At 35.7% G+C, this 144,179-nt stretch overlaps 1 pseudogene; it reads right to left on the bottom strand.

The window, feature by feature from the left end:
* Positions 1 to 35,204: 35,204 nt before the first annotated feature.
* Positions 35,205 to 101,363, bottom strand: LOC131861120 (DNA (cytosine-5)-methyltransferase DRM2-like; annotated as a pseudogene).
* Positions 101,364 to 144,179: the final 42,816 nt, after the last annotated feature.

Raw genomic sequence — 144,179 nt, 5'->3', positions numbered from 1 at the left:
CTTCATTTGGATAAAAGATGTAAAAGTTGTTCAGTTGTTGTCAAAGTTGCTCACTTGTTGTCAAAGTTGTTAAAGTTGCAAGATATATTAGAATTGATTCCATTTGTCATGTGCACAAAACAAAGTCATGAGCACATTTGGATGGGCAGTTTTACGCTAGGCATGCTCCTCTCGTGCATCTCAAAGCGTCGAAACGTCGAGATTCATACCCTACCGGTATGATCTCTTAAGTGCCCCGAGTCCAAAAAATTGTCAAACTTTGACAGACTATTTCTTCCAATCTAGGACACATATGATCGATCAGTTTAAACTTGTGGGGTCGCGTGAGGCTCCTCTACAATGGCCTATCTCAGTTTCTGACGACTCGAAGCCATTTTTAGTTGGTAGCATTTTTTTGCTTGCTGCAAAAACTGTCAGTTGCGTGCAATGCAAAGTTGCAAGATAGGCTAGAATTGATTCAGTTCACCCTATGCACAAACCGATGTCACATGCGCATCTGGGTGGGCAATTTTATGCTAGGTATGCTCCTATCGTGCATCCCAAAGAACCATAATGTCAAGAGTCATACCCTACCGATGCGATCTCTCAAGTGCCCTGAGTCCAAAAACTTGTCAAACTTTGACAGACTATTTCTTTCAATCCAAGAAATATATGATCAGTCTATTTGGATTGAACTTGTGGGGTCGTGTGAGGATCCTCTACAATGGCCTATCTCGGTTCCTAACGACTCAAAGCTATTTTCAGTTGGTAGCATTTTTTTGCTTGCTGCAAAATTGTCAGTTGCATGCAATGCAAAGTTGCAAGATAGGATAGAATTGATTTGATTAGTCCTATGCACAAAACAACATCATGAGCATGTCCAATTGGGTAGGTTTTTTCTATTCATGCTCCTCTTGTGCATCCCAAAGTGTTGGAACGTTGAGAGTCACACCCTACCAGCGAGATCTCTCAAGTGCCCTGAGTCCAAAAACTTATCAAACTTTGATGGGTTATTTCTTTCAATCCAAGACACATATGATCAATCTTTTTAAACCTATGGGGTCATGTGAGGCTCCTCTACAATGGCCTATCTCAGTTTCTGATGACTCAGAGCCATTTTCAATTGGTAGCATTTTTTTGCCTTCTGCAAAAATCATCAGTTGCATGCAATGCAAAGTTGCAAGAATTGATTCGGTTCATCCTATGTACAAACCGACATCACGAGAGCATCTAGGTGGGAATTTTTATGCTAGTAATTCTCCTCTCGTGCATCCCAAAGCGTAGGATTTTTTAGAGTCATACCCTACCGGAGCGATCTCTCAAGTGCCCTAAGTCCAAAAAATTGTCAAACTTTGACGAACTGTTTCTTCCAATCCAGGACACATATGATCGATCTGTTTGAACCTCTATGGTCGCATGAGGCTCCTCTAAAATGGCCTATCTCGGTTTCTAATGACTCGGAGCCATTTTTAATTGGTAGCATTTGTTTAATTGCTGCCAAAATCGTTAGTTGCTTGACAACGTTTTTGACAATAATGACAATTTTTGCTCAAATTGTATCTAGACTCAATCTATGACTCCTATGACCCGATAATGACTCAAATAATTATCCATGATTATACAAGAATCAATAATTCTCATGATTGACCTTATCAATAATTGTCATGATTGACCTTATCACATCACATAAACTCAAAACATAGTCACAAAACATAGTCACAAAACATAGACACAAAAAATAGTCACAAAACATTGTCATATATTATTCAAAACTTTGTCTCTAAATATGGTCAAATCAACTCTTGGCTATTTGAATATACAAAAAAATATCTTACAAATCATCTCATGGGCTTTTATACAAAATTTGGCATTACAATATGTGCGATTTAGCTCATCGCCATTTTAATATTCAAAATTTGGCATCTAAATATGTACAAATCAGCTCATTGCCATTTAAATATACAAAATTATGTCCCTAAACATGTACAAATCAGCTAATGGGCATTTACATATACAAAAAATGAATATAGAACAATTTGTCAACGATCTATATAAAATTTTCAAAATCATTCTACTCTGAACCATAGAATCAATCAAGTGAGCCTTCAGGATCGGCTCTAACCCGTATTGTGTCAAGTATTGCCTCGTGGTCAAATTCATGAACTTTCCATAAAATCTTTTTATGAGGTATACCGCGATACGTCATCAAATGAATATTTGTTGCAAAAACAAGGTTAGAGAAATGAAGAATATGTCTGTGTGTTTCAAATTCCTCGAACAACCAAACATCAAAATTCTTGATAGGGTATCTCCTAAGCCATGTTCCTATCACGACAACAGACCCTATTGGGTACACAATACCCTTTATGTCAATGATTGTGGTTGTCAATTTTCTTTTAGGCTCAACACAACGACACAAATAATAATTCATTCCTTCTTCATTGTTCTTTTCTACAACAACTGCATACACATGACCTGCATTTTATAAAGTGATAACTAATACCAAAAATAAAGGGTGATGTACAACGAAATGAACCAAAAAGAATACTTGCAAAAAAATTAACTCAAAAAATCAACTGAATCCACTAGGTCAAATACATAGTCAAAATCCACTGATGTGTCCATCTGGCTTAATTGTAGTGCTTTGGGAATTTGATATGTATCAATGGGAACCAACGGTCTACAAGACCATTTGTCAACCCACTCTTGTGATTCATATTCAGATGAATAAATAATGAACAGTTAGTACCAAACCGATATTGAGAGGGGGGGGTGAATCCATACATGCAAAAACACTTTTCCTGAACCGGTTTGACTGTAAACACTGCACTTTGACTGGCAAGCACTATCACCGGTCTAAACCAGATTACTACTGGTAAAACACAGTGAGAATGTGAAAGACATAAACCGGTCACTCTTAGCTTTCCATACAATCTAATACCTCATTTCCACTTCACCCTTATGCATAAACAAGTAATCTATCATCAAAAAATATAATGACTGCTAGTTCAACATATTTTACCAGTTTGACATAAAACACTAAACTATCACATGAAAGGCATCACACATGACACACTAATTTTTCACGTGGAAACCCAACTGGGAAAAACCATGGTGGGGATGAATACCCACAAGTTGTTCTTGAACTCTTTTGAAGTCCGCTCTATTAAAAGCCTAGTCCGGTTAAAGACTATTACAATAGCTTCTGCTAGGAACCGATCCTGCTAGTGATCACCTGGTTAAGGGATGGCTAAATACTCAGTTAAAGGTTAGAACCCTGTTAAAGGTTACCTCGCAAGAGGATTTGAAGAACTTATTGAATTGAGTCACCCTATTAAAGGATTTACACAAAATCCTATTAAAGCTACCCGGTTAAGGGATTTTCCAACTGCTGAAATGGTTAGAAGTCAATAGGTAATACACTTATCTAATAACAGCACTCAATGCCAAGGCAGATCCACTTTAGCTCCTTTTCTTCTACAATCACACTCTGCAGGTATCAACACAATTCTCCAGTCTGGCAAGAATCAACTATTACTCACTGGGATACACACATAACATTTGCCAACAACTTCAAAATGAAAAACATCATCGACCTTATAGGAAACAGATAGGTCGGTAGTATAAACCCTAAACCCTAAACATTTAGGTTTTACAATCCAGTCAGTTCAATCCTGACTGTTAATCACACTGCATTGAATACAACAGTCTTGAACAGATCTCAAGACGTTCTCCAACGTTCATTCTTTGCCGCTTTAGGAAGCTGATAACTCATCATGTTCTCTCCACCGTTTACAAAGACTTTGCACATTCTTGAGGTAGATAGGATCAATCTCCATGCAAGATCCTCAAGGAAATCCTTCACGCGCACAAGGCTGATGTGGCAACACTTATCTGGTCTTCATTACAATGCTAACACATCACAAGATGTCATTGGTTGAATCACACAATCTTGGAATGCATCAACCGGAAACCCTGAAGCTGAGACTACCAACCGGTAGTCATGCCAAATGAAACCCCGCTACAAAACTTCCATTTACCAATTCTCATTCCAACATATCGGTTCACCTAGAACAAACATACCACTTCACTTTTTCACAAACACTGGTTTACATCATCATACCGGTTCTCTTGCCAGACAACATACTGGTTCATACTTCAGCATATTGACATTAATGACAACATACAATATCATCATGTCATCATGCTCTGGTCTATAAGACCATTTGTCAACCCACTCTTATGATTCACATTCTTACCACAAACAATACATGCATGAAGAGCGAAAACATATTATCTGTCTCATATAAATTACTAGTGAACTTGCATTTGAACTCATAAATGAGTGCATCTCACTCGATCCTACAACTGTATAACAATCTAGATAGTTTTCAATGTTAGATTTAGTGATCAACTAAAAATATATACGAACCATTGATGTACCTGGATTACCTACACCCATCGTAGAGTTACACCATCGCACAATTATTTTTGCATCTATCAGCTCAGCACCACCTTTGTACTTCAATTCTTCTCTAGTTGGAGCTCTTTTTACACATGCTCCTTCACCATCGTTCTCTCCCTTACCATGTCCAGCCTCAGTGAAATTTCAAAAATGTTGTACACTGCTTGTCATATGCATCCTTGTCAACCAATAAAACATCCTTTCATTCTTGAATTGTGCGGTGCAATTATCTGACCATATTAAGTGTCGGTTGTATTGTATGTTTCTTTCCTTTAAATTATCATAGAAAACTTTAAAGCATCCTTGTACAAACTCTGATGAATGAGTACGATCATCACTTATGTAGAAGTGATACTCTCTTACAACCTTTCTATCCTCCTCTATGCTATCATCTGCATGCATGAATGTTATGTGTACAAAAATAGAAACTTGTGTAGAATGATAATACATAGATTGCACTTAATTTTGAGGTTGTAGTGTATAATTTTTAGCAAAATTAACAATAGAGACAATGGTGCCAAGACAAAATGTGTCCCTACATAACTTGAATTGCTCATCTAACCATCAAGATCTATGTATGCATTATGTACTCATAAACTAGTTTCTCTTGAAACATTTTCATAAATTCAGCTACACTTATATCATTTTTCACTAACTCACATCTCTTCAAATCTTTTCCATCTTTAACTCCATATGTTACTATCTTGTATTTTCCAAAAGAAACTAGTTTCCTACCAATTTCATGTGTTCTCTCCAAATGTACACATCTTGGTAAACATTGCAAACCACCACATATAGCACAAGAACCTTCCAAACAAGGCATCTTATAATAAATGCAACCATCATGTCTATTGCATAGCACACTTGAAATAAATTCTCTTACTGGCTTAGGAGGTGCTTGTATATTGCATTCTTGCAAAACATCGTTAGTGTGCAAAGTAGAACAAATATGACAAAAAATATCATAGTGCATGGAAAATTAAGTATGCATCCTACAACAACACGTGGTGCATACATGATTAATCTTAATATAAAAAGGTTTTTTCATTTCAAAAAATCTTTGAGAAATTCTTATTTGAGAAAACTTTTCAAGGAATCTTTCATTAAATTTTATTTGAGTCATATTCGAATAGTGTTTGACATGTGGCTCACGATTTGTAGACCCAATTCGCCTTCTAACAACATCTCTTTGGTTGGGCAAAACTCTTGTGTTGTCATGCCAAAAAAATTTAATTAATGTTTTTAGTTCATCAACAACAACCTTGTCTTTGCATGGTAGTCTACCCAAAAATGCCCAAAGAGAATTATTGTTAGGTTCCTCTATTTTTTCCCGCCTCTGTAATGCTTTACTTAATGTTGTTCTACTACATTTAATGACATTTTTTTTGCTTATCAAACGATCATTTTTTATTTTCTTGCTCATTATGGTTGATGTAATGACATGTCGAGTAACATTAGAATCTTTAGTATGTGATTTTGAACCAATAGCTTGATATGCATCAAATAGATTTCTAGATTTCTCACAATAGTTCTTTCGCTGTTGCTTTCGCATGAGCTTAGGCCTAGAATTTTCATTCTCTTTAAAATTCAAATTTTTAATCATTTGAACAATTAATTGACATCTTGTGGTTTGATTTAAGTTTTCAAAATAGTTTTGCCATATTATTTTTACCATTCTCTTACAAGTTTGTTCATTCTTTTTATCGGATATTGGCTTCAATATATTCTCATCAATGTCAATTAGATACTTTGGTTCCCTACGAATGATTCTAGGAGGTGTTAACATCGGTGCATTGCATGCATTGTGTACGTTCAATTCATCAAATAGAGAAGGTGTATGTTCATCATTTAATTGATTGTTCAATGTGGTCTCTTCTTTAATTGCATTAGGCTCATACGGTAAATTAAATGTCTCTTCTTCAATTGCATTAGGTGCATGATGTTCATTTGGTAAATCAAATTCAGATGTTGAGGATGACATACCTTATTGTCCCATTGTTTTTATGTCACGTAATTTATTCATACGTTGCCTTTGTCTTTCCTTTTCAGCCTCTTGTTGTTCCATCATTCCTCACTTGTTATTTCCCATGGTTGATATCAATTGTCCTAAATAGAATCATATTACATGTATATGTAAACAGAAGTTCATAAGCAATCAAATAACCATAAATATGCATCTTATCATTATTTTTTTGAATCAAAACTATTAAAACAATCACAATAATATTGACAAAACTAATAAGAACAATTCAATCATTTTAAATCATGCAAAAATAAAAAAATTCACTTACTTCTATGTATAAAATAATGACAGAAGTGCAGACACAGTTTTCAGTGGGGTGATCAATGACCTCAAAAACTTATTTTGAGGTCATTGAGGCTCTTGGGAAACTAAAACTATGTCTACATACCGTGTATGCGTTGTTAGTCCCTAAAATGTTTTCAATCACAACGGTATTTTTTTTGCACCCTGTACACACTTAAAACTCATAAATATCACGTACATACTCCTAGGCCTTAAAAATGTTATGGCAAGGGCGGTGAACTAACAGGCTCAATACCTCATACGTGCTATTTGTAGTAAATAAAATGTGAAGGAAGAGGGAGGAAGGGAGAGGGAGAGGGGCGGGGAGAGGGAGAGGGGGAGGGAGCAGGAGGGAGAGAGAGAGAGAGGGAGAGAGGGAGAGGGAGAGGGGGGAGAGGGAGAGAGAAAGAGTGGGGAGGGAGATAAGAAGAGAGAGATGGATGGGGTATGGAGGAAGGGAGAAGGGGAGAGAGGGAGAGAGAGAGTTAGAGGGAGGGAGAGAGAGAGAGAGGAGAGGAGAGAGAGAGAGAGAGAGAGAGAGAGATCAATTAAATTGTATCCTATCAAATCAATCTTACTGCATAAGCTAATATGATAATTAAATGTAATGGAATTGATTTCCTTGGTATGGCTATAAATTGCTACCCAGACCATGAGTTTGTAAACCACTTCATATTTTAAGAATTGCAGAGGAGAAAATTAGGAAGAAAAAATGTGCATTACCAAATATTGCCCAACGCCCATCACAGGAGGAGTGTGGTGGAGGGATGATGCACAATGGGTTTTGTCCACTAAGTCAAATACTAGTCTATCAAAAAAAGCATAGCCTCTCGAGCTCAAACTATGGACCTTGGGATTATTAGGTCTATTGTTCATCCAAATGGTGACCACTACATGGCACACCTAATTGCAATACAATAATATAAAGTAAGGGAGATAAAAGGGGGTAGGGAGAGAGAAAGAGTGGGGAGGGAGAGAAGAAGAGAGAGAGAGGGATGGGGTATGGAGGAAGGGAGAAAGGGAGAGAGGGAGAGAGAGGTAGAGGGAGGGGGGGAGAGAGAGGGAGAGGAAGAGAGAGGGGGAGAGAGAGGGGGGAGAGAGGGAGAGAGTGTGAGAGAGAGGCACCTTGTATGTGCTTAAGAGGGGGAGAGGGAGACAATACACATATGTGCAAGTATATATATACTTAATATATTTTTTATTTTTTATTTTTTGATCGGTAATTGGCCGAAGCCTGAATAGCTTTTGACTAGAGCTATGAACCAGTGGGGACACAGTAGGGGGGCCCATCCCCATTACATATCTTTGAATTATTATTATTATTATTATGTTTGATTAGATTGACCCCAAGACCTTCCCCATCCTATGGAAGGCCAAGAGTCACAACTTAGAATTCCACTTCAGATGTCCCTATTGGGAATTGAACTTGGGTCTCCACAGTGAGAACCCAATGTTTTAACCAGTTAATCTCAACCCCTTGGACATATATACTTAATATATTATATATTATATAAAATATATTATAAATTATATATTATATATTGTATATTGTATATTATATAGTATATATTATATATTATATTATATATTATATATTATATGTATATACACATATTATATATACAATATCATATTATACACACTCCCAAATTAGAAATAAAAGTAGCATGTATGTGTTGTTTTAGCTTCATTACCGCATATGTGTTGTTTATAGTAAAGACAGCACGTACGCGCTTCTTATACCATAGGTACCCCGTATGCATTTTTGTCTGTTTAGTCTTAGAAATAGGCCTGGATGACAAAGCTATGGGTTGGAAGTTTGATTTCCCTCCATTTCCCTCATTTTTGGCATATTTTATTTTATCAACTTGGTTTCTTGACTTTGTCATCATCAAGTTTACACTTCATCAAATGGTATTTCTAAAGTTGCCACCATATTTTCACCCATCTTATGAGCTTTCTAACCATATAACTTTTTAAAAATTTGAACAACAATAACATATTATTATTGAATTTCTTTTACTAGTGTCTCCATAGTTCTCACAGACATACGTGTGCCATTTTTTTAATAACTTTTGATCTACTCATCCAAATTTTAAAAACTTTATATAAAATTGTAGTGCACTTGATTCTTTACAATTTTTTTAAAAAAATGTATTTTTGAGTTTTTTAGTGCAAGTTATGTTTTGCACACGAACAGGTACCTAATTTTCAAGATGTGCTCGATTAGAAAAATCATTAAAAAAAATATACTCAACAAAAAAATACACAACTTCTAGTGCTCACTCTTTACTATCTTTCTGCCAAAGGATTTGTCAAAATACTAAATCTAACTATGACTTTTTTGATGCGCACGTTAGACACTATGTTATGTTTTTTAGAAAAAATTAGGGTATATTTTTCGTGCGTGAAGGATTTGACCCCCTTAATCTTATCCAATTTTGAAAAAGTTTAGTAGTTTGGAAACTATATTCAAAGTACTACAATATTTGTTATTTGATTATCTTCATATCTTGAGTGGATGACTTTCACATTTTGCCTCCAAGTTCAGGTTCACCTGATTTCAAAAAAAAAAAAAGTGTCCACTTATACCCCCCTTTTTTACCACCGTCTTTGTGCACTTACCCTTGTGGAGCACCAAATTACGAACCATCTGAACGTAAGATACACATGAATCCAAAACATTCACCCAAATCTGCAGCCAAAGATATGATCATATCGGACCTCACCGAAGCAAATACCAAACTCAACCAACCACTGCACAGAAAGACTGAACTACAAATCGAACAAAATAATATGATCAAGAAATCTTTCGGATCACTGAAACAAATAAAGAATGAAGTATTCCAGCATCCCAAATAGATAAATCATCCATATCAGCACAATACAATCACCGATACACCAAACAACTCTCAGCAACACTGGAATATGTTGACATCAATGACAACAACATATCCTAGCGACAACAATATCCAATAGCCACAATTTGTAGCAAATGAATAAGAGAAATTAAGAGTTTGAAAGAACAAAAGAGTCTACTAGGGCAAGCAACACAACATCAATGGTATGGAACAATTGGTAAATGCAATATAAGGAAAAGGCTTCATGGAAGCAAGATAATGAGCAGCGATAAAAAATAGAAGTTGATTTATTATGAAACGGTTTGATTAAAATGACAATTTCCAAAAATTACAAGCAAAGGGGAAATAAGGTGCGAGTATGCAAAACTAGTTTAACTAAAAATCATGAGTAGAGAGGTTGATATTCAAGAGTGAATGTAAGGAGGATACAAACTCACATCGATTAACTTATATTGAAGCAGTCACCAGTGAGGAGGGACCTCAAGGAGATCAGTCCAAATTGGTCAGCAAGAGTAAACACAACGAAAACACACAGATATGATGGAGGCAATGCAAAACAGATAGTTTTATTGCATGAAATTTGATTACATCCAACCGGTAACAACCGGGTTACAACATACCATTACATAGGCCTGGTAGAATAGCTCACACTGGGACCTTGAATCGACAGATCTATCTTCTAGGCATAGTCTATATCTGATTGATTCTAATTGATCTTCCATTTTATTGCATTCTAAAGCATGATTACAAATATATATATATATATATATATATATATATATATATATATATATATATATATATATATATATATATATATATATATATATATATATATATATATCGATCCAAACGATTCAGTCGGCCCAAAAGGATCAAAACTCGAAGAACTGTTGGCCATTTCAAGGAATTGATTATGTATTGCATTGATGTTTTGTCATTGATGTCAACACTAGTTGTTTTGGATGCTTTACCGACACCCTTCTGGTCCTGGTAGGTTTAGTGATTTTTGGTTGGTTTGGATCCAGCATGCTCTGGCATGATTTGATTATGGAATTGGCTTATTCATGCTACTATGTTCATACTCGGTCAGTTGGTTTGGTCTAATGATTGGATGCTATCATCTTTGCTTGAAAGCTTGGTTTGTGGTTTTGACGAGGGTTTCATCGGTAGAGCTTTGATGAAGATCTTTGATGATATGCATAAGTGGTGTTGGTGCAGCTTCTAGTGGAGATTCAGGATGTTGTTGGTGATTATGTTTGAGACTTGGCAGATTGAGATCATTTCTTTAGCATGTGGACCTATATTGGGTCACGGTTGATCTAGGTTATGGACCGGCTTAATGTAATGTGTGGATTGGACCTCTCGATGTGTTTTTGGGATGTCTTATGAGTTGGATATTATTTGTTTGGTCTAAGGCTGACATGTTTTGTAATTATGTAATTAGTTTATTGTCTAGTGGCCGACCTGATTGTTTATGGTTGAGGGTTTGTATATATATGATGTAAGATCTCATTGTAGATCATCATGGTATATGGTCAGGAAATGGGATACGAATATGTAATATGCGAATAATGTAATATCGTTCAGGGAGAGGATTTAGTCGATCATTGGAGATTGAATTGGGTTTATGTAAAAGGATTTAGTCCTCCAGTATTGAGCTTAACCAGAACTGTACTCAAGCATAGGAGATGCTATATTTTCAGTTCATTCATTCTTCCAGATTGTAGTCTAGATTTATATGTAGTCAGTGAGACTCCTTTTGTGATGAGTAGTGCGCTCTAGGTTGTTGGCCTTCCTACAAGTGCAGGCCCCTCAATTGTAATTCACATACTTACTGCAGAAGTATTATCAGACTGTGGGTAGGCTTCTCACCGTGGTTTTTCCCTTTACCGGGTTTTTCACGTATAAATTTTGGTGTCATGTGGATGGTATTTATTCTTTGATTATTGTTTATGCTTAATTGGTTTAACTATTCTTCTGGTATTTGGTTTAAGCATTCTGGTATTAATGTTTTGGGTTTTGGTATGAAAGTTTTAATTGCTAAATGTTCTGGTGGTAATCTTTGATAACTGATTCACCCCCCCGGCCTCTCAGTTGTCTTCCGGTTATTTGAACTGTCTAACAAGAACAAGACCTAACGTGCAAAATGAACAAGGTCAGACTCCGCCAAGAGATTCCTCTGAAAAATCCAAAGGATGAAATGTAGAAGATCGACCACATGCCAAGAAACATCGAGATCAATGCTCAAGGCTCTGCAAGCTTCGGAATGGGTTTCAGTAGATCACCAGAATAGGTCTTAGGCAACCAGTAACAAAGGAACAACCGATAACAAGAAACTGTCATGGAAACCAGTAACGATATCTTGCCGAAAAGTGATCCAAATAAGATGCGGTTTGAAAGCAAGAAAGATGATGAAGTCTTCAAGTAGAATCCAACTCCACAAGATCCGGTGAGCCAAAACCGTGACACACAAAGAAAACTGAAACTGCAAACAGAAAACAAAACAAAAAAGAATTTTTTTTTGGTTGATGCAAGATTGTTGTGAACTGGGGATGCTCCTACATCATATATGAACTATGGAAAATAATAATTTTCAAGCACAACAAAATTAGAAGCTATGAGAACCAAGGAAATTTTGGTTGGAGAAATGTGTAGAAGCTAGGTTAGGGCATCAATGTTAAATAGTATAGTGAATTTGAATAATGAATTTGTGTTTCATTAGCAGAAGAGAGGCTATGAAAGGTAAAATTAGGGCATCGATAGCACTCACTTGTTACATGTAAGAAAACAAAGGTGATGAGGTTTAATGCATAGGTGCGAAGATAATGGAAAGAAATAGTTTTATTGACACAATGAAGATGGAGAAAGAAATTCCTAACTAAACACAAATGATTTTCAATGAATGTAAGGACACATCATCCACTACAAAATGGGGAGCCCAATCTGAAAGAACATAATTTCAATGATTTTCACAAGCTAAAATCACTAAGCAAAAGCACAGTGAAGTTAAGAGTATAATCGCAATAAATGAACAAATCTGTTAGGGCACACCAAAAGGTAATGAAGGTGTAAAATATTTCATAAAAGCAACGGTGAAGTTCAAAAGGAGGGAATGTAGATTTGAGATGCAATACCCAGCAAAAAGGAGAAAGATTCACACTATTTCTAAACTGGAAATTTAAAATATCAAAACTTCTAAGTTGTTGCAATATGGCTGCACTCCAAATATAAAAAGAGATGCACCTATAAGAGGATTGAATTACAAAGATAAGTAAAAAGTTGCTCGAAGTGTAGTGATGCAAAGGTGGCAATGAAATCTCTAAGTGCATATAAAAAAAGAGATAGGGCAACTCCACTTGATGTCTGAATAAAGTAATCGATGTAGGAGAATCAATCCACAGTGAAATTGGATTTTAAAAAAAAGATTTGCAACCGAATTTTCTTTGAAGATTTGGATTGCAATAGGAAGATATACATTTATGAGATATTCTCTATTTTAGCGATGAAGACAAAACTTACAAGGGAATCAAAACCTAGGGATGACTTAAATATCACACGCTAAGCCATTTTGAGTGCTTGTGTGGAAGATGCGTGGACCCATTCCTATCGTCGATGTATGTTTTAAATTTGAACCGTTCCCACCAGGAAGTACGGTGCAAGCATAAAACAAGATGGTTACACAAATAGTTGCTACGAGAAATCTGGTCTCTGAAATGCGCACAAAATACATTTGTTGAAAACTTTTAATCAAATGCATAGCTGTAAGGCTAGACTTCGCAGCCCTTGTCAGCATCCTCCCAGCCTATGCCAAAATGGGAGCTTTGGAACATCTTTCGCAGGGTAATTGTTAAGAGTATTTGTCAGCTGCAACTGCCCTGCTAGACGTATATGAAAAGAGGTGTAAGCATGGACAAGGCACTACAACTGTTTGACAAATGCGTGCAAAATCTGGAAGCATAGACAAGGCACTACAACTGTTTGACAAATGCGTGCAAAATCTGGAAGCATAGACAAGGCACTACAACTGTTTGACAAATGCGTGCAAAATCTGGAAGCATAGACAAGGCACTACAACTGTTTGACAAAATGCCTCAATGAAATGTGTTCCCATGAAATTCCCTCATTGCAGGATACTAACAAAATGAATTTTCTACAAAGGCTTTAGAAACTTGCAACTAAATGCGTTTGGCAGGCATAGGCATCCATCAAAGGATGAGAACAAGAAACGGGAATTTTCTTATAGCTACTTGCAACTGCTCTGGTAGACATTTATGCAAAATGCAGCTACTTGATACGATAGGTATGTAGCTACAATCTACTATACAAACTAGTGAACAATATCTAAGTTTAATGAAGTTGAGGAAATATTTAGGTAAGGTGTATATTTAGGTTGAAATTAGTAAATAATTATTTTGTGTATGTGTATTATCTGTGTGATTTTTGATGTTATTAAATTGTGATGATCTATGTCAAAATTAGAATTATTAGTTCAAAGATGGTGTTTATTCATATCCATATAAATTCTAAAACTATTTCTTGTATTATTCTTCCTTACCTTTCAATGACAAGTCTACATTTAGAGTGATTTTCTCTTTTTCTACCATATAATCCTCTACGTTTCACATATTTTGCATTTGAGGTTGTTACACACCCATTGTCCAATGGCTATTGTTTCTATATTTGAATTATATTATGGAAAAGGAGGTCAAAATGTTCACCTATGAGATTTCAATGATAGATATATAGATATTGCATCTAAAGATGAACCCTTACCTAAATCATTTCTATGAACTCTAAGGACTATGACCTTGAATACTTCTAATCCCTATCTCCTATATTTCTATTCATCTTTTTGACAAGCCAATTATCACTTTCTAACATCTATGTGTCAATATGTGCTTAGAAACAACTAACTAATTTAACTAAATATTCTTAGAGACATAATGAGTCGGTTAATGACTATGGAATTAGTTTCCCAATATCTATGTGGTAGAATTTGGGTGTGCATGTAAAAATTTTAAAATCTAACTATTTGAATCAAATGGTTGGAATTGTGGGGCCTCCTTTACTTTCTTCAACCCTTCCAAATGTCAAAAAAACTATGTAGTTCAAAAAGAAAATGACAAGAAAGAATATATGGCTACTTTCTATCCAATGTCTATGACATCTTATTTTGTATCATTCAAACATCAAGGTCTAGGATTTACATATCTTAGTAAATCATTGAATAATATTCTTCAAACCTTCCTAATAATTTGGTCAACCTTAATTCCATCAATCTATTGGGTTCCTCTAGAAGATTATCTTTAAGTGTTATAATTAATAATCATTTTATAATTTTCATAGAGTTATGGACAACATACATATACTTGTATGGTATTGGACAATAAAATTATAGATCTCATTAATAATAATGTGATTTATGTTGGTGGTGTGAATGATAGGGAAAAAAAATTAGTTCCTCCACTAAAACAAAATTAAAAAATTTGTTAGTATTTTTCCATTTCATACACAATATAATAATATTAACACTAATATGTATTCAAACATCCTCCTTATTCTATGATGTATACACATATGAATAAACATGCTATGGATAAAATCATTCATGTTCCTCTTCCCACGATTCTAGAAAAATAGTTATGACTATTACTCATAAAACTTCACCTCCTTACGTACCTCTAATTATTTCATTCTAGAGGAGATCCCAAACCACAATTATTATGGCCCACATTATGGTCAACAATGTGAAGGTATTCACATCAATCTAAGGATTTAATATAACATATGCATAGAAGAATTTGATACAATTAAAAAATTATTGCTCTAAATATAACTAATGGCATTCTTGTGGACACTCACGGAGTATTGTCTCTCCTTTTTACATGGGACTTAAGGAGGTGGATGAGTTTTACAATATCATTCCTTCACTCCCTAGACTTTATATTTTAATTGGGAGACCTTAGTTACAATAAATAAATGTGATACCCTTCATGATACATCAATGTCTAAAATATGTTTGTTGAAAGAAAATTATGAAAGTGATGAGATATACTAATGCAATTTTTTTTAATTCAAAAACTTCAAACTCAAAAATTATGCTTTCACTCATTACATTTTTTATGACTACAAAGATAAGGAGCATCAAATAGAAGCTCCTTATGAAACTAAATATAGAATTCATTATTTTTAACAAGTGTATGTGCAATAAAATAATTAAGAAAAACATGTAGAAGCAATAATCTAATAACACATATTTACAATAAACAGAGTTTGTTCTGTTGTAAATGCGAAAGGCAAACAAATTTTCTTTTGCTCCCGGAAGGGGGTTTTGTAAAATTGTACCTCCCCCCTTTCCTACAACAAGGGCAGGTCATATCCCAATCACAAGTCAAAACCTCGAATTAACGGGCATCAATGGTGTTCATCATCCACAATGGGTGTTTCAGAGTGGCAGATGGGTAGAGAAGGCGCCCATCCAGAAATCGACCCAAACCTCAAATCTGGATGGCTGGCAGCGGGTTTTTTTTTAAAAGTATAAGCGAAGATTGAACAAGTTTCAGGAGCCATGGCAAAATGCTCGCAATGTTAAACCTCGATTCAACCCTAGATATGTCACAAAAAGGAAGGGAGGAGAAAACTCTCACTTCCATCAGCCCATACGCCAGGTGCCTCCACCAAGGAATAAACAACTTATTAATAATCATAGGGCAGCATTGGAATTGAAGGTCCAGCAAAATTTAAAAACAGATAGCATGGGAAATGATAACAAACAGATCTCAGCGGATAGTCGGGCTAGAAGAAACCCTAATGCTACGACTTTTGTCATTAACAAGAAATAGAAGGAGGACCAAATCAACAAATGCCAAAGGTTTGGACTTTTTGCAAAAAGGTTAGGGCATGGCCAAGTAATATCAGACGTTGTATCCTAGTTTAAAGATACTTATTTGAGACAGGTAAGTATCTCACTTCTTCCTAATAGCATCCTATATATTTGTTATAGTGATGAGCATTTGAAAAAAGAATTGATGTGTGGACATGCGATTACATTTAAAGGGTATAACTTTGAATTTTTAAACTGCAAATTGAATTTTGATCCTTATTCTTTCAAACAAAAAGGAAACCCTAGATGGATTAATATTCCCTATTTGCCAGTAGAGCTCCTAAACATTGAAATTATTTCAGAAATTGGCAATGCTCTAGGTGATTTTATTGGTGTAAAGGAAAACTTTCTACATTCAACCAATGTTAAGATGTTAATAGATATGGACCCTAGCTTGACAAAACTAGAGCCATTAGAATTAATCACAGCTCTACAAGCCTACAATATTGAAGCCAAATTTTTGGAGGGACATGTGTTTGAGAAAGTATTGACACATATAGGCGAAGAATCAAATCTGGTCTTCCCTCCACAGGAGGAGAGGAATCTGAATTTTTCATTCAATCAAACTCAAGGGGTTTTTTATTTAGAATACAACAATCTACCTAAGAGCACCTTGAATAAAGATAATCATCGGGAACAAAGTGGTTCCCCTATTTTTTCTTCCTCTAAAGTACCCAGAGTCATAGAGATGGAGGAAGGTGAGGTAATGGGAAATATGGGGATTCAGTTCCCTTATGAAAAGGACGAGGAAAAGTTCCTAATCGATTTCGATAAGGAAAATGACTCTGAGGAATAGCAAAAAGAGGAGGTTAGGGAGGAGAAAAAGAAGCTTATCGAGATCATTTTGCAAATGGAAGGTCAGGAGGCACCAGTGAGGCAGGAGGATGCAGAGTCTCCCTCCATGATTATAGAGGAAACTAAGGATTGGTTGGGGTTGGAACATGATTGCCTCAATATAGAATCCCTAGAGTGTGGGAAAGCGGGCAGGGGCAAAGGTAGGAAGTCCTTGAAGGATTTAAGAGCTCAAGATGTGGATGTAGTAAATAAAACAAAGATCACTGATATGATAAATGGTGGGAAGGAGAAGTGCCTTCCCATGGAGAAATAAAGATCTCATCATGGAAATTCAGGCGTTTGAATGCCCCTGACAAGCAAAGATTGCTTAAATGCAATCTTGTAAGTGCAGAGTCTGAAATTATTATGCTACATGAAACTAAATTGAAGGAAGAGGACTGGGAAAGTCTTAAAAAGAGATTGGGTGTTTGGAAGGTTGCTCTTGTATATGTCTTGGGAGCTGTTGGGGGTTTAGCAATTTTATGGGATCCTAGGAAGATTAGGTATGAGGAAATCTTACAAAAGGATAGAGGGCAGGTGAGGCATGTCAAGGGGCTACATAGCTCAATTAGTTTCATTTTTATTAATATCTATGGCCTGGTCTACACTACAGGTAAAAGAGAATCTTGGAAGGAAGTTGAGGAATTTATTACAGGGTATGAGGGGGATTCTATTTTCCTTGGATGAGACTTCAATGTAATTAGGGTTGCCTCAGAAAAGAGGGGAGGTGTTAAAATAGAGTCTGTAGCTCAAAGAGAATTCAATTCATGGATATTTAACTACAGATTGATTGAGGTTAACATGTTGAATGGAAACTACACTTGGAGTAATATGAGGTTGGGAAGTAACAACATAGCAGAGATTGGACAGATTCCTCTATAAAGGAGATTTGGCAAGTTTTAACTTTACTTTTAACTCAACTGTAATATACACAACTGGATCAGACCACTATCCATTACATTAAATATTCAAGAAGAGGAGAAACCTAAACAATGTTCATTCAAGTTTGAAAGAATGTGGTTGCAGGATCCCAATTTTCTGGGTCTTTTGGAAGAGTGGTGGAAGGAGGAACAAGTTAGTGGGTCCAAAGCTTACTGTTTAATAACAAAGTTAAAAAGGATCAAACAGAGGATATTAAATTGGAATAAAGAACATTTAAAAAAAATCTTTCAAGAAAAATTATTATTAGAAGAAGAATTAGAGAAATTTCAAGAGGGAATTATTAATAGAGGAATGGAAAATTTGACATATCTCAAGGAAAAAGAGTTGAGAAATAAATATGTAGACATCTTGACAAAAGAGAGAGATATTTTGGAAGCAAAAATCTAGAGAACAATGGTTAAGTGATGGAGATAGTAATACAAAAAAAAATCATAATAGCACTAAAATAAGAAGGAACATTAACAAAATCTATAAAATCAAATCACGTAATGGGAACTTTATTGAGGATCCATGAGATATAAAAGAGGGAATTGTGGATTATTTTAGTAATATTCTAAATAATTGGGGGTATTCAGATTTAGAAGCTCAGCTAAGAATGTTGAGAATTATTCCACATTTGGTAATAGAGGCGGATAATAAGATAGATGCTTAAAAGCAGGTTTATCATTAAAGAAATAAAAAAAGCAAGTTTTTAGCTACATCCAGAAAAGGCTCCATGTCCTGAAGGATTTCGTGCTGATTTTTTTCAATTATGTTGGCCCTTCATGGGCGAGGAAATTTGGGAGGCAATAGAAAGTATGCGGAATTCTAGTAAAATGTTGAATGAGATTAATAATACCTTTATAGCTTTGATTCCTAAAAAAGAAAATGCAGAAGAGTTGGATGAGTTTAGACCTATCTCTCTGTGTAATACCATATATATAATTATGTCCAAACCTTTGGCAAATAGAATTAAAACAATCTTGCCTAATATCATTGCTAAGGAACAAACAAGGTTTGTTCCTGGAAGATCTATACTAGATGGTGTCATCATAGCACATGAGGTAGTCCACTCAGCCCAAAAAAACAAAGTACCTAGTATGTTGGTTAAGTTTATTAGACAGTTCAGATAACCGAAAGACAACTGAGAGGGGGGGTGAATCACTTGTCACAGATTACCGGAAGAATTAGCAATTTAAACTTTAATACCGGAACCCAAAACAATAATACCGGAATAGAAGATAAACAAATTAACCATAAATAAAAAACACAGAATAAATACCATCCACACAACACCAAGATTTGTACGTGGAAAACCCGGTAAAGGGAAAAACCACGATGGAAAGCTTACCCACAGTCAAATAATACTTCTGTAGTAAGTATGTGAATTACAATGAAGGGGCCTGCACTTGAAGGATGGCCAACATCCTAGAGAACACCACTCATCACAAAAGGAGCCTCACAGACTACATATAAATCTAGACTACAATCTGGATAAGTGTTGAACTGCAAAAGATAGCATCTCCTATGCCAGAGTACAATTTCGGTTTATCTCAATACCAAAGGAATAAATCCTCTTACACAAACCCAATTCGATCTCCAACAATCGACCAACTCCTCTGCCTAAATGATATTACATTATTCGCACATTACATTCCTTGACCATGACCTCTTACATTCACCATGATGATCTACAATGAGATCTTACATCTTATTTATACAAACCCTCAACCATAAACAATCAGGTCGGCCACCAGACAATTAACATATTATATAATTACAAACCATGTCATCCTTAGACCAAAACAAATAATAACCAACACATAAGACATCCCGAAAATACAACAATAGGTCATATCCACATGTTACATTAATCTTGGTTCATAACCTAGATCAACTGGGACCAAGTATAGGTCCAGACGCTTCAGCAATGATCTCCAAACACCAAGTCTCAAATATTATTACCAATAGCATCCTGAAACTCCAACATAAGCTGCACCAACACCAATTATGCAATTCATCAAAGATCTCCACCAAAAGCTCTGTCGGTGAAACACTCGTCAGAACCAGAAACCAATCTTCTAAGTAAGAAGAATAGCATCCAATCACCAGACCAAAATCAACTGATAAAATATGAGTATAAGCATTATGAACAAGCGAATTCCATCACCAAATTATACTGGATCATGTCGGATCCAAGATAACCAGAAACCACTCATCCCACCAGGACCAAAAGGGTGTCAGTAAAGCATCCAAATAGCTAGTGTTGACATCAATGACAAAACATCAATGCAGCATATAATTAATTCCACCAAATGGCCAACAATCTCCCCCTTTGGCATTGATGGTAACACTAGATGCGAAAAACATCTAAGTACCAAGAAATGCCAAACAAGTCTCCCCCTATGGAAGATAGCCAACAATCTCCTACATATAGCTCCGAATATCAATATCTCTCTCCCTGTGAATAATATGTCTCCCCCTTTGATATTTACTTTTTCACATCACTATCTCTCCCCCTTTGACATCAATGCCAGAAATATCAAAGCAAAAACATAAGCCTTTGAATCTCAAAGCTGACTACTCCCCATGAGCAGTAGCATCCCACATCAATGTCGGAATGAATAGTATCTCTAAAAATGCATGTCGGGCTGATGCAAAACCACATCAGTCAAGTCTCTGTTGGAGGGGCGGAAACCCCCAATCTATCTCTTAGGTACTCAAATGATTCGTTGGATAAAGGTTTAGTGAAAATATCTGCAATATGTTCTTTAGTGTTCATATAAACCAGTCTAACTTCATTTGCTTCCACCTTCTCCTTCAAAAAGTTATGCTTGATAGATATGGGCTTTGTCTTAGAATGAAATACCGGATTCTTTGATATATCAATAGCAGCAGAGTTATCACAGTGAATAACTATCGGTTCATCACAGTCCACCTTTATATCCTTCAACATTTGCTTCATCCATAAAACTTGTGTACAATTAGTAGCATCAACAACATACTCAGCTTCAGCAGTATATAAAGAAGTACATGACAGTTTCTTGCTGATCCATGAAACTAACTTCTTTCCAAGAAAAAAAGCTCCACCAGAAGTACTTTTCCAGTCATCAACATCTCCAACCCAATCAACATCTGTATATGCACATAAAGTGAAGTTATCATCCTTAGGGTACCATAAGCCATATTCTAATGTACCATGCAAGTATCTAAAAATCCTTTTCACCGCCATCTCATGATTTTCTCTAGGATCACTCTGAAATATTGAAACAATACAAATAACATTCATAATGTCAGGCCTAGTCTGAGTTAAATAAAGTAGACCTCCAATCATAGATTTGTATCTTGTAGGATTTATCACTGCAGAGACATCTTTTCTTGTCAATTTCTTACTTGTAACCATAGGTGTACTTACCGTTTTAGAATCTCACATACCAAATTTCTTCAAAAATTCCTTATCATATTTAGTTTGAAAGATAAAAATACCTTTGTCAGTTTGAGTAATCTACAAACCTAAGAAAAATTTCATCTCACCAACATAGACATCTCAAATTCTTTCTCCATATTCTTAGAAAATTCTATGCATAATTTATCTTCACCTCCAAAAATAATGTCATCAACAAATACTTCAACAATTAGTATATCATCATCAGTGATTTTATAATATAAGTTACTGTCAGAACTGCCCTTAGTAAAACCAAGCTTCAAAAGATATTTATCCAACCTTGCATACCAAGCTCTAGGTACTTGTTTCAATCCATATAAAGTTTTCCTTAACCTGCAAACCATATCAGTATCATATGATAGTGAAAACCCATCAAGTTTCTTAATGTAAACTTCCTCATCAAGATCCCCATTCAAGAATGCACATTTAACATCCATCTGATAAACCTTGTAGTTTTTTATAAGCAGCAGAGGCAAGAAATAATCTTACAGCTTCAATCCTAGCTACCAGTGAAAAAGTTTCTCCATAATCAATTCCTTCCTTCTGAGAATATCCTTTACAAACCAATCTAGCCTTATTTATTATAACTTGACCATCCTCATTTAGTTTATTCCTAAAAACCCATTTAGTTCCAATAACATTTTTATTTTTAGGCTAGGGAACCAAAGTCCATGTGTTCTGATTAATAAAAAAACAGGTTTTAAGGACCCGAAACCTTTAACAAAGGAGATTAAGCAGGATCATCAAAGAGAATCTAGACCCAGAAAGAACAACTAACACAATGACTGGCAATAAAGCCAATAAACAGAAAGGACAACAGTGGACAGAAACAACAAAATGAAGAAACTAGAGAAAACACTACACAATTATAAAGCCTTCAGGAGGTCCTCCGCCTTAATAATTAGCTGGTCGTAATTGGCCAGAGCTGCTTTAAGTTCATCCAAGTCCTTATTTGGCTTATTCTCATTCTTTTTTCCACTAGTTCTTGTTCTGGGTCCTCGAAAATCTCATGTTCCTTCAGTGTCAGGGTCAATTTCCAGGGTATCCTTGTCCTCCTCCAAATTGCTGATGAGGGTTTTGGTTTTGCCAGCAGAGGCCTTCAGAATCTCTGCGAAAATTTTAAGCCATTCCTCAATTTTGCTAACTTTATTGACAATTTCTACCAATTGTCCTACACTCAAAAGATTATGCTTCAAACCTTCAACATAGTAAACATTGTTAGTATTGTTCTTACCATCCAATGATATAGTTCCTTTTCCCTTAATCATACATGCCTTGTCATCTCCAAATCTAACACTAATACATTTGGCCTAAAATTCTGATGAAGGTTTCCGACAGAGAAGGTATATTGTGACCAAATTTGAATTTTTTTTGAAACATTTTCCTCATTCGTCGAAATTCCAATGATAATTCCACATCTGGCTTCGATGGAGAAGGAATTGACAATGAAATTTGTGTTTTTTTACAAAAAGTGCCCACGTTCATCGAAATTCCAATGATCGTGGGCATTACTTTAAAAAAAAAAGACCAAGACATTTGATAAACATTATTCCCACCCAAAAGTCTTACCGTATGGAACAAATAGGTTTCCATCCATATCGGTGTTTATTTCCAGCGTACTCCCTACCTGTGCCAATATGGGCACTTTTGGATAGGTAGACATCCATCAAACCATAACAAAAGGGCTTATTACCGTCGAACATGCTCTGGGAAATTTTATGTTGTAGTTGGAAATTCCCTGATAAACATAATGTGCCCGCGCGCCTACAATTCTATGGGATCCAGCAACAAAGCCCTACAATTCTATGGGGCCACAGTTGTAGGAGCAACAATAGGAACCATCGATGAGGCACGTGAACCGTTTGGCCAAATGCCTCCAAGAAATGTCGGCTCATGGAATGCTATGATTGCAGGATATGCACAAAATGAGTTTACTGAAAAGTGTCCAGATGCTTTCAACCAAATGCAATTAGTAGGTGTAAAGATCTGTCAACATCCCCCAGCCTGTGCGAAAATGGGAGCTTTGGAATAGGGTCTGGACGTCCATCACAAGATAAACAGTAGAGGAATTGTATTAGTTGGTGTATCTGCAATTGCCCTGGCAGTCATGTATGCAAAATGTGTGAGATGAGATAAGGCATGTCGACAGTTTGACAGAATGCCTCAGAGAAATTGCTCCCACAGAACACCTGATTCTAGGATATTAGCAAAATGGGTTTGTGGGAAAGGCTTTAGAGAATTTCAATTAAATGTGATTGTCAGGTATAAAGCTTTTCTAGTATCCTCCCAGCCTGTGCTAAATTGGAAGTTTTGAAACAAGGTATGAACATCTATCATAGGATAAATAATAGAGGAATTTTGTCACATGTTGTAGCTGCAATTGCCAGGGTACATATTTTAAAGATGTTTAATATCATAGATAATTGTAGTTAAATTCAATGTGCCAACTATTGAAGAATATCTGAGATTAAGAAGGTTTATCATAAATGATGAAATGCTTAGGTTGAAATTGATGAAATTTTTATTTTGTCAATGTTTATTATGTGTGAGATTTGTCATGTTATTAAATTGTAATCATCTATGTTCAAGCTAAAGTTATCATTCTAAAGTTAGATAATTTTTATTCATTTAAGTATGTTTATAATGATTTCTTATATCATCTCTTGTCATCATATGACAACTTCATTTTTAGTGTGATTTTTCCTTCCACTACCATTTCATTCTATTCCCTCTTACTTAACACCCTCTTTAGACATCCTCTATTCTCCCCATGTTTCTCATACCACGTCCAAACCTTCAATACACTAATGAAGTAGTTTGATCAGCTTAAGAAAATAATGGATACTATGCTTGTAGCTCTAATTCTATTATATTAAATATGTGTTTCTTATGGACATAGAGATTGAATTCAATAATTAAATCAAAATAATATATGGCAAAGAACCAATAAAAAATTAATAAACAAATAAAATAAGGAGCAAATGAAACCCTCTTCATTGCCTCCTGATGCTCTTAAGCACAAAATTCCAACTTCTAACTCTTGTTATCTACCAATAATGTAAGAGAAATATGATTTTCCCTCCATATATATGAAATCAAGGAAGCTTTCATCTTTATGCTCCAAAAATGAATAAGAGAGCAACTTTCAAGAATCCTAGTGCCATCGTATTTGAAGATGGTACTTTCACATGGGTTGCAAAGAAAACTCAAAATATTTTTTAGTTGAGGTATTAGAAATAGTTAATTAATCTTGGTCTAGTAAAATAGTATTGTAATAATCTATTACATATTAAAGCATCTTTCTAGATTTATGTAGTATGTATGCATGGAACATTGGTGAATTCACATAATGTGGTGGTTTTTAACTATTCTATCTTATTATTGGTAATAATTAGTAATGTGGTATTTTGGTGCAATTTATATTTTCATTCTTTGGGTTGTATATAGTGTAATAATCACCATGAAAATCAAACATCATTATTAGAAGGGATCTCTTAAGAACAAATCAACTCACGGATACAAGATTGATTTAAACCTTCACTTCTAATGAAATAGTTGCCTCAAGGTTCCTTTAGTTAGTTTTGGGTAATAGTAATTTTGTTAATCACGTCCCCTACATTAGAAGGCTTGTATATGGGAGGCTTTCATATTGATTGGCAGTATTTATCCCCAGTGTAGCTTAGAGTGTAGAGATCATATGTTATCTATATCCTACAAATATTGAAGTTTAAGGAAGAAGTGGTGATAAATATGGAAGAAAATTATTAGTGACATCTGATGTTAAGAGTCATTCAAATCCTTTAGGATTTTTAACTATAAACAATGAATAATTGAAACTAGTGCATTGTAAGTTGCTATTTCATCATAATTTTTATGTAATTGTATGGTAGGTGTTGACTATTTTCATGGTGATTCATAATAAGTGGTAAGTAGATGTCTCTAGCATCTCCACAATTCTATTACTTTTTAGATATAAAATCCATAGAGCTTGGCATAGGAAGGATTTATTTCATAAAATAGGTTCCATTACTTGATCATATAGTTGGTAGTGTCTTGACAAATGTAATGTAGAATCCCAATGCAATAGAGGTTGAATACCTAGTGGATTGTAATGTGGTATAGTGAATTCAAGATTTTGGAATTATTGAGTTTTCATTCATCCCTTGCTATTTATGACTTTTTTGGTTATGGTTGTGGTGTTTGTAGTGAGACATTTACAAATTTATATCTATTTTCACTATTTTATGGTTTATGGGTTTGTAATGGTAATTTAATGTTCTTTCATATTTTTGTATAGATACTTTATAATGGCCTATTATGGTGATTTGTTCTATTATGGATGTAATATTTAAATTATATTCATTTCATGGGAAATGTTCTTAATAGAATCCCTGATTAATTAATCTAGAGAAATATAACACTAAAGAAAGAAATCTAATCATCGCCTTTATTTTTAATTAAAAAAATTGAGATAGAAGACCAATTAGGGAATATTAAGACATAATATTCTATCATGCAATGTAGGATACATTAATGATAGCAAATAAAAACTAAATTAGTTAGAGATATTGAATAAATGTTCTAAGTAGAAGGCCCTTAACTTCAAACCCATCACTATATGAAGAAACTAATAAAGGATTTATGATCAAGTAAAATTCTATTTTCTATCACACTTTATGATAATTTAAAAAATATATATAAAATAATTCATCATTGTAACAGATCAGGGATGAAGCTGTCAGATTCTTCAAGCAGCTCCTTTCTAGTAACAAGGACCTTGATCAGACCCATCAACTCGATTTGGTTAATAATATTCCTAAGATCATAAACCCTATTCAAAATAAGGCCCTTACTGCTATTTCATCTACTGGAGAAATCAAAAAAGTTGTCTTCTCTTTTCAAGGGGATAAAGCTTCGGGCCCTAATGGCTTCCCTATGTTCTTCTTCCAAGAATTCTGGCATATTGTGGGGGAGGATACGATTAATGCAGTTAAAGAATTTTTTGGATCCAGAAGAATCCTTAAGGAATTGAATTCCACTTTTATAGCCTTAATCTCCAAAGTTGCTGGGGCGGATTCTATGGGAAAATTTAGGCCAATTAGCTTATGTAACTCTTTCTACAAAATTATATCCAAAGTTTTGACCACTAGAATTTTGGCAGTGCTTCCCTTCATCATATCTGAAGAGCAAAAAGGCTTTGGTCCTGGTAGGCAGATTCTGGACTCAATCATTCTTGTTCATGAGAATATTCATTCCCTCAGTGCTGCTAAGAAAGAAGGTTTCTTGATAAAGTTGGATCTGGCAAAGGCTTATGATAGAGTTGAGTAGGATGTTCTCTTTCAAATCATGGGGGCTTTTGGTTTTGATGATAAGATTATCAAAATAATCAGAGAACTAATCACTACTCCTATGTTCTCTATTTTGGTTAATGGATCTCCAACAAATTTTTTTAAAACTTCTAGAGGGCTAAGACAAGGAGATCCCATATCTCCTATCCTTTTTACCATTTTGGCTGAAAGTATGAGCAGATTGATTCATAAGTTGAAACAAAGAAAAACTATCAAAGGTCTTCAACCATCCTCTGCCAATGTTTTTTGCACTCATCAATAGTTTGTTGATGACACTATCCTCATGGGATATTCTTCAGTCAAGGAGGCTAATGCCTTCAAAACAGCTCTCAACTCCTATGCTTTGGCAACTGGTCAGCAAGTTAATTGGGACAAATCGGCTATGTACTTCCTCAATACTCCGGTCATAAGACAACAAAAAATTGCTAACATTATTGGGTGCAAAGTGGAAATAATCCCTTCCACCTATCTGGGTCTTTCTTTAGGGTTGGCTCCCCCAAATTCCTTCTGGAATATGATCATTGATAAAATTAATAAGAGACTTGCTGGATGGAAAGGCTCAATGTTATCTCAGGCTGGGAAAATGCAGCTCCTCCAAACTACCCTTCAAAATCTCCTTGTTTATGCCCTCAGTCTATTTTGTATTCTGGCTAAATTTGTTGAAGCTATGGAAAGAATCCAGAAGAGATTTTTATGGTCAGGAGTGGAAGAAAAAAAGAGAATACCTTTGATTTCCCGGGACAAAGTGTGTAGACCAAAGAACAAAGGAGGGTTGGGGATTAAAGTTATAAAAACCTTTAACAAAGCTCTTCTTGCCAAGCAGTTATGGAGAGCCTACGACACTAAGAAAGATTGGAATCAAATTTGGTTTGACAAATACATTCAGAATCAAACTATCCAAGGAATCCTTAACTCTAAAGATATCCCTGTTGGATCCTTCATCTGGAATAGTATTACCAAATCCATAAAAGTTGCAAAAGCTAGGGCTAGATGGGTCCTTGGAAAAGGTGACAGAATAAGGTTTTGGGAAGACCCCTGGATGAAGAATGAAGCCCTTTATGATCAAAACAACAGTCAAATTATTGAAGAGTGTAAAAGGAGGTTTGGGCTTATGGTATGTGACTATTGGAAGGAGAATAAGTGGGTTAGACTTGAGGACATCCATTCTGGATTTTCCTCTCTCCAAAAAGAGTTGTTGTCCTTTTCCCCTAATAAAAGCCATGATGATGTTTTCCTCTGGAAAAGTGATCCTAAAGGTGAATTCACGGTTGCTTCTGCCTATAAAAACACTTTCTCTCAAACCAGCAATCCCATTTGGAGCAAAGTTTGGAACAGCATCCTGATCCCTAAAGTCAACATTTTCTTTTGGCTTGCTTCTCATAATAGCACCCTTACTCTTGATAATTTAATCCAAAGGGGCTTCAAATTCCCTAATAGATGTGAGCTTTGTCAGAAGGAGGGGGAATCAGTTGATCACCTATTTTTTCACTGCTCCTTCACCTGGGATATTTGGTGCAAAATGTGGGAAAAATGGAAAATTAACTGGGTCATGAACAAGAACATCAAGGATATCATCTGGCAATGGAATTTTCCTACCAAATGTCAAATCATCAAGAACCTGTGGTCTTTGATCCTCCCCATGATATGCTGGGGCATTTGGAAAGAAAGGAATAACAGGATATTTAGGGAAGATAAGTGTAATACTCAGGTAGTCTTTGAAAAAATATGCAAGGCTATAAAGGAGAACATCAACATTCCTCACAAGAATAATCAGCAATGGGCTATTATTGATATGAATGATATGGAAAAAGACATCCTTACTGAATGGAACCTAATACATAAGGTCTACAGATCGGACAATAAGAAGAAGAGAGATAACATTGTATGGAGGTTTCCTGATTATGACTAGATAAAGGTTAATTTTGATGGGGCGGCTAAAGGGAACCCTGGAAAGGCTGGTGGAGGGGGAGTTATTAGAAATGCTCAAAGAATTTGCATTGCTGCTTTCGTTTCCCCTTTTGGAACCCAAAATAACCATGTGGCTGAAGCTCTGGTCATGCTAAAGAGCCTCCAGCTAGCTTAGGAATTCAAATTTAAAAAAAATTGGCTCGAAGGGGACTCTTTAAACATCATACAAGCCCTTAAAGGTACTAGTTTTGTTTCCTAGAATATTGCCAATATTATTAAAAATGCTAAAGATATTCTAAATAACTATGTTAGCATTATTATAACTCATACCTTTAGAGAGGGCAATAAGGTAGCGGATATCCTTGCCAATGAAGGGGTCAAATCGAAGAAGGACGTCAAATACATAGGAGAAAATCACATCAAATGAGAGATTAAGGAGCAATTATACTTTGATCATCTCAATGGATCAAGCTAATATCATGATTGATTTCTGGGGAACGAGTACCAATGACAAATTTTGGGGGCAGATTAACTGTCAGATGATGAGTGTTTCTCGGCATCATAACCAAGATCATATGTGTGTGAAAGATAATAGTAATAATAGCTGGGTTTGTGCGGACATGAGTAGCAATCTCAAAACTGTGAAAGAGTCTTTGCATAGGGAAACCAGAAACAACAAGTCTTCAGAGCTTTATCCATGGATTGAGAATTGCAGTAGAGGATATCTTTACCTGAAAAGCAGAATGGGAGGTAACCTAAACAGGAATGAGCCTTCAGGTTGTGAGAATTGGAAGAGCGAAAGAAAGGTTTGGAGAAGGCTCCATAGACACGGTTTCACTGATTATATGGAGAAGCTCCATGGTAGTAGAAACTCTGTGTCTCGCGGTTTTGCTAAAAGCTGGAGCAACAACAGGGCTACCCTATTTGGGGAAATTTGGCAAATCGATGAAAATTTTATTGCGGAGGTAACGAGACTAAAGATGGAGGAGACAAAATTCTACAGGGATAGGAAGTATGCCGCTGAGGCTTTCAAAAATTTCCCAAAGATAGAGGATGAGAAGGGCAACTTGGTGAAGAAGGACAACATATCATACTACACCCCCCAACAGGTAAAACCTTTTTGGCAAAAAGTTCTTAGGGCTCTAATGGAATATTTGACTGTGGATGGCAGATTTACGAAAATTTATAACTATCATTTCGCTATCCTGAACCACTTCTGCCATGGGGCTAAAATATCCTTGCCCTTCTATTTAGCCTCCTCTCTAAACAAGAGCCTGGTCGACCATGCCAAAAAGCCCAGCTCCTATCCTTTAGCGCACCAGGGACTCATTCTGCTTATTTATGAACATATTAAGGATAAGGCTAGGGCTACCAGGGATGATCCTTTGATCATCAATGCTCAGATATCTGAGAAATGCATAGAGTCTGATTCGACTGGAGAGCCCAACACCCCTACCCATAAAAAAAGGAAGGTTGAAACCGAGTAGGATGAAAAGGATGTGCATTGTGATGAAGAAGAGGGAAAGGATAAGGACACTGATTCTGAAATGGAGCCTAACAAGGAGGAGAATTATGGGGAAGGAGAGGAAGGGGGAAATTTTGAGAATTGTCACTCCAACCCTAAGGGCTCAAAAAGTGAGAAAGAGGCTCTGAATCCTAAGGAGGGTGAAAACCCTAATGTTGAGGAGACTGAATAGAGCAAGGACTCTGTGGATACCATACTGGACACCGCCTGCAACTGCACCCTTGAATTCTTCAATTTTTAGAAGTGGGTGGTTGAAAACATCACCAGCATGCAGGGTAAACAAAGGGAGTTGGAAGATAAGATCAACAAGCTGATTAAGATGTCTGACTCTGGGAAACAGAACGAGGAGACGGAAAATAGTGAAGCGGAGGAGGAAATGGAAATGGAGGACTGGTTGGAGAAAGATCTGATAAAAGGCGACCTGAAACATTTGGAGGACGTTATTAAAACCATGAAGGAATAGGTGGAGGAGGACAAGGACAACGTCAACGCTTGGATGGCTCGAAATGAGAAAGCTTTGAAAAGCCTTATGAACCATAGCCTCCAGGTCCTTAAAGTCTCCTCCCAGAATATGAATGCGCTGGTGAATCATCTGGAAAAGAAAAACCAAGAGAAGAACCTGGTAATTATAGAAGATGCTCCTACTTCTAGCCTAACCCACCAGACCCCTAGGCGCAGAACTAGGCAGACTATGGCTGAGAAGGACACGAAAATGAAAGAGAGTCAGATTGCTCAGGAAAACACCGACTTGAGGGAAGCAGCCAAGGCAATGATGCTCTTGGTGCAGAATGCAAAAGAAACCATGAAGAGTTTTTAAATTTCTTGTAATGCTGGGCTTGGGGTCAATTTCTTGCTGGCCTCTTGCTGTCCTTTTCTCTGTTGCTGGTTTTTTTGCTGGTCTTTTGCAGCTATTGTGTTTTGTTTCTTTCCTGAATATCTTTCGAATGTAAATGGGTTTCGGGTCCCTTAAAACCTATTTTTACTTAATCAAAAACATATCTATTATGTGACTTAACTAGTTCCAATTCAAAAAGGTCACACTAGAATGTTTTGAATTAGTCTAAAGACTAGGTAATTGGGAGAGGGTCGAAACCCTTATATAACAACCAACTAAGCAAAAAGAGGATTTCACAAGCAGTGAGAAAACCAAAACTAAAAAAGAGAAAACCCTTTTTTGACATAGATGATTTTGATTGGAGCATCAAACTAGCAGTAAAAAGGGTCCTAACCCTACATTAGATTAAAAAAATTCAGATCAAAGGTGTTTAGGTAAGAACCCCAAACCAGATTCCAAAAAAAGAAACTTAAGCCAAGACAAAAGTAGCTAATGGAATAGACAACAAGCAATGGATTTTGAAAGGCTCTCTAAAACATTTTCCCTATAAGAATACCTTGAACAAATAATCTCTCATATAAGGAGAGGGATCACCAAGATTTAAAAATAAATTAGGTTTAGCAGGAAACTAGAATCCATGAAACAATACAATCACCTAGCCATTCCCAAAAAACATTAAGCACAATTGAAAGTGTAGTCAAGGAATAAACTAGAACATTAATTACCAATGGATTTTGAAAGGCACCCCTAAACCTATTAGTAGCATAAACCCCTACAAACACAACAATTGGGTACATAGGAGCAAGGAAAACCCCACAACCCACCTCAATAGGACTAGGATCACCATAATTGGCACATTCTACCATAATAGTATCTGCAAAACTAGCCTCTAACGGGATAATTGCAGCTACACCAACTGAAAAAATTCCTCTATTATTTATCTTGTGATGGACATCCACAACCTATTCCAATGCTCCCATTTTTGCACAGGGTGGAGGAGCATTTAGTTGAAAGCATCTGAACCTTTCCATTAAAATCATTTTGTGCATACCCTGCAATCATACCATTCCATAAACCGACATTTCTTGGAGGCATTCAGTCAAACAATTCACGTACCTAATTGATGCTTCCACATTTTTCATAAATGTCTATCAGAGCATTTTCAACTGATAAAAACTCCCAGAGCATTTGTGATTCTAAGATGACACTCAATAAGAACCCTCCCTTTACCTTGGAACATATTCTCATTCCTTCTCTTCCAAAGAAACCAAAGAATTTCAATAGACAATTAAATCCAAAAATAGCTATACTTTTTACTCAGATTGTAGACATACCTGACAATAATTTCAAACCATGAGAATTTATCAACAATATTCCCGCCTAAAATGTTATAACAATTGACAATCATGAATTTTCTCCTGATTAATATCTTCCATGGTTCATTCCCTTCTAAAGCCTTGACAATCCATTTGATTTCTAAGGTAATACCTTGTTGCTTGAGGTCATTGATCCCCAATCCACCTAAGTCCTTACTCAAGAAGCACCATTTCCATTTAACAACAAGCATCCTTTTCTTACCTCTTCCATCTAACTACAAAATTGCACCAATGATAATGTTCTGGGTTTGACAATTTGGTCATCAGTACATGAAAGCATTGCACGAGTTCTACTTTTAAAAATTACATAAAACATTTTTAATTTATTTGATTGAGTCTTATTTGAAAAAAAGATTATCAATGATGTTTTCATTCTCCAAGAATTGGATCTAGGATCTTTCCGTCAGATAATATGTAACATCCAATGACTAATTCTTTTCTTTACAGATGCTTATTTTATTTAATCATCTGAGCCTGAATTATAATTTATATCTGTGCGGAAGCAGAAGATGCAAGCTGAAGAGTTGTGTGCAAGTAAATTTTGTAAAAGAAAGAAAGCAAGCATTATCTTGAATGACATGGAAACAAGCTCATCAGCTGCCCATAAGAGAGCAATTGCAGAAAAGCAGAGGAAAGTGTTAAAGGGTGATAAATACATAAAGAGTATGCAATACAAACAAACAATGTCCAGAGTGTGTGATGTGACATCTCTAATTTATGTCCGAAGGGACTAACTGGTTTTAGAGTTCCTGGGAAACCTATTGGGCCATGCTTGGAGGAAATCAATGTGTTCATGCAAGGGCCACCTTTTTTCTATTATGACAATGATGCTTTTGCACTGAAGGATATTTGGAAGACAATATCCAAAAATTTCTAGTGTGGAACTAGAGTTGGTGGACTCGAAGTACTTTTCAGCTTCCAGAAGACCAAGAGGTTATGTACACAATCTCCCAATAGAAGGGCAATTTCAAGCATTACCTCCCACCCCATGACTATTCAAAAGCACTTCCTTAGACAAAGGACTATTGGCCTCCATGGGATCAAAGAAAAAAATTGAATTGCATAGACTCTAGATGATGTGGTGGTGTCCTTCGTGAAGAACTTTGTACTATAATTGAAAATTCATGAGGGAAACTACAAGATAGTGAACAGAAATACATTCTTGAAAAGTGCAAAGAATGGAACTTGGTTTGGGTGGGGCTGGGTCAGGTGGCTCTTCTAGAGGTTGACGAGATAAAAATTATATTAGGATTTGAAGAAGATCACACTCGTGGAACTTCTTGTGTGACTGATCGATTGCACTCTTTGGGTAATGCATTCCAAATAGATATAGTTGCATACCATTTATCTGCCTTGAATGCATTTTATTATCATGGCATTAAAGTTCTTTCTCTATTTTCTACTATTGGTGGAGCAGAGGTTTCTTTGTAGCGACCTGGGATACATTTAAGTTGTGTTGTATCTCCAGAAATATGTGAAATGAATAGGCTTGTCCTTAATAGTTGGTGGACGAAAACCCAATAGACAGGTAGGTTGATTCAGAGGGAAGATGTCCAATATTTGAATACAAAATTATTGGAGTTTTTTCTTAGAGTTTTTGAAGCCATCTTGAACTAGAGTTGTCATTGTTGCATTTGAACTCTTTTAACACTTCAAACTTTGCCTTACGTGATTTACCTACTTACTCTATTGTAGAGGATGCCAATCTCAATCCCTTAATGCTATTATCTTCTCTTTAGTGTTGCTGACTAGAAGACTACCACAAACTGAATGAGGGGAGGACATTTTTTCTTTACTAGATTTGTAATGCATGTCAAAATCCTTCCTAAGGGAAATGGTTTACCAAAGCTCAAGTTGCCAGCAACTCTCCACATTTTCTACAACTTTCCATTGTTGCTTCTCAAGGAGAGGCAAATGACCTAGGAGCATCTAACACTTTGATCGATTTGAATGAAATGGTAGTACTTCATTACATATATTTCTTCACCACTACCTTTAGCACATTGCCTAAAACACGTGTTCACATTGCAACATTGTCATTGTCTTAGGCAATGTACTAAAGGTAGTGGTGAATAAATATATGTAATGAAGTACTACCATTTCATTCAAATCCACCAAAGTGTCAAATCCTCCTAGATCATTTGCCTCTCCTTGAGAAGAAACAATGGCAAGTTGCAGAAAATGTGGAGAGTTGCTGGCAACCTGAGCTTTGGTAAACCATTTTCCTTAGGAAGGAATTTTACATACAGAAAAAATATAGTAAAGAAAAATTGTCCTCCTTCTCTCATTCAGTATGTGGCAGTCTTCTAGTCAACAACACTAAAGAGAAGATAATGGCATTAAGTGATTGAGATTGGCATCCTCTATAGTAGAGTAAGCAGGTAAATCACGTAAGGCAAAGTTTGAAGTGTTAAAAGAGTTCAAATGTAGCAATGGCAACTCTAGTTCAAGACGGCTTCAAAAACTCTAATAAAAAACTCCAATACTTTTGCGTTCAAATCTTGGACATATTCCCTCTAAATTAACCTACCTGTCTGTTGGGTTTTTGTCCACCAACTATTAAGGACAAGCATGTTATTTTTACATATTTCCGTAGATACAACACAACTTAAATGTATCCCAGGTCGATGCGAAGAAACCTCTGCTCCACCAATACCAGAAAATAGAGAAAGAACTTTAATGCCATTAGGATAAAATGCTTTCAAGATAGATAAATGGTATGCAATTGTATCTATTTGGAATGCATTACCCAAATAGTGCAATCGATCAGTCGCACAAGAAGTTCCACGAGTGCGATCTTTTTCAAATCCTAATATAATTTCTATCTCATCAACCTCTAGAGGAGCCACCTCACCTGGCCCCACCCAAACCAAGTTCCATTCTTTGCACTTTTCAAGAATGTATTTATGTTCACTATCTTGCAGTTTCCCTCATGAATTTTCAATTATAGTATAGAGTTATTCACGAAGGATACCACCACATTGTCTAGAGTCTATGCAATTCAATTTTTTTCTTTGATCCCATGGAGGCCAATAGTCCTTTGTCTGAGGAAGTGCTTCCTGAATAGTCATGGGGGGGAGAGGTAATTATTGAAATCTCCCTTCTATTGGGAGATTGTGTACATAACCTCTTGGTCTTCTGGAAGCTAAAAAGTACTTCGAGTCCACCAACTCTGGTTCCACACTATAGAAATTTTTGGATATTGTCTTCCAAATATCCTTCGGTGCAAAAGAATCATTTTTATAATAGAAAAAAGGTGGCCCTTGCATGAACACATTGATTTCCTCCAAGCGTGGCCCAATAGGTTTCCCAGGAACTCAAAAACTAGTTAGTCCCTCTGGACATAAATTAGAGATGTCACATCACACACTCCAGACATTGTTTGTTTGTATAGCATACTCTCTATGTATTTATCAACATTTAACACTTTCCTCTACTTTTCTCCAATTGCTCTCTTCTAGGAAACTGATGAGCTTGTTTCCATGTCATTCGAGATAATGCCCACTTGCCTTGTTTTACGAAATTTACTTGCACATGACTCTTCATCTTGTATCTTCTTCTTCTGCACAAATATAAATTATAATTCAAGCTTAGATGATTAAATAAAATAAGCATTTGTAAAGAAAAGATTTATTCATTGGATGTTACATATTATCTGATGGAAAGATCCTAGATCCAATTCTTGGAGAAAGGAAACATCATTGATAATCTTTTTTTCAAATAAGACTAAATCAAATAAATTAAAAATGTTTTATGTAATTTTTAAAAGTAGAACTCGTTAAATGCTTTCATGCACCAACGGTCAAGCTGTCAGACCCTCAACATCTAATCCCATCGGAATTCCGATGACAACTAAAGAAACATTCAATGAGGATGTTATATGTCTGACGTCACTTCCTTGTTAGACGGTCATCGATGCATGGTAGTGGGGGAGCATCGGAATTCCTATCATAGTCCGATGACATTTTTTGCCGGAAGAGCAAAATAGCAGTCGTTGGAAGAGTTCATGGTGTCATCAGAATTCCGACGCTCAATGGCATCATCGGGAAGCCTGACGATGAGTTTTTGATGGTTACATTTGTCGGCAATCCGACATGTTGTAGTCGGACTTCCGACGAAGGGTCCTCGGAAATTAGCCCCGAATGTACTAGTGTAACTAGTCCACCATCAAATTCTTGCAAAGATAGAAACTTCCCTTTATCCCCAGTCATATGATGTGAACAACCAATGTCAATTACCTACTCATCCTTGTCCTCAATTTTAGCATCAAGTGCCTTCTCCTTAGGTACATTCTCTTCTAGTGTCGAATCATCTTCCTTGATAGCCAGGAACACCCATTCCTTCCCATTGCCAGATCCACTAGCAAAGTCTTATGTCGATTCATCATTTGAATCAGTAATTCCTTCCTCATCCTCTATGTAGCATGATTTGTCTCTGTTTTTCTTGAATCTATACTTGTTCTGATATCTAGGGTTAGGCTTAAATGATCTTTTAACTCTTTCTTCAAATCTTCAATTCCTTTCAGGACATCTACAAGCAAAATGACCAATCTTATTACATGCAAAACATTTAAAAGGTGCTTTTCCTTCATACTTACTTCCTATCGGTCCTTTCGGTACTCTTCTAGCAAATAGTGTTTCAAGTTGCTCAAACTCATCATCTTCTCTCTTCATATCTTCTAATTCTTTTGCATATATATAAAGCTTTCCAATCTTGCTTACCGGTTGCAGATGTAGATGCATGAAAAGTAGGTTCAGTCTTTATAGCTCCAAAAGGTCCAAATTCCTCAAGCTCAAAAGCAGATAGTTTCCCAACCAAAGTATCTTTGTTGACAGATGTATTAGCCATTGTTCTCAACTCATTAATAGTAGTAGACTTCATTTTGTAAGTCGGTGGTAGGGCTCTTAGGACTTTAGAAACAATTTCATCTTCACTCAGAGTTCCACCACAACATTGAATTCCCATAACAATCTCATTTACCCTTTCCATGAATGCAGTAATCCTTTCATCTTCTTCCATCTTCAGGTTTTCATATCTAACCCGGTAACCATCAAGTTTAGCAATCTTCACTATAGGGTCACCTTCATTAAGAGTCTGCAGCTTATCCCATATAGCCTTTTCAGATGATTTGTCTGTTAGTCCCATTATTTGTTGATAAAAAAGTGCACACAAGAGGGATTCTCTTGCTCTACAATGATTCTCAAGCTCCTTGTCTAGTTTTTTCAGAGGATTCCCAAATCCCAGATTAAAGGGTGTGACACCATTCTATGTGATCTCCCAAATCTTCTTGCCAAGACATCTCAGATGAGTCTCCATCCAAATCTTCCATATTGTGTAGTTTGTTCCTTCAAGCCTCGGTATATCCCTTCGAAAGATAGCTCTAGAAGAACTGGATGAACTTGAATTGTTAGTCACCATAGGATCTTCCTCAAGCGGTTAAGCTTTCTACAGTGAGGACCAAAGCTCTGATACCAATTGTTAGACAGTTTAGATAATTGAAAGATGATTGAGAGGGGGGGTGAATCAGTTGTCACAGATTACTGGAAGAATTAGCAATCTAAACTTTAATACCAGAACCCTAAACAATAATACCAGAATAGAAAATAAACCAATTAAGCATAGATAATAAACATAGAATAAATACCATCCACACAGCACCAAGATTTGTATGTGGAAAACCCAGTAAAGGGAAAACCCATGGTGGGAATCCTACCCACAGTCAGATAATACTTCTGCAGTAAGTATGTGAATTACAATGAAGGGGCATGCACTTGCAGGAAGGCCAACAGCCTAGAGCACACTGCTCATCACAAAAGGAGCCTCACTGACTACATATAAATCCAAACTGCAATCCGAAGAAGTGTTGAACTCCAAAAGATAACATCTCCCATGTCAGAGTATAGCTCTGATTAAGCTCAATACCGAAGGACTAAATCCTCTTACACAAACCCAATTCGATCTTCAATAATCGACCAACTCCTTTGCCTGAATGATATTACATTATTTGCACATTACATTCCTTGATCATGACCTCTTACATTAACCATGATGATCTACAATTAGATATTACATCTTATTTATACAAACCCTCGACCATAAACAATCAGGTCGGCCACCAGACAATAAACCTTTTATATAATTACAAACCATGTCAGCCTTAGACTAAAATAAATAATAACCAACACAGAAGACATCTCGGAAATACAATAATAGGACCTATCCACACGTTACATTAATGTCGATCCATAACCTAGATCAACCGGGACCAAGTATAGGTCCACACACTTCTTGATCACCAACAGCATCTAGGTCTCCAACAGAAGTTGCACCATGAAACTCCATCAGAAGCTGCACCAACACCAATTATGCAATTCATCAAAGATCTCCACCAAAAGCTCTATCGATGAAACCATTACCGGAACCAGAAAACAATCTTCTAAGCAAGCAGAATAACATCCAATCACCAGACCAAAACCAACTCACCAAATATGAGTATAAGCATTATGAACAAACAAATTCCATCACCAAATTATATTGGAGCCTACCGGATCATGCCAAATCCAAGTTAACCAGAAACCACTCATCCTACTGGGGCTAGAAGGGTGTCGGTAAAGCATCCAAACAACTAGTGTTGACATCAATGACAAAACATCAATGCAACACAATCAATTCCACCAAATGGCCAACAAAGTTAGATATCAAAAAGGCTTATGGTAAGGTAGAATAAATATTCTTGTGTAAATGTTTGAAGTCATTTGGATTTGCTAAATTTGTAATTAACCTTATTTTTAGTTGTATATCTAGTCCAAGGATGTCAATTTTAGTTAATGGCTCCCCTGAAGGGTACTTTGGGACGTCAAGAGGCTTAAGGAAAGGGGATCCTTTATCTCCTTTCTTATTTATAATAACGACGGAAGCATTTGGTAGATCAGTACAGGTTGCACTTAATGATGGTTTGATCAAAGTTATTAAAGTCACTGAAGGACTTGAGAATGTGACTCACCAGCACTTTGCAGATGACACAATGTTATTTGGAAAAATCTATATAGCAGAGGCAAAAAAATTCAAGGAGATTATGCTAGATTATACTAGGGCATCGAGACAAGAAGTCAATGTGCACAAATTAGAGATATACTTCATCAATACAGGTGAGGCGGAAGCAGAAAAGATATGTAGATTATTAAGATTTAAGAAAGGTTTATTTCCTTGCAAGTCTTTAGGTCTGTCGGTGGATAGAGGAGTAAGAGTTAATAGGCTATGGGAACCGATCAAGGATAAAATTGAACGTAGGGTGAGATCATGGAAAGGCAAATGACTCTCAAATGTGGGTAGAGCAACTATGATCAACGCGGTATTGAGAAGCATTCCAATTTACCAACTATCATGTTTACCATTGGCTCAAGGAGCAAAAGATAAAATAGAAAATCTCTTAAATAAATTTTATTGGCAGGGTCCAAATGATCAGAAGAAGATAGTAACAATAAGCTGGGACAAAATATGCAAACCTAGAGAAATGGGTGGAGTGGGAATAAAAAATATGGAATGGCAAGGAAAGGCTTTAGGAGAAAAGCTTGTATGGAGCTTGTATCGAAACCCCGAGAAGTAATGGGCTAGGATTTTGAAACATAATTATCTCTCGAATGGGGATTCAAGATGTATCTTCAGGACCCCCTGCCTGCCTGAGGGGTCAACGATCTAGAACTTCATGATAAAGTGCAGACAACTTATTTTGGACAAATTAACTTGGGATGTTGCCAATAGAAACAAGGTGAGATTTTGGGGTGATTCTTGGGGAGGTTATATAGCCTTAGACAAGTTGAATTTAAGTCCTAGAATTAAGGAAGTATTGATAAATCTATGGGGAACCCAAGTTAAAGATTATATTAAGACTTTTAGTGAGGGACCGGCTTGGGGATGGGAATGGAGAAGTACATATGATACCCCTTTATCTGCAAATGAACAAAATGAGTTTTCTCAAGTACTCTCTAATAGGAAAATCACAATTAGAGAAGGAGAATATAGGCTAATTTGGGCAGGCTACAACTCCGGATCATACAAGGTTAAGGATGGTTATGCTAATATTATAGAATCACTCAATTGGCAAAAAAGGCACATTCCAACTCATCTATGTTGGGGCAAAGCATGCTTGCCCAAAGCTTGGATATTTTTATGGGCATCTTTATAGAAAAAGATTCTGATAGCATAATGGTTTCAGAAGATAGGGTTTAGCGGTCCATCTAGATGCTCCTTATGTGAAGCTAATGAGGAAATTGTTGATCATTTACTACTTAGTTGTCCATATGCGGTTGAATGTTGGAAGGAATTAATAGGTAACTTGCAATGGACTACGGTTATACCTGATAACTTTTTCTCCCTTATTAAGGGATGGCCTACTATGTATAGGACAAGTTTGTTTAGAGATTTATGGAAGATGTCCCCTTCAATCCTGGCTTGGGAACTGTGGAAGAAATGCAATAAAAGAATTTTTAAAAATAAGAGGATGAATCCACAAGAGTTAAACAACAAGATAGAAGCATGTATAGTGGAAGTCACAAATAATAGGCTGTGGGAGGATAATCTTAAGGGGATAAAATTCACTATATGGGAAAACAATATGAGGAAGAATTGGTTTGGCTTAATTATCCTTGTCCAATTCAAAATTGGGGGTAACAATACCAAGGAATCTAGGGCTCAATGTAAATGGGAAAGGCCTAAATATGGATGGTTTAAATTGAATTTTGATGGAGCATCCACGGAAAACCCGTGTGTTGCTGAGATTGGATGTATTATTCGACATTGGAGTGGAGAAACATGTGCCAGAATAGTTAAACCAGTTGGAAAGACATCTAACAACATTGCAAAACTCGAAGCCCTTATAGAAGGTTTGATATTTAGCTCAAAATTGGATAGTAAGAAATTGGCTATTGAAGGGGACTCACATATTGTAATTAATGCTATAAGAACAGAGAATATAGTCAGTTGGCATCTTAAACCTCTTCAAGATAGACCACTTACACTAATAAGTAAATTAAACATTATACAATCAATCGTATTTATAGAGAGGGCGATTTTGATGCTGATTCTCTAGCTAATTCGGGTGTGGATTGTCATTGGATTGCCAAAGTAGGAGATGGATAGCATGCATATATATATAAAGTTATAACTATTTTTTTTTTCCCAATTTTTAGGTGCATATTTTATATAGTGACGGTTTAGCTAATTTTAGCAGCGAATGCGATGGGTTAGTAGTGTCGAGGGAGTTCTTGGGTTTAGTGATTTGGTTCTAATTATTTAATCCTTTTAGCTTTCCATGGTATGATGGTCATTAGCTAACTGACGATGGCAATCATGAATTTGGATAGTCTTAGATAGTATATCTTTTTATAATTAACTTTAAGGTTAGTAAGTTACTTGAGGGCTAGGGTAAGGATAATCATAATGAGATATGACTATTGCATTATGGGAAAGACTGACCTCAAGCTAGATTGTAGCTCGGTTTACACATGCCAAGGTAGGTAGGAAATTATATTGTGCAGTAGGATCTAGAAGTTAACATTTATTTAGGACGGGATTGCATAGATTTTTTCAGAGCCATGGAGTCTAACATTAGTTTCTTTCTGCAAGTGATAATCATCTTATGGCCTTCAGAGGTGAGATTAAACCGGAATGATGGTGTATAATCCTGAATGAGGTTGACGACTTCAGGCTTAGTGTAGTGTGGGAGATTATGGGGGAAGAGTTCTTCAATTAGGAATTCATGTATTGGGTTAACTATGATATCTCGGCCATATTCTCGGCAATAATGCTAAGGGTAGGAATACAGAAGAGCGAGGTGATTTTGTTGGGCCTATCTTTATTTAAGGAAGAATTATTAAGACTCTTTGAGATTGCAGTGGTTAGTGTGGATGAAACCCTTAAGGTTTCATATCGGGGGGATTATGGTAACAAGGGGACAATATTTGTAAGAGGCCTATTCTGGTAGTGAAGGATGAAACAAAATTTGCAGAAAGAACTCCCATTATACGCAGGAATGCGGATTTTTTGATGGTTTCGAAACACATCAAGGAGCCTCCTCATAGCAATTGGTGGGTGGAGTATCTTAAGAAGGAAGTGTTAGGATTCCCACAGATACTAAGAGGGGGGGGTGAATCAGTATCTAACCGGTATATTAAATTTCTTAACTTAAAACATGCAGAACATATTAATACTGTGTACCGGTAAGCAGATAGTAATGCAATAAACAGAGATAAAAACAACCACATGAAAAACACACCATAACATAAGGATTTAACGACGAAACCCGGTGTGGGAAAAACATCAGTGGGATTTGTGACCCACAATATTCACTTACTGGCCAATAAGAGAAAATTACTGCTATAAGAGGGACCTGCACATGCAGGAAGGTCAACTGCCTAGAGCTCACTGCTCAAATACAAAATGGGAAGTCTCACTGACTTACAAAAATGGATTATATAAATCCAGTGTCTTGTACTGCTTCAAGATAGCATCTATAATGCCAGATCCAGTACCGGTTTCTGCTATGCTTCTTACATAAACCCTTAACCTATAATTCACATAATAGGTCTGCCTTTCTTCGCCTAAAATATAATATTCTTCTATTATATAATGTTCTACAATGATCTCTCTTATATAAGAGTCATTTTACAACTTGCCAAGTTGGCTTCAAAGATTTTACAATAATAAACAAAATATATAAACAATAAAAATCATGTCGGCCTCTGTGCCGATATGCTTTCTTTCACTGTCGGTATGCTTCCTTTCACTGTCGGTGCCAGTGATGTGAGTGCTGATGTAGAGTCTGATCTTGCTAGTGCCAGTGGAATGCCTTGTCGGTGTCATAGGATTGTAAGGTTGCCATCAATGACAAAACCTTCAATCACCTACAATGTCTCATTAGAGTGTGCATATGCCAACAATCTCCCCCTTTGGCATTGATGGCAACACTCATGAGAAAATTCCAAAACTTGTAATCCGAAAATGTGTACCAAAAAATATTACCAAAAATATGTGAGCTCCCCCTGAGTAGATAAGTCTTTTGCTGATTATTTTCTCATACTACTACTCCCCCTTTGGCATCAATGACAAAGGTTGTCAAGGTGTCAATAGAGTTGTAGTCTTCTGTCTCAACCTTGTAGCTAGGTGGTTACAATTTGAAAGAGATCCACCAAAACCAAATTTATGCTTTCCATAAACTTCTTATTGTCTTTTATTGCTGCCTCTGTTCTTTGAGTTGTGCCAGTGAGTTGTTGCATATGCTTTGCCGGTGTTTTCTGTCCTTGTACTAATGCCTCAAAGATTTCCTTTCTCAAGGATGCTAGATAGTCCACTCTTGGACTCAGTCTTAGTCTCAGATTCTTAGCCTTGTTTATTAATCTTTCCTTTTCTCTCTCTAGCTTCAGTAGTTCTACCTCAAAACTAGTTACCTTTTGCTCAAAAAATGATAATGTATCAAGTGAATTAACAAAATTGTCAGCAAGTTTATTAATTTCTTCTTGTATCTTGCTCATTTTGTTATCTATGTCTACTGTCAAAAAGTTTTTCTTGCAAGTATCTTTGTATAGAGTTTTAAATTCCTTCGATAAGTTACATAGTTCCGATAGAAGTGTGTCAAACTCCCTAGTACACTTCTTTATTTGATCTTCAAAGAATTTCTGTTTTTCAATTTCCAACCTGTCTTTGAATGCATGTTCCTTTATTTGATCAACTGTCACTGTGTTGTCAGTAATATACTTCGACAAAGTGTCAAGTTGACTCAAATAATCCTTATTATCTATGTTGCATTTTGGAGCTATCATCCTCAAAATTGGGATTGTGTCATCTATAGCTTTATAAGCTTGTGAACTACAATTAGTTATTTTCTTCAAAGAATCTAAAAGAACTTCAATTACATTGGTTGATTTGTAGCCTGCAAAGGAGGAACCAACATTATGAATTCTGCCAATGGAGGAAGTAATCGTGCTTGTAGTGACCTCTGGTAGGTCAGTCTGTGTTTCCATTTCCTTAAGCAAAGGTTTATGTTTTTCTCCTGTTGCCGGTGGCACTGTTTCCACATGCACCTATTCCTGTTTCAGAGCTTGTTGCTCTGCTTGTCTCTCTGTCTATGTCTCTGTCTATTTCCCTGTTCTATCATCTGCCAGTTTACCTTCAGTGTTAACAATGTTGTCAGCTACCGGTGGCTCACTAGTCATGTCAGTTTTACCAGTTGTGTCTTTATCTATCACAATATTGATCTTTTGAGTATCAACATTCACTGTGTATAGTACCTCAGGATTAGGATTAGTATCCTTTTGTGATACATCCATACTGTCATCTATCGGTTGGTCTTTCGTTGTTGTTACCGGTGTAGTAATCAGAGGCGGTGGGGATAAGTTATTTTTTACTTTGATACTAGGAGGTCCACCAACCTTTCCTTTACCCTTATCTTTGTCCTTCTGATAGACTTTAATAGGCTTGGGGTTCCTGTATTCTTCCTACTTTTCTTTCTCAACAAGGAATATGTCCCATGCATTTTTTGTTTCTTCTGTTACCTCTTTTACTCTTCCTACCATTAGTGCAATATGTCGGTGTGTAGTAGAGAATACTGACCGGTTGGCTTTTGCAATTAGATTATCTATTTCTTTTGGTGAGTTTACTGGGTAAACAACAAGTAAATTTTCAATTTTGATTTTCTTATCAAGCTCTACAACAGCTTGTCTTCTTCCTTCCAGTCTTTTGAACAATTCATCTGGTAGTTCATCTATCACTTCCATAAAGAAATTCTTATAGATATCCAGGTGTAAAATAACACTGTTTTCAACTTGCTCTTTCTCATCTGCTGACAGTGTATCATAGACCTTTCCTATGTTCTTGAGTTTCCCTTCCTCTGTGATTTCATTTAGCAATTTGTCAAGAGGGGCCATATTTTGTTTAGTCTTCTTCTTCTTTGGTGTCAATTTTTTCTTTTGTGTTGTCTTTCTAACCGAAGACCTCATGACCTGTTGTTTTTGTCTAGTCCTCTAGACGAGGGTGTGGATGCCAGTGAAGGATCCCTTTTCCTTACAACTCTTTTGAAGGTTGCAGGCATGTCATTCTCTAAAGAAGTAGCTACCGGTGATAGGTGAGTCTCAGGCTGTAGAGTTCCTAACTCATCCTCAGTGATACCAGTTTGTTTCAGTTCATCTTCTTTAATAGCCTTAGCCTATCTAGAACCTCTTCTCACAACTGCTTCCACTTTCTTTACTCTCTTCTTAGATTGAATTTGGCTTTCAATGGTCTTAGCACTACCAAATACTTCTTCCTTAGGTTCATTTGTGCTTCCAGAAGTGTTTTAGCATATGTTTCAATGATATGATCATCGGTCTCGTAACCCATCTTTGTTACCCAAATTGTTCTTGGGATGACTGCTTCCATCTAGATCTCATCCTTTTTTATTACAAAACATATTTCATCCTTGTATTTGTTGACAATTTCCTGTGATAGTCTGATTCTTTTGTTCATTCTGGCCTTTAGTGCTTGAAAATACTCATTGATATTCTTTTGCTTGTTTTCACCCATGTTGTTGAATAAGTCTGATAACTGTGTACCTACCGGTATGTCAAATCCAAGATTCTTGTTGCCTATACTGGGCACTTGTTTGGTTATATGTAGCATTAAGCATACAAGTAAATTACCAAATCTAAATGTTCCTTTCTTATCCTTCTTGATTTTCCCTAAATTGTCAATCAACTCATCTTTTAACCATTCACATACATAAATTTTTACATTTTCTTTTACCATATCATAAGCACTCTTAATGCATAAACTGGAAACTGAGTTAAGTCTGTTTGCATGAGTTTCTTTGTACCCTAAAATCATGCTAACAAATCTCACATTTATATCGGTCACATCATTAACCCTTAAAGACCTTATGTCTGATGTTGCACCAGTTAAGTTCATTACTAGTTCATTGGAGACCTTCTTAGTCTTGTCTGGTTTGTTACCAGTGGAAGGTAACCCTGTTACTGCTTTCATAGCTTCTTTTGTAATTTTGTGAACTGAATCAAGCCAAAAGAATTAACCATGTACCCTACTTAAAACTATCCTAATCACTTCCTTGGGAAATTCAGGAATGCAGAGGATTTCAGTGAGTCCTAGGGTTTCAACAACTTTATGTTTAGGTTTTACATTTCTGGAATTGTCACATATAACAATCTTATACATGCTTTTAGTTTCTTCATGTCCTAATTCCTCTATGTTGCAATGAATGTATATCCTGTGATCTTCTGCAAAAACAACTCCTTTTGGAATTTGGGAAAAAGCACCTACATTGTCATCTTTCTTAGCTACCTCAGGAACTAGCTGAAATACGGGCCTAGGGCATTTTATAACCTTGACTACTATAGGGTTTGCTATGAATTCAGGTGCAGAGGAGGATGTCATGATTATAAATACCTTTTTCTGCCTTTGGATGGATTGATTGCTGAAATGCTTTGCCTCTTTGCTCAAAATTCCTTAGCTCTAGAGATTTCATGCTCTTCGAATGTTTGAATGCTCGATGAAGAGAGATGGAGCCAAAATCACTAATTTATAATGTCAAACTGCCAACTACCACATTTAATGCTTGTTGGTTAAGTAGCCACTTAACATATCTATCGATATAGAAGTAAATTCAACTTCTTACCATCAACCGAGGGAATAATAGCATATGTCTCATTGATTGCCAAACCCTCAAAGAAATTTCTTCAATTTGATGAAGAGACTTCTGTCGGTGGAGTGCTACTTTGTTCTACTAGTGGAGTGTTGCTTGGTTCTACCGGTGGTGGAGTATTCACAACACCATTTAGATCTGATTTTCTGATCTATTGTTTTGAAAATTCTTGCTTAACCTCTTCAACTTTTTCTTTACCTTTCAAACTAGGACCTTTGTTGTCTGTCGGTGATCCTTTACTTCTACAGAATTTTGCAATATGCCCAATCTTGTTACATGCATAGCAAGTCACATTATTCTTCTAAATAGCTTTCCCATAACCTATGTCAGTTTGTGTTCTGCATTGATTAGATAAGTGTCCAAAATCTTCCACAAACATAACATCTTACATTCATTCTGCAATTCTCAGAGTTATGACCAATTTTGTTGCATTTTGAACATTGACCGGTGGGTGCATTGGTATTCTGATAGTTTCTAGATCTACATTCATTTGCTCTATGACCATACTTATTACAGTTAAAGCATTTTCCATTAAATTTATAAGCAGTAGGTTATCTTACCGATGTGCTATGATCCTATGTGTTTGCAGTACCGGAGCTTTCACCAACTTCAAAGCCAATTCCAAAAGTGTCACCTTTAGGTTTTTGATTCTTCAACAAGTTACCAAGTTCGTCTAATCTTTTCTTGAATTTTTCTTTATGTTGATTTGCAATATCTAGTTCTCTTTCTAAGACTTCTTTCTGTCTCATCAGTTCATTTGAGTCATTCTGAGTGTGCATCAGATCTGTCTTCAACAAATCATTTTCATAGCTAAGTCTTGTGTTCTCATTTGCAGCATCACTTAGTCTTCTAGTCAAATCTTCTTCATTTTTATTTCTATCTTTAATTTCTTTAAAAAACCTCATAGTCATATCCTGCATCTCATTCTTTGTTGTCATGTTCTCTTGCTTCAGCTTGTTTATCATATCATTAAGAGTTTCTTTTTCATCATTCTCATTTTGCATCTTTTTACAAAGTTCTCTTCTCTTGTTTCTTGAAATAGTAAGATTCTCTTGAAGTGCTTGAATAATATCCTGAGCAACCTTTAGATCATCTTCAAGTTTGATATTTTTCAATTTTTCTGCATCATAGTCTGAGAGAGCTCCTTCAATTTGCTTCATCAAATTTTCCATCTCTACCGGTGTCAAGATCTTCCTCAAGCTGTTAGGCTTCTGAAAATAGAGGACCAAGCTCTGATACCAATTGTTAGGATTCCCACAGATACTGAGAAGGGGTGAATCGGTATCTAACAGGTATATTAAATTTCTTAACTTAAAACATGCAGAACATATTAATACTGTGTACCGGTAAGCAGATAGTAATGCAATAAACAAAGATAAAAACAACCACATGAAAAACACACCATAACACAAGGATTTAATGAGGAAACCCGGTGTGGGAAAAACCTTAGTGGGATTTGTGACCCATAATATTCACTTACTGGCCAATAAGAGAATATTACTTCTACAAGAGGGGCCTGCACATGCAGGAAGGCCAACTACTTAGAGCTCACTGCTCAAATACAAAATGGGAAGTCTCACTGACTTACAAAAATGGATTATATAAATCCAGTGTCTTGTACTACTTCAAGATAGCATCTATAATGCTAGATCTAGTACCGGTTTCTACTATGCTTCTTACATAAACCCTTAACCTATAATTCGCATAATAGGTCTGCCTTTCTTTGCCTAAAATATAATCTTCTTCTATTATATAATGTTCTACAATGATCTCTCTTATATAAGAGTCATTTTACAACTTGCCAAGTCGGCTTCAAAGATTTTACAATAATAAACAAAATATATAAACAATAAAAATCCTATCGGCCTCTATGTCGGTATGCTTTCTTTCACTATCGGTATGCTTCCTTTCACTGTCGGTGCCAGTGATGTGAGTGTCGGTGTAGAGTCTGATCTTGCTAGTGTCGGTGGAATGCCTTGTCGGTGTCATAGGATTGTAAGGTTGCCATCAATGAAAAACCTTCAATCACCTACAATGTCTCATTGGAGTGTGCATATGCCAACAGGAAGGGTATGCGGTCCCAGATAATATGTCAGCCATACCAATGGATAGGATCCAGTTAATTCCCCCAATGATAATTAAGGCATCATGGGTCAAAAGAAATGCAAATGCTGAAGATACCTCTTGTAATCAACCTGAGAAAATGACCATAGATAAGGCATCGCCCTCTGTCGTCGACCTCACAGATATGGAAGAATAATGGGATTAGGCTTATACAATACCTTTTCAATATATAGGTTTGAGTATAGTGTGTAGAATTTTGTGATATAAGGTTAGCAGATACATTAATGGTATAGTAATCAATAGTTTGTTTATGCTTTCTTTAAAACTGACTCCATATATTTTTTGATATAACAGTTTATGGGATGTTAATATAGTAGGTCTTTGCAGTATTGGGGTTTTAATATAGTAAGTTTTATGATAAGTTGTCGATTAATTCCATTATTGTGACTGTATTAGTAGATTATGGCTTTATTCATGTTGGTTGCATTGTTGATATTTGTCATACTGTTTAATATCCTTAGACACATACAGAATGATGTGTTTTAGTTTATTGTCTTTGAGCATTAATTAGTTTGGGTAAGAATTCTATTTCTGCTTGTTTTGTATCTTATGTAATTCTTGGAGATCTATGGCTAGGAGTTGATCCCTCTTTGGCAGGAAGAGGAGTCTTTGTGGCACCTAGTAAGGAACAAACATAGTCATAGTCATAGTCATAGATACCCGATATGAGGAGCTTTTGTGGCCTCTTAGATCTTAGCTTTGGGCTTATGGATTCTGCCCCTTCAAGAAATGAATGGATTGATTTTCTGGCCTTTATCACTATTTAATTTTGATTATGATTTGTTTTTCTTTGTCTTTGATGTTGGAGTAGCATAATGTGTTTTTAACGTCTCATCTTTTATGATGGAAGGTTAGTTTATCTATAGGAGATATCTATTTTAGACAGTTTTTTTGAGTTTGAAATAGATACTCTGAAGTTTATATGGATCGGCTATCAGTTTTGTGTAATTTATTTAGATAGATTATCAATACTAATTATGTGGTCGAGAAAGGTTTCTATGTTTGTTGATGCAGGTGAAACTAAGCAACTCCGTAGAGGACTACCTGTTGAAAGAAAAATTGGTTCATTCAGATGGGACTACTCTATTGAAAGCTGAGTCTTGGGATGTGGAAATTTTGGGTGTAAGGATTAATTGTATCAGGTGATTTGTATACTAGGGGAAATAGATGTAAGGTTAGGCTAGGTGATCATCTTGTATTTACTTTTTATTTCTGGATCTTATGGTCCCAGGCTAGATCGGAGGTTTTCTTGACTTCGTTATTTCCTACCAGTTCCCGCACTAAATGGAGTTGTACTTAATTTTATATTAATAAAATTCTTTGGCTACGTCCTTTTACCTAGCAAAAAAAAAAAAAAATTAAGAAAAACTTAAAAATGGAGAAAATGAAGCCCTCTTTATTGCCCCATAATACTATTTTTAGCACAAAGACAACTTATAACTCTTATCCTCCACCAAAAAAGAAAAAAAAAACTTAATTCCTTCATATGTACTAAAGAAAGAATGGTTTTCTCCTTATGCTCCAAACAAGAATAAGAAAGAAACTTTCAACAATCTTATTACCACCTAGTGTAAAGTTGCTAGTTCCATATGGATTCCAAAGAAAAATTTGAATGTTAAAAAAGAACAAGTAAATTTGGCTCCATGAGTACAATAACAATACTACAAATGCTCTTTCTCCTCTTCTACATATATCAAACACACTCAATGACATTATATAATGCTCAAATTCAAAACATTAAAGATGGTTGCAAACCACATGAATAATATGATATAATTTGTCAAATATTTGTTGATATTTGGAGCTTTTGTAATCTACATACATGTCAATATACTTTATAATTTACATACAAAATTTATTATTTAAACTAAAGGAATCTTTGACAAAGAATGAATAAAAAGTTAATAAAAAGGTAAACTGATGAGAAAACAAAGCACTCTTCATTGCCTTGTGATTCTCCTAAGTACAAACACAAACTTATAACCATTGTTCACCACCAATAAAGAAACAACAAGGTAATTTCATTGCTATATATATATATGGAAAATTTTATCTTAATTCTCCAAAGAAGAATTTAATTAAAAAAATTCAACAATCCCAATTTGTCATGCTATGTCTATAACCCTATAGTGTGTATTGTGTTATGAGTAGTCAACTTGTGGCTACCTTAACTATTTAATAAATATATAATCATTATTGTGATCATATATATTTATATTAAAGTATCTAGTTCAGCCTATGTGGTATCTAAGACATAAGTATGGTCTATAGGAGGTATAGGTTAGTTACTATGATTATGTTGAGTATTGAGATGTTATTGAAGATAGGTGGAGGTATATCTCTCGAAATGAATTAAGAGGTTGCCACCTCAAAGTAGCATATATTATTATCAAGTATTTGCAACATATGTCCTATCATAACCATTTTGTGGAATTTATTCCATTACAAGTCATATCACAGCATGACCTTAGCACCATGCAGATGAGGATTTTTTCATCAATTTTGGAGGTCATTTTGGAAATCACATATCACTATGACACCTAATTCAAAGACACTATTTCTACATTAAAAGAATAAGTGGACCCCACTCCACAAGTAAAATACAAATACAAAAACTCCACCTACTTTTCTACATACACCAAGCACATTTAATGACATATAACACAATGAAATATAAAATATTAAAAGTGGTTGTAAATCATTAATATGATAACAATATATTAGGTGATGATCCATCTAACATTATTAGCTGAGGTTTGGAGATTTTACACATTTATTTTATAATTCAAGTCAGTGATAAGGACCCTCTCTCATTCTATTAATAATCTGATAAAAATTTAAAAAAATATTGCTTTGATTATAGGTATGATTGAGAGATTACATCTTTTATATAAACAAAGTAGATGCAGGACAAGTTAGTGAGAGAACCCAATATAAAATGATAAAATGATTGAGAAAGAAAGCCACACAATTATAGTAAAATCATTAAAAAAAACATAATAATAAAAAAGTGCTTGAGATTACTGATTTTCTAATTTTCCTAGAGAAGAGGTTTGAAGAAAACCCTATGATCAAAAGGAGAAACATTACACAATCATATCAAAATGCATGATATTTTGAACTATGAAATATATGGATTTTATATGAAATACATATGAAAATTTAAAACCTATAACTAAGGTAGAAATAGATTGACCAACAATGCAATTTTCTAAAAAAAAAATTGAAAATGTGCTCTGCAAAAGTCGTGGGCAAGGCAACCGGAAATTTCTGGCCTCAATGCAGGCCATGGGAGAAAAGAGACCAAGGCTTGCATGGAAATCAGGGGAAACCAAAGTGGATTTGCAATGGGGCTGGAGGTCGTCAACTTATTGATGGGTTTTTTCAAACAAGCTGATTTGATCCAACCATTCCCCAAGTATCGATTCTCAAAACCCAACTGGGTTCCTTTTCAACTTCATAGTCCATGGGAGCACAGAGGCCAAGGCTCACATTCTTATCAGTGGAAACCTTCACATATCAACAATAGGGTTGGTCACCGACAGGTTTTCAGGCAAAATGATGTTCCAAAGTATCACTTCTCAAAACCAAATTGGATCCCTTTCAAATATCAGCCGAAATTGGTCACAGAAAAGCAACCTGTTTTTGATATCTGTGAAGAAGAGTCATCCAGACAGTTTAATATTATGAGAGATTAGAATTCTTCTTCCCTTCAATGGCTTTTTCAAGAGGCAGCCAAAGATTACAAAATCTCTCCTTGAGTCCAGGAGCACAAGGGTTTCTACTACACCAAAGATCATAAGGTTTTCAACCACATCATAGATCACAAGGGTTTTGGCCACATCATAGATAATAGTAGGCAGGGGCCAAAGCTATTGCCTCAAGAAAATGTTGTTCAACATGCTCCTTCTCATTCTTATCAATCAGGGCCTAATAAGTCGGGAGGAGGTCATTAAGGCTCAAAAAGTCTAGATTGGAGAGCAGGGTTAACCCCATTTCACCTCTGCATAATGGTCATATCAGAGACAATCATTATTCTACCAACAAGGCTTCTTTCAACCCAAAAAAGAAAGCAGAATCTGGGAAAGACACTAAAAAAGTATGCAAAAAGAAGTCGGCTCTAAAGGAAAATGTGATTATAGGTTCAGAGGAAACAAGAGATGTGTTGTTCCAGGAAGGTCTCTCTACCATTACTAGTACTCAGGATCAACTTTCTACACAAAGTCAAATAGAGGTCAATTATCTATAAGTTTTGGCAAACTATATTATCATTACCTACATTGCAAACTATTTTAATGCAATAATGGAAAGGAATAGATCAATTTTTTTATCTTGACTCAAATAAAGGTATATTCTTAGTTCTATTTCATGATAGCCGAGATAGGGATCTTATCTTCAAGCATAAGGTGTGGTTTTTTCAAGGTGCTAGACATAGTATGAATTCTTGGATCCCCAATTTTTCTAGCAAAAATTTTGATAAAAGATTTGTTCCTTTCTGGATTCAGTTGGGAGATTTACCTTTAGAATATAGGGAATTTCATATGATTGAATTGTTTACAAATCATATTGGAATTTTTTTGAAACATGACAAGGATTCTTTCCTTGATCCATCAAATCCTATCAGTTTTTTTATTGCTAGATACCTCCAAGAAAATTCCTTTAAAATTTTAAATCAATTTTGTTAATGGTCAATGGTCACAACATGTTATAATTGAGAATAAATAAAATGCATGCATTGCTTATCACTCTTTTGACCATTGTATAGGAGATTGTAATGACCATGATACAATAAACATTCCTACAACAACTGCACCAATTGAAATGTCTATAAGTTAGGCCAAGCAAAATGGTATGATTGTGGCAGAAGGTTGTAAAAGCTAGGCGGATCACAATGGCCATAATCAAATCAGGGAAGCTCAGGATACAATGTTGAACATCATATTTCAAGGGCTCATTCAGAATTCTGATATTTTGATTAAGAATCCATTCCTTTCCAGTAACATCAAAACTATGTTGCAAATGTGTGTGTGAAAAAGTGGAATAAGTATCTGTAAGCTATAAGACACAACACTTCAATTAAGTCATTACATGTACAGTTAGACAAATATAAGCATGAATAATAAAACCATAACAAATCGACCCATTGCCTTCTAAAAGATGTGAGTATAGACTTGTTCTCATATTTGTATAAGCAATACCGGTGACTAGACTACATCAAGACGAATGATTTAATCTATATGAGCATGATATTAAGCTAAATGGATGCAAGATTTATGTTAGATGGATGAATAGTAAGCTATATGAATTCAAGCAATCATAATTGAACTAAATATGCAAAAAGCTAAACTAAGATGCAATAATCTCAAAAAGCAAGCACAATATCTTCAATGACTCCAGAGCAAAAACTGTATAATAACAATAAATCTCTAGGGTGTTTTGAATGAGAGATGAAGGCTGAATTTATAGAGAAACACAAGAGAGACCCAGAAAAAGTACAATTTAAAATAATTGAAATAATTGAGAGATCAGATTCAGTTAATCTTGAGATAGATTCCAATTATAGTTGAATTGAAATGCATTCAGATTATAAGTTCAAGTTTTGCATTGGAGATATAATTCAATTAATTCCATGCACTTGAGATAAAAATAGGTAATTTCATGCATATTTCTTTAATTTATTCAAGAAAAGAGTTTTTTCAATGCAACTGAAATTCTTTTCTCAAAAGCTTTGAGTTCTAATTTTAGAGAATGATTAAATTCATTTAATTGCTTTTTTGATTTCAAGTTCTCAATTTAGAAGAAGAAATAATATCTCAAGTTTGATTTCTCTCTCAATTCAATTATTTATTCTATTTTCAATTTAACTCTTGCTTTGCATATTGAATCCTCTTTTGTAATAAATTAATTCATTTTTTTATGATTAATGGCAAATTTATTAATTAATTAAATATGCTAGGATATTTAATAAATTAAATAGGATAATTGATCAAAATGATTTTCTTGGAATGAATGAATTAATTAAATAAATATTTAATTATTATAAAATAATTCACTTGCCATGTGACATTTAATGATTGAAGAATTAATTAATTGTGTGCTCAAAATTGATTTAATTGCCTTTGGTTAGGACCTTGGTAATGTTGTCGAGATGAGGGGCCCATGGTTTAGGTGACCATTTTTAGGGTATTACATTTGCCCCTCTTTGAATTAATGTGTGAGCAGTGCGTTGGTTCAAAGAATAGTTGATGTCTAGGAAATACTAGTTATGAACTTGATTGATCACAAACCAGATGAAGAGCGAGGTGTTTAGCTTATTTTGAAGCAATGAAACTGAATAGAGTTGATTAAAGTGATACCGATCCCGAACTTGATTGAACTAGGACCGATGAAGAGCAAAGATACCGAACTTGAACTTGATTGATCAAGAAGCGGATCTTACTGATCTAGAACTTGATTGAACTAGACACAGTGAGCGAAGATAAAATCGATCTTGAACTTGATGGATCAAGACACGATGAGCAAAGATAAATTGTCCAGCTTGATTTGATGCGGTGAAACTGAACACCTGCTTAGATTGAGCGTGTGATCAAAGATACTCTTTAAACTTTTGATTGAGTTTACATGAATAATTAGCTTGATGAAAAGTGATGAAACTGATTAATGTTAAGAGACTGATTCAAATGAAGCCAATATCAGCCTGATTTAAAGTGATCAAATGCATATGCCCCTAGCGATTGATTTGACTCAGATGAACGAGAAATCTCAACTTGATATAAAGCGATGAATCTGAGATGCCCTTAGCGATAAGGTCTTATTTGATTTTCTTTAGGTGAAAAGATTTTTGCTCGAATTTTGATGAAGATTTGAAAATTTTCTCGACTTCAAAGATGTGAGGTCATGAGGTCATGAATATGCCCCCTCGGGAGCGAAATCGAAAGATAGCAAGGGTACATGATGATTATAGGTAATTGTTGGCGATGATAATTATTTGAGCACAAAGATTAATTTAGAGGTATTTTTAAAGATTTAGTGATGATTGATGTGAAATTGAGGGCAAATTGAAGAAAAGAATGAGCATTTGATGAAAGCGCTAAGTGGTCACAGTTGTGCAAAATTTACTAGAAGAATGATCTTGGATTTTGATTTCGATCCTGAAAATGGAATCAAGATGGGCAAATTAGCTAAGGGTACAATTTTCATGTCCATCGGAGAAAATTGAAAAATCAGGGTTTTGGCTATATAAGGGGTAGAAGTGTCATTTTCAATTCATTTTAACCTCTCCAAGTTTGAAATTTGAAAAGCCCTATGCGAAGAAAAATGTTCATTTTGATCCAAGAGCACCGATTTGAGCACCAGAGACATCATAATCGACTGTGGAATCACGAATCAGCAGTAAGAGACTAATCTTATGCCTTTTTATCTCATCAATTTTGATTTTTTGTTGAATTTTTTTCTTTTTATGGCATTAAAAACCGGTCAGTGTCATTTTTTCATGTGAGACCATAATGTGTCTCGTACGAAAAAACTGTCTTTTGTGTTCTGTCATTTTTGCCCATTAAATTTGTCGTCTGGACCTCCCCGCGTATTGTACGAGTGTTTGATTGAAAGACCATTTTATCGTGCGAGTGCATGTAGTTTATCGTATGGGAGTCTTTTGTCATTCTAGGTGCATTCCTAACTTGTACGAGTTTTTGCTTAGACTATGAAATATCGTATGAAAAACAATTAACATTTTTAGGTGTCCAAACATGAAAATTTGATTTTGCAATTGATGTATTTGGATTTGTGTGATGTTCTTGTATACACCTAAAAATGGTCTGAAGATAATTAATTAATTAAGCAATTATTTAATTAATCCCCCTTCCTAATTTAATTGAATTCATTAGGCAATTTGATTAAATTCTCCCTTTCATCTACTCTAAAGATTTATTTAATAGGTTCATTTCATAGTCCCCTTTGATTAATTAATTCAAATTAATGAATCCTCCCCCACTTCAATTAATTCTTCTAATCCCCTAATTAATTAAAACAAATCAATTTATGATTTGTTGAGAATTAATTAGTCTTTTCCTATTATTTAAATTTTTAAATTAAAATTACCCACATGCCTCCTAACTTCTAACCACCTAACCTAACCTTCCCTCTAACCTAACTCATTCCACCTAACCTTTGGTTTGCCTAACCTTATCCTATCTTGCACATCCTAACCTCATTATCCTAACCTCCTATGGTGTGGATATTTTCTTCTTGAGACACATGGCACTTTGGGCACATGTCTCCTCTCTTGGACACTTGCCCTTTTATGAGCAAAGCTCCTTGACACTTGTCACCACATAGATGAAAAGTGTCTCTTCCTCCAACTTCTTCTCCAACTTCCTCCAATTTCACCTTTGATATCTTCAGACTCAATCTTGACCGTTGATTCCTGCCACCTCACCCTTGGCCTTGGAAATCCTATAAATATCCCCCATTTTGGAGAAATAAGGATCCCATCTCATTTTCATCTTATGCATTGTTACTATAGGCATATCCATTCTAGCATATCATTTGACCAATGTTATTATAGGCAGTTGCATCTTAGATTTAGTTTAATTTGATCATTTTCTAGCATAATTGTTGAATCATGTAGCTTAATCAATCTCTTTCATAGATTAATCATGCATATCATTAGCTTAATTAGTCTCTTGTATCAATCTATCATAATCAATCTCATCTTTTCATATCATTATCATTTCAAATCCTCCATCTAGGTGTAGTCAAGTCACTGGGATTGCTTATCCAGATCTGAGAGCAAATCCATACTTGCAGTTATTAGGAGGCGATAGATCGCTTTGTCATGGTTTTATCTTTCTTTTTGCTTATGATTTGCTAACCATGCTTCTAATGATCTATTGAGTGTTTTGTGTTGCAGCTTCAGGTATCACACTTCACAGAGCACGACATTTTGGTGCCCACCGTGGGACCGGAAATCTGATTTTTGGCATCTAAAGAATCATTAAACCTTCATTTCTGGCCAGGTTGGAATCAGAAATTCATACGAGCTCCTTTTCAGTCTCATACGAGTTCCTTTATGCAGTGATACGATAATTCATCTGGACTCGTATGAGCTTTTAAGGAGACTGAAGTATCGTACGATCTCTGTTTTGCACTCGTACGGTCCTGGAAGGGCACTCGTACAGTCAAGTAAATTGTGTCGTACGAAATTTTATTTTTGTCTTTTTTAAGTAGTTTGCATTTTAAGGGTTTAATGCTTCAATTTGGTTATTACTAATGCTAACCATGGTCTCTTTGTGAGTTTTTCGGCAGCCTAACTGGTTTTTGTAGGATGATTGTCAAAGATAATGCTTGTCAAAGCTTCATTTCAACAAAACACATCATGACTACTAATGCATCTATTTTGCAGGTTGCCTATGAGGACTCAACTAAACTCTATGAATTCTTTAATTTTTCTAGGCACACTTGATTTCGCTAATGGAAACAAACAATCATGTTTTATGTGTTTTGATGATAGGAGAGTATGCTCTCACCTTTCTTAGGTGATCAGAAAGCTAGACTCATCCTTTGCTTTCATTAGTGCATCTCTTTAGCAGGCCTGCCCTCCTGAGGAGTTAATAACTCTTAGCCATTAAGGTCAATGAGAGGGGAACGACCTAAGTGGGTATGGCTAACGCCAAGTAATCCAACCCACTATAAAATAAATATGATTTGATGAAAATCAAGTCATCGGCAGTTCTCGGGAATAGCTCTCCTTCGTACCTTTAGGTATATCAAACCTTGGTTTTCAAGGCTGGGAGACCTCTTAATTGAGTATTATACCCTGATGCATCGAACAGATCCCTTACTAGTTCCGGTTAAATTAGAAGCTACCTGATTCACCTCTAAAAGGGTGATAATCTTTGTGCAAGAGAGATAGTAACTCTCGCAAAACACTTTCCATATCGTGCCCCCATTAGCATTTGGAGTCAGATAATACGACATTGAGAATCCATTGCGTGAGACTCAACAGCCTATTCTGATTAGCTATTGGGTGTGTACCTAAGCTTGCAAGCAAAGGTTTTCCCTCTCAACCAACTTCCTTAGGTAGCGTAATGTGCTTGAGGTCACTTATCAGATCGTGTGTTTGTTGTGTATTCATCCCTTAAGCAGGAAATCAGAAATTTAAAAATTGAAAACATAAGCAAAAAATCAAACTTCATTAATCAAAATTCTGCCAAATAAACATTTTTATCTTTGTTCTTCCCTCTATCGTACGAGTTTTTTATTTTGTCATACAAGGTATCTACTTTGTCGTATGGTCCAGTGGGAATTGTCGTACGAGCCTGTGTAGCAGAAAATTTTATGTTATCTTTCATCGTCCGGTCCAGTGATAATTGTCATACGAGTCATCTTAGCAGAGGATTTTATGCCATCATTTGTCGTCTGGTTCTATGAGAAAGCTTGTACGAGTTAATGTCTTCTGTCGTACGAGATTTTTGGTTTTTCATATGAGCCTGTATAAATTGTCGTTTGGGGCTGAGTAGCCTGTCATACAAACTTCTATCTTTGTTGGTCCAGAACTGTCTTCTTGCACATCTTTTTCAGGTCTGCCATATTTTCTCAATCAATTTGCAGTGATCATAAGCACCTGTTACCTATCATTTTATGCTTGGATTGTCTTCTTGGTTATCTTGGTCAAGTTATCATCTGTCAAATCAGACTTTAGAAATAAACACCTCAATATTTTCAAGTACTCACCCTCAACAAGTTCAAGGTCTAAACATCTCAAAGTGCATCATCAACTTATTTGATAAACTGATCACCCAAAACATAGTTTCTCATTAGGATCTATCATCCTTTATCACAAAACTACAACATTTTCTCAGGATAATCTTCTCCCACATCATAGGATATATCGTTCCTATTGGACTTGGTTTTTATCAAAATCATCATCATTGCACTCCAAAACCGAAGATCAAAAAACTTGCAAACTTTTAAACACTTGAACCATCTTTTCGTGTCATATCACTCTATCACATTTACATCGACAGTTGATCCCTTATTAAAACAACTTTTAAACAATCGAATCCTAGCACAATATCTAAGACACGTGTATGCCCCTTTTAACTATAGCTCAGAGACGAAAGATTGCTGAAATGGAAATTGAAACTTTTGAAATAGCTGAAGATCATAACAACATGAAATACTAAAGCAAAATACAAGAAGAAGACATAACAAGCCAACATATCAGAATTATCAAACAAGTCCAAAATTAGAATCCAACTATGTCAAAATCTCACAAGGATTCAAATACATCTCCAAAGAAAGGTGGCTCTTTTATGCAACTCTTAAAGAGATCCCTAAAGGATTTTGCTAAAGAAGATCAAAATCATGCACCTATGTCTAGCAAAGGCTCATCTCCCCATAACCAAATTGACTCTCCAAAGGCATCTATTCCTACACCTCTTGAAAACTTGCAAGAATCTTCCATAGCATCCTCACCAAACAATATACCCATCAAACCTATTTCAGAGGATCCTATTCAAAGCTCATCTCCTTCATATCCAAGCATTAATTCATTGCAAAATCCCCATAGCGCTCCCTTGCAAATTGAAGTCCTCATTCATAGAATGCTCATTAAACGTGTCCTAATAGATGGGAGAGATGGCTTGAATATTTTCTCTTTGAGTCTTTTCCATGCTCTAGGTTATTCTGAAAATGCAATTGATCCCCTGAAAAAGATAAAAATCAAAGCATGTGATGAAGAAGAACATTCCTCTAAAGGAATTGTGATATTACCCATCAGAGTGGGACCTTTACAGAAAGACACGTCATGCCAAGTTCTAGACTTAGACTTATCATACAACATACTATTGGGAAGACCATGGATACATGACATACAGGCTATTCCATCAACATGTCATCAGTGCCTGAAATTTCCCTACAATGGGCAGGAAATCACGATCTCAGCAAACTCAAATCCATTGCAGTGTTGTAGTAATCTGAAATCGGCTCAAGAAGTCATTGTCCCACATAACAAAGAGGCAACATCTTCAAGCACACAATCCAAAGGACAATCATTTGCATCAATTTTGTCAAGCATGGAAAAACAAATACAGCTAAAAGATTGAGGAAATGGAGAATATTTGCTATCATGGAAAAACAAACAAGAGCAACTTGAAATTGAAAGGGATGAAGAAGATGTAGGTGTTGATATAGTTCACACGTATGCAGGACAAACGTTAGGAACTAGTCCACTTGAATTAGGATCACATTTAGTTGACTTGGACTTAATCGAGGACGATCGGGAGATACTTGCGCGAGGTCATTCTAACAAGAGTATCGTTCTAGACATGGAAATACATACTGAAAGCCTTGACATCTCTATCATGACCCCTAATATCTTTGACATAATTCAACATGAGGATCCTTTATCCTTAATTCATCCTGAACCTATGGACTGGGAAAATGAAGGACATGCCATCATTGACACCTTTCCTAATGACCATGCCATATCCTTATATCTTAATGAAATCAAACTCGCAACAACTTTCACCAGGGATTGCGCTAACGTATCTTCAAGTCAAGTGGGTGTTAAATCTCCTAGTCGCAAAAGTGAAAATAAAGAAAACAATATCAAGACTAATGCTGAAAACCATTCATTGGCAACATTAGATCACAAAAAAGTAAAAATAAAGGATGCATCTAATAGTGAAAACCTCCTCGAGGCGCCGAAAGATGGGAGATTTGACACTTTACCTGAATTCTCTCAAGAAAGGTCATCCATTTTGATCGAACTAGCAGAAGTAGTTATCATTGGCACAACTGATCTATGTCCAGCAACTTCTTTATCAGAACTAGCAAGGCAAAAATATTTGGAACCCTTAAAAAGATGGCAAATCAATTTCACCTAGTCATTTAAAGACATTCCAGGGTTCGATCCATATCTTATAATACATCACCCTAATATCAATCCAGGAGCAAGCATCAATAATGTAACACATGGATCAGGAGCAGGTATTTTGTTTATCACACCTTGAGGTCATACAATCCCAAAAGCATACAAATTAAGCTTTCCATGAACCAACAACATAGCAGAGTATGAATTTTTGGTTACAGGTATCAAAATGGCTATAGAATGGAACATTACACAAGCATGGAAAAACAAATACAGCTAAAAGATCGAGGAAATGGAGAATATTTGCTATCATGGAAAAACAAACAAGAGCAACTTGAAATTGAAAGGGATGAAGAAGATGTAGGTGTTGATATAGTTCACACATATGCAGGACAAAGGTTAGGAACTAGTCCACTTGAATCAGGATCACATTCAGTTGACTTGGACATAATCGAGGACAATCGGGAGATACTTGCGCAAGGTCATTGTAACGAGAGTATCATTCTAGACATGGAAATACATACTGAAAGCCTTGACATCTCTATCATGACCCCTAATATCTTTGACATAATTCAACATGAGGATCCTTTATCCTTAATTCATCCTGAACCTATGGACTAGAAAAATGAAGGACATGCCATCATTGACACCTTTCCTAATGACCATGCCATATCCTTATATCTTAATGAAATCAAACTCGCAACAACTTTCACCAGGGATTTCGCTAACGTATCTTCAAGTAAAGTGGGTGTAAATCTCCTAGTCACAAAAGTGAAAATAAAGAAAACAATATCAAGACTAATGCTGAAAACCATTCATTGGCAACATTAGATCAGGAAAAAGTAAAAATAAAGGATGCATCTAACGGTGAAAACCTCCTCGAGGCACCGAAATATGGGAGATTTGACACTTTACCTAAATTCTATCAAGAAAGGTCATCCATTTTGATTAAACTAGCAGAGGCAGTTATCATTGGCAGAACTAATCTATATCCAGCAACTTCTTTATTAGAACTAGCAAGGCAAAAATATTTGGAACGCTTCAAAAGATGGCAAATCAATTTCACCAGGTCATTTAAAGACATTCCAGGGTTCGATCCATATCTTATAATACCACTGGAATATCAGTCCAGGAGCAAGCATCAAGAACGGAACACAACATGGATCAGGAGCAGGTATTTTGTTTATCACACCACAAGGTCATACAATCCCAAAAGCATACAAATTAAGCTTTCCATGCACCAACAAAACAGCAGAGTATGAAGTTTTGGTTACAGGTATCAAAATGGCTATAGAATGGAACATTACACAACTTCAAGTCTTTGGAGACTCTCAGCTCATCATCAATCAAATCAATGATGATTATCAAAAAAAGGACAAAAAGTTAATGCCTTATAAAAATATGGTTGATGATATCAATAAATACTTTGTAGAAATAACTTTACAGCGTTATGAATTCCTGGTAGAAGAGTTGTTTTACCTTGCTCATAATTGTCCTAATTCCCAAACTATTTGTCACCTTGTTGGGCATGATTCCTCCCGTTACGGACAAACTTACACATACCTGAAAGATAATATCCTCCCTCTCGACTTATCAAAAAATCAAAAGAGAAACTTTATTCACCAACCCTCCTATTATACTCTCATCACGGATACCCTGTTTAAACGAGGTATAGACGGTACTCTTTTAATATCTCTCGAACAAGAAGAATTTGAGAAGGCCTTACATGAAGTCCATAACGGAATTTGTGGCACTCATTCAAGTGGTCTTACCCTTTCAAAAAAATTCATACGCTTGGGCTATTATTGGCCAACTATGGAACGAGATTATTTGCAGATAGCTAGAACATGCAAACAATGTCAAATCCATGGGAATTTGATTCATGCACCAACACAAGAACTTCATGCTTTGGCAACATCTTGGCCTTTCTATCAATGGGGTCTTGATCTAGTAGGAAAAATAAATCCTTCTTCATCTAATGGTCACAAATTCATTCTTGTAGCTACAGAGTATTTCACAAAATGGATTGAGGCAGTACCTCTCACAAATATCACAGGAAAAAAAATTGTTGCATTTATCTTGAACTACATCATCTGTCGTTATGGAATACCCATGACCATTATCACTGATAATGGGCGATCGTTCAAGAATCGGGATGTACAAGAGCTATGTGAGAAATTCAAGATCCAACACAAATTTTCCACACCCTACTATCCACAAGGGAATGGACAAGCAGAAGCATCAAACAAAACAATTTTGACAATCCTCAAAAAGATAGTAAATGATGTTGAAAGAGATTGGCATATTCAATTGAACCCTGCTCTATGGGCCTACCGTACCAGTATCTGCACGCCAACAGGTTCCACACCTTTCTCTCTTATTTATGGATCAGAAGCAATACTACCAATAGAAGTAGAGATACCTTCCCTACGAGTATCATTAATAGGTCTTATTCCAGATGAAGAACAGCGAGTATCTAGACTGCAAGAGTTAGAATTGATCCATGAACAAAGACAAAATGCCTTTGATCATTTAAAGGTATATCAACAAAGAATGTGTTGAAGTTATAATCACAGGGTCAAACCATGAGTCTTTCAACTTGGGGAACTAGTACTAAAGGAAAATCCATGCAACCAGGCAAATTGCGAAAAGAAAGGAAAGTTTGAACCAAACTGGTTAGGTCTGTTTGTGGTCACAACAGTATTTGGGTCAAGAGCATATCAGCTATCAACACAGGACGGGCATCAGCCCAAAGAACCCATCAATAGCATGCATCTGAAGAAGTTTTATGTCTGAAAAAGTATGAAATCTAAAAAAAAAGTGAAAAAGCAGAAAATCCAAAAAAACAGTAAAAAAGCAGAAAAATCCAAAAAAAATTGAAAAAGCAAAAAAATCAAAAACAGTGAAAAAGCAGAAAATAAAAAAAATCAAATATGAGAAAAAGTGCAATAAAAATAGATGGTGAAAACCTGGCAAACAGGCGCTATCTATTGGCTAGCTCTTCCCATCTTTCATGCGTCATTCTTCTTGCATTCTTTTCCAACAATGTTGCTCTTATGCATAAGAAAGCCTTGTACATATGCAAGCATCTTGGGTGGCTTCTTTCCATGGTTTGGATCATTGGGTATATAATAATGAATTTGTTTCTAAGCTTGGGGGAAAATGCTACACCTAGCTGGGGGCAAAATTTTTTATCATTTTCAGCTTAATCAAACAAGTAAAACAACAGTTAGACAACTCTTATCAAGCGAAAACTGAGACATACCCAACTTTGAAGACAAGATCAAATTATCACAAAGTCAATCTAAGCACATGGATGATATCTTTTGGATAATAATTTTAACATGATTGTTCAACTTTTTTATCTTGATTTTCACTATCTTCATTTCTGAGTGACTCCAAGATGTCTTTGACTAGAGAAACAAGGAAGGAACATGATATTTTTCTTGACTGCTGTTTGTAAATTAATCATTAATATGTGCAAATTTGTCTCAGGACATGATCATCAGAGTATCATTGAAGATATTTTTGATTTGCGTATTGAAGTGATTAATACTGCATATTTTATGCAAGCAACACTCAGGTCATCTCGGTTCAATTATACCTCGATTCTTGTGCTAACTTGCCATATCAAAATCCAGGAAAGTCATGATTTGACCTACAAAAATTGGTAAGCCATGGAAGAAGTTTGTTAACGAATCTAAGGCAATGGAAAGTTGGCATGAAGATCTACAACTCAGATTGAATCGCAATACCCTTACACAAGTTCCAAGGCAAATATGCAAGTTCCAAGGTGGGGTAAAACATTTTCATATACATTGAACCTGGACAAGATTGAAGATCTGATGGCTATGATTGATCATGGGAAATGTGATCAATGAGATTAAGCGGTTACCTGATTGTTTATAAATAGGAAACTGTTGATAAACAATGTATACGGGCAAGTGTATGCACAAGGATGCTACATAGTAATCACCAAGCACAGAAGCTTGAAGACCTGTTAGAATAATAGAGTATTGATGCCCAGTAGATAGACAAGATTAGTTCTATTTCTAGATTGTATTGAACAAATAGGAATCTGCTTTAGCATTTTAGATGTGAACTTGCAGATAGATTTTTATTACTGTTATTTTGTGAAAGTGACAGGAAATCTCTTAACCGAGTGGACTTACAGTCTTATATGTAAATCCTCTAGCAAGGTGACATTCTTATTGAGTGTTTGAAATCCTTTAACAAGGTCACTTATAACAAAGTGAATATCCTAACAGATCTAAGGGAAATCCCTTAACCGGGTCACATCTAGCAATGTGTTTGTAATCTTTAACAGGATTTTCTTTTAACCGAGCATACTCTAGAAGAGTATATTTCCTAGTGGGTCCGAAATCCCACAGTGGTTTTTCCCTATTTGGGTTTCCACGTTAAATCAAGTGTTATGAGGTTTATATTGTTCATATGCTTTTGAGTTTGCATGTTTGACAGTTTTTGGTTATATGACTGATATATATGTTACCGAGGTTGAATCTGATGTTTTTATGGATGATTAAGTTTGTTTGATTCACCCCCCGCCCTCTCATCTTGTTGACTATTGGATCTATACTTATATTAAGTATCAGAACTATCAAATTATACCACCGATGTTTGCACTTACTTCCCACATTTTAAAAATCTCAATGATGACAAAACGCAATAACCTAGTGATTTATCCAGTCATCACGTTGCATCTCATTTGCATTGGCATTTTCATTTAGCTTGCATTTCATTCTTGCATGGGATCTCACATGCTCCTTTTACCCAAGGTTAAATTTATCGTAGGAATCATCAAGGTATCATCATAAGTGTATATGCAATCAAACCGATGACTCGTCTCTATCCAGATATTATCGACTCAGCAAAAATATTAAACTACTCTGTCCTCAACAAAACCAACATTAGCATATCTAAATTTTTTCTGCAACTTGATATCAACAAATTGTCAGTTCTTTACTCAATCAACCTTCTCAATTATATTAATCAATCGCATCTATATCGATTCTCTCATGTCTTATACATGATGTATCTTTTCTAAAACTAGACGTTCTGATCATGTCTTACACAGGATATATCATTCCTGAAACCAGATGCTTTGATCATATTTGTCTCATATAGGAGGGGTCATTCATGAAACCAGACTGAATCTCGATATTATCAATCTAATCAATCAAGCTTTATCAACAATCAAGAACCACATCACCGTCATTGTAGAACTCGCATTTTCATCAACCACAGTTGCAAACATCAAATCATTTCTAATCGGGATATCAATTTCGTAAAGATCCAAAAACTCCAAAGATCAATTATCTCAATTGATCTCTCAAGGAGGCATCATCGTATCACAATTTATCAATCAATAGCTGGGGCATCCTATCGAACCAATATCATCATCAAAATGAGATTATTCTTTGAATCAACATGTCATCACACCTCGCTTCAAAGAGGGGCAAAATGTATACACCTAAAAATGGTCTAAAGATAATTAATTAAATAAGCAAATATTTAATTAATCACCCTTCCTAATTTTGTTGAATTCATTAGTCAATTTGATTAAATTCTCCCTTTCATCTACTTATTAATAAATCTAAAGATTTATTTAATAGGTTCATTTGATAGTCATGTTTGATTAGTTAATTTAAATTAATTAATCCTCCCCCCACTTCAATTAATTCTTCTAATCCCCTAATTAATTAAAACAAATCAATTTATGAGTTGTTGAGAATTAATTAGTCTTTTCCTATTATTTGAATTTTTAAATTCAAATTACCCACATGCCTCCTAACTTCTAACCACCTAACCTAACCATCTCTCTAACCTAACTCATTCCACCTAACCTTGGGTTTGCCTAACCCTATCCTATCTTGCACATCCTAACCTCCTTATCCTAACCTCCTATGGTGTGGATATTTTCTTCTTGAGACACATGGCACTTTGGCCACATGTCTCCTCTCTTGGACACTTGCCCTTTTATGAGCAAAGCTCCTTGACACTTGTCACCACAGAGATGACAAGTGTCTCCTCCTCCAACCTCTTCTCCAACTTCCTCCAATTTCACCCTTGATATCTTCAGACTCAATCTTGACTGTTGATTCCTGCCACCTCACCCCTAGCCTTGGAAATCCTATAAATATCTCCCATTTTGGAGCAATAAGGATCCCATCTCATTTTCATCTTATGCATTGTTACTATAGGCATATCCATTCTAGCATATCATTTGAGCATTGTTATTATAGGCAATTGCATCTTAGATTTTGTTTAATTTGATCATTTTCTAGCATAATTGTTGAATCATGTAGCTTAATCAATCTCTTTCATAGCTTAATCATGCATATCATTAGCTTAATTAGTCTCTGGGAACAATCTAGCATAATCAATCTCGTCTTTGCATATCATTATCATTTCAAATCCTCCATCTAGGTGTAGTCAAGTCACTAGGATTGCTTATCCAGATCTGAGAGAAAATCCATACTCACATCTCTTAGGAGGTGATAGATCGCTTTGTCATGGTTTTATCTTTCTTTTTGCTTATGATTTGCTAACCATGCTTGTAATGATCTATTGAGTGTTTTGTGTTGCAGCTGTAGGTATCACACTTCTCATAGAGCACGACAGTTCTATTGTTTGATTCTTGCAGGTTCGATTGCCACATGTACTATTTTGGTGTGTTTATCCTCCTACAATGAGGCTACTTCGTAAGTTATCCAATATAGATAGAGCACATATTGACTTGTGCGGGTTTACCCACCTTTTATAAATGTCAGATATCCGTGTGAATCACGAGATGCTTACTGCACTGGTTGAGAGATTTCATTCTGAGAATAACATCTTCCATTTACCAGTTGGGGAGATGACCATCACTCCACAGGATGTTTACAAGATATTGAGGATTCCATTTGTTGGGGATAAGGTTGATTACGATTCTGCTCAGCGTCCTGGTATATTAGCCTTGAGACGCATTTTTCATAATGAGAACATCCTTGTGCGGGCTATCATTTGGGATGATATCATGGCTAGGTAGAGTGAGTAGTTTCCATTGGCATGTGTCTTGGCAAGATTCATTGGTTGCTTTGTTATGTGAGACAAAGGACAACAAGGCTTCTTATGCGGCTGGGATAGGATGTTGGAGAGACTTTTGGATCCTATTGAGAGATTAGGGTGGGGTTCTTGTCTATTAGCCCACATGTATCGTGAGATGCATGAGATTGTATACAGGGAGGGGAAGAGCATGGCAGCAGGTGTCTTGGTTTTACATATATGGGCATGGGAGCATATCCCAATTTGCAGACCTATTGTGGATGATGCCAGAGATCCACACCAGCTGATAGTTTACAGGTATTCTATATATGTTACTTAGCCCCATCTTGGCAAGACAGAGTATTGGCAATGACAACTTGATGATTTGATCATTGTTGTATGGAAACCATACATGGGTGTTGAGCTTTGGGACGACTGGAGAGTTGTGTGGCATGACATGTTCATGACTCGTCCTCTTATCGATAGATCAGTGACAGTTATTGAGCGATTTGTTGTATCTCAGGTCATGAGGCAGTATGGTAGGCCTCAGGGGATTTCATAAGAGTTCACCGCATACTCTCATTATGTAGATGAGGAGAGATGAGGATGGGCCCCTAGGTTGTCATACGCATTGAGCATGTAGGCGCTGGCAGGGTTGCAACGACTTTGGTGGGACTACCTGGATGACATTGCAGATGCGAGGGTATTGCCCTAGTACAGGGATTGGTTTTAGAATCATCCCTTTCCCAGATTTACAGATCCAGTTGAGCATGCGCCTCTCATAGAGGAGGTTGAGAATGAGAACCCTCCACAGGCATACAAACAAGGATGAAGAGCAGAGGCTCCTAGGCGGGTAGGTGGTGATCCTAGTGCAAGCACCAGTAGGATACCAGCTAGGGGGACACAGAGGAAGAAAGGAGAGGGTGGATCCCTTGGATCTATTGGTGTGGGGGTTAGTGGTGCTAGGATGATAGAGGGTAGAGGAGAGGAGGAGCGAGCAGATCCTAGACAGGTGCGGCAGAGGAGGGATGAGTAGGGTGGAGATGGTGGCAGAGATGAAGGTGCAGAGCCTATGAGAGAGCAGGGGGCAGCTGATGCAACATGATCTATGAGATCGAGATTAGCAGGTCTGCAGTCACAGTTAATAGTGGCTCAGACATAGCTTACAGAGCGGGACCAATAGCTGGTGGAGCTCAAAGCAGAGCGAGATCGACAGTTGGCTGAGGTTAGGGTAGAGTGAGACACTCTTCAGCAAGAGGTTTTACATTAGATGAGTTGAGAAGCTTATTATGTTATGGCATATAGCATAGCAGTTCTTGTAGCGCAACACATTGTCCCATATTCTCAGTAAATGGCTCGATCTGAGGGAGCTCGGGCACCTAAGCAGGATGCTGGTCAGCAGGCTCCACCTCCTCCACCACCTGGCGATGAGGGAGAGGCAGAGAGCTAGATTTTTGTAGCTCTTAGATTTGTTATATACCCCATTTTTTGTAGCCCATACGATTCTTACTCCGATGGGAGATTGTAGATGACAGTTGATATCATTTGTACCCTGAGACTTTTATTTGTACTCTGAGATATTTATGATGATATATACGAGATCCTGGTTTGATTTCATCATACTTGTGTTGATTGATTATGAGATGTTTTTCTATATGTTTTATTCTATATGTATGCATATTTGTTCAGTATAGATGTATGTAATATAGATGAATATGGATGTTTGTTTTTGTTTCTTTTCATATGCAAATAAATGATGAAAATGAGTAACTAGTAATGCAAATTTTTATTTTTCTATGCAATAATATGAATGCAAATAAAATTGTACGATGAAATGTATGGATCTATATAAGATGTGTATGTATGTAGCTAACATCTCAATACACAAGTACTCGATCGTAGAAATGATGAAAAAGAGAGACCACTTAGCTTAGAAATGATGATACTTGAAACTATCATTCAAAATATAAAGAGATCATTGTTATCATGCAAAAATCACTCGAAATGGACAAAATGCAGAATGAATGCAAACTAAAAACTAGTCACTGGATTTGAAATGCTTAATTTTCATCACTGAGCATTTACAAGCATAGCAGGCAGAATAGAGTTCCTTTCTTTTCATGTGCAATATTATTTATCTTGTCCGCAATGACCCTTTTTTTGTTCATATCCTTGGACAGATTACGCATGCATCTGGATTGCACATTTTAAAAAATTCCCTCAAAACAGACAAGGAAATGATGCCAACCTCCATGTAGCATACAAATAAGTGGAGTTGAGGTATGTGTGGTGATTTCACCTTGATGTGAAGGCACTTATCATAGACACCCAGCTGATTAGATGTTTCCAGATCATCAGAATCATTCCTACAAGCAGAAAACAAAGAAAATATTATGCCCCCAATCCTTGCTCCTCTTAGTCAAGATAGACTTCCTCGAGTTACTCAAAGGGAATAATAATAGAAAACCAATATAAAAGACAACACACAAATAAAATTTCATGCATATCTCAAACTGTTTAGTGATTATTTTTAGTAATGTTATTTTGCTTGTTTACTCAGTGATAAAAATCTTCACTAGTTAGGAGACAGGTGACTGACTCAGATTGGGCAACCGGGTATCACTGACAGAATGATGACATGGTTGATATTGCTTAGGACATGTAAATTGCTCAATAGATTACCCTAAGACTAGGACATTAATCAGTTTCAAGCCATAAGGGTTCTAAAAGAACCAGGATGTCACAAAAGCAACTAAAAGATATGTACAAGTGAAATCAAAGATGCAGGAAAATGGGAAATGTCAATGTTGCATTGATAGATGGAGCACTTGAGTACAAGAGGCGCTTGTTTTCTAGGTTTTCACCTGCTCGGCAAAGATTCTTTTTTTTTCTTTCTTTTTTCAGGACATTTAGGATTTTTAGGATTTTTTCAGGACTTTTTATCTGTACAGGTTGCTGGAGCAAAGAATACTAAGTGAAGAAATTTTTCAAGTGGATGGTGTTGATCGGTTCATGGAGCTGTTCTCCTTCCAATGTTGAGATTTGATAGGCACCAAAGCCAAAGACTGCAGTAACGATGTAGGGACCCAGCCAGTTGGGTTCAAACTTCCCTTTGTTGTCTCGAAACTATTGATTTTTAGGATTTTCTCTCAAAACAAGGTCACCAATCTAAAATTCTCGTTGTTGAACCTTTTTGTTATATCCTTTAGACATTCTCTTTTGATAAACTCTCAGATGATCAAACGCCACTTGTCGATGTTCATCCAGCAACATGAGTTCTTGCAATCTAGATATTCTGTAGTCTTCATCAGTAACAAGACCTTGCAAAGAAACTCTCAAAGACGGTATTTCCACCTCAATAGTTAAGACTGCTTCGGATCCATACACCAAACAAAAAGGTGTAGCCCTAGTAGGTGATCTAATACTTGTTCTATAAGCCCATAGTGCAGGATTGAGCTGCAAATGCCAATCCCTCCCAGATTTGTTTACTGTTCTGTGTAAGATAGTCCACAGATTTTTGTTAGAGGCTTCATCTTGTCCATTTCCTTGAGGGTAATATACGGATGACCAGTGTTGTTTGATTTTGAATTTTTCACAGAGTTCATCTAGATCTTTATTCTTGAATTTTCCTCCATTATCAACCACAATGGATGAAGGTATCCCATACCTGCGGATGATATAGTTAAGGATGAACAGAGCTACTATTTTGTCGGTTGCTTTGATGAGTGAAACCGCTTCTACCCACTTAGTGAAGTACTCGGTGGCAGTTATGATAAACTTGTGTCTGTTGGATGATGCAAGATATATTTGACCAATGAGATCAAAGGCCCATTGTTGAAAAGGCCATATGTAATGAAGGGTATGAGATCCCTTGCTGGAGCATGTATAAGATTCCCATGTAGCTGACACTTCTCACAAGTTTTAGAAATCTTTATAGCATCTTTCTCCATGTCTGGCCAATAGTAGCCAGCCCTTATTAGTTTTTTAGCTAAATTTAGACCATTTGAATGAGATCCATAAATACCTTCATGGACTTCCGATAATGCACATTGGGACTCTTTAGTTTCTAGACACTTAAGAAAAGTACTATCCAAACCTCGCCTAAATAGATCATTAGTGATGATGACGTACCATGAAGCATTTCAGATTAGGTTCCTTTTCTCATTATGGGTAAGATTTTCTAGGACAATTTGGTCTCGTAAATAAGAGTAAATGTGGTTGTAGCGAGATGAGTCATGTCCAATAATAAAACATACTATCTAGGACTCATGAGAATCATAGGCAGGGTGATGTAACTCTTCCACCAGGAATTCAAAGCGAAACTTAGATTCTTGTAACTTTGGTATGGATGCCAAGGTGGCCATAGCATCTGTTGCTCTGTTTGTAGATCTGGGGATCTGCTGGAATGATACAAAAGTAAAATATTTCTTGAGATCATCCACCATTATCTTATAAGGCATCGGTTTCTCATCTTGAGTCTGATATGTATCATTGATTTGATTGATGATTAGCTGAGAATATCCATAGATTTTTAATTCCAGAACCTTTCATTTGATAGACAGCTTGATCCCGTTTACCAAAGCTTCATACTATGCAATGTTGTTTGTGTAAGGGAAAATAATCCTGTAAGCCTTCGGCATTGAATATTTTTTAGCAGTAATTAAAATTATTCCAGCACCGAAACCATGTTGAGTGAAAGACCCATCAAGGAACATCTTCCATGGTTTTTGAGTAAGGTGCATGATTGATTCATCTGGAAATTCTATATGCAGAGGTTGAGTGTCTTCAAGTGGAGCATCAGAAGTTGATCTTCAATTACCTATCCTTTGATGGATTTGCATTCTACATATTCAATATCAAACTCTGTAAGAACCATGACCCATTTAGCCAGTCTTCCGGTAAGTGTTGCTTTGTTGAGAAGATATTTGAGCAGATCAATCTTAGCTACTAGCTTGATGGAATGTGCTAACATATCTCAATTTTTGTGATTCAAAGACTAATGCCAATCATTCTTTTTCTATTATAGTATAGTTCATTTCATAAAACACCAATTTTCTGCTGATATAATATATAGCTCTCTCTTTTTTATTTTCATCTCGTTGTGCCAGAAGCGCCCCCAATGATGAATCAATAGCTGATATGTGTAAAATCAATTGTTTACCTTGAATTGGTGGCATTAGTATTGGTGGATTAGACAGGTATTCTTTGATTTTCTGAAGGTTTTTTTCACATTCTTGATCCCAGTTGTATGTTACTCCTTTCCTTAATACTTTTGTGGAGGGTTGAGCTTTATCTGCTAGCTGAGAAATAAAGCATCTAATTGACTGGAGACGTCCTTGTAGACTTCTCATTTGACTAATTTTCTTTGGAGGTGGCATTTCCATTATAGCTTGGACCTTCTCAAGATCAACCTCAATTCCTTTCTTTGAAATAATGTAACCAAGTAATTTCCCTGATGTCACTCCGAATGAACACTTTTTAGAGTTTAGTCAGAGCTTGAATTTTTCTATTCTATCTAGTATGAGACCTAGCTCTTGAATATGTGTGGATGGATCTCTTCATAGTATTTACTAAAGTGTCATCAACACAATCTTCCATATTTTTATGCATCATATCATGAAAGATAGTAGTTACTGCCTTTGATAAGTTGCTCATGTATTCTTTAGCCCAAATGGCATGACGTTCCAACAAAAGGTTCCCCATGCATAGGTTAAAGTTGTCTTTTCTTGATCCCCAAGAGCTATTTTGATCTTATTATAACCAAAGAATTCATCCATTAATGAGTACATCTCATACCCAGCAGTCATATCCACTATCATATCAATGTTAGGCAATGGAAAATTGTCTTTCGGACATGCTTTGTTGAGATCTCTGAAGTCTGTGCAAACCCTAATAGATTTGTCTTCCTTTGATACAGGTACTATGTTTGAAATCCATTTTGCGTAGTCTATTGCTCTGATAAATCCAACTTTTAGGATTTTTTCTAGCTCAACTTTGACTAGCAGTGCCACATGAGGGTGCATCTTGTGGAGTGATTGACCGGTTTAACTCCTGGTGTAATAGAAAGATGGTGCTTGATAAGATTAGGATCTAGGCTTGGCATATCAGAGTATGTCCATGCAAAGTTGATCTTCTTTTCTAAAAAGAGATTGCTGAAATATTTTAACTCTTCTGCTGATGATGATTGAGCTAAGTGGATGACATGTGGTGTCTCTTGACTCCCAATATTTACTAGCTGAGTTGGTTCAATCAATATAGAAGACCTTTCCTGGAAGTGACTTGGAAGTATATCAAGTATCTCACCTTCAGGTGCCTCAGAGAGGTTTTTACCCTTAGGTATGTCCTTTATTTTTTCTATTTTTCATTCTGACACCACCACAATGTGGTTTTCGCCATCAGATCTTTTTTTTTTTTGCGACTAAGATACTTGATATTTGTTTCAGTCATGTTCTCACTATGTTCGCTGGTGGAAGAGTCCATTGGTTCAACCGCATTAAGGTAGTAGGCTAACGTGTAGTCATTGGCAAAGATAGGTACACTCATAGATTGGTTTTGGAGACCAGTCAATTAGTTCAAGATGTACCAAGGATAAAGTTTGAATAGGTTCGATGGAGTTCATGGTATTATAATCATAACTTTGGACCAACAAGTCGAGTTCTATAAGACTACTTTGTGTAAATGTCTCGAGACCGGGAATAGTCACAACATGATCATTGCAGTGCATGTTAATATTTAGTTGACCAAATCCAATAGACCTATTTGTAGCACCATTTTCTATGCCAGACTGGACTACATATTGTGGTTCGACAGTAACAAGATCAGTAGACAAATTCTTGACATCCATGACAGAGGAATCAGAGTTTGATGCTGAATAGGTATTGTCATCAACAGGACTGTTGTCGGATTCATCAGAGTCATAAGAGGAAGTTTTTGAGTCTTCTTCAAGTGATTGAGTGAATGTAGGTATAGTGTCAATACCTACATCTTTGATGTTGCAAGTTCCTTTGTGATTTGGTTCATTTATCATTTGTATCTGACATACCTGTTGACATAACCTCAAGATGGTTCTATGAATTTATGTCTTCTACTCCATTCAGCTTCCTCTGGACTAATGACTGGTTTTGTTTCTATAGCTTCCAATTCTTCTTGTGTAGTTCCATACATAGTAGGTGAAGAATTTTATTGTGTTCTTCCTTCTTTCAGCTTTTGTTCATAGTTTGCTTGTCTTTTCTGATTTCTTCTATCTATGTTTGTAGTTTTAAGCGTATCAGCTCTTGTGTGTCATCTATGATATCATTGGACTCTTATGGAGTTTTTATACTATATGTATCTAAGAGATGATCTGGACCCCATTCATACTCGTTCGAGTCAGTTTCTGAATCATCTACTTGTTGTCTACCAGTGTATGTGATTGGAATTTTCAGTGGTGCAAACAATTCTCTGATTCTTTCTACCTCTTCTCTCATATCCTCTGGAATTTCTACTCCTTGTAATGTTGTAGTTGATACCATTGGAACTTTATTATCGGTTGTTTCCTCTCTTTTTATTGCTAGTTCTTCTTGTTCTTTTTCATACTCTTCTTGAGTTTCTTGAGTGTTTACTTCCTATGATGTTGAAGGTAGTATCTTTTTCCTCCACTTAGACTAATGATGGGAAGTATGTTTCTGGTCTAATGTCTTTCCTGGATTGTATCCCAGTCTAGCTTTGTCATTTGTAGACTTAGTTTGTAGATGAATAGGTTCAATATACCTTCTTTATTTTTTCCCAGAGGAACAGTACCTGAATATCCCATGCGTTGAATCATTTTATATCCTGGACCATATTGTGTCAGAGAAATCTCACAATGTCTTACTTCTTTGTTTTCACTATCTTCTTTAAAAAGCCATTTGAGAACAACGTCCTCTTCTATTTCATCTGCAAGGGAAGTGGAGGATTTTACAAAGAGACCATCATATATGACATTTGGAGTGGAAGTTTGTGGCTTCATAACCTCTGATGGTTTTCCTGACTATTTTGGTGATGGAGGAAGAGAGAATAATGAAAGGAATGGTTCTATCTTGTATCCATCCATGCCAATATTTGTGATTTTCAATTTCTTTTCTAAGTCCTTCATCAAGGTTTCTAAACTTTTAGTTGTAGAGGTTACTCTATTATGAGGCACAAAGGTATCAGCACTTTTTTTCAATGCATTACAGAGGGAGTTTGTTTCAGCAGGAATATTGACTTCAACTCTGTTATAAGCAAATTTTAAGCACTGATAATATGTAGATGGAACTGCCTTCATTTCATGAATCCATGGCCTGCCCAATAAGATGTTGTATGACAAAGGAAGATCAAGCACCTGGAAAATAACATTTGTTTCGATAGGTCCTACCCTAATTGGTAATAGTACCAAACCTTTAGAGGTTCTTTCTTCTTCATCATAAGCTTTGATTGTTATTTTCTTAGCCGGATCAATGACATTTTCAGAAAAGCCCAATTGTGTAAGCATATTATAGGTACAAATATTCAACCCGGCGCCTCCATATATCGAAACATGTTTAACTTGGTGTTTATGGATCATAGCTTCAATGTGCAATGGCTAGTTATGTGGGTGATTCAGTGAGTTGTTATATTCTTCAAATAAAGTAAGATAATGAGGCAAAGTTAGGTGACCCACCATAGATTGAAACTGATCGATATTTAAATCTTTTGGGACATTAGTAGTGAGCAATGCTTTGTCCATGATCTCTTTATGAGAAGAAGAGATTTTGAGCAAATCAAAGATGGAGATTTGAGCATTCATTCTTTTCAATTGTTCAACAATGCTATGACCAGGAGAGAATGATGAAGCCAACGGTTTGGATTTAGCCATGGTTGTATTTGTTTGTCTATTCGAAGAACTTGGTAGGTTTGATGTTGTTTTAGCAGGAGTTGAAGAACTAGCTCCTTGGAGAGTGACTTTCTTTTGAGCGTGGGTCATAGCATTTGCATTTTGTGATTCATTTTGTTTATCTTTGATTATGATCACATTGCAATATTCGGGTTGGGAAGACTCAATCATGTTGTTCACATTGTCATTGTTGGTATAGGTGTAATTAACTTTGGCACCTCCTTTTGACTTTGAGGAATCACCTTGTTAATAAAAATGTAAGGGATCTTTAAAAGCTTTGTGATCAGCATTAGTTGTGTGATTTCCAACAACAATTTTTCCAATGTCAATGAGATCTTGAATCTCATGTTTGAGCTTCATGCAGTTGTTTGTGTTGTGACCTTTGTTTTGTTGGTATTTGCAATATTCATTCTCTCTCCACCATTTTGGTTTAAATTCCGGATCATATGGCCTAGAATTGTCTGGTAAGGTTATCAGATCATTTGCCAATAAAGTTTTGAAAGCAGATTCATATGATTCTTCCAAAGGAGTGAAGTCGCATTTAGGTTTCGAAAGCCAAGGTTTCTCTTTAAACCACTCTTTTACTTTCTTCGGAGGATTTTTTGCTGTAGTTTCAACTGCTTTGAGTGCTTGTGTGTCACTAGCCAAGTTAAATATCGTGGATTTTGATTCTTCTTTAATAGTGTCTACCACTCCATCATTAACAACGTTTATGTTGTTGTCTTTGCCATATTTCCAATATTTGTTCTTTTCTTTGGAGCTAGAACCTTGTTGTGTTTCTTTCCAAAGTGAGATATCTCCTTTTTTTATAAGCACATCTTCCATTCTGAGGGCATTGTCTACCATTTTGTTGAATGACGGGTATACTTGCATTTGGATACTGTATTTCAATTCAAGGATCAAGTTGTTGACGAAGATATCCATCTTCTTAGAATCTAGAATAGGTCGTGAATATCTAGAGAACATCTTTCTCCATCGTTGGAGGAAAGTGAGAAAGGGCTCTCCTATTTTCTGTTTGGTATTGCAAATCTCTATCATAGTGACTAGGTGATGAATGTTATAGGAGTATTGTTGTAGAAATAGTTGGATTAATTATTCAAAAGTTTTTATTCCCATAGGTAGGCTTGAGAACCATTCCATAGCTTGCCCTCCTAAACTTCTCGGGAAAAGGCGCATCAGATAGGTTTGTTCATGCATGAACTCCATACATAAAGCACAAAATTCTCTGACATGGTCTTAAGGATCTGAGTTGCCATCATATTTGTCAAATTTTGGGATCTCCACGCGTGAAGGAAATGAAGGCATGTAAAGGTTTTTATCAAATGGAAATGGGCATATCGTGTCCAGAGAATATTGCTTTGATGATTTATCCTTGTTTTTCAGTTCTGTGATCTCAATTCGTAACGCTTGTAATTGTTTGTTTATCATTACTAAGGGTGTCTCTTCATCTTTAGTGATAAGGGCCTCAATGTTATAACCAATAGGAATTTTAGCGCCTTGCTTTGCTAGTTCTAGAAAATAGTCTTCTTTTTCTCTAGCCATGATAATCTTCATCATTTTTTGGAAATCTTTATCTTTTTGACATTTATGAATATCAGTTTTGGTAGGTTCAGAGAATTCAAATTCATTTGATGAGGAATCACTATCAGTAGCCTAGATACTGAGATCATCATAAGTATTGTGTTTAGTAGCTTGTGTTTCTTGTTTTGTTCCAGATATGGTGGGAGACAAGGTTTGATCATAAACTGGCATATCTGATGATGAAGGTTTATTAGCGACAGGCTCCTCTACGTAAAATGGATTATCCTGGTATGAAAAGGATTGTCCTTTGCCTTTGGCAGCTTTCTTACGAGAACTTTTGGTTTGAATAGGCATTTTTGTTGACTGATGTGACCTAAATTTGTTTGTGATGTAGAAGTCAAGATAAAATTTGGAGCTAGTTGTTCGTTTAACGTATCGATTGAGAGAAGCAACTAAGATTTAGTTTGGTTTCAGGAAAGATCTATCCTATGTAAGACGTGATCTAACTTACCTAGTTTGATTTAAGAGAAGTGACTAAGACTCAGTCTGGTTTCAGAAACACTATATCCTTTGTAAAATGTTATCTAAGTAACTCAAGTTTGATAAATGGTCGATTGAACTAGCTGAAGGATGGTCGACAAAATCATGCAACACAATGACAAAAGTGCACTGTTTAGATTTGTTTATGCTCAGAATGATGATATCCAATTTTATGCTCATTATAGACTGTTTTAGGCAAGTTTGACTGTTCAGGACTGACAAAATCAGAGATTTGTACAACAGGTTTTATAGGACCAGATGATAGTTTAATAGCTTTAGGATGATAGAAACAAAATTTCATATGAGTTGTTGCCTATGTTCGCACGACAGATGAGTATACCTCAGATGATAAACTGATGAATTTGATAGTTTTTCGTATGACACGGGATCAAGACTCAGACGATACTTCCCTACACAGGATGATAGTTTATCAAATTTCCTACGACACAGAATAAGGAACCGGACGACAAATTGTAAGAACTGATGAAATTTCGTACGACAATAGTTATGTAGCAGGACGATAAATCAGAAGACTCGTACTACAATTTACTGGACAGAGACAAAATTCTGACAGAGGTTTTCAAAGACTGACGATGACCTGTTTTGAGATGGACTGAGTTTTTTAATAGCTAATGTAGACTTGTTTGTGACACGGACAGAGTTTTGACTAAGATAGACTAGTTTTTGACACGGATAGAGTTTTGACTAAGACTAGTTTTTGACACAGACAGAGTTTTGACTAAGATAGACTAGTTTTTGACACTGACAGAATTTTGACTAAGATAGACTAGTTTTTGACACGGACAGAGTTTTGACCACTGAGTTATTTATTGTTTTCTCTAGTTTTTTGGTATTTCAATTTCAGGGATGAAAACACAGTAAACACGCAATATGTATAATGACTTCAATCACAACACGCTAACCCTATGGAAATTGGTGAGAGAAGAAAACCTTTGCTTGCAAACTTAGGTACACACCCAATACCTAATCAAAATATGGACATTGAGTCTCACACAATGGATTCTCAACGCCCTATTAGCTGACTCCAAACGCTAATGAGGGCACGAAATGGCAAGTATCTTGGGAGAGTTACTATCTCTCTTGCACAAAGATTATTCCCCCTTTTGGAGGTGAACCGGGTAGCTTCTAATCTTTTAATTGGAACTAGTAAGGAATCTGTTTGGCACATCGAGGTATAAAATCAATTAAGAGGTCTCCTAGCCTTGAAAACCAAGGTTTGATATACTCGAAGGTACAGAGGAGAGTTATTCTCGAGCACTGTTGTTGACTTGATTTTCATCAAATCACGTTTATTTTATAGTGGGTTGGAGCACTTGGTGTTAGTCGTTCCCACTTGGTTCGTTCCCCTCTCACCGGCCTTAATGGCTTTGGCCTTATAGGCTCCTCAGGAGGGCAGGCCCACTAAAGTTACACAAATCTCAAACTTAGAAAAAGCCTCAAGGGTCTAGATTTCTGATTGTCTATGTAGACAAGAGCATACTCTCCTACCTCTCAAAATTTTCTTAAAACACGAAAGACAAATTTGTTCATTAACCAGATAGCAATTTAGGTGCCTAAAAATGAATTTAAAGAATGCACAATGTTTACTCGAATCTCCTCAGGCAACCTGCAAAGACAACGAATCAGTAGTCATATTGTCTTTGTTTGACAAGCATATTCTTTGAAAAGCATTCTGCAAAAAACTAATTAGGTTGTGAAAATTCCTCAGACAGATGAACAACAAGCTAGGGTTAGCGTTAGTATGATAAAAATTGAATAAGAAAACCTGAAGAATGAAATCTTCTTTTAACCTACACATAATACCATATGAAAATTCTCACTGAGTCGTACAATAATTCATATGAAATCAGACGATATCTACAGTGTATCTTTCAGTACTGTGAGAAAACTCGTATGATATTTCGCAGTAACTATACAGACAAAAATCCGAAAAAATAAAAATCTGAAAAATAAGAAAAAGTTAGTCTTCGAGGCTGAAAGATGTAGTCTTCTGCCCCACGGTGGGTGCCAGAAATGTGTGTGTGAAAAACAGGAATAAGTATCTGTAAGCTTTAAGACACAACACTTCAATTAAGTCATTACATGTATGGTTAGACAAATATAAGCATGAATAATAAAACCATAACAAATCGACCCATTGCCTTCTAAAAGATGCAAGTATAGACTTTCTCTCATATTTGTATAAGCAATACCAATGACTAGACTACATCAAGACGAAGGATTTAATCTATATGAGCATGATACTAAGCTAAATAGATGCAATATTTATGCTAGATGGATGAATAGTAAGCTATATGAATTCAAGCAATCATAATTGAACTAAATATGCAAAAAGCTAAACTAAGATGCAATAATCTCAAAAAGCAAGCACAATATCTTCAATGACTCAAGAGCAAAAAATGTATAATAACAATAAATCTCCAAAGTGTTTTGAATGAGAGATGAAGGTTGAATTTATAGAGTGTTAGGAACAGGAAGGACAACTAAGAGGGGGGGTGAATCTATTGTCAATGAATTTTAACACAATTATAACTTAATTAAACTCAATACTTAATATCGATAAACCAGACTTACTGTCGGTTAACAGATTAGCAGTTAATATCAATATCGGTGACACTTAATGTATGAAACTGAAAGAGAGACAACATCCACAATACATAACACAAAGATTTTGACGTGGAAACCCTGTAAGGGGAAAAACCACGGTGGGAAACCTTACCCACAATCATATGATACTACTACAGATAGTATGTGTATACAAATGGGGTCTGCACATGCAAAAAGGCCAATTGCCTAGAGAACCTTGCTCAAATGGGAGTCACAATGACTACAGTAGGATGGTTCAATCCTAGAATAATGTATTGCTCAAAATAGCATCTCCAATGCTGGATTCAGAACCAGTTAAGCTCTGATAAACACCTTCAAACCTTCCTTGAACCTTCTCAATGGTCTACTCCTACAATCTTTAATATTCGCACATACCATGTTACAACACCATACCATAACCATATAATATCTATCATCTCACAAATGAGATCTTACATATATACAAAACCTAAGACCAAATGTGTAGGTCGGCTCACTAAGAATATTGCAATTGAATCAATTGCAAATAAGTCCATATGTGATGCATCATGTTAGCTCAATACATTTACAACAATATCCAATCAATAAATCATCTCCATAACGTGTTGTGTTGATCTGGAATAGATAACGCATACCAGTCCATAACCTAGACCAATCTGTCGGTAACAGCAAATAGTCAACCCGATTAGATCAATAACCAAAATACCAAAACCAAATATCCAAACCATGTGTTTGACATAATCAAGTGATCTCCAGATGATAACAAGTCATCATTTATGCCGGTGAACCATATAACCTGTTGGTGAGCATTTACCGATGACTGTGCATAAGTCACTGACCTTGCCGATGAACACAATGTGTCAGTTCAACATAACCATAGATCTCCAAAAGGATAAGTGTTGACATCAATGAAAAAAATAATGCAACACATCCATAATACCAACAATCTCCACCTTTGGCATTGATTGCAACACTAGATGGAAAAACATCTAAGTGCCAAAACATAACGCCAAAAACCAAAAACCAACAATCTCCAAAATAGATCAATACTAGAAATCAAAACCAAAATACAAAGAGTATATATCTCTCCCTCAATGAATAATCTCTCCCAATGAATAATGTTTTTCCATAGATATCTCTCCCCCTTTGACATCAAATGCCAAAGCAATTAAGAATAAATAGCAGAACATACAACCAACTACTCTCCCTGAGAAGTAGCTCTCCTCCATCAAAGCCGGGAAAAAAAAATTCTCTGTTAGTTTATGTCGGTTTGATATCAATCTTCAATCATCTATGTCTCTACCAGTGAGGGTATAACCCCAAGATGCTCTCTGAGATATTCAAAGGTTTCCTTAGGCAAAGGCTTTGTAAATATATCTACAATCTGCTCTTTAGTATTCACATAAACCAATCTTACTTCTTTTGCTTCAACATTTTCTTCCAAAAAATTATATTCGATAGAAACATGCTTAGTCTTAGAGTAAAATACCGGATTCTTTTATATATCAATTGTTGTTGAATTATCACAATAAATTATTATTGGTTCTTTGCATTTTACCTTTATGTCCTTCAACATTTGTTTAATCCATAATACCTGAGTACAATTAGTTGTTGTTGCAACATATTTTGATTTTGTTGTTGATAATGATGTACAACTCTGCTTCTTGTTTATCCATGAAATCAATCTGCTACCAAGAAAGAATTCTCCGCCAGTGGTACTCTTTCTTCCATCTACATCTCCTGCCCAATTTGCATTGGTGTATGCATATAAATCAAAATTTTCATCTTTAGGGTACCATAAACCAAGATTTGGTGTGCCTTGTAGATACCAGAAAATCCTTTTTACTGTTGATTCATGATTTTCTTTAGGATTACTCTAAAATATTGAAACAATACATATTGCATTCATTATATTAGGTCTTGTTTATGTTAAATACAGTAAACCTCCAATCATAGATTTGTATCTTGTCGGATTAACAGGAGTTGAATCATCTTTCAATGTCAATTTATCACTTGTAGTCATAGGATTACTTACCGATTTAGATTTTTCCATTCCAAATTTCTTCAATGAAGGACAACTGAGAGGGGGGGTGAATCAGTTGTCAATGAATTTTAACCCAATTATAACTTAATCAAACTTAATACTTAATACTGGTAAACCAAACTTAATGTCAGTTAACAGATTAGCAGTTAATATCAATACCAGTGCCACTTAATGTATGAAACTGAAAGAGAGACAACATCCACAACACATAACACAGAGATTTTGACGTGGAAACCCTGTAAGGGGAAAAACCACGATGGGAAACCTTACCCACAATCAGATGATACTACTGCAGATAGTATGTGTATACAAATGGGGTCTGCACATGCAAAAAGACTAACCACCTAGAGCACACTGCTCAAATGGGAGTTGCAATGACTACAATAGGATGGTTAAATCCTAGAATAATGTACTGCTCAAAATAGCATCTCCAATGCTGGATTCAGTACCGGTTAAGCTCTGATAAACACCTTCAAACCTTCCTTGAACCTTCTCTATGGTCTGCTCATATGATCTTCAATAAATTTGCACATACCATGTTACAATACCAGACCAGAACTATATCATATCTCTCATCTCACAAATGAGATCTTACATCTATACAAAACCTAAGACCAAATGTGTAGATCAGCTCACTAGGAATATTACAATTGAATCAATTACAAATAAGTCTAGATGTGATGCATCATGTCGGCTCAATACATTTACAACAATATCCAATCAATAAATCATCTCCATAACATGTTGTGCTAATCTGGAATAGATAATGCATATCAGTCCATAACCTAGACCAATTTGTCGGTAACAGCAAATAGTCAACCCGATTAGATCAATAACCAAATTACCAAAACCAAGCATCCAAACCATGTCTTTGACATAATCAAGTGATCTCCAGATGATAATAAGTCATCATCTATGTCGATGAACCATATAACCTATCGGTGAGCATATACCGGTGACTGTCCATAAGTCACTGACCTTGCTGGTGAACACAATGTGTCGGTTCAACATAACCATAGATCTCTAGAAGGATAAGCGTTGACATTAATGACAAAACTAATGCAACACATCCATAATACCAACATTGAGAATCACAAGAGAGACCCAGAAAAAGCACAATTTAGAATAATTGAAATAATTGAGAGATCAGATTCAGTTAACCTTGAGATAGATTCCAATTATAGTTGAATTGAAATGCATTCAGATTATAAGTTCAAGTTTTGCATTGGAGATATAATTCAATTAATTTCATGCACTTGAGATGAAAATAGGTAATTCTATGCATATTTCTTTAATTTATTCAAGAAAAGAGTCTTTTCAATGCAACTGGATTTCTTTTCTCAAAAAGCTTTGAGTTCTAATTTTAGAGAATGATTAAATTCATTTAATTGCTTTTCTGATTTCAAGTTCTCAATTTAGAAGAAGAAATAATATCTCAAGTTTGATTTCTCTCTCAATTCAATTCTTTATTCTATTTTCAATTTAACTCTTGCTTTGCATATTGATTCCTCTTTTGTAATAAATTAATTCATTTTTTTATTATTAATGGTAAATTTATTAATTAATTAAATATGCTAGGATATTTAATAAATTAAATAGGATAATTGATCAAAATAATTTTCTTGGAATGAACTAATTAATTAAATAAATATTTAATTAAATAGAATAATTCACTTGCCATGTGACATTTAATGATTGAAAAATTAATTAATCATGTGCTCAAAGTTGATTTAATTGCCTTTGGTTAGGGCCTTGTTGATGTTGTCGAGATTAGGGGCCCATGGTTTACGTGACCATTTTTAGGGTATTACAGCAAAGAGTTTGTTATTCCAATAGTCTGCATAGTTTTCAAATTATTTTTCCAAGGGGAGCAGACAAAAGTAATGTTTAGAGTACTCAATATATTTTTAGTAATAAATCTTTGTATCAATGCTCACGAGTTACTGTTCTAGATCCACTTTTAAGTAGATTCAATAAAATTTTGGTGGCTACTCTCTTAAATACAGCTGAAGCTTTACTCTATTCAGTAGGGTCATATTTGATAAAACACATTGCAGATAAAATAGCCCTTGAAGATGATAATTTGATTAGAGATAATGTAACTTTGGCCCAGGTTTTACTTATTAAGGATCATCCTGAAGTACATTTGGAAGAGTCGGAGTTCTAAGCAGAGGAGCCTTTATACCATACAAATAATGTTACACCACATGAAGTATCAGAAGTACAGTTGGAGGAGGATAATTTTGGTGTATAATATGTATTGTCACGGCAACAAATCAAGCTTCGCACATAGTCTACAGGAAATGATCATGTGGTCACAGCCATAGAAGACTCAGATTTGCAAATTGAGGATCATAATGTTCTTCAAGTAATAATCATGTGGAAATACCAAATGTAGTATTAGAAGTACAAATTGTTGCAGGATATGTAGTATCACAACAAGAAATCAAGCTTCACACACATTCTACAGAAGATGATCATGTGGTCAAAGTTATAGAAGGTTCAGAAGTGCAAACTGAGGATCCTAATTCTAATATAGGGAAATTACATCCAGATTTCAAATTGTGTACGAAACTTGTAACACCATATAAATCAATTTCCTCAAATGACAATTTTGATATTATAATGACATACTCAGAATCACTTTGTGTACATGATCTAGAATTTCCAACTCAATCTCTTCCTTTGGTGGTTACAAAAACTCAAAGTGAAGATGAGTCAACATCACAATGTGAAGATTCAGATTATGACTATTCAGAAACACCATCAATTTCACAAACCATTCTTCACACCCTCCATCAAAGCCTTCACCAAAAAAAGGGGTAGGAAGTCAAAATTGGCTAAGATAAAAGTTGAAATTGAAGCAGGAAGACAGTCAACTTTGGATGGGAAGGTATCAGTATCAAACAGACTGAGAAGAGCATGTTTCTCTTCTTGAGTACAATGAGACTCCTCTCATGGAATGTCAGAGGCATTAATTCCTCTAACAAAAGAGCCCGGATCAAATGTCAACTAGATTCATCTAGGGCAAACATAATTCTCTTGCAAGAAACAAAGACTTCACAACAATCTTTTCAGTCTACAATTAATAAATGGCAAAAATGGAAATCCGTTCATATTCCAGCAATGGGTACTTCAGGGGGGCTGATCATTCTTTGGGGTCCAAAATTTGTTACTATAGAAATGGATAATTCAGACCCTAATTGGCAAACTTTAAAAGTTAATAGTTTTGATATTAGCTTCAGGATTGTTAATGTCTATGGACCCACGGGGACAAGTGACAAAAAGAGGCTTTGGGACTCCTTAACTGAATACATCCAACACTCATCTAATCATAAAGTAGACTTGGGAGGAGATTTCAATGATATAGCTTCTCTAAAAGAAAAGAAAGGTGGGATTTGGCCTCCACAGAAAACTATTGAAGACTTCCAATCTTTTATCTTAGATAATGCTCTACAAGACATACTACCTATAAAAGGGCAATTTACTTGGACTAATTAAAGGAAAGATTTTTTACATATTGCAGAGAGACTCGACATATTTTTAGTTACTAACAGTTGGGTTATTGAAAATTATACACTGAAATCAGAAATTCTGCCATTATTTTATTCAGAACATTATGTCATCTCATTGTTGGTCACAAAGTCTAGCAGCATCCCATCTTTGCACAAGCCCTCGTTCAAATTTAAATGGATGTGTTTTAGACATCCTCATTTTCTTCATTTGCTAAGACAATGATGGGTAAGTGCACCTCGGTTCACAGGAACCAAAATTTATAGATTTCAAAAAAAATATAGGATGTTAAAGCCCAAATTAAATGCTAGAATGAGCAGGTCTTCAAAAATATTTTTATTGAGAAGGAAAAAGTGGCCAAAGAATTAGTAGAGGTTCATGATCATATTATTCAACATGGTTTGGATTCAGATACCTATGTCAGTCAGAAACATGGGATGAATTAAGCAACAGGGAAGAAGTTTATTGGAGGCAAAAGTCACAAGAATTGTGGCTAAAGGATGGGGATCGGAACACTAAGTTTTTTCATGCTTCAGCCAAGACAAAAAGGGCAGCTCAAACTATTTTTAATATTCAAGATGCTAATACAGGTGATCTTTTGACAGATGCATCTACCATCCAAGAAGAAGGGGTTAAATTCTTTAAAAGCCTCCTTGCTCCCCACATCTGTCTACTGATCAATATCAACAGCAAAAAGACAAACTATTAGGAGGATTGCTAACAATCATTAATCTGCAAGAAAATGATAACCTCTTGAGACCATTCACTCTTGAAGAAGTTCGATGTGTAGTATTTTCTATAGCACTAGATAAAGCTCCAGGCCCAGATGGGTTCCCAGCCTTGTTCTTTCAAAAGTGTTGGGATGTCATTGGATTTGAATTGCTTCTAGTATTAGAGGAATCAAGAAAAAGTGGATCAATTTTCAAATCTTTCGCTGTAACTAATATTGTGGTATTGCCAAAGATAAAGGACCCAAAAACATTTGTTGATTTCAGACCCATCTCATTGTGTAAAACAATCTACAAGATCATCACCAAAGAAATTTATCTTAGGCTTCAACCTCTAATCACTAAAGTAATTTCTCCGAAGTAGGGTGGATTTGTTCCAAGAGGAGAGACAGTAGAAGGAGCTTTAGTTGCCCACAAATTTTTACATTTTGTTCATGCTTCCAAAATCCTATCATTCATTGCCAAAATTGACATGACGAAATCATATGACAGGGTACATTGGGCATTCCTTCTTAAAGTTCTAAAAAAAATTGCTTTTTCAAAGCACTGGTGCAAGTGGATTTATTCTTGCTTATTAAGGGCTTGTTTTTCAATAATTATCAATGGATCTCCTTCAAGATTTTTTAATGCTACACAAGGTGTGAGGTAGGGGGATCCTCTTTCTCTATTTGTATTCATCATAATGGTAGAAGCTCTTAGTAGAAGCATTAAACACAAACATGAAGTTGGGTTGTGGCAAGGAATCCACATTCCAAACACAAGAATATTAGTCACACATTCTTTGTTTGCAGATGACACATTATTATTTGGCGAATCAAGCATTAAAGAAGCACAAGAAATGAGAAGGGTATTAGAGTTTTATACAATGGTTTTCAGGGCAGTGGATCAATGAGTACAAATCCAAAATTTATGTTTTGAATATAAGTCAAGTGATGAAAAGGAGAATTCTGCATATATTTCAATTTCATGAAGATGAACTTCTGGGGATTTATCTAGGCATACCTCTCTTCACAGGACAACTAAAGCTACTTATTGGAACTCAGTATTTGATAGAATCAAAGAAAGAATCTTTGCTTGGAAGGCAAGGTGGGTGTCTTTCTCAGGACGCGTCCTTCTCATTAAATCGGTTTTAGCTACAATACCAAACTATTTTATTGTTGTCCTCAAGGCACCAAATTCAGTTGTTATGAAAATTGAAAATATTATCAAGAACTTCATATGGAAAGGGAATCTATCTAATGAGAAAAAAATTCCCACTTATCTCATTAGATACTATGGCATTAGATAAAATTTATGGGGGAGTTGGCATGCATCAACTCACTAAACAAAACAAAGCATTTGGTGGAAAGCTGATCTGGAAGATGTTTGCCAATCCATTAGCTATATGGTGCCAAATCATGCAGCATAAATATTTAGACAATTCTCAACCACAAAGAATATTTAATGTATTGATCCTTCAATAGGGTCAAAGATGTGGAATTTCATGATGACTTCCAGAGATACAATCAAAAATCATATTTCATGGCAAGTACATAATGGGCAAAGTGTTTTCTTTTGGAATGATTCATGGAATGGGTACATTCCATTGAGAGAAGTCCACGAGTTGCAATCTGCAATTCCAATTTTCTCCAATGTTTGGGGAAACAATGTTATTGACTACATAGCTTCAATTTATAGTATTTTGGGCCAAGGAATTTGGAAAGACCCATCAAATTTACAAATTCAAGAGGTGCAAAAAATAGTGTTTAAGAAGAATTTGTCACAAAGGATGGTATACATAAACAATAATTTAGATGACATTATCTGGGCTCCATCCAAGGATGGTGGTTACTCAATTAAGCAAGGTTATAAGGCCATTCAAAGAAGAGAACTTAGGCAGCCCACTCAAAGAGCTTACTCAACAATATGATTATGCCTTAAGCAAGGGGTTTCACTTGGCTTTCTCTCCGAAAAAGAATTCTCACAAGTGATAGATTGGCAAAACTCAACATTGCTCAACCATTCAAATGTGTATTATGTGATATTGAGTTAGAATCATTTGACCACCTTTTCATTCAATGTCCATTTACCATTCAATGTTGAAATTATGTTATGGCCAATTTAAACTTCAGTACTCCTATAACCAATTCACTTTGGGATTGGTTTCAGTCATGGCCTATCTTGAACAAGACTGCCATCTTTGCATGCTTATGGAGAATTACTCCAGTAATGGTGGTATGGTCAATTTGGTGGGAAAGAAACAAAAGAATCCTCAGAAAAGAGTCCACAACATTTGAGAGAGTTGAAGAAGTAATCGTCAAGTCTATTTCTGAAGTTGTTAATTCACATACTTAAAAGCACAAGGTTTGCACTTCTTTGTTTACTTCATGGGATGATTTTGTTATGAAAAAATGGACCTCAAATGTGTTACCTTTAAATGGAAGTCAGCATCTTCCACTCAAAAGAAAAATTGATAGAAGTCAGATTAAGTGGCATCCTCCAAATGATCATTTTGTCAAAATGAACTTTGATGGAGTGTCAAGAGGAAATCCGGGAGCTTCGGGAGCAGGTATTTGCATCAGAGATCAGTCAGGGTCCTTTCTAGCTGGGAAGTCAGTTCCCCTCCCGCATGGGGCAAATAATGTAGCTGAATTGTGTGCTTTATTGCAAGGTATTCTTCTAGCTAAAAAGGGGGTTCAAGAAGTTGCCTATTGAAGGAGATTCGTTAATCATAATAAATGCTTGAAAAAGTTGAAAGTGTTTTAATTGGCACATTAAATATAGCCTGCAACAGTCTTGGGTTGTCTTGGATACATTCGAAAGTTTCATTCTGTCTCACATACATAGAGAGAGGGAAATAAAATAGCTGATTTTCTTGCAAATCTGGGGGGTGATGGTAAGGATATTGATGTAATGGATGACAAGTTTATCATAGACAACTATCCAATCCTTATCCTAGCACAGTTGGTTCAATTTGAAAGGCAATCCTTTAATCGAACAAGGCAACGATAATTTTTTTGAATTTTAAATTGGCAATAATTGGGTTCATTATTACCTCAAATGTGTCTGTTGAACTCGCATAGGGTTTCTCTATATGTGAAAGGGTGGTGTTAGATTGCAGCCATCTCAAAATAGTAAAGTGCCATACGTGGTGCATTCTAGTTCCGCTCTCGTCAAGCCAATGGACATATTGAGTCTAACCGTTTTATGATTGAATGCAGGTATCCATTGTTGTGAACTCTTGGAAACTGGAAAAAGGTTAAATAATAGTTTTTATGTTGCTTAGCTACAGGAGATAAAAATATAGGGAAGCCACCGACTGGGGCTTTCAACTAGAAGATGCTTTCAAGGACCGTTGATGGCTGAGGAGGGTGAAATTGTGAATTGCAGTCTGTCGTAGATTACACCTGGAATATATGCCACGGAACTACAGGGTATCGCTGCAGGTCGAAGACTGGGAATGACCCATCACTGGGCATGGGCATGTAGAAGATGATATTCTGGGGTAATATTTTTACCTTCTTTGCCATTCCATCAAGTGTATTCTCGCAGTCCTGATTTATGATCTCTGGAATGGCCATGCCTATGTTGGAGGCTTATTTCCCAAAAAACTTTTACTAATTGGGCATGCATATATGGTGGTTAACGAGGGCTTTAAAAGAACATTGGAAAGACACAGTTACAGGCATGTGAAGCATGTCCTGCAACGTAATTGTAGGATTCTTGGTGAAGATCTATTTGTGTACATCCAATAGTAAATAAATACATTGCTAATTATATTATAACATGATTCAAATGGTGTAGTAAGATATGATCAAGTCCAAACTTTTATTCCATATCTGAATGTTGCAGTTGGGCAAAGTGGTGATGGAGTTGCAGTTCCATATTTTCCAAGTTCCAATCTTTCTCCTGTTCGTCTGCATGAAGAAATTGTGCCTGAGGGCAGGCTTCAAATAGAGGAAGGAAATGGGTGCTTTTGTTTACACAAAGTTTGCGTTATCCTTGTTGTTCTCTCAATCAAGTTTGGGGTTTATAAGTTGTAGAAGTAGTAAGTGTATGGCTTCTACAGTTCTACTTATTAAGCCATTTTGGGTATTATATCTATTCATAACTACTCTAGGCTTGCAGTTTTCAAGTATATCTTTTTATCATCCTGAGATTTTAATGGTGTGAGCCAACTTACTTTTGTCATTTGTAATTATTGTCTTTATATTAAAATATATATATATATAGGCTTTTTGTCTTTTGAAAAAAAAAAGAAAAAAGTGGTTGAGAAAGATAAAAAAAGGAACTTGGATGTTCCATAGGGGACTAACTATATCAAAATATTATTAGATATTGTTAGAATTGATAAACACAAAATTGTAGGTTTTATCCTCTTATTTCATTTGGTCTATCCTTCATTGCATAAACTTAATGGCTTAAAAAAACTTTTCCATGTCAAATAATTACTCAATTAAACATCTATTCTTAGGTTCATAAATTACCAAAACATCTAATATTGGGCTGCAAAAACTCACCAAACCTTTGAGAACCTTAAATATTGCAATGTCTTTATCTAGCACCATGATGCTACTTTTAATTCCATGAATAATACTAATCAAAGAAAACTCAAGGCATTTAAATTATGTGTCAAATTAAGATTAAATCAACCATTCATTTTACCTCCCATAATTTCCCCTTGGTTATACAATTAGATTGTTTTTCCTCTCACTTAATCACGAACACCTAATCATGACCATCTACCAGTATAGATGCTTGATAACTTGTACAAGTTTCAAACAAACACTAAAACCACACATGATTTCTTGAGCTCAACACTACTTTCACTCAATAGGACTAGAATTTTACTTGTGAGAAGCTCATGATGACTTACTAAAAGAACTTAATATGCCATCAATCTCTACTTTCCTAGTTGTAGATAATTTGTTTATGATTAAGTAAATAAACAAAAGAAATAGATCTATTTTTCAAGTATATTTCAAGGAATATGTCGCGTCATAATTTTGGAAGATGGTTCTTAGGAATTTTTTCTCTATCAATTTGTCATCAACCTTGTCCATGTGCATAGCATGTGCTTTATCATCACTCTATTGTACATCCATATCTCTTCGTTGAGTGTTTTCATTGCCTCCAATATCATAGAAGTCACAATAATTTTTCTTTGAGATTTTTTATTCTACGTGCCTGGTTCTTTCTTCATCTATTGACAATAACTCCTCTATTTTTTATTCTTCCCTTTCTCAAAACTCAAGTCCTAAAACAAAATGACAACTCCGCAATGAACAATACATTGGAGGCCATCTATACTACCTTCTATCCATTCTCAAATTTTACGGAGGATATAAATCTCTTGGTTGACACTTTGGTAAATGCCATGTAATGCTTTCACATCTCCACAAGCCAAAACTTTAGGTCATGAGATCAAATTTGATACAATTATAGTGCAAGGTTCCAAGTGAAGGTATGCCCAGTCATATAGAAAAAAAGACTCATAATGGAGAACATACTCACAACAAGGAAGAAACACAAGGAGTATGGTATTGAACAATTCTTTTCAATTTAAGTTGAATGACAAATATTACATTTTTATATATAAAATACATAATTATTTGAAATTTACTATATATTTAAGTTCAACTCATATTTTAAGGCTAGCAAGAAGACCTTGAGTATTTAAATAAAAACTACTATTTATTAAATCTTATAATGAGATTGTAGTGGCCAAAACCCACCATTTTGAATTAATGTAGTCCACTCCAACATTCAAAGTTACAAACCTTATCTAATGCATTAAAGACATAAAATCCATTGCTAATCTAAAAACTATAGTAGTCAATATTGATTGGATCATCTAGTGACATGCAACAATTAACAATTGGTCTTGTCTAATTGCCATCTATCGTTCATGTACAATTGCAATGTGGACATTGCATTGACTCTCATAATTTGTTGTCAATCTTCTTGCTATTATGCACATACATTGTGGGTTTATCAACCATGGAGCACTCATAGAACAATGGATGCCATAGCATGATCTTCCTTCTTCTACACACAAAAGATTACTCACAGAACTTCATGATCTGTAGGATTTCACTTTCCATCCACATGCCCTTACATCAATAGAAAAATGAATCACTATATCAAGTGCTAATCTTGCTAATATAAGTCAGTTGATGTTTTGTACTATAATGTACCTTGATGTATTAACTTGATAATGGATGACAATTGATAGAAGAAAGTTGGCTTTTCAAGTTAGGAGAAGAATGTTTTCAATGCTTTGTCAAAACATTTTGTTTATAATGATACTCTGCTTAATGTGAACATGTAACAAGGTGACATTTTTTAACACACCCTAGATATATAAAATTATAACTATAATGGTTAGGTTCAAGGAGTGTCAAATTTGGACTATGAAATTTTAGATTTTAAAACAAAATGACAAATTATAAGTTTATAATTTTATTGAACGTAAATAAACTAATTAGTTACAAAACGACAAGATTCTAAACAATAAAATAAGACATTACTTTAATAAACTAAATTTTAGATTAACAAATATATGATCAAAATAATTAAATCACATTAAAATAATACATTGACAAAAATAATATAAAATTAAAACAAGTACCTATACATTAAAATAAGAAATGGTAGACCAGTTGCAAGTTTCTAAAGCCTTATAATATTCATTTTGTTAGTTTCCTGCAATCAGCCCGTTCCCTGGGAATACATTTCATTTAGGAATTTGGCAAACAGTTCAGGTGTCTTGTCTATGCTTCCAAATTATCCTGCGATGATGGCATTCTATCAAACAGTTCTATGCTTACATTGTTTATTTTGCATACATGTCTACTGGGGTAGTTGTAGTTGTAGTTGTAGTTGTAGTTGTAGTTGTAGTTGTCGTTGTCGTTGTCGTTGTCGTTGTAGTTGTAATTGTAGTTGTAGTTGCAACAACATCATCCGAAAACTGAATAATAATTGTAGTTGTAGTTGCAGCAACATCATTAAGAAAATGCAATGAGGAAGGCTAAGAATACAGAATAGATATATATATATTTGGTTGGTAAATGGAGAAATTGTTTCACAGAGCAGCTATGCGATAGCAAAGTGGTGAAAGAAAGAAATAAGCTCATCAAAGAAGTCAATTTGGCTATATTCTCAAAGAATTGTATGGAAAATAGAGTGCGAGACCTTGGTCCCAACGCATGTAGGTACCAAAATCCCTCAACTCCAGAGTTGTCAAAGAGTCTAAAGTCCCACCACTCCCACCTCACTATACCTCTTGTTATTGAAATATTTTAAGATTTTGAGTGATTTTTTACTTGCAAATAAAGGGCAGTAAAACTGGGACTCGAGGATGGACTAAAGATGATATTAGAAACTTGCCTCTCAAAATGCTTTCTCGAATAGTCAACTAAAGTAAAGTTTTGTTTTCAAAAAAGAATGTTATTTTCTCAAGTGCTTAAACTTGGGGATTTTGATTTGGAAAGGGTGGTTTTTGGGAAAATGGCTATAAATTGGGGCTTATGGCTTATTGTAAAGGGTTATACTTTTCAAGTTTAGAGCATAGAATATAGAAGTAGATATTGGAATTAGCTTTTGAAGACTTGCAAAATGTGGCTGCAAGCCATCTTTTTTGAGTTTTTGCTAGCATTCTCATGTTAATATAGTTGGAAATAACACCAATTTCATAGGAATAAGACATTCAGTGTGACAAATCTGCTGGATAACTTTCTTCATTCGAAAGAGAAATTGTGACTTTCAATACGATTTTCTATTTTGTTGAAGTTGTTTCCATTCATATGATGCATGTTTAGTATATATTTGTTCAATTTAACTTCTTGAATCTTGATAGAATCGTGTTTTCTTCTCACTAACCTACACATTTTAATGGTGGTTAGCATTGATGTCAAATATGGTTCTAGTTTATACCTTTGAATCTAGCTTTCTTAATGTGTTTAAATTGATGATTTGCATGTTAATGTATGGATGCTCTAATATCCTCCATGTTTAGTTGATATTATTGGATTTAATGGATGCTAATTATTCATCATTCTCTCGCATTCCCTTTCTCTTTTTCTATTTATTTCTCGCTAGTTAGTTTAGTTTTAGTTTATTTTTCATCTTGTGCAGTAAATAAAAAATATTTGAATTAGCAGGCCCCTTAATAGGTACAGCTACATCAACCGCCAAACTACCCAATGTCATCATCACCTAACTATAGAGACCTTGGAGTTGTCAATCTTTCAACGTTGATAGCTTTTAAGGAGAGGTGGTGTGTGAATTCATTGTCTACCTACCTTTTGGTGAGTGTCAAAACACCCATCAACAAAGTCAACTATACAATTTATTTATCTATTTTTAAATCAAACAAAAGGGGAATAGAACTTCAGTTAGTATCTAACCCTCTTCCTAATAGAATTGAGTTGGATCTATTGAGTTCATCCTCCTTTTAATGTGACATTTAGGTCATTTCTTAGTTTACAAAGCATAACTTGTAAAACCATAATTTTCCATCTATTACACGAATGAATTCATTTAGAAGTTCTATTTTGTAAGTATGTACTCCTTATTATAAGCTTTCTAAAAAGTATAATTTTAAATATATTTACTTTCATTAATATATTTATTTTTTATTTCTTATGAATGTAGGTTATTCATCAAACATTGAAGACTATCTTTCACATATGTGAAAAAATTACAAAATAGAGAAAATTGTAAATAATCTTTTCCCTAGGTATTGATATCCTCATTTCAACACAAAAAGAAGTTAATTCAAATGCATACAAAAAAAATTATTCATCACAAAATACACCTTTGTGCAAATTACAATTACTTTGACTTCAAAAATTAACTAAAAAAATTATGAAAAAATATCTATACACTAGATATTGGTGTGGCGAATCTATATTTTAAAAATTAAAATTTTATTCTTGCTATAAAAAAGTTATTATGCGTTACAAAACAAATTTCACTTCTAAAAAATGTTGATTACTATAAAAATTAAGTTATTAAAAGCTACACAAAAATATATATACAAATTTATTTGACACACACACGCTCACTCACTCACTCAAAAAATCTCACAAATGAGTAGTTTACTTCATCTTCAAATTCTTAATGGTTTAGTTGCTACAAGTATTAGAAAGTGAAGATCTGGTGCAAAATATTGATTTCAATGTCAAGTTTGGCAAAAAAGTGTAATCCAACATTTTGGAATCACCCCAGCAAACACCTAAAATATTAAGGGTTTTTCTATAAATCTAAAAAGATCTTGTACCCTTGCTCAGATTTTGGGCAACCAACTAGGTACAAGACTACCAAGTATCTCAAAAAATACTAACCTTGTACCCTTCCTTGGGTTTAGGACATCCTACCAGATACAAGTCTAATCCTCTTTGAGGATTCTTTCAAGAAATAAGAGACTACCATATTTTATCTTGATTTTTTATATTAAGGTTCTCTTCCATCACCTTTTTTTTATCGATAATTTTAGAGTATATTTAATTAATATAAAAGAAGTCAAATATAGAAAAGATATCAAAATCAAGGTTAACCCCTATATTAGTCTTTGAACTATAAAAATACCTCTACCACCTATTTTCCCCGAACCACAAGGCACCTTACCATGCAAATTACAAACTATACATATTTTTCAAACCTTGCCTGCATGCATAAAACTATCCAACCACCACCAAAAAATGGCTTTACTTACACCATTACACTATACAAAATCTATACCAAAAGACAGGCCCTAAATCTATCCACCCATAGGACAAAACAACAACAAAGACAAATTTACATTTTTTCTTCTTTTTACCTGGTCAATTGACCCAATAAGCTTTAGGAGAAAATTTTGTTTTCTTCTCAACTTCCTTCTTCTTCACCTCTAGCATCATCCACTGGTCCACTTTTTTCTCATGGACAAAGACCTTCAGTGCCTCCTAGCCCACACACACCTCCTCCACTAAGCCTCTCAATCAACTCCATCATTCCAAAGGAGAAAAGACTTGTATTTTGAGTTGTCTCCATCTTACATCACGCCTTCTCCAGACTATTGTCATAGACCCTTACCCACTTCCGCTCTCGCCAAAATAGAAATCATCGCACAAAGATAGTGGTCTAGGACACAAGCTCGCACCACCCACACCATGTCCTCCTTCATGCCAAACACCAACCCCCACGCGGCTATCATGAAAATAATATCTACATTTGTTCTGTAATGAAACTCTTACTTCATGTAATCATCAACAAGCAATATTGTTAGTATCTACAAAAAAATGGGGTCCTCAAATTTAAACAATCCTCCAAGTCTTCTCTCAGAATTTTTGCAAAAAAAGGTAAGTTGTTTCTTTATCGAGGAGAGCAAACAATTCACCTCCATACTCACTTTTTCTTAATTTCCCAAGCACCGACTTTGTCACTATCTCTATTGTTTTCTCTATGTTGGTATTTTGGATGTGTTGCATTGGTTTTGTCATTGATGTCAACACTTGTTAACACTTGCCAACACTTATCAGCACTTAAAGATTCTTGATTATGTTCACCGGCATGTTCAGTGATTTATGCACAGTCACCGATATCTAATTCACCGGCAGGTTATATTGTTCACCGGAACTTGGAAAGACTTGGAGACTACTTGGTTATGTCAAAGACATGATTTGATCACTTGGTTTTGGCAATTTGGTTATTGATTTATTCGGGTTTGCATATTTGTTGTTACCGGCAAATAGGTCCAAGTTACGCACCGGCAAGCATATCTATTCCAGATCAGCACAACACGTTATGAAGATGATTTATTATTATTGTAAATTCATTGAGCCGACATGATGCATCGCATAATGATTTATTTGTAAATGATTTTATTGTAATATCTTTAGTGAGCCGACCTACTCAATTGGTCTTAGGTTATGGTATAAATGTAAGATCTCATTTGTGAGATTGGTATGCGATTGGAAAAAGGATTGTAATAAGGTATATTCGAAAATGAGCAGAGCTATACACGTAGACATCATTTGAAGATTGAAGGAAGGTTTGAAGAAGGCATATTAGAGCTAAACCAGTACTAAATCCAGCATATGAAGATGCTATTTTGAGCAGTATATTATCATTGGATTTAACCATCCAATTGTAGTCAGTGTGACTCCCATTTTGTGATTGAGCAGTGAGCTCTAGGCAGCTAGCCTTTCTGCATGTGCAGATTCCATATTGTACACACATACTATCTGCAGTAGTATCATTTGATTGTGGGTAAGGCTTCACACCATGGTTTTTCCCCTTACAAGGTTTCCACGTACAAATATTTGTGTTATGTGTTGTGGATGTTATTGTCTTTCTGTTTCATGCATTAATCTTTATCGATACTACAATTAACTGATAAAACTATCTACCGGCATAAAGTTTGGTTTACTGGCATTAAGTATTAAGTTTTGGTTAACTTTTTTGGTTTGAATTTATTGGACAACTGATTCACCCTCCCCCCTCCTCTCAGTTGTCTCCAAGACCTAACACTCTACACACCTCAACCCGAGGAATACAACCTACTACCCACACTTATGTTTCAATATCACTACAACACCCCTTGTCACATTGGTAATTAATGATCATTAAAATGCCCTGCCTTGATAATGTACTACTCACACTATGTCCAGCTCCATACCTCGAAAATCCCCCCATACACCTTCACCACCCACCTCCTACAATGATATAGTCGATTTAGAAAGTACATCAACTATTTCATTGCCTACCCTTAACACATGTAACATTTGAAATGACTAGAAGGTTTCTAATTCCAATGTTATCAATTGGATAAATTTGTTGAGTCTCCAAGAAGCCACCTCTCCTTTCATAATAGAATTTACTATTATTTTTTAGTTGCCTTCCAAGTGTAGATAAGGAATCAACAATCGTTGTGCCATCCTCACCCCTCATAATGTCGCTTGCACCTCTGCTTCATTTTTCATGCCATCTAACAATCTCCTTCCCCCAATAGCCAGGATATCACCTTTCCAATCTCGAGAATCAAATCTAGCCCCAGAAGGTCTTGGATTACCCTTTGATTCCCCATCAAAATTTACCTTCACCCAACCTTTCTCTAGTTTCTGCCATTCAACTCCTACCCTTATTTCACCTTTCCCCATCTTCATTTCTAGATCAGCTTAGGAGAGCCCATTAACAAGCCTTATCTTCCCTCACCTTAAACCAAATCATTCTCTTGAATTAGTAAATATCATATTATTATTCAAATTATCGTAATCTTTCTTATACATACCCCCCATCCCCGAATCCTTGAGTATTGGGAACATCCTTCATTTCCCAAACTATTTACATGTCCTACTTCCAAATGGGATCAAGGTATAAAATATGTAGTTCTATTTTCTACTCTAAGTTGACGTGAATTTTTGTGTAGGTATGCAACCATTTCTAGGTCCTTTTTTCCCTAGATAGTTCATCTACAACTTCTACCCATGAAGGGAAACAACAATTATATGTAAATAGTCATCACAAGTATCACTTGCTTCCTAAAATCAACTAATATCTATTCCTAAAATAATGTCAACCTTGGAATCATTAAAAATGAAATTTTATTATCATGAATTAATATCAAAATAACACAACAAAATCATATGGAAGTCATTTGCATCCTACATGGGGTTTACTATGTTTTGAATAGCGTGTTTTAGCTCAGTTGATTTAATCTTTTTATATTATTTATCTAAAGGGGATTACCCACCCCTTGTATTTATTAATAACAAGATGTCCCTTATTTTCCCTCGACGATTAAAAGGGATGATGGAATTTATGCATTATTGTAGCTTTTTTAATCTATAGATGTAGTAGCTCAAGCACGACGACATCACCTGTAAATGTGAGATAGAGGTACCGTTGATACCGAAAGTTGCTAGTTTAGTTTCAAATTTTATAGAAAATTTCTAACGAAGGATGCAAACATGATACTAATTATCTAAAAAGTAGATTATGATAAAACTAATTGCTTGAAAACAAAACTAATCACTTTAATGAAATTCAACTGATACTAGTTGCAAATTATCAAATTTGTCATGCCCAAACTTTTGGGCAAAAATGGAATAATTTTTTTTTTAAAATAACAACCTAATAAAACTAAATTCGCTAAAATAATGCAATAACAAGTCTTGTCTTAACTATGTTTGAATTCTTTTCAGCTAAGAATAATCTAAACAACTAAATCAAGTTTGCGAAAATAAATTAAATTGAATGCGGAACATAACTCTCCAAAAGAATTATTATTATTTCATCAATCTTAATAAATTTATTTAAACAATAATTTACAACTTAAGGAACAAGGGATATTAATACCCTATAATAATACTTGAAATTCTCCAAAAATAAACGAGAATAAATCAAGCGTTAGGACCATTGAAATTTATTGACCAATCTAACAATAATTATAATATGCCTAGAAATTCGTCTAAAGGGGCCACATAAACTCATTATGTAAATTGCCCTCTAAAACTTATTTAATGTTGGCCAAAATAATTAAACCCCTAAGGACTAAATAATAACAAAAGTATTTATTATTACTTTCCAATAAAATTAAACCCAAAAGGATTTTAAAAATAAGCTTTTAAATAAAACCCTTAGAAACTCTTCTCAAATAAAGTTATAACTTACTAATGAAAAATAAACCAAACAAGATTTTAATCCCAACTATAGGAAACTTAACCCATAAATATATATTTCATATTTGCAATAACAAATTAACAAAAGATGCATTTTCTTAAAGGGATAATAGAATACAATATGCCAACCTTTACAAATGGGTGAAATACCCAACTAGTCTCTCATTCCAAATAAATGAGGACTTAAATAAAATAAATATATTTTTTTTTGCAAAACAAATACAACATAAAATCTTCTTTTACATTTCTACAATTGAAATACAATATTACATCTCCTATTCTTTTTCTGCAATTTAAATAAAATCAGCAACTCCTAGCTTTCTTTTTTTTTCTTTTCCAAGCAACCTACATACAAAACATAAGGCTATGACCATGGAAAGCTCACCTCCCAACCTAGGCTTACTAGAAGCCACCCCCGAGCTTGGAGAACCAAGCCCTAGATGGGTTACACTCAAGCAAACACAAACAAGCAAGGGAAACAAAACTCAACAAACACTTTCCCAACCAAGGCTAAACTTCACCACAAAATGTGATGTTTTTACAAGGGTGGAAGTGGACCAAATACCTTGACGAGACTGCAAGAATGGTAGATCACAAGCCATCTCATGGCAACCAAAAATACAGCATAAGTCCATTAACCCCACATCCTTATGCCCCCCCAAGGCATACATGCCATACTTTCTCCCCTTATGACCCCCGAATGCATAAACAAGGCTATGCAGCAAGGGTCTCATAAACAACCCTTGAGATCACTCTCATAATGAGAGCCTCTCACTCTAAGGTTGTCAAACTCCTTCCACCCCCAAGACCATTCTACTCTCCCAAGAGTAGAAGGCCTTGGATACTCCCAACACAAGAAAAAAATGCATAAAAGGAAGATCGCATAATCTTTCACAAAGGAAATACAAGAAAACAACATTTACATACAAGCAATCCTTTAAACATAGATATACAACATGAAAGGAAGAATATGAACCAACCTTCAATCTGTGCAAAGGTTTGCTAGAACTAGTTTGAGGAAGAGTGGCCCAATTCCACAATTCTTTCCTCCAACACTTAGCCAAAATTCTATCCTAAAACTATTCTTTTCAAAATTGCAAGATCTCCAAAGATGGAGAGTGGGTGATTAACTCTCTAAGTCCCTAATCCTTTCCTAAGAAGGCCTCTCTCACTCTTCCCAACCTCTTGGATAGAGTGAGAGTTCCCATTGGTTGGTCTTCCCAACCTCTTACAGGTTACTAAAACTAGAAAGAGAAAAGGTAAGAGAAGGTGGGGAAGACAAACTGACATCAGAAAGGAAGGTAATCTAACCTAGGAGGAACCTTCTAAGTTGAATTTTCGCTCATCTTGGGAAAACCACTTTTTGAGGTGACTAAACAGTCACATGGGAGTAGTCATATGTTTAAAAATACCCATAACCCATAGGTATACCCTATGGACCTTTGGAAAAACCCTTAAACTAACCCTAGGAGTCCATTTGACCTCTTAGAAACCCATCTGAAGCTAACCTACGGGTCAAACCTGAGTTGGGCACTCCAAAGACTCACTACCCAAGGCATATTTAGGACCACACTCACATATTTGAAAAGAGATTTGGTTGAAACAATCTCCCTCTAAGAGACAAGTCAAAATCAAAACACTAATCAGCACATGTGTCAAGTGACACAATAAAATACATTACATAATTACATGTGGAAATTGTCTCTTGTTGGATTTAAACAAATTAATAAATACACTTTAACACACATGCAACATTTACTTTCATGAATAAAATACGATACATATGGGGTGTTGTCTCTCCAAATAGACAACCCCTGGTTTTACGAACGTACATAGGTCTAGGTTTGGTTCTCCATAATGTTTCCATGGTCACATGGATAATTTTCCTGCGCATCTCAATTACACATTAGTAATTCCAAATAACCTCATATAATATCAAACATATAAACAAGAATACAAATCAGTCACTCTGCATACATTTTCCTTCATACAAAATCAATTTTCCATAAATCCAAATCAATTCACATAAGCAATTATCATAATCTTCATAAATTTCATTTATTCCTAAGATATGCATCATATTTCTAACATCATAATAAAATCCGGCAATTCAAATAAATGACATACACCTTCTCAATGTTATCTCATCCTATAATCATATAAAATTCCATATCCATAAAGCATAGAAATGAAGCATCAATATATCATTGTTATCCAATCATGGGATCATATAAAGTTCTAAATCCATAATGCATAGAAATGAAGCATCCATAATAGTTCCAACATAAAAATAACTGAAATTCTAGGAAGGGTTGGGGTAGGGCCTCACAAAATTACTTTTAGAAATAAACAATAAATTGAGATAATACTAATTGCTAAATAAACTTATCTAATTTTGCTATATTTTTAAATAATAGAAAGGTTAATTACTTGCAAATAAAATTTATTTTTTTCACATCTATTTGCCTCTTTGGCCAATAGTAATAGGTTCTCAACTACAAATAAGTTGTATCTTGCCCAAAATATCTAGCTAGGCTGCCACAATGCTTCTCCTTAGTAAATTGTCTCTCATTGATCCTCTAGGTATGCACATTTTGGTTCCTTTCAAGAAAAACCCTTCTTGGAGCATAAAATCAGTCGAAGGGCCTCTATCTTGGGTAATAGGACTATTGCACATTTCATATGCATCTCTAAAATCTACATCATCTATATACAACTCTTTCAAATAATTAAATCCCACAATGTTAGCCTAGATTTCATGTAACAACAAGTTCCTTCTACTTAAAGCATCAACAACCTTATTTTCTTGTCCACACTTATGCTTCAATACAAAATTAAATCTTTGAAGATACTCTACCCATTTAGCATGCCTTTGATTTAATTTATATCTGTTTTCTATAAACTGGAAAGAATGATTATCTGTATAAACAATGAACTCCTTAGGAAACAAGTAATGCCTCCATTTATTCAATGATTGAACTAATGCATAAAGATCATAGTGTAATTATTTCTTCTTAGCATCATTCAATTTTTAACTAAAATATGTCATTGGTTTACCTTCTTGGCTAATAATAGCTCCTATTCCCAATCCACTAGAATCGTATTCAACTTGAAATACTCTATTAAAATCAAGCAATCTAAGTATAGGCTACTCACTCGCCTTTTGTTTAAGAAATCTAAAACTTGTTTTAGCCTCCAGTATCCATTCAAATTGCTTCTTTAACCCCTTAATTGTTTCAATCTTGAGAGTAACTACATGACTAATTTTTTTAAGAAACGTCCTATAGAAACTAGCAAGACCATGAAAACTTCATACCTCCATTACACTCTTTGGTGTTGGCCAATCAGTAATGACTTGAACCTATTCCTTAGCCATCTTCAATCCATCCTTAGACACTACAAAGCCCAAATAGATCAACTTGGTCTATAGAATCACACATTTCTTCAAGTTAATCAGCAACTTCTCTTCATGTAACCTCTTCGTCACCATCCTCAAATGCTCCAAATTCTCTTCCTTTGACCTCATAAACACAAAAATATTATCAAGATACACAATGGAAAACTTTCCTAAGAATGGTCTTAAAAAACTCATTCATAATCCTCATTAAAGTACTAGGGGCATTAAAAAGTCCAAAGGGCATAACTAATCATTCATAGAATTCATCATTAGTTTTAAATATTATTTTCCACTCATCTTTGGGTCTAGTCCTAATCTGATGATAAGCACTTTTCAAATCTATCTTTGAAAAATATATTGAACCAATTAAACAATCAATCAAATCTTCAATCCTTGGAACTGGAAATCTATATCTAATAGTTACCTTATGAATGTCTCTAGAATCTACACACATTCTCCATTCACCTCCTTTCTAATGAGCTATAATTGTAGGCACAACACAAGGGTTAAGTCTCTCCTTTATCAACCCCTTGAGAAAATCTTCTACTTGCTTTCTAATCTCCTTATTCGAGCCCCTAGAATCAAATCCATATGATGACTAATGCTACTCATAGGAGGCAACTCATCAGGTAACTTTGTTCTAACAATGTCTTTATGCTCCTCTGAGACCTCTTGTAACTCCTAGGTGATTCATCCAACTTTTTTGATGTAAGAATAGCCTCAAGCTTGAATACCACAACATATCCCTTCTCTGCATCCTTTATAGTGTGTAAAAACTCCTTCCCACTCACCAACATTTTTGTATTGTATTATTGTTACTACTACTAAATTGTCCCCTTCCTGTTCTTGCATAGGCAACAAGGTATGCTTGATACCATCCTTCTAAAAAGTGTAGTTGTTATCTCTTCCATTATGTACTGCCTTCTTGTCAAATTGCTAAGGTCTACCAAGAAATACATGACACACATATATGAGAACAACATCACATAACACACTATCCTTATAATTATCAATCTGAAATTCAACAAGAGTTGTTCTTCTACCAATAATTGATGCCCTTTATGTATCCAAGAAACTCTATAAGGAGAAAGATATTCAGTTTTCTAAAAGCCAAACTTATCTACCATCTTTGTAGCCACAATATTATCTATACTACCATTGTCTAATTAACTTGCAGCAGTTACCTTTTGTGTTACATTTGGTTTTAAATGGGGCTCTTCTTGTAACTGACTCTTAACATTCATTGGGTGTCTTCAACAACACTCTTTTGAACAACAATTACCCTCCTAATTCTAATTATTCTTTATGATGGATAGGTGACCCTACACTCTCTTTGTCTTCCTACTACACAGTTTGATTTCTCCTTCCAAACTTTCTATGCCATTCTTATGAAGATACAAGACATTTCCAAATTTTGTGGCCAACATATTGATTACATTTGAAACATTTACTAGCAAATTCTCTACCCCTTCCTTAAAAAACACCTCGTCCATATGATCTTTGTCCCTTATTTTGATAGCCTCCTCTTTCAATATTGGTTGTCCCACTAAAACTACCAACCTCTTCCTCTTGATGATGTTGTTGTCCTCTTCAAGCATGTTGTCCTCTTCCTCTCTTTCATTCTTGTTGGTTTTTCTTTCTCAATAGTTTCTCTTCTACCTTGATAGCAAGTTGATAAGCCTCTTCGAGTGTTATAAGGGATATGAGACTTAACTCATCCTGCAAACAATCCTTCAAACCATTCAAATACCTTAATTATACTTTCTCCATATCCTCTTTACTATGTCCTAATCGAATCACCAACTTGTAAAACTTCAATATAATCTTTTATTGGCATATCCTTTTATTTCAAATTCTGCAATCTTTTGGCCTATTAATGGGTCAAGGTGGGTTAATCCACATTGTTTGAAAGATGGTGATATGGCATAGTTGCCTACATGGTTGGATCAAGTTAAATTTTGACGCTTCTAGGTCCATCCAATGGTAGTTGCATTGCCAAGAATTGGAACGGGCGTACGTTAGTATGGATTATGCAACGACTTGGCCATGTTTCTAAAAACATTATGGAGGCTAGGGAAGCTCTTCTATCAGTTCACCTAGAAAATAAATTATCGACTTCCATGGTCCACTTGGAATGGGACTTGTAAATCATCATTAATGCTATCATGAAGGGTGGAGCTAATGATTTGATCATTTGATAAGATGGTGAAGGTCGTCAGGATGCATTTATCATTCTTCATTGAATTTAAAATTTCCCATTTGCGGTGTTTGGGAAACATGGAGGTGGATGACCTATAAAAATAATCCACTGCATTAAAGTCAAAGCTAGAGGAGGAGATTTGGGAATATTGTCCTAGCATATTGGTTGGTGGACTGGTTAATTAGAAAGGGACACTAACAGTACCGTTGGCATTTATTTCACCTAGTTGGAACATCATCATTATTTGTGTTGGGAAGAGTGAGGGTGGTCTTGACTATGTTTTCTAAGCGGAGAATTTATTGTCTTCCTTGGAAAGATAATCTATTTGCTTTTTCATCCTTGAGGTGTATTGTCTCTACTGGAGGTTGGGATGCCATTATGAAGGAAAAATTATCGCTTCAAAATCTCAAGCCCATGCTGGCGTTTTGGGGTCATATTACTCCTGAGAAAATAAAGTGGGTGTTCAAATTAATGAAGGATGCATTCCTCCATCGGGTCTCCATGGTATTGGGGTAGACTTTTTTAGATGCAATTTTTCAAATATTGGACTAATGTCGATATTGCCTCCCTGTTTTTGGCCTAGTGCCTAGAATTATGCTCAAAGGATGATGCTTTATGGATTGTCTCATTGTGTGTGAGGGAAGAGTGGTGTTTGGGTTTGGCATCATTCATATGTCTAGTTAGACCTAGAGAAGGCTTTGAGGGGTTGGGTGGGGATTGGTTGCACGTGGGCGAAATCATTCTTCCTCTACGTCCTTTCTTCATATGGGGTGTAGACCAAGATAAGGAGATGTTTTATGCAACAACCCAGATTGGTCTATGAGAGATTAAAAATTCTTGCACACTCAAGAGAATCATACTCAACGTTTGGCAGAAAAGGAGGAGTCACAAAGTGGAGTGGTGAAACAAGAAGGCCAAAAAAGGAAAAGGGGATGTTCTCCTGATTTGAATAGTGCCAAGCGGTTGATTCCTAATGAGGGGGAAAGTTCATTGTCTCATAGATGGAAGTGGATGGAGAAAGGTGTTTCTAGTGTTTGGTTTGTGGATGAGGATGATGGCAGTGGTTGCTAGCAGAGGATCGTGGTGTATGCAGAAGGGGTCGGGTGGCTCCTTATTGACTTTTTTGTTGGTGTTGTGGTTCGAGATGATGTTTTTGCAAGTGTTTTTGGTGGATTATTTGACCTTCTGGCCTTTTTGTTGTGTTTTATTTCTTTTTGATAATGGGTTTGTAAATTTTGTAATTTGATCTTAGTTCTTAGGGTCAGGGGTGGTGTTGCAAATGTGTATATGTGCACCCTCAAGTTTCAGAGGTTTTTTTGGGTAGTGGTTTCTTTGCAGATACTATATTTTAATGTAATTTTCAAAATTTGTTACTAATAAAATTATTCCTTACCTATCAAAAAAAAAATTGCAATCTTTTGAAAAGATTAGTTGATAGAATCCCAGAAGGAACATAGACTTCAACTTCACAACCATTCGATCCCAAGAAGTAATTTTCTCCTTATTCTTCTTCCACCTTTCTAATTTAACATAGTCCCACCACATAGCAACATGGTATTTGAGTCTAGTACAAGAAAACATGACCTTCCTTTCTTATGCAACTCCATATTCAAAATATTTGTCAAGTTCATTGATCCAATCAATGACTTCTTCACCATTCAAACTTGTTGTCATCGATTTCAGCTAACCTGAATCATGGGACAACCCTTATGAAACTTTTCCATTTCGTAGCCCATGTCCTCCAAGGTCAATTGACTTACCTCGTAAGTCATGTTGATTCGCGTCTTCACTTTGTATCATTTGCTTTTTCATGTTTTTGCCTTGTTCTTTTATTTCAACTTTTAACTGCACTTCAGTTTTTAAAACTCGAAATGCAGTGGTTCTTGTGTTTTCCTGCACATCAACTTTTAAAACCCAAAGTGTAGTTGTGTTTGTAGGGCCACTAACAGTACCATTGGCATTTATTTCACCTAGTTGGAACATCATCATTGTTTGTGTTGGGAAGAGTGAGGGTGGTCTTGACTATGTTTTCTAAGCCGAGCATTTATTTGGCTTTCTTGGAAAGCTAATCTATTTGTTTTTTCATCCTTGAGGCGTATTGTCTCTACTGGAGGTTGGGCTGCCATTATGTAGGCAAAATTGTCGCTTCAAGCTCTCAAGCCCATGCTGGTGTTTTGGGGTCACGTTACTCCCGAGAGACTAAAGTGGGTGTTCAAATTCATGGAGGACAAGTTCCTCTACCAGATCTCCGTGGTATTGGGGCAGACTTTTTTAGATGCAGTTTTTTAAATATCGGACTAATGACGATATTGCCTCCCTATTTTTGGCCTAGTGCCTAGAATTATGCTCAAAGGATGATGTTTTATGGATTGTCTCATTGAGTGTGAGGGAGGAGTGGCGTTTGGGTTTGGCATCATTCATATGTCTAGCTAGACCTAGAGAAGGATTTGAGGGGTTGGGTGGGGATTAGCTGAACATGGGCAAAGTCATTCTTCCTCTACGTCCTTTCTTCATATGGGGTGTAGACCAAGATAAGGAGATTTTTCATGCAACAACCCAGATTGGTCTAGGAGATATTAAAAGCTTCTTGTGCACTCAAGAGAATCATACTCGACGTTTGGCAGCAAAGAAGGAGTCACAAAGTGGAGTGGTGAAACAGGAAGGCCAAAAAAGGAAAAGGGGATGTTCTCCCGATTTGAAGAGTACCAAGTGGTTGATTCCTAATGAGGGGGCAATTTATTTGTCTCATAGAGGGAAGTGGATGGAGGAAGGTGTTTCTAGTGTTTGGTTCATGGATGAGGGTGATGGAAGTGGTTGCTAGCATAGGACAGTGGTGTATGCAGAAGGGGTTGGGTGCCTACTTGTTGAATTTTTTGTTGGTGTTGTGGTTTGGGATGATGTTTTTGCAAGTGTTTTTGGTGGATTATTCAACCTTCTGGCCTTTGTATTGTGTTTGATTTCTTTTTGCTAATGGGTTTGAAAATTTTATAATTTTATCTTAGTTCTTAGGGTCAGGGGTGGTGTTACAAATGTGTATATGTGCACCCTAAGGTTTCAGAGGTTTTTTTGGGTGGTGGTTTGTTCGTAGATACATATTTTAATGTAATTTTTAAAATTTATTACTAATAAAATTAATCCTTTACCTATCAAAAAAAAAGTTTTGCAATCTTTTGAAAAGATTAGTTTATAGAATCCTAGAAAAAACATAGCCTTCAACTTCACAACCATTCGGTCCCAAGAAGTGATTTTCTCCGTATTCTTCTTCCACCTTTCTAATTTAACATAGTCCCACCACATAGCAAAGTGGTCTTTGAGTCTAGTACAAGAAAACATGACCTTCCTTTCTTATGCAACTCCATATTCAAAATATTTGTCAAGGTCATTGATCCAATCAATGAGTTCTTCACCATTCAAACTTGTTGTCACCAATTTCAGCTAACCTGAATCATGGGACAACCCTTATGAAACTTGTCCATTTCGTAGCCCATGTCCTCCAAGGTCAATTGACTTACCTCGTAAGTCATGTCAATTCATGTGTTCACTTTGTGTCATTTTCTTTTTCATGTTTTTTCCTTGTTCTTTTATTTCACCTATTAACTGTACTTTGGTTTTTAAAACTCGAAATGCAGTGGTTCTTGTGTTTTCGTGCACATCAAGTTTTAAAACCGGAAGTGAAATTGTGTTTTGAGGGACACTAATAGTACCATTGGCATTTATTTCACCTTGTTGGAATATCATCATTGTTTGTGTAACGTCCTAAAATTGCGACACTTGCAATTTCGACTGCATTTGGGTCTTCACGATGGCGATGCAACGTTAAACCTGAATGGAGACCCCGAAACCTGCTTGTGACACCAAAAACTGCATTTTTCTACACCTTGGCATGATCCCTCCTTGCACCCTGCTGTCCCGGGAGGTGGGACCATGGCGCCCAGCGCCTTGGTCCCTGGTCCTATTTTGGGCCTGATCTCTTTTGGGCATCGGGTCTTTAAGTTTGCAATTCGAGAAATATTGTTTCCTGGTCGGCCTAAGGTCAGAAAAATCAGTCTATCAACCCTAATTGACAAGTATATAAACTACATTTCCCCTCCCATTTGAAGAGGCAAGGAAAAAGGAGGACATATGTGAGCAAGGCGCGAAAGCGATATTCAAACATTCAAGCATTCAAGCATTCATTCAAGCAATTGAGTATTCTAAGTCTCCATTCAAGGCTAGGTGTTGCATTCAAGACAAGGATTCAACCATTGAAGAGGAGATCACATACAACATACAACATACTACATACATTACACCTTCGCATGTTGCAGGTACGCGGCTGTAATTGAAGATCTAGAATCCTTGTGCAGAGACGAACAGATCCACCTTCGGTTCGCGGATTTTTCGGAGGACCGTGTGCATGTCGGGCGCCATCGTCCCGTCAACTTTCGCTCAAATTTGTAGAACAGCACTGTCTCAACATTTTACTGCTAATTCCAGGTCCGCAACTTCATCCTGTATCCCTATCTCTGTTTATAAGCGAATCTTTCCTACTTTACATGCATTCTTAGTCCAATCATCCTATCTACATTTCTTTACAAAAGAGGGTATCCTTGATGTCTTAACCCTTGAAACTCATTTAGAATCCAATCTTGCGTTACGTGGGATTGGGTCTTGTGGGTTTCAACCCCTCTTTTGAATGTAAAGTCTCTCCCAAGTGAAAACCATCAACCCTAGTGACTCTCCCTTCTCTCTCCTTGGAGTTGGGGAGGGGAGAACAACTAGGGTTCAATTTTTCCGCTTTACATTTTGGTGAACCCGACGTGAACATCCTCATTCTGATTATTCATGGTTAGATCTGAAAAATTTGCTTCCTTAATTACATTTCCATGTTTGATCTTTTGCAAATTTTAGAGGCTAATTGCATAAAAACCCTAAAATTTTCTTTTTAGTAATTGAACTTGTGGAATGTTTAATTGTTAATGCTTGTTTCAGATCTACCCTTCTATTGCAAATTGTCAATTCATATTTGTGCTTTAATTCTGAAAATTAAGTGGTTAAGTGTCAAAACCCTAATTTTTAAAATCTTCTTGATGCAACCTTTGACTGATAATTTCATTGATCAAAACACCTCCAAATCAGTTGTAACTTTGGATTCTGCAACAAAATCACAATATCTTTCCTCCCTGAAAATTTGGAAAAAAGTTGGGAGGACCGTGTGCACCCCGATTGCCATCGTCCCCAACATTTTTTTCTGAAATTTCGGGAGCTAGATCTTACTGTATTTTTCTGCTAAAATCCAGAATTTTGGCTGATTTTATCAATTCTAACACTTTCGAAATTAAAGTCAAAGTTGGTCTAGCGATTGCTTGGATTGAGGCTTCTAATCATTCAAAAATTGTTGAAATTAAAATTCATATCAAAATTGTGTTTCTTACAGTCCTAAATCTGAAAAGTGTGTTGGCATTCATTCGAAATTTCAGTGCTTTATTCAAATTTTTGCAGTTTGTGACTTTTTGAAATTAAGTGTTTAATTGCGGCAACTTTGATTTCCGCTTTCAAATCTGAATTTTGCATGAAACTGAGTCAACTTTTAAATTTCAAAGCCTGCATTGCTTTCAGTATTCCCTCTAAAATCATAAAATTCAAAATTTCAGTTCCCCCCCTCTTTTTCAAAATTCAAATTTTACATTTTTCAACAATCTTGGTAGGGTTCAATTTTGAGATTGCAACTTTAATTTGGCCTATCTACACATCGTAAAATCACTCAATTTTTTCAGATTAGCTTTAAAATCGTCATAACTTTCATCCTTGAAAATTTCAAAAAAAGTTGCGAGGACCGTGTGCACTCCGTTTGCCACGGTCCCTGACATTTTTTCTGAAATTTCGGGAGATTGTCCTGATTGCATTTAACAGCTTAAATCTAGGAGATTGGCTTATTTTATTGAAATTTTCTACCTATAAAATTCAATCTTCTCTCTCTCTTTAGTGCATGAGTTTTACAACAATAAGCCCTACTTACACTATTCCCGTTAGACGAAGCCTTAGAGTTAAGTCCTTCCAAGGTTTAATTATTGAGGAGATGGAACCTAATTTGAATGGCCTTTTTAACAAGGACATGGGTAATTCCTCTAATCCTCTTAATGATGAAGAAGCTCTCCATGAGGTTTCTGTAGAACAACTTTCAAAATTGGATAACCAATTTGATGATTTTCGATAATGGATGTCTCAAGAATACCCTGATAGCGAAGCTCTTTCATTAATTGAGGGTCTAAAATGTATGGTTCAAAGTGATAAGAATGGAATTGATATTTTGTGTGGTATTGCCCACATTGTGGATTCAAATGTGATGCCGATGAAAGGTTGTGCCGAAACCTTAGGTTATACACAACCTCCTACTCAAGTTAATCATTCTATTCCTTTGACAACTCCTATTGCTAGTATACCTACTTTTACATCAAACATAATGACTACTTCAACACAAGATATTCCCCCTATGATCACCAGTCATGGGGGCAATCCCTCTTCTTCAATCAACCCTCTTCCTTCATTCAATCCAACTTCTTCATTCATTCCTTCAATAAGTGTTCCTATTATATCTCCACAAATGAACATGACACAAGGGGGCAATTCATTTAACCATTCCATTCCTCCTTGTAGTGTTCCTCCTTTCCAATCATCTCCTGTGACTAACTATCATAGTGTCCCACCACCTTACTCTCAATCAATACCTTCTTTCAAAAACATAATACCTCCATCACAATCTAACACGTCTAATATGAACTCTTCGACTGAAGCGACCATTAACAATCTTGCACAAACTGTCTCTTCTTTACAGCAACAAATTGCCTCTATGAATCAATCTAAGTTTAGTGTGCCCACATTTGATGTTGCGAGCCCACTTTCTCTTGACATTGTTTGAGCTATTCCCCCTAAACATGTTGAAATTCCGCATTTGGAGCTTTATAATGGTAAGGGTGATCCTCTAACACATGTTAAGACCTTTCAAACAATATGTACCGATTTTGCTTATGACCAAAGGTTGCTTGCAAAACTGTTTACTAGAACATTAAGAGATAAAGCCCTACAATGGTATTGCTCGTTGCCTTCTTATTCTATTTCTTCTTTCGAACAACTTGCAAATGCTTTTATTCAACAATTTCAAAACAATATAAGTCCTAAAGTTACTTTGATTGATTTAATGCATTGTAAACAAGGTGTTAAAGAAAAAGTGATTGATTTCATTGGTAGATATAAGCATTTGTATGCTCAAATTTCCTTTCCAGTACCTAACAATGATATTCAAAGAATCTTTATTTCTAATCTACAAAAAGATATTAGAGAAAAACTTCTGTTTTCTGAGTTTACTTCTTTCCAACAGTTGTGCGCAACTCTTCACAATTATCAACTGACTGTGAGTCAAATGGAAAAAGCAAATCCTATGGCTCCGAGTGATAAGGGTGATAGTAGTCAACAACCATTTGGGAAGTTTAAACCGAATAGAGAGTCAATTAAATTCAATGAAAACATCATCAACAACAATGTGAATGCAGCATCAGGTGTGCCTCCTATTTCTAAGTTTTTCAAGAAAGAAAGAAAGTTTACTCCTGTGAATGAATCATTGCATAGTATTATGAATAACTTATTGGAATAAAATGTGCTTACTCTTCCTCCTATAAGGCAAATAGATCCTGCAAAGATTAATTCGCCCTATTTTGATAACAAATCTTTTTGTCAATTTCATCGTCATCCTGGGCATGATACTGAAAAATGTTTTGCTTTAAAGGGTAAAATTCAAGATTTGATTGATAATAATACAATCTCTGTTTCTGGTGTGAATGATAAAGGCAACACATCTGTAGCTCCTCCTAACCAAAATCTTAAGATTTTTACTGATCCATTGCCTTCTAATACCTCTAATGCGATTGATACTACTGATTCCTCTGTCTCACCTGATGATCTCGTGTCTATGACTCCGAATGTGATTAACTTTGTGGAATAGCAGAAAATCCCTAAAGAACCTTCCATCACATTTGATTCCAGTGAAACTATCAAGGCTCCCGATGGTCCTTTATATATAGTTGCAAAAGTCAAGAATACACCTTGCCATGGAGTGCTTATTGATCCTTCTTGTATGATTAATGTCATTATTGAAGAATTTCTTTTTACTTTTGCAATTGAATCAAGTGATCTATGACGAAACAAATGTGGTTGTGAAATTATTTGTTGCATTTTCTTCTCTTGCAATTGGTTCTATTACATTACCTATTGAGGTCCATAACAAATCCCTTGATGTGGACTTTGCTATTATTCCATCATCCGAACAATTTCATTTGAAGCTAGGCTATCCTTGGCTATCTTCCATGAAAGCTATTGCTTCTCCTATTCACAAGTGTTTGAAATTTCCTCATAATGGTGAAGTTGTTACTATCAATCATAGTCTCTTTAAACCAGCTGAAAGAGCTTCTAGCGTTCCTATTGATTACTTTTGGCCTAAACATTTTCAATCTCTTCCTCCGCGAAGTGATCATCTTTTTAAATCTTATCAAAAGTGGAAAAAAGATATGATCCTATCTCTAAGTGAACCTAGAACACCCAAACTTGACATTCCTATCATTCTTGAGAAGGAAGTTTTTCCTTTGAAAGATAAAACTAATGTCTTTCCTCAAGAAAATTCCCAACCCATCCCTATGAATGTGACTATGCCTATGTCTAATAAACTTCCTAAAAGAAGACCTATACCTCCTCGTCATGATGGACCTGGTCTCCTTCCTAAACCAAATATTCCTCCTTTATATGGAGCAGTTCCTCCTCCTTCCTCTTATAGAGAGAAGAGACCTTCCTCTTCTCCTATTATTCAACCTAAGAGACCACAACCTAAACACCCAAGTGATAAGGATGAGAACATTCCTCCTCCTCCATCTTCTCAACTTCCTACTAAGACTAGACAAAATCGTTCTGCACGTGAACGCCGATGAAAGCGTCGTCTTAGAGCTCAGACAGCTGCTTCCCAAACTTTGCAATCCCCAAAAACACCTTCAACCAGTATTATTCCATTTTCTCCTCAGCCGACGATTGAGCCAAAATCTCCTAAACATAAGATGTATGATGGTCTTGATCCTGTGCGAGTTAAAGATCCTATTTTTATAAATCTTGATGATGATATAGATGAAAATGTTATTCATGATGAAAATGTTACTCCTGTTCATTCTGATAGTGAATATGAATATGTTGATGTTGATAACCATTTATCTAACGAATTTTCTAAAGCACTTATCCTAGCTCCTAGACATGAACAATGTGGCTCAGAACATGAACATAGCCCTTGTTTGGATCTTGTGATAGCTCCATCTGCTGTGTTGGATATTCCTCCTCTAGCGTGTTTCCTACCTTCCCGAAATATTGATCAGCAAGATCGGGGGGTGGATGACGTGCTAGACTAGTTTCATTAGCATAGTAGACTCTCTCCCTCTCTTGATCTCTTTTGTTACTTCTTCTATGTGTTATTCTTATTCTTCTATTTGTTGTCCTTAGTGTTGTCTACTTGAGGACGATGCAAAGCATTGAGATCTCTTTTGGTCTCTCTCATGTTGACTCAAAAGACACATGTGTTCCCTTCTTCTAGGTGACCTTCCTTGATTGGGGAATGAAGAACAATTATGCATACATACATATGATATACATGAATTATCATACAGCATACTGACCCCGAGGAAAGCGAAGTCACCTTGTGCTTTGTGTTTTGTGTCTATTATCCTTGGGCTTATCTCACACTTGGGGGCTAAATCCTTGTGGTAGCGTGCTCCTTTCTCATTTCTTATATGTATCACTACCTTAAAGCAATCACCCCCGGTGAGGCGTGTGCGATCGCTTTAATGTAGGGGGGCATACACCTCGTTCATATCTCTTCAAGATACTTGAAAGTTTCTTGGCAAATTTAGCTTTGCCTTGAAAATTTTTGATATCTTTCTTGCATGACTCATAGTGAGGGAACCTTACTACTGACAGTCATGGTTCTCCCTCGTGATCTTCCCTTTTACTTTGTCAATCGAATTTGTAAGATCCTTAGTCCACTGGGGGCTTGGTGTATCTTGCCTCCTTGACGTGGTGAAAGTTTTTCAATGTTTTTTCCTTGTACTTTACCGGACGTATGAGCGTACGCTTATACTCCCGCTAAAGTGGGGGCTAAATGTAGCGTCCTAAAATTGTGACACTTGCAATTTTGACTGCATTTGGGTCTTCACAATGGCGATGCAACGTTAAACCTGAATGGAGACCCCGAAACCTGCTTGTGACACCAAAAACTGCATTTTTCTGCACCTTGGCATGATCCCTCCTTGCACCCTACTGTCTCGGGAGGTAGGACCATGGCGCCCAGCGCCCTGGTCCCCCAGGACCATGGCACCCAGCGCCTTGGTCCCTGGTCCTATTTTGGGCCCGGTCTCTTTTGGGCATCAGGTCTTTAAGTTTGCAATTTGGGAAATATTGTTTCCTGGTCGGCCTAAGGTCGGAAAAATCAGTCTATCAACCCTAATTGACAAGTATATAAACTACATTTCCCCTCCCATTTGAGGAGGCAAGGAAAAAGGAGGACATATGTGAGCAAGGCACGAAAGCGATATTCAAACATTCAAGCATTCAAGCATTCCTTCAAGCAATTGAGTATTCTAAGTCTCCATTCAAGGCTAGGTGTTGCATTCAAGACAAGGATTCAACCATTGAAGAGGAGATCACATACAACATACAACATACTACATACATTACACCTTCGCATGTTGCAGGTACGCGGCTGTAATTGAAGATCTAGAATCCTTGTGCAGAGACGAACAGATCCACCTTTGTTTCGCAGATTTTTCGGAGGACCGTGTGCACGTCGGGCGCCATCGTCCCGTCAACTTTCACTCAAATTTGCAAAACAGCACCATCTCGACATTTTACTGCTAATTCCAGGTCCGCAGCTTCATCCTGTATCCCTATCTCTGTTTATAAGCAAATCTTTCCTACTTTACATGCATTCTTAGTCCAATCATCCTATCTACATTTCTTTACAAAAGAGGGTATCCTTGATGTCTTAACCCTTGAAACTCATTTAGAATCCAATCTTGCATTGTGTGGGATTGGATCTTGTGGGTTTCAACCCCTCTTTTGAATGTAAAGTCCTTCCTAAGTGAAAACCATCAACCCTAGTGACCTCCCTTCTCTCTCCTCAGAGTTGGGGAGGGGAGAACAACTAGGGTTCAATTTTTCCGCTTTACTGTTTGTGTTGGGAAGAGTGAGAGTGGTCTTGACTGTGTTTTCTAAGTCGATCATTTATTTGGCTTGATTGGAAAGCTAATCTATTTCTTTTTTCATCCTTGAGGTGTAGTGTCTATATCGGAGGTTGGGGGTGTCATTATGCAGGCAAAATTAACGCTTCAAACTCTCAAGCCGATGCTGGCATTTTCGGGTCACATTACTCTTGAGAGACTAAAGCGGGTGTTCAAATTCATGGAGGACGAGTTCCTCCTTAGATGCAGTTTTTCAAATATCGGACTAATGTCGATATTGCCTCCCTATTTTTGGCCTAGTGCCTAGAATTATGCTCAAAGGATGATTTTTTATGGATTCTCTCATTGTGTGTGAGGGAGGAGTGGTGTTTGGGTTTGGCATCATTCATATGTCTAGCTAGATCTAGAGAAGGCTTTGAGGGGTTGGGTGGGGATTGGGTGCACGTGGGTGAAGTCATTCTTCTTCTATGTCCTTTCTTCATATGGGGTGTAGACCAAGATAAGGAGACTTTTCATGCAACAACTCAGATTGGTCTAGGAGAGATTAAAAACTTCTTGTGTACTCAAGAGAATTGTACTCGACATTTGGCAACAAAGGAGGAGTCACAAAGTGGAGTGCTAAAACAGGAAGGCCAAAAAAGGAAAAGAGGATGTTCTCCTAGTTTGAAGAGTGCCAAGTGGTTGATTCCTAATGAGGGGGCAAGTTCTTTGTCTCATAGAGGGAAGTGGATGGAGGAAAGAATTTCTAGTGTTCGGTAAATGGATGAGGGTGATGGAAGTGGTTGCTAGCAGAGGACAGTGGTGTATGCAGAAGGGGTCGGGTGGCTCCTTGTTAACTTTTTTGTTGGTGTTGTGGTTCGGGATGATGTTTTTGCAAGTTTTTTTGGTGAATTATTCGACCTTCTGGTCTTTGTGTTGTGTTTGATTTCTATTTGATAACTTGTTTGTAAATTTTGTAATTTTATCTTAGTTCTTAGGGTCAGGGGTGGTGTTGCTAATGTGTATATGTGCACCCTCAAGTTTTAGACATTTTTTTGGTTGGTGGTTTCTTCGAAGATACTATTTTAATGTAATTTTTAAAATTTGTTACTAATAAAATTAATCCTTTACCTATCAAAAAAAAGTTTTGCAATCTTTTGAAAAGATTAGTTGATAGAATCCTAGAAGGATCATATCCTTCAACTTCACAACCATTCTATCCCAAGAAGTAATTTTCTCCTTATTCTTCTTTGACCTTTCTAATTTAACATGGTCCCACCACATAGCAATGTGGTCTTTGAGTCTAGTACAAGAAAACATGACCTTCCTTTCTTATGTAGCTCCATAATTAAAATATTTGTCAAGGTCATTGATCCAATCAATGAGTTCTTCACAATTCAAACTTGTTGTCACCGATTTCAGCTAACCTAAATCGTGGGACAACCCTTATGAAACTTGTCTATTTTGTAGCTCACATCCTCCAAGGTCAGTTGAATTACCTCGTAAGTCATGTCAATTCGCGTCTTCACTTTGTGTCATTTGCTTTTTCATGTTTTTGCCTTGTTCTTTTATTTCACCTTTTAACTGCACTTTGGTTTTTAAAACTTGAAATGTAGTGGTTCTTATATTTTCCTGCACATCGAGTTTTAAAACCCAAAATGCAATTGTGTTTGCAAAGTAGTGCAGGCTGGGTTTTAAAACCTGACCTGCAATTTTTTCTCCATTGGCAAATCAAGTTTTAAAACCCGACATGCTAGCCTCTGCACTGTCATATCGTGTTTTAAAACCCGATGTGCAGAGGGTATAACTATCACATCGGGTTTTAAAACCCGATGTGCAGAAGTGCATCGTAAACCTTAAGTGCATTTATTGCACTATTTGATTAGGGTTTAAATGTGTTTTTAAGGCTTTTAATCACCATTTTATCTTGTTTTCTCCATTTGTTGATCTCTAGTAGTGTTTTCTTGTTGCGAGAGATCATTTTTCATTCTTGTTGATGTTCTCTTGTTCGATTCCATTTGATTTTCGCGCTTCAGGTATTTTTAATAGTGTAAATTGGTTTTTTAACTGTTATTCATAGTGCTTGCGGGTTTTTTCCTCCTTTAATGTATTAGTTTAGAATTTTGTTAGTTTAATAAGTTGTTTTGAGTCGCATTTTTTTGTTTTGCTTGTTTGTTTTTTATCTTTACATTTATTTCTCTTTTTGTGATAGCATGTTGGGCTTTGAAACCCAACGTGCTCGACCTTTTTTGCCACATGTCAGGTTTCAAAGCCCAACATGTTCTTTTTTGTTTTTGATTTGCACATCGAGTTTTAAAACCCGATGTGAAAACCATGTCTGACCCCAATGACAGATCAGGTTTTAAAATCTGACCTGTCAGCCTAAGTTCTACCCATTGACAAGTCAAGTTTTAAAACCTGCCCTATCAATTTAGTTATGCACACTTGAAGATTAGGTTTTAAAACCCAACCTACAAACTTTGACTTAAACATTAGCAGGTCGGGTTTTAAAACTCAACCTACAATCTCTGACCTACCCATGTGCAGATCGAGTTTTAAAACCCGATCTGCCAGTATGATTTATCCTTGGTGCAGATCGGGTTTTAAAACCCGATCTATCAATTTTGTTGTCTTTGTTCTTTAAGGAAAATTTGGTCTTTTAGATATCATTCTAAATCCTTGAAGCTGACAAAGTGATGATGAATGTTGATTTCTATGATGAAACTGTTAAAGATTCTTACAGATGTCTGATCCTTCTCCGAGTAAATCCGGAGGGAAGAAAATGAAGTACAAATATCAAAAGTACCTTAACATGTTTTTGGAGAGCTTCGTCAAGACCAATGTGGACCTCATTAGGGACATGGAAATTGGGCACATTGACATGAATGAGTTCCTAGAATGTGTGCATAAATTTGATGCCAAAATGACCAATCTCATAGAAAGTGATCTACACCAATATGCTTCCTTTCTAGTTGCAACACATGATCTTGAATTTGTCTTAGCAGTTGTTGATTATTTTGATGCCAAACAAGATAGGTTAAGGAGGTAGATGGTAATGTGATTATCCGCTTGGATAGAGAATTTTTCAATAGTTTATTCAAAGGACTAGCCTTTGATGAAGTAGTGGCCATCACACTTGTGATGGTCGAGTCCCATTATGAAGGAAATTTGGACAAGTGCAAAAGAACAATCAACACTGTGTTCTTAAAGACTGCCAATTCTTCCACCACAACCAGATGGCCCATATTTTTCACAAGAGTGATTTCAATCTAAAATACAATGACATGGTTACCTTATTAGCAAGAGTGAGAGGCCTCCGAGATTCACATCATTTTCAAACCTTGATGTTTTTGTACATGAACGTCATTAGGAAAGGCACAAATAGAATTGATTGGGGTAAATAAATTAGTGATGCTATTTGTGCTTAATTGACAGAAGTGAGGACTACTTTGAATTTCTATATGACCTCTTACTTTATATATGCAGCCGCCTCTATACTTTTTCCAAGGTTGTCTACAAAGGGAGATAGAAGACAGGTACTAGTATGGGACTATTACCATCAGCTAAAAATCCCAAATTGAAAAAGCCACTTCAGGAGAGTCAATGATGTGTTCTTTGGCTCATGGAAATGTATTTTTAATAAGAAACTTTAGAAGAAAAGGATCTTGAACAATCTGCATATGATAAAGTGAGTGAATATGGTTATGTATTTTTCTAGTTCCCAACCTTCACATATATATGAGTTGGTTGTTACTCTGGAGCTCCTTTCATCTTACCAAGATACCCATCAGGTAAGATTGTCTTGATGCAGCTTAGCCGGTAGTTGATTCAGGTGCATGAGAAACAATCGGCCTCTCACAAAGCTAGTCTCAAGTTTCCACAAGAGATAGGAAGGTATATGGTACAAACTTCTCCAAAGGCAAAGAACATGGAAGAAGAAATACCTATGAGGAGGTTCAAAGCTCATGACAATTTTAATTATCGCAAAATGAAAAGAAAACTCCAGAGGAGTTATGTGCATGTGCATATATTGGAAGATGTATGGGTTGAATGCAAGGATGAGGAAGATGTAAGAAGAATGGATTTTAGTCATCTTACATTGCAGCAAATTGAAAACCTAGATTTGGCTAGGATTCTAAATACAATGAAAGACATTGATGACATTGTAGATCCTAGATATTAGTGGTCACAAAAAGAGAAAAAGTCAATCGGAACAAGGTTTGCTTCCATTATGGCAAACACTAATGCATGGTTATTGAAAAAAGGAATAAGGATGAAGAAACTTTCGGTAATTTTTGGAGATGAAGAGGATGAAGAGGTCCTATAGGGAAGAGGTTAGAATCAAGGTTGAAGAATAAGAAAGATATGGAGGAATATGTACTGAACTCATCTCCTAGGTCAAAAGGGAAAGCTCCAAGGAATAAATTCATAGTAAAGGGACCTAAAGGAGGGGAATCTTCTTCTTTAGCTCAAGAAATGCAATAATCTACTACTGAGGAACCTGTTGAAGAAGAACTAGAAAAGGAATACAAAGAAGGAGAAATACCACACAAGAAGAAGAAATATCAGATATGGAGGAATCAATCCCTTTGCTTATGACTACTCTTTCTACACCACAGGTTGTTGCTTCTGATTCTCAAATTCCAACATCATCTGCATATGTGACCATTCATTCCATAGATTCTAATTATTATGATGGTGGTGGTGGTGATGATGATGATGAAGAGTTAGCACATGTTGTCTCTCAAGGAGAGGGTGAAACACAGTTTGTTTCCCTATCAAGTCTTCCAATATTTTATGACGTTCCAGCTTTAATGATTAAATCTTCTATCCTATATTTCAATGAAGTAATGGCTCAAATCCCTCAGGCCAAACAATTAGTTTTAACCCCTACCACTGCCATTACCACTAAGGTATCGCCTCTTGTTTCTACCAATGTTGTAACTACTACTATTGTTCAAATGTCACAAGTTGAAGTACTTACTTCAAGTAATCAAGATACATCATAAGTAGTTGCTTCTACTCAAGGGGTGCTCACAACTCCGCAACCATAACCATGTCTTCCATTGTGGTTGGATATTGTAGCTCCAAAGAGAAAGAAGCGGATTATTTCACTAGATGAATTTGATTTTGGTCAACTAGTCCAATTAAACCAAAGGCATCCAAGAAAACTAAGATCGTATCCAGGGTATTGGTTGATCTGGCTAGTAAAGGGAAATATGTTGAGGTTTTAGTGTCACCTCCTGACAAAGATAAAGATGAAGTTCAACCTTCTTATTATGTTAGGTAAAATCTTGAATTGGAAACAAAGACACACAAAAGTATCAAGAAAGATACACAAGCCTCGTTGAGTTCTCTTATGTGAAGGTTTGATGCAAAAAAGTTTGAGAAAGTTCAATGGAAACAAAAGTGTGAGCATCTTACCAATGTTCTCCCTAAGGTAACATAATTTGTTGGCATTCTACAATCATATGAGAATATTTGATGTTGTCATTTATGGCAACCAACTAGAAACAAACCAGTATTGGACTTCACAGGATCATCGGCAATAGGTTTTTACATACACCGGCAGACACCGGCACCGGTAGACGCTTACACTGGCATTCAGATTACATCGACAACAAAGCATGTTGGCACTCAAGCTGACATGGGATGAAATTTTGTTTATTGTAATATAATTATCTTTTGTAAGCCGACATGGTATATTGTAAAGACTCATATATGTATGAGATCTTATAGGTCATTTTGATAGGAGAGTAATGAGAGAAGTAGGAGATGTAAATGATATGTATGGTAGAAGATAATTGTTTAGTGGCATAAAAGGTTTTTGGTTAAGGGATCTAACTAAGCTTAAATCGGTACTGAACCTGGCATTAGAGATGCTATTTTGAGTAGTACATTGTATTGGATTTAATTATCCATTTTGTAGTCAGTGAGACTCTTTATTGAGCACTAAGCTCTAGGCTATTGGCCTCCCTACATGTGCAGGCCCCTATTGTAAGTAGTATTTATTCATTGGCTAGTGAGTAAATATTTTGGGTCACAAATCCCACTGAGGTTTTTCCCACACTAGGTATCCTCGTTAAATATCTTTTGTTATGGTGTATTTCTATGTTGTCTCTATTTTTTCTGTTTACTACATTAATTCTTATTTATCGGTACATTGTTTTGGGTTGCAAAGTTACAAATAAGTTTAAATATTCATTTAACCGGTTAGACACTTATTCACCCCCCCCCCTCTCTCAGTGTCTGTGGGACTGTCATTGAATCTAACAATTGGTATCAGAGCTTGGTCCCCCATTTGCAAAAGCCTAACATCTTGAGGAAGATTCTGAAACTGGTACCGATGGAGAATTTAAGAAAATAGTTGGAAGGAGCTCTTGAAGATTTTGATGCAGAAAAATTGAAGAATATCAAACTTGAAGATGATTTGAGGACTGCTGAGGAATTTATTAAAGGACTTCAGGAGAACCTAGTTAAACACAAAATAAAAGAAAATAACTTCATGAGAAAATGCATAATGATGATGATGAAAAGGAAACTCTTAGAGACATTGCAAATAAGTTGAAACAAGAAAACAGTAATATGATGAATGAAATGCAAGATATGACTATGAGGTTATGTAAGGATGTTGAAGACAAAAACAGGAATGAAGAAGATTTGGCTAGGAGACTTAATGATGTAGGAAATGAAAATCTGAGACTTTGTCATGAAAATGATATGCTAAAGACAAATCTGACTCACATGCAACATGATAAGGAGGAGCTTGCAAGACAAGTTGGAATTTTGGAAAATGAGTTGATCACTGCAAATGAACACAAAGACAAATTCAAGAAAAGTTCAAAAAGACTTGATGACATGCTGAAAAGACAGAAACCTGATGGAGATACAATTGGACTTGGTTTTGAAATTGGAGAAAGTTCTGGTACTGCAAATAATCAAGATCAGAACAAACTGGTAAGACAACCTAATGCTTATAAATTTAATGGGAAATGTTTCAATTGCAACAAATATGGTCATAGAGAAAATCAGTGTAGATTTAGAAATAATCATAATACAAACTCACCCACTGGTCAATGTTCCAAATGCAACAAAGTTGGTCATAATTCAGAAAATTGCATAATGAATGTGAAATTCTATGTTTGTGGTAGATTTGGGCATTTATCTAATCAATGCAGATCACAAACCGGTCAAGGATATGAAAAGGCTATCCAGAGTAATAATGTAACTTGTTATGCATGTAACAAGATTGGGCATATTGCAAAATTTTGTAGAAGCAAGACTTCACCGGCGAACAATAAAGGATCTAGTGTGAAGGGAAAAGAAAAGGTAGATGAAGTAAAGCAAGAATTTTCAAAACAATGGATTAAGAAGAGTGATCAGGGAACTGATAAAACTGTCTCTGCACTGGTAGAATAGAGTAATCCTCCACCGGTAGGAGATTCTTCATCTAACTGAGAAATAATCCTTAGGGGGTATTGCAGCAAATTGAAAATAATGAATTTTACCCTCAGTTGATGGTGAGAAGATACATTTCTTCTTTACCGGTAGATGTGTTAAGTTTTCACTTAACCGGCAAGCATTTAATGTGGTTGTTAGAAGATATTTCACTAGAAAGCATCGGAAATCCCTCATTTTTGACTCACCGAGCATTCAAACATTCAAAGAGCACAAAATTGAGCAAGAGCATTCTAAGGCGAAGTTGTGAAGTGACTTTCAAGCATTCAGAATTTTGGTTAAGAGGTATTTATCTTTTGAAATGGCAACCTCATCTTTTGTTCTTGAGTCTATTGCAAACCTTACCATTGTTGAAAACATCAAACGCCCTAGACCCATGTTTAAGATTATCCCCGAGATTGCAAAATAGGATGATTATGTTGGAGCTTTTTCAAAAATTCTGAAGGGTGTAGCATTTGTTGAAGACCCTAGAATCTACATACATTGCAACATAGAAGACCTAGGGACTAAGGATTTGAAGAAAATGTTTAATGAGGTCATTACTGATGAACAAGGTGTAATTAAACCTGAACATAAGATTGTGGAAGACTTAGGTTTTGTAGAAATACTCAGCATTCCCGAATTTCCTAAGGAAGTTGTATGACTTGTATTAAGCAGAGTCCATGGAGATTTCATGTGGTTAGAATCAGTTTGCAAGATAAACAAGGAAGCAATTAAGGCAGTGATTGGTTTACCTTCAACCAGTAGTAGACCTAATAAAACCAAGAAAATACCCAACAAGAGTGTGATAAGCTTAACCGGAGCCACATCTGATAGCAGATCACTTAGACTCAATGATGTTAAGGATATAAATGTGAGATATGTGAGTATGATACTTGCATATAAAGAAACACATGAAAATAGACTGAATTCTATTTCTAGTCTTGGTATTCACAGTGCATATGAGATGATGAACAATAATGCTAAGATTGATGTTTGTGAATGGCTTAAAGATGAACTAATTGACAATTTGAAGAAGATTAAGGGAGATAAGAAAGGTACTTTCTATTTTGGGCACCTCCTTATATGCCTAATGCTATATTTTACCAAAGAGATACCTGGCATAGGTCACAAGGACTTTGGTTATGACATCCCGGTAGGAAAATGGATTAAGGAAGCTTTCACCGGTATGGGCACTAACTGTGATAAGAACATTGCAGACTACTTCAAAACATTTCAAACTAAGATGAGAGCTAGGGAGAGATTACTGCAAAGCATAGTTGACAAGTATGACAAACAAATCTTCTTTGTCATTAAAAGAGATGAGACTTGGATGGAAGCAGTAAGTCATAGAACTATTTGGGTTACTAAGATGGGTTATGAGGTAGATCTACATGTTCTGGAGTCATATGCAAAGACATTACTTGATGCACCTATGGAGCCATCTAAGAAATTCTTTGGTAGTGTTGAAACCATTGAGAGTAATGTATCTGTACAGAAGAGGACAAAAAGAAGATAAAATTTTATCAAAGATGCCTCTAAGAAGGTCAGTGAAATCAAGGAAAATGTCATGAATATCAGTGGTATATCAGCTAGTGAGCTTGAAGGACTGCAACTGGATGCACATGTTTCACCGGTTGTAACATCTTCTGATACTGACAGTGGAAAGGATGTTGAGTTTAAGAGAGTTGAGAGGAGGAAGAGAAAACCCTCACCGGTACCCTCTCCTTCAAGGCAAGGACACTAAGGAAAAAGAAGCAGGCAGTTAGGGAACCACAGAAGAAACAGACACTGGTTACCCCTACACTGGATGATCTATTGAATGAGATTACACAAGAAGGAAATCTGGTAAATGTAAACAAATTGTATAATTCTTTTAAAGATTCTGACAAAAACACTATTGAAGAAAGCATTATTCTACATTTGGATATTTACAAGAAAGTTTTGATAGAAGTAATTGATGACTTACCTAATGATTTATACATGATATTGGAAGCTAAAAGACTATCTGTGATGGAACTGATAAGAAATTGAAAGTTGAAGAACTTTTGGCAGTACATCCGGTAAACTCTAAGGAAGAGATAGATGAGCTTATATCTAAAGCTAACTGGACAGTATTTGTCAGTGGACACCGGAAAGTAAGCCTGATAGTTGGAAGGGTTAAGGAAATTGCTGATGAGACTACAGATAAATGGGACATATTCTTTATTGAGAAGGAAAATCAAGAGGAAAGAAATAGACCAAAAGTAGACAAGACATTCAAGGTATATCAGAAAGACAAAGGAAAAGGTAAAGTAGGTGGTGTACCTGCTATAAAAGTAACAGATAACATCCCTCCACCGGCTTAGGACACACCTTCATTAACTTCAACATCACCGATACACACAACTAATCCACTGAATAAGGCAACTGAAGGTATACCTCATGATGATACTAACCTGGAGTTTGAGATACTTTTCACAACAAATGTAGATATACAACATATAAACATTCTTGTGGACAAAGAAACTACAGAGGATAAGGTTAAGGACAACAAGATCTCTGAGATACTAGCACAAACTATTGACTCTCAAGAAACTGGGATACCGACACAAGCTGAAAAACCGGAGACTGAGAAACCAACAGAGGTTAAGACAACTAGCACAAAGCAACCAGAATCAAAGAAACCGGCAGTTGTACAGACTGAGAAACAATCTAAGGCAGAGGTTCATATTGAATCTAGGAAATCGATAGTTGCAGAGGTGCTTAATCAAACTAAGAAACCATCAAGGCCAGAGGTACATACACAAACAGATCCACCAGAAGAAAATGTAAGTAAAGTGGAAGCATCTGATGGAAATAAAGAGGATATAGTAAAGGTAATTGGACAAACATTTTTTGAGAAGAAACCCATATCGGTATCAAGCACATCTATAGGTGAATTTAGACCTACTAACATAATAGAGGTTCTATTGGATTCCATCAAGAGGATAACTGATTGCAATGCCTTAGCATTTAAGGCAATTGATAACACATTACATATTTTGAAGATGATTGCACCTACTTGTAAAATAGATCACATTAATGATTCTTTAGGTAAATTGGACACATTGTCCAAATTCATTGCTGATAATGTCATAACTCTGGAAAAGGTGAATGAGGATACCATTAAGGAGAGAGTTGACAAAGATAAAAATACATTCTTTGAGAGCACTATAAATAATTGTACCGATCACTTGGACACACTTTTATCGATACTCAATTCTACTATTTTGAAGTATAAGGAGTTGTATAGAGAAGCCTGCAAACCTCACTATTTGACCAAGGATATAGATGTGGAAATCAAGAAAACACAAAAAGAAATTGATGACATAGCGGACAATATGATAGGTTCATTTGAACTTACATCAGTTTTTTAGCAGGAAATGGCAGCTTTTGAGGAGAAGTTGGAGAAACTGGAGAAAGAGAAGGCAAGAATAAGGTTGAAGGCTCACGAACTAAAGAATAAACTTGGTCCGAGATTAGAATGTCTGATTACTCGGAGAGATGAATTGACTAAGGCAACAATTCTTGGAGAACGATCACCAAAGCATCAAATGCACTATCTCACCGGTATGATCCAACAGACTGAGGCAACTCTAAATGACAGCAACAAATTTATGTAGAGTCTAAACTTAGTTTTGGCAGACATCTTTCAGATAGTAACTAACTAGTTACAGATCTTGAGGTAGCATTTTTGTACTCTTTTGATTATTTATGACATCCTTTGTCATTGATGTCAAAGGGGGAGTAGTGGAGAGAAAAATGCATGTTCAAAGGAGATCACTCGCTAAGGGGGAGCACATCTTTTTGGATTTCAGTTTTGGGATAACAATTTAGGATTTTTCTCATGAATGTTGCCATCAATGCCAAAGGGGGAGATTGTTGGCATTCTACACTCATATGAGAATAGTTGATTTTGTCATTGATGGCCACCAACTAGCAACCAGCCAGTATTGGGCTTCACAGGATCACCGGAAATAGGTTTCTACATGTACTGGCAGACACTAGCACCGGCAGGTGCTTACACCGGCATTCAGCTTACATCAGCAACAAAGCATACCGGTACTCAAGCCGACATGGGATTAACTTTTGTTTATTCTAATATAATTATCTTTTGTAAGCTGACATGGTATATTGTAAAGATTCATATATGTATGAGATCTTATAGGTCATTTTGATAGGAGAGTAATGAGATAAGTAGGAGATGTAAATGATATGTATTGTAGAAGATAATTGTTTAGTGGCAGCGAAGGTTTTTGGTTAAGGTATCTATCTGAGCTTAAACCGATACTGAACCTGGCATTAGAGATGTTGTTTTGAGCAGTACATTGTATTGGATTTAATTATCCATTTTGTAGTCAGTGAAACTCTTCATTGAGCAGTGAGCTCTAGGCTGTTGGTCTCCCTGCATGTGCAAGCCCATATTGTAAGTAGTATTTATTCATTGGCCAGTGAGTAAATATTGTGGGTCACAATCCCACTAAGGTTTTTCCCACACTGGGTTTTCTCATTAAATATCTTGTGTTATGGTGTGTTTCTATGATGTCTCTATTATTTTAGTTTACTGCATTAATTCTTGTTTACTGGTACACTGTTTTGGGTTGCAAAGTTACAAATAAGTTTAAATATTCATTTAACCAATTAGACATTGATTCACCTCCCCCCCTCTCAGTGTTTGTGGGACTGTCATTGAATCTAACACAATCATCATGAGAATTAGAACCTTTGACTTCTTTCGTAGATTAAGAAGCCCTCAAAAAGGCTGAGGATGTCGGTGTCGGTGTTAAAGCCAAAGTTGTGGATGAATGGATTGATCTCTTGATATTAGAAGGTACACATATTTTGAGTTTCACAATTAAACTCATGCAGATTATGAAACTGTGTGAACTCAGGTACAAGATCTACACTCATTGTTGTCCCAAGAAACAGATAAACTTGAAAAAGATTTTTAACTGTGGGATAAAATGAAAGAATACAGGGTTGATATCCTTGTAGAAAATAATGTTGTGTTGACTCGAGGTGAATACATCCAAACTCAAGAATTGTTAAAGCACAAGAAAGAATTGTTGAAACAACTAGTCGATGATTTAGATGAAAATAAAGAAGCATGTGATGATGGAGTTTCCAATATCTCATCAAGGATAACTGAATTGCCATGTCAATTGTATGATGATGAATAAAAGATTCTACCCCTTGATACCATTATACAGAAATTCTCTTTAATGATAAGTCAGATAGTGGATGATGAGTTTTCTTTAGCCTCATTTGATAAGTTGATTGAAATTCAAGCCAACTTGGATGAGCTTGTGTCTGTGTTGAAGAAGGACAAGAAAGGATATGTGAACGTCAGAGACTCTATTTCTCATACTCACATAATTGCCAACTCAACATCAGCTCTAGGCAAGTCTGAAATGCAGGCTACACTAGCCAAATTTGAAGAATTCCAAAAGACAGTGATGAGGAAATTGAAGAATAAAGTGTCCTCTTGATGCTAGTTAGTTTAAGTTCATGTAGTTGCATTTTCTTTTACTACAATTTTATATGTAGATACATTTTTATTTTATGCACAAGTTCTGGATATTTTGGACTCTATAGTTGAATAAGTCAACTATGCCCATATTTTTCTCAATGCCTTCCCTATAAAAGGAGGATCCTCATTTGCAATATTTTATTTTGTAAGCTAAACAAAACTTTGCCAAAATTTTATCTCAAGTGAAACTTTGTGTTCTCGTGTTGAAATTAATCAAGTGAATAAAGAAAGCAATTTTGTGCTCCAAACTTTGTGTTGGGCAAGGTTTGTAACTTATGAGTAGATGTTCTTATGTCATTTGCTTATATGTGTTCCTAATTTACTTGATTGTATTTGTATGCATTGTGTAAGTGAAGGACTCTTCCAAGTGTGGATGTAAAATTTGTGTTATATTGCATATTTAGAGCTTTATTGTAATACAATGATTGTGTAGGAGACTTCGGGCTACTGCTGGTTACTTTTCAAGATTATTATAATTTATCTTGAAGACTTTGGGCTGCAAGATATCTTTAGTTATTAAGTTAGGAAAAGTATCTTTGTTTACGTAAAACCTTGTGCTTGCGTTAATATAAATCAAAGTAAATTTTGTATACAAGTTTGGCTAGTTATTGTAACAAATTTGTATGAATTGTATCAAGAAAAGGGATTAATGTTAATTCTGAAAAAAAGGATTATACACCCTAAGCTTACCCCCAAGATTTAAGTTTTAATTGTTGAGGTATCAAAGTTCTATCAGCAAACCTCCCATTGCTGAGAGGAGAGACTTTGTCTCATCATAGCTATGTGTGAAACATATATTTTGTCTTCAGTATGCTGGTGACAAAATATTCACCCAACAAAACTTCCAGAATATGTAGGGACCTTAATTTTTGGTTTGGCTCCCACACATTACTGTTCTTAACAATCTCTCTTAAAATCCCTCTAGTTTTTCCAAAACCTTGGGGTTACTCTTCATCTTCAACTTCATTAACATCATCAATTGCTACTTCTATTAATCATGCTTGTTCCATGTAATCCATCCTTGTTGCCAAGTTTTGCAACATCTCCAGAACTCCTTCCTTATGTCCTCTTTGGACTCCTCCTCTAATGCCTCTTCTTCTCATTCTTCTCAGTGGCATTCTACCCACACCTCAATCATCAATCACTTATTACTCTAATGCCAAAATGATGGTAGCCTTTTTGGTAAATAGAGAGCAAGAACCAAAAGTGGCAATGCATGATAAAATAATGATAGGAAATTCAAAATTGAAATAAGGATTTCAACTACAAACACATTTGCAATATGTGATAGCAACCAAAAAGGTTCGGGGAAAAGTGAGACAAAGCAAATAGACATAAATATGAATTATCATAACAATCCAAACTCTTAGAAAGATCAACTATTAACTCAAGGAAAAAGAATGGGCAATCTTATTCATTCTTCACAAAGTCTGGAATTACAAAAGGAATTTGATCCTTCTAGGATCGATCTTCTATCTTCTAACAAATCTATCTTCCTACTCGTTGAACAGATCATCCTACAATGATTCAATTTGTAATTCTTTCACCATCAACCTCTCAAGGATATGCTTTATTCTATCTCCAATTGACTTGTTGCGCAACAACTCTACAAGCCAAACCTTTCCTTCTGTGATAGTCAAACCCCCTCAAAGATAGCATTCCTTCCTTTTATCATTGGGCCCTGTAGACACCTAAAAATGTCTCATCGATCATACACTAATTATTCGTCTATTTAATTAAGTAATTATTTAATTATTTGATTAAACTAACTATTTATTCTCATCATCGCCATTCAACACTCCTAATTGTCGAATTTATATTCTCTAATCAATTTAATCAGTTAATCCTATTCTAAATATTAATTAAATATTATTTATTTAATTAATCACGATCAATTCTTTAGTTAAATAATCTTAATTATTTAATTAAACTCATTTCTAATGTTTAAATAATTTCATTTAAATTATTTAAATAAGTTAACGTATTCCTCCAATCTCCCAAAATCTAATTTCATCTAATTTCATTTCACATTTCCCCAAATTCAAATTTCATATCATTTCAATCAATTTTATTTCTTTCAAATTCACATTTCACCAAATTAAATTTCACTAAATCTCATGTGCATTTCAGCATTCCAAAATCTAAAGTCAAAAACAAATCAAAATGAAATTTAACTTCAAGTCAATCTCCTACAGCACATGTTGAAAATCAAACTGATTGATCAAATCAGTTAACTCGGTTAACTCTCCAATCTCCCCTTTTTCATTCCAAATCAGTTTTTTCTGACTAACTAATCTATTCAGTCTTCTAATCAATCAATTCAGACATCTCCTCAATTTTTTCAGTCTACTGGCTAATCTATTCAGTTCACTCTTCAATCAATCATGTTAATAGATCAATCAATTGAGTTAACAAGTGAATCATGACTAGTCTATCAATCAATCAAATTTAGTTGACTATCAATCAACACTTAAGTTTTATTTCTCACCTCCTTTGTGTTGAAAATCTATAAATTCAACCTCTTTTCTCAATTCAATCTAGAATCACAGTATTCAAAATTACTGTCTCTTATATGGGAAATCCCAGTGCAACATCTAAGATCCACCTAGATTAGCAATATGAAGAAGAACAATGGAAGCCGCAATACTATTGAGGGAGTTTTCATTTGATTTGTAGTTTAATTCTCTTGATTAGTATTCTAGTTCATTGGTTTGTGTTTGAATTTGTTAATTAGTTAAGAATTGGTGATTCGTTCTTACTTCCTAATTAGCATAGATTTAATGATTTCAAGCATGAAAACAATGGTGAACCCGACGTGAACAAATAGATCTAACCTTTGTTCACTGATTTCTTTGATTTTTTAGGTCCGTACAAACCCATAAATTGCAGGTTCGCAATTGACACTACAAAAATTTGCAATTGCAAATATCAATTCGCAATTGATGTCTTATTAATTCACAACTACTTTCATAATGTCTTGCAATTGCTAAAACTGCTTCACAATTGCCAGAAGGGGTCAAAATTGAATTTTTTCTATCATTTATCAGTTAATTGGTTTTGCACACCTAACCCATAAATATTTTCTAATTCTGGAAAATTCATTTTTTTTGCATGAGATGTGTCTAATTTGATGACAAGGGTTACATTCAATATTTCAGGTCCAAGAAGGAGGAGACAACACAAGATGCAGCTTAAAGTATACCAGAGGATCATTAAGGCAGAAAGGCAAATCGAAGAAACCCAACGATAACAAGATAACACTTTACAATACCTAATCATGCACAAAGTCTTCAAAGGGTCCAATATTTACGATGACGTTGCAATATAAGCTCGCATGATCAAAAGCAAAGACTCAGAAAACCAAAAATCTTTCTCTTTTGTCTTATATTTCTATCTAAATTAAATTCCAAATTCTGCCTATTAACTGATTCGCAATTGACATGTCAGTAATTTGCAATTTCTCAGAGATCAGTTCGCACTTGATGTTATAGTAATTCGCACTTGATCAGTTAGTAGTTCGCAATTGATTAGTAGTTAATTCGCAATTGTCATTTGAAATTTTCTTCATTTTGTCTTTCCTATTTTTTTATTTTTGTCAAAATCTCTCTGATTTTAAAAAGACAGAGCTTTGTAACTGAGAGAAAAAATTGGGCTGGAGAGCCCACCATGTGTCAACTAACCTTTTTTGGTCTTCTTGAAGGGGTAGCTTAGAAAATCTTTCATTTTGGTGCACTTAAAATAAACCACAAACAATCTGCTTTTTACTTCACAATTGCTATGAAGGATAAAATGAAAACCATGTTTTCATGGACTAATATCCCCATCTAGACTAGAAAATTTTGCAATTGAGGTTAAAAAGAATATTGTTCTTTGTGTTTTCAGGGTGGTAGGCATATTCTCTCCCCTTAACTAGGTGACCAAAAATCTAGACCCACCTCTTTTATGCTTTCTTTCAATTCTGCATTAGGATAAAACCCTTAGAAGGCCTGCCTCCCAAGTATCCTATAAGGCCAAGTGAGAGGGAACGACCTAAGTGGCAATGACTAAAGCCAATTAATCTAAGACACTATAAAATAAATATGTTTGCAATGAAAATTGTAAGCAAGGGGTGCTAGAATGGGATAGTGATGATTAAATTCGCCAGATATATGCCCACCCGAATGGAAACCTGATTAAAAACCTTAGGATCTAGAGGCAAAACTGAGTCAGTAACCAAACACTTGAATTATCACAGTGCAAGGGTGGGGAAGACTCCGCCCCCAAGACACTCACCATATATCTCCCAGGATAACGGGCCAATTGAGGAGCAATCTTCTTTGGTTCAATTTCCGAAAAAAGGCAAAAAAATAGGCGCACCCTAGGGTGTGACAGGGTTGTTTGAGTTGATGGAGTATCAAGCTATGGGTTGTAATAATACTTGTGACCTTTTGACATTAGGAGAGTCTGCTTGATGTGTTATCGAATTGCCAAAATACTATCAAAAATAAAATGGGGTCTTGAAAAATATCTCAACATTCATGAGAATTTTAAAAAGTCCTTTAAACAAGTGCTCTCTTTGTTTAGTTTAGATTATTTTCTTTGCTTGCTACTGTGTCTTTGCAACATCAATTTCAACAAGATCAAACCCCTCAAAAAAGTCAAGTTTAAACATCAACAAGATCAAATCCCTCAACAAAGTCAAGTTTCAACATCAACAAGATCAAACCCCTCAATAAAGTCAAGTTTCAATATCAACAAGATCAAAACCCCATAACAAACAAGCTTGTCAAGATCAACAAATCAATCAAATATTGCAACATTCTAGAAATGGAGAAAACATCTTACATGTTGTGATCCTAGGTCCAAACCAATCAAGCAAACATCATGGATTGGCGTTATACATTTCATAAGGAAGGTGGAGAATTCATCCCTTACATTCATATTCCATCGCCATCCATAGAAACCTTAGCTCAATAGATCAAGCCTTTCCAACAACAAACGATAGACATGACTAGTCCTAACAACCATAGGGGTTGGTTAGAAAAAATGATGAGAGAAGTGATAACCACAAGGGAATCAGTATTAGGCCAACCTTCTTCTTCTTGTGAGACCATTCAAACATGCCAACCTTCATTCTTCAACAAAATCGTTCCTACCTCAGTTCAACCAACATTAGAGTCATGTAAACCTTCTTTTTCTTTCAACCCACTATATCAATCATACCAATAATATCAACCCAACATTCGAAGTACATATTTCACCCAAAATCAAACCCCTTTCAACCAAAATCAAACCCCATTCAACCAAAGTCCAAATCAAAATTCACACCAACCCAACATTCACACCTCTTTCAACCAGAATCAAATCCCTTTCAACCAAAGTCCAAATCAAAATTCATTCAAAATCAAATCTCTTTCACCCAAAATCATACTCCTTTCAACCAAAATCAAATCCCTTTCAACCAAAGTCCAAATCAACCATATCTATCCACCATTTCATCATCCCCCGAAGTCACACAAGACCAATCCATGTCATCTCTATCCAATAACACAATCTCCCAAGGGCTATCCATCATACAAATCCAATCTAATTCAAGTCATGATTCAAAGGATCTCATTTAAAATCCTTCCTCATCATGCCAAAGTGTTGGAACCTTCCAAAAATCTCCCATGCAAACTCCTTCCCCATGTCAAGAGGACAATCCAAAATCGGAAGAAAACAACCATGAAACAAATCAGGACCAAGAACAAACCCTTTCATCCTACCCAATTTTTGATCAATATCCCACTATCCGAGAATCTTATGATGATCCCCTCATCCTTTTTTATTCCACTCATAATAAACCTTTGTTTCTTAAGAGCAAGATGTTCTTTCAAGTCCCATCCAGCATCCACCTCTCAAGCAAGATCAGGACATACCTTCCATCCTTCCTAATAATCTCTTTCCAAGTCAAGATCAAAGCATCTCTTCACCTTCATGTCCTAAACAAAATCCCATTATTTATCCAGATCTTGATCAAGATCCCTCCATCCCTTCATTTCCATGTCATAATCCTCCATTTCTCTCAAAATATTCCCTCTCAAATGAATCTACCATTTCTCTCACAAGATTCCCTCATGATCCCAATGCCTCTACATAAGTTGTTCATGAACCCCTCATCAATGAAATCACCAATCTAGATCATACTACATAGGACAACTTGTCAATGATTGTATGTGCATCATCATCAAATGCCAATGTGGTGACAAAAACAAACATAGCACCAGCCAATGAGATCGACACCCTATTGGCTTCATCATCCTCTTCAAGTGCATCAATAGAAATAGGCATAGCACCCATTCATGTCACAACTTCGAAACCAGAATCTATATGCCTCATATACCCACACTTGATAGACTAGGGGCAAGAAGATCTACCACAGCTAAATTTGTTTGAAAATAAGAAGGCTATAGCAGAAATTGTACATGAAATGCACCCAGCTAAATATCCTATTGAAAAAGACAGTTTTATCTGACACTTGAAACAAAGACCAATGATTTATCTACACAAAATTCATACCAACTCAATAACAACATGCACCTAGAAAGATATTAAATCTAAGGGGTGGGTTCATTTAATTCATCTTTAGCGTCACCTTGTAACTACATTGCATCACATATCTCCATTTCAGAGTGCATCATAGTTGCTTGCGCATCACCATTGCACAACATATAGCCACATATCCTCATGTAGTTGCATCAATAAAGTAAGGAGATTTTTTGATTTATTTACATGTCTGCACTGAAAGGAAAGAAGATGGTCTCATTTCCTAGATACTTGATCAAGAAGTCTTTAGGAGGTCTTTAGCCATTCATCTTTAGCGTCACCTTGCAATTGGGATTTATCCTGGGTTGTGTAGAGGTTTCACTATTGAGTCTTGTTACCCAGAATCTATCAATTGATATATCTCACACATTAGTCAATGCTCTAAGTCATTTTAGATACCTAGTTGGTCATGTGGCTAGTGAAAAATCCAAAATTCTACTTCAGTGCCATTGCGATTGTCATACCCAAGTAGGTTTCATTACTTACAAGTCAAGGCAAGAAAATAAAAGAAAAAAATGCTATGCCAATATCCATCTCAAGGAAAAATAAGCAATGATATAACTGAAATATCACACATACAAGTGCAACAATAAAAGCTTGACTAAGGGAACATGCAAGTACCTCCATCAGGTTTATGGATGCCTATTGGCAATGGAGCAATATTCGAGAGCTTACAGTGTATAACCTCATTGGAGCCCTAAAATCTTGCTGACAGTGAGGCTCTATCTGGGATGCTTTTGAAGTCAGAATAACTCACGTAGCTAGACATATAGGATTCCAAGGGTATTTGATGGTTATAAGAGAATAAATTCAAATGCACACACATGGGCAAAAGAAGACCAAAGATTCAAGAATTGATGGAGAAGTTTTTCACGCCTTTAATCATAAATATTGGTTACATAGTGTGTTAGGTTAGATGGTCTAAAGTATTTTGAGAATGGATTGAACTCCTATCTCTGAAACATTTCGCACATTTTATCCAATTAGTACATTTCAGAATGAAAGATGCACACACTCATCCTTTTTCGAATAGGAACTGCATTTTTGTCATGCATCCTGCATTAGTATAACTCATATCAAAAATTAATTGTCTCCATATGCATCGTCATGTTATCATCATAGTTCTGCATACTCAGGGCATAGCTGAAAAAATCCTAAAAAATAAATATGATCCTGAAATATCCAAAAAATCAGAAAATGCCCTGAAAAAATCCTTAAAAATCAAAAAAATCTTTCAAAAATCATAAAAATCAAATATGATCCTGAAAAATCCAAAAAATAAGAAAATGTCCTGAAAAAAGCCTTAAAAATCAAAAAATCAATAAAAAACATCAACATATCAAAAACATTTAAAAACCATAAAAATACCAAAACATTCGAAAAAAGTCCTGAAAAAATTAAAAATTAGAAAACATCCAAATCACAACAAAAGGATTCAAATACGATCTTGAAAAAAGCACAAAAACATTGAGAAAATACCAAAAACCCTAAACATCAAAAAGCTCTTCGAAAACAAACTAAAAATTGAAAAACATCAAAAACTTGCAATAACATGTCTCACAAGAATCAAATATACTAGCAGATATCCAGCAAACACTTCACATGAAGTTCACAAAGGATATGACTATCTTAAACCAAACATCTGCAATCAAACTGAACAAGTCTTATCAATTGTATCAACTATCCATATATATCAACGTGATCATTATTGTAATAACCCACCATAATTGATTCAACAAAATTGAGTATTCTTTTTTTTGTTTAATGTAATCATTATGTTTTATTCAATTGCATACTCTGGGCATCCATCCATTAGGATTAGGCATTCATCCATCCGGGATGAGCATCTAACCATACGGGTTAGGCAATTGTCCATATGGGACATAAGGTTCCATCTATCCAATACGGGATAGGCATCTACCCATACGGGGTAGGCATCTATCCAAACGGGATAGGCATCTACCCATACAGGGTAGGCATCTATCCAAATGGGATAGGAGATGCTCTGGCCAAAGACTTAGACTCAACGAGACCATTCGGGTCCTGAGCCACTCACTAAGTACTACACTATTCTAAAAGAAGTGCACTGAGGTCGTCGTCCTTAGGAGTAATTCAATAATACAAGCTTGAATTCCGCCTCGAAATTTGGCTTAAAGCCTCAGGAAGTCAAGCGAATCCATATGGGATTCCTTTCGAGTATGCATTGAATTTTTTTTTTCAATTTAATTATCTTATCTTTCAAATAGGATTCTTACTCAACCAAGCCTAGAACCCACCGACGAACACCTAAGTACGAGGGACAACTCCATCCCAAGACTGCCTACATACCCGCTTCGGCACCGGATCAAGGCGTAAATTATGTAGTTCTATTTTCTATTCTATGGTTTGATGTAAACTGACTTGTGGGTACGCAACCCTTTCTAGGGTCAATGTCCCAGACAGTTTCTCTGTAGTTGCTACCCACGATGGTAGCGCTTAAGCGAAGGCTCAAGATGGCCTATTGCTTGTGGCCTAAAATAACTAGATCCTAATTCTTATCATGAGCGTCACCCTTGACCAAATTGCAAATCACCAATATCTCTCCAAAGAAAGAATCAATTTCATAAAATCATTTAACTTAACCATCCCTAAAAGGGGTTTACTATGGTTTATCTCAACGGATGTGAAAATCATTTAAAAGTTATCTTATTAGATTATCGATCCAAGGGGGATTACCCGCCCCTTGGATTTTAACTTCCAAGTGTCCCTTATTACTCCCCGATGATTTATAGGGACGATGCCACAGACGTCGCTGATGCAGCTTTATTAGGCATTAAGTGCAGTAGTTCAACAAGATGGCATTACCCGTAAGCGTGACCCAGAGGCACCGTATATACCGAATGCTGCTAGTTTTGGTTTTCCAACTTCCTTTCTTTAATTTCTAAACTAAGAGCTTATGAAAACATCATGCTTGAATATACTTATGAAATGGATGTACATAACTTAAACTTTGCGAATTTTGGTGACACTTAAATATTATAAAAAAAAGAGAAATACCATTATTCTACCACTAAACAAATTAATACATGTACTGGCATGATAATGATAATTGTGAACTTATGTGCAATTGCTTGAAGATAATGAATGCGAAATAATATAAATGCAATGCAAAAGTAGCATCATTTACATACAAAATGAAGAAATGTTTACTCCTATCGTGAGACTAATTAATTATAGAGTTACTAATTCCACATGAGTGATTAGCTTATACCTTTTTGAAATTTTGGATCAAATCAAAATAATAAGACTTATTTGTTTTTTAAGTGAGTCAAAAATCATTGATCAAATAATCCAATAAATCCCTAAGGGGATTGAGACAATAATAATTTTATGATTCCAATCTCTTACTAACTTACTAAATTTAAAATTTAACTACGCAATTATGAAGATTAACTTTAATTAAAATGATTATATATTTTTAAAAAAAGAATTATATAAAAATAAAATTAACCTAAATTTTAATTAAAATTATAAAAAAATCCCATCGCAATTTCCAAGTGTAATGATATATAAAAAAAAAACACATTGTTTTAAATAGTAAATGGGCTAAATAGGGGATGGGGACCGTAGGTCCCATCACCCACTGCGGTCCTGCATGCGCAGGCCCGTAGGGGTTGAGGGGACTCCGCGGGCCCCCCCACTCCCCTGTGGATCACTGTCGTAACAGTGACTATAGGGCAGTGGAGGGTACCGCTGTCCCTCCCCGACGGTTACAATAACCATCCGTTACGCCATGCAAAGTTATTAGCTTTGACCGCCATTTAATCATCGGCGTTAATATGCATTTCACCTTCTTTTTTTTTCTTTTATTCGAAACGAATTATATATATATAATTTATATAACAAAGGAGCATTGACTTATGAAAATAAAACATGAATAATATAGGAAATCAAATAACTGTTTAATTTAATTTAATTAGACATAGAGAGTAGATTTTTAAACAATAAGGATAAAACAATAAGAGTTCCTTCACAGGAGTGAATAACCCAGAGAGTTATTCACAGAGATAAAACAATCCAGGAAAATGAAAAGATAGATGATTATGCTAGGAAATGCAAGCTCATAAGGTGTATTTTAATCAAATTTTCAATCTAAAATTTACAGAGATAAACTTATATTTTGCTTCCTCACAGAGAGTTATTCACAGAGATAAACAATCCAGAGAAAATAAATCGTTTCCAGCCATGTAAGATAGATGATTATGCTGTGAAATGCAAGCTCATAAGGTGTATTTATAATCCATTTTTCAATCTAAAATTTACAGAGACAACCAGAATAACAAGTATACTGAGATTTGCAAAGAAGCTAACTTATTCCTACAGGAAGATTTGATTCATTCATATGTAGCAAGAAGAAAAAAGAGCAAGATTTTATTCTTTAAATTTAATTCACAGTGTGCATATAAAATAAGATTAATCCAATATAAAGCAATTAGATAAGAAACAAGATTTCAATTCTTCAAACTAACAAAAATCCAATCTGCAGCAAGGAATTGAAAAACAATATTTTTAATTCTTCAAACTAATCCACAACAAAATCCAATTTACAGTAAGGAATTGAAAATCAGATTTCAAACTAATTTTCAGCAATGTATTAAACCAAGATTGATCTAATTTAATTCATAGCAAAAGTAAAAATGCATGATTCAAAATAAAACTAAATAAGAAGAAAACCTGGATACTTGCAAATGAAGAATCCCCCATGAATCCTTCAATCAGCCTCCCTTGATCTTCAAACTTGAAAGAATTCCTCCAAAGAAAATCTTAGCTATTTTCAAAATGAAATATGACTACAAAAGAAAAATTTACTTGAGAGAAGAATTTCCTTATGGAATAACCAACTCCCATTTTTGAAAACTTGCATATCATTTATAAGAAAAATCCC

This window comes from Cryptomeria japonica, chromosome 2 (genome assembly GCF_030272615.1).
Source record: "Cryptomeria japonica chromosome 2, Sugi_1.0, whole genome shotgun sequence".
Lineage (NCBI taxonomy): Eukaryota > Viridiplantae > Streptophyta > Pinopsida > Cupressales > Cupressaceae > Cryptomeria > Cryptomeria japonica.
The sequence above is the reverse complement of the archived record's forward strand: the minus strand, read 5'-3'. Positions and strand labels throughout refer to the sequence as shown.